Source organism: Schistocerca nitens, chromosome 6, assembly GCF_023898315.1.
Source record: "Schistocerca nitens isolate TAMUIC-IGC-003100 chromosome 6, iqSchNite1.1, whole genome shotgun sequence".
NCBI classification, from domain to species: Eukaryota; Metazoa; Arthropoda; class Insecta; order Orthoptera; family Acrididae; genus Schistocerca; species Schistocerca nitens.
This window is the reverse complement of record NC_064619.1, coordinates 393683109-393827287: the sequence shown is the minus strand read 5'-3', so window position 1 is coordinate 393827287 and position 144179 is coordinate 393683109. Positions and strand designations below refer to the sequence as shown.

The following is a 144179-nucleotide window of genomic DNA, read 5'->3' as shown; positions in this document are numbered from 1 at the left end:
GGAAACCCAGAATCTACTATGTAGGAATCAACATGGATTCCGGAAACAGCGATCGTGTGAGACCCAACTCGCGTTATTTGTTCATGAGACCCAGAAAATATTAGATACAGGCTCCCAGGTAGATGCTATTTTTCTTGACTTCCGGAAGGCGTTCGATACAGTTCCGCACTGTCGCCTGGTAAACAAAGTAAGAGCCTACGGAATATCAGACCAGCTGTGTGGCTGGATTGAAGATTTTTTAGCAAACAGAACACAGCATGTTGTTATCAATGGAGAGACGTCTACAGACGTTAAGGTAACCTCTGGCGTGCCACAGGGGAGTGTTATGGGACCATTGCTTTTCACAATATATATAAATGACCTAGTAGATAGTGTCGGAAGTTCCATGCGGCTTTTCGCGGATGATGCTGTAGTATACAGAGAAGTTGCAGCATTAGAAAATTGTAGTGAAATGCAGGAAGATCTGCAGCGGATAGGCACTTGGTGCAGGGAGTGGCAACTGTCCCTTAACATAGACAAATGTAATGTATTGCGAATACATAGAAAGAAGGATCCTTTATTGTATGATTATATGATAGCGGAACAAACACTGGTAGCAGTTACTTCTGTAAAATATCTGGGAGTATGCGTGCGGAACGATTTGAAGTGGAATGATCATATAAAATTAATTGTTGGTAAGGCGGGTACCAGGTTGAGATTCATTGGGAGAGTGCTTAGAAAATGTAGTCCAGCAACAAAGGAGGTGGCTTACAAAACACTCGTTCGACCTATACTTGAGTATTGCTCATCAGTGTGGGATCCGTACCAGATCGGGTTGACGGAGGAGATAGAGAAGATCCAAAGAAGAGCGGCGCGTTTCGTCACAGGGTTATTTGGTAACCGTGATAGCGTTACGGAGATGTTTAATAAACTCAAGTGGCAGACTCTGCAAGAGAGGCGCTCTGCATCGCGGTGTAGCTTGCTCGCCAGGTTTCGAGAGGGTGCGTTTCTGGATGAGGTATCGAGTATATTGCTTCCCCCTACTTATACCTCCCGAGGAGATCACGAATGTAAAATTAGAGAGATTAGAGCGCGCACGGAGGCTTTCAGACAGTCGTTCTTCCCGCGAACCATACGCGACTGGAACAGGAAAGGGAGGTAATGACAGTGGCACGTAAAGTGCCCTCCGCCACACACCGTTGGGTGGCTTGCGGAGTATGAATGTAGATGTAGATGTAGATGTCAGGGTTTTCATGGAAGGTGTTGGATTTGCCTGACACCTTACACTTTTATTGTTACTTCTTGGTCCTTGTACAAATTGTATACTAGCTGAGGTACTTGGCTTCGCTCATGGAGTTGATATGCGATTGCGTAGTCCTCTTTTACGTTTGAGCATTGTCTAAAATATAAATCAAAACAATTTTTAGTAACAAAAACACTAAGTACACTTTAGTCACTTTTCACACTTTATTTTCGATTTATATTCAGTCACTGTGTCACTTTGACTACTCACATTCCAATGTTTGTTTTTATTCACTCACAGCAAAACTTTTTAGTTTCCCCCCTTGGGCACTGATAAGAAACTGATGTACGAACCCACGACGGGTCTTGCTTTACGTACCCCAATCAATGGGTAGCCCCACCAGTGGCGAATTCCACAATGTAATAACAAGGCTTCGAATGGTCCACAATGTTCCAGAACAATCCACAACATTCGAGAGTGTTCTGGAATGTTCCGCAACGATCTGGAATGTTCCGCGATTTTCCCGAATATTCTAGAATATTACCGAATGTTCTAGACTATTCCTCAACGTTCCAGAACATTCCGGATCATTGTGGAACATTCTGAAAAATTTTGGAACGTTGCGCAGTGCTCTCGAATACTCTCAAATGTTCTGAAATGTTCTCGAATACTCTCGAATGCTCTGGAATGTTTCGGGAATTTCTAGAGGGCGAAACTTCCCAGCCCGTATGTCATCAAAAGCATTCCCTTCAGGTAAAAACGGGAACCTTCTTCATGGATGGGGGACAGAGGGCTACCACACCATATAACTCCCTTGATAATACCGGGACTCATTTCTGAGTTTTAGCGGCACGCACGGTGCACACTTACTTTTATAATATGCATTGATTAACCATCTTTCTCTATAGCTTCCTTCCATTTCTCTCAGAATTTAGAAAATCTTGCACCATTTTACATCGAATAATTTTTCCAGTTTGGCAAGTCCTCTGAACAGTCATAATTTTCCTTAAGTCTTGCGTCCATTAACAGTCGCAATGTTGTGATTGCTTCTCTGGTGCCCTTACCTTCCTGAAATCTAAATGGAAGGTAATCTGACTGACCAACATTTTTTCCCATTCTTCTGTACATCGTTCTTATCAGCAACTTGGATGTATGAGTCATTAAGCTGACTGTGCGATGGTTCTCGCACTTATCTGCCGTTGCTCTCTGGTATTGGAATAGCACCCCAGCGTTGGACATAATGAGGAAATCCTCCCTGTACCTCAGGCGTAGGTGATCTATACGTCTGATATAATTAAATTGCCCTTGAGTCATTTGAGTCTCGTCCTTATCTATGATAATGATGGAAGCCGAAGAAATGAATTAAAATTTGTGTTGTGGCCAGGACTTGAACCAAGGTCTCCTTGCTTACTGGGCAATTTTGCTAGCCTCGGCAATAGTGACGATCTAAGAAGGGGAAAATAAGCTGAAGATGTATTTGCAAGTTTGTTAGGGAGGGCATTTGACTAGGGTAGTTTGTGCAGCTATGTTACCTATAATTCTGTGGTGGTGGAATAGCTATCCTACCTCCCTAGTAACCAAGGAGCCTCAGTTTCAAGTCCTAGCCACAGCACAAATTTTAATTCATTTCTTCAGCTTCCATCGTTTCTTCACGTTTTTCTTGGCTTCCCTGCACTAAGTGTTTACTCCATTTCTAAGTGACATATTTCTACATTCTTGTATTTCCTTGAAAACGTTTGTACTTCCTTCTTTCACAGATCAATTGAAGCATTTCTTCTGTTACTCAAAGCTTCTTTGCAGTTACCTTCCTTTTAGCTACGTTTGTCTATCCAACTTTCGTCACTGCCCTTTCTAGAGATGTCCGTTCTTCTTCAAATGAAATGCCCACTGTGGTGTTCATTATCACAGTATCCATAGCCTCAAAGAACTTCAGGTGCATCTCCTCATTTTTCAATATTTAAGTACCCCCTTCTTTGTAAATTAATACTGCACGACTTCCTTCAACTTCAGCACGCTCTTCTTCATTTCCAAATTGTGAGTGGAGTCTATATCTGCTTCTGGGTACACCTTACAATCCAGTATCTGATATCAGAATCTTTGTCTGGCCATGTGCACGAGCTGGAATCTGCCGTATCCCTTGGTCTTTTCCGAGTATACCTCTTATGGTTTTTGAACAGTGTATTAGTTGTTACCAGCGGAAATTTATTGCAGTACTCAGTCTTTCTTCTCTATGATTCATACTACCAAGCGCATGTTCTCCCATCACACTTCCTTCACTCTGTCTCATACTACTATGTTCCAGTTGCCCATGGTTATTACATATATACTTTCTCTTCATCTTCTCTTCATCTTCAACTTGAGACATCAGCATGTACACCTGCAGTACTGTTGTTGGCGTTGGTTTTCTGTAGATTTTGATGAGAACATCCTTATAATTGAACTGGTCGAAGCAATTTAATCCCTGCCTTACTTTTCTATCCATAATGAATCCTACTACCGTTGCGCAATTTTCTGCTGCTCGTGATATTACTTTAAATTTATCTGACCAGAAATCCTTGTTTCTCTCCGTTTCACTTCACGGACGCACACTATATCTAGACTAAACCATTGCATTTCCCATTTCTGATTTCCTAGTTTTTATTCCATGTCCGAACTTCTGACATTGCACGCCCCGATTCGTAGCACTTTCGTTGGTTATTCAGTATTTTTCTCATGGTTCTCTCTTACTTGGCAGTCCCCTTCCCCGATATCCGAATGGGTACGAATTCAGAATCTTTTGCCAATGGAAAGGTTATAAAGACACTTTCTCAATTATGTCCCGTGGGTACGCGCTGTTTCTTTAATTTAGTGGTTTTTATTATGTTCTGCATACTCATCCCGTTGTTCACTGCTGGTTTTTCCGCCTTTTAGGGACAGTTTCCCTCTCCAAGGCAAGAGACTGCCCTGAAACTCTGTCTATTCCTCCGCCCTCTTTGGCAAGGTCACTGGTAGAACGAGGGTGTGTCATACCAGGAGTCTGCGCTGTTCCTGATTTATATTCAAAATGCAAGCAGTGACGGGTTTCGAACCCGAGACGAGGACACGCTGATTACTAATCAGGTACATTGGCTCCTAGATCACAGGTCTGCTCCACTCTAATTATAATACATTTAAGTCTAAGAAGGAAAACCCATAATCACTTTTGATCACCTGTTACTCAAAACTTTACCTGCTGCATCAAAAGCACCGGAACTTTGCTCACATTAAACTGACTGAATTTTTAGAAACAGTAAATTTATATTACACATATCAGTCGCCTATTCGTTAACGCTGTAGCACAAACGTTGCACTTGTATAGCTCTGAAATATCCCATAGACAACAAAGAAGCCTCAGTCACCATGCTTGACATAATGCTAAGAAAATATGACAGCTGGAAATTTGAGATGTTTCGTTGTTATGGTTTTAAATGTTCCTTTATTATTCTCGTTATAAGTCAGTGATATCCCGTGGGTTCATTCTCTGTAACTATCATTTCTATGTCAATGATCTCCAGCCTTAATTAATGCGTCACGCCAAATGAAAATTTATGCCGAATCTCCGGCTCTTCGCAAGCAGTCGACTTAACAATGAGGCTACCTGAGGAAGCTTTCAGGCTTGAATAACACTTTCCTTATCACTTATGTTTACATTAATGATGTTTTCCAGGGAACAGATTTAATGAAAGATTGTGGATTAAATTACCTTGATGTCTATACATCAAATGGATTAAATCCACTGAAAAATTAATTGGGTCAATGGGGTATTAGATCTTTGAAGATGCAACGACTTAATGTAACTGTAAACCATTCAGAAGCGCTGAAACTGGAATATAATGAATAGGTCTGGAATATAATGAATAGGTCCAGCTGTACAACTGTACAGCTGGAGGAATTTCATTTTTAATAAAAAAAAACATATATTCAACCTCATTTAGGTGCCAGACCTGAAGATGTTAGTATTTTCAGTTTCCAAGTGAGTGAAGACCTGTCTTCAGAGTAAACTAAATGCAAAAAATTTCCAAGTAATTTTAGTATCTCATCATAATACAATGTCTTCTGAATTCAGCGAGCATTCATCTCTCTCCCCGACCCCCCAAAAATTTACAAAAAAATAATAACTGTCTAATATATGCCAAGAAAATGGCTATATCTTTTCATAATATCAACGATGCTTAGTAAAGGAAAGATTATTGAAGGCACAGACTCCCAGAAAAAACAGTAAGCTATACATTTCATGAGATAGATACTTGTGATCAGTGACCTAGAAATATAAGCTATACATTTCACAGCTATGCAGATGGTGAGGTGGACATTTGTTATTACAACAGTGATGGAGAAACGATGTGGCCATTGCCAGTGTTTTTCTGTTTAGTGAAATGTCCACTCTGAACTCATAATCATTTCCAAATTCTTTTAGGGTAATATACCTAAAAGCCAATTTCTGGAGAATCGCGGTAAGAATATACAAATTCTTTACGTAATCGATAGGATCAACATTTCTTGCGTACACTGAAACTATGTCAAAAATATAGTGCCTGCACGCCAGCCTTAAAAAGAAAAATCGCCGGCCGCGGTGGTCTAGCGGTTCTAGGCGCGCAGTCCGGAACCGCGCGACTGCTACGGTCGCAGGTTCGAATCCTGCCTCGGGCATGGATGTGTGTGATGTCCTTAGGTTAGTTAGGTTTAAGTAGTTCTAAGTTCTAGGGGACTGATGACCACAGATGTTAAGTCCCATAGTGCTCAGAACCATTTGAACCATTTTTTTTAAAAGAAAAATCAAAACAGAAAAGAACTGAGACACCTACTAGAGTGGAAGCACCTACTAGAAGATTATGTCTTTTTTTAAAGTGTGAATGACATCAGGCGTTCCAGATTAATTGTAACACGTTAGAGGCAAATATGTTTACAGCAATGTGAAGCAATCATATCTTTTCACTTATTTTGTAAGGGACGTTCAAAATGTTTCCGTTCGAAGGTCTTACAGTCCTGAATCGGTATGCCAATCAAGTAAATCATCCCACCAACGCACCAGGTTGAAGATACCCGTTTGACAAAACACCGTGTCCTTCTGTGTTAAGAAGTCTGTAAATGTCTGCTGTACATACTCGTTCGACGGGAGTCAACGACCCTCCAAGGCCTTCTAAAAGACCGAAGGCGTGATAATCGCATGGGGAGAGATTGGGACTACAGGGCGGGTGCGTAACATCTGCGTTAAGAGACTTGTGGGTACGTGCGTTATCGTGAAGCAGCAGCACCCCTTGTCGCAGTGATGGTTTTTAACAGACTTGCAGCCCCATACACATTCTTCATTCTCCGATGGATGTCTTACCAGTGTCTGTCCTTCGGCAGCCAAGAAAAGAATAACAGCACGTTGGTCCTGTTTAGATGCATTTGGTAATAACGTCGCCGTAGTTCACGTTTTCGCATTTACCGCACGCACATCGGAAAGACGCAAATGCCACACTAATCCCTTGCCTGTGTGTCGGTGCTTACGTACTCGCATCGGAGTCGCGCTACCTTGCATATAAGCTGCAGCAACGCCCTCAAATGGAAACCTTTTGGTCGCCCCTTATATTAGTTAAATATCTGAAACTCAATTATGCGGATGTAAAAGATTCAAAGAATATTGAAATCAGTATTTTCCTACTCAGACAAAACAGTCACAGTTCGCGCACAATTTGATTCACTATTACATGTTTCCCTCGTCAGAAGCGCACAGACGTTAGGGTTAGAGGGTTAAAAGCGCCACGCGGTACCACAGTCAAACACGAAGTCCAGAGTGGCGCATTTAACCCCTTTTGCTGTTACCACCAGGGCAATGCTTACCCGATGATGATCGCATCTGACGAGCGAACCGCTAATAGCGAATAAAATTGTGGCTGTTTCATCTGAATACAAATTACAACGTTGCTTTGTCCCCGGCATGTGATGCCTGCCTTTGCCGTTATTTTCGGTATTAAAAAGGTTTAAAAGCGTATATTCTGACTAATTACTTCTACATCTACATCTACATATATACTCCGCTAGCCACCAAGCGGTGTATGGCGGAGGGCACAATTCGCGCCAAAGTCATATTCCCCCCCTCTGTTCCACTCGCGGATCGCGCGAGGGAAAAACGACTGTCTGAACGCCTCAGTACGAGCTCTTATTTCCCTAATCTTTGAATGATGATCATTACGCGATTTGAAAGTTGGTGGTAATAATATATGCTCTACATCCTCGCTGTAGATTGAATTTCGGAATTTAGTGAGCAGTCCTTTCTGTTTAGCGCGTCGTCAATCTGCAAGTGTGTCCCACTTCAAACTTTCTATGAGATTTGTAACGCTCTCGCGATGGCTAAATGTACCAGTCACGAATCTTGAAGCTCTTCTTTGGACCTTCTCAATCTCTTGAATCAGACCCAACGGGTAAGGGTCCCATACAGACGAACAATACTCTAAGACTGGACGGACTAACGTATTGTAAGCTGTTTCTTTTGTTGAAGGACTGCATCGCTTCAGGATTCTACCAATAAACCGCAATCTAGAGTTCGCCTTACCCGTTACTTATGTAATCTGATCAATCCATTTGAGATCATTTCGAATAGTCACACCCAAATACTTGACTGATGTTACCGCTTCCAAAGATTGATCATTTATTTTGTACTCAGACATTAATGGGGATTTTCGCCTTGTTATACGTAGTAGGTTACACTTACTAGTATTGAGAGATAACTGCCAGTCATTACACCACACATTTATTTTCTGCAAATCCTCATTGATTTGTTCACGACTTTCGTGTGATACTACTTTCCTGTAGACTACAGCATCATCGGCAAACAGTCTAAGGCCGCTGCCAATACCATTAACCAGATCGTTTATGTAAATCATAAAAAGCAAAGGACCTATTACGCTGCCCTGGGGCACACCTGAAGTTACTCTTGTTTCTGTTGAAGTTACCCCGTTCAGGACGACATACTGCTCCCTGTCTGTTAGAAAACTTTCTATCCAACCGCATATGTCATTAGATAGACGCTAAGCGCGCACTTTTTGTAGCAAGCGACATTGTATGTTATACCTATTTTCGTGCTTACTATCATCAAGCGTATCAAAAGAGATACAACTATTTAAATATTTCTTTCACATTAATCTATTACTGATTAGACATGAGTCCGACCCACGACGTCCACAAACAAAGCCTACGTGGAAGTCACTTTGAAGAATTCTGATTCCACCGACCTTCATGAACCATTCCTAAAACGAGCTGAGGAAAATTCTAACCAATTGGTAAAAAAAGGTAAATCGTACCAATTTGAAATTAAGATCTTGAGAAATACCGTAACTTGCTTTCTACCTCAGCACAGATATGATTCAGTACTGTTATATGTTCAGCGAGCTCTTTAATTACCAAGTTCCAAATTTGATTGTACTTTTTGCTGTCTCCCTTGTCACTGCAGCTTCATTAACTGTTCGGACAGATTGTTACATAAGTTTTGTTTGGTCGCTCCCTGTTCTAGTTGTGAAAGTCCATATTTCAGTTTTCTCGTCGAAAATCAGTTGGCTGAATATTTCTGTTTGTGGTGGTTATTTCAAGATGAAAAATGTTGCACTGTTTAAATCGTCACTGCTATAACTGTTATCGTATTCATCACAACAATGTGTAGAAAAAGCAGAAAAATAACAGATGATTTAGTATCTCAATTAATTGACGTAGTTCGATCAAGAAATTGATGGAGAGTTTACAGAAATTTTGAAAAGAGGAAGGAAGGTTAGGTTCTAACATCTTGTCAATTTCGATGTCGTCTGAGATGGAGCACAGTCTCAGCTCGATAATGACTTGGAGAGGAGTCAGTCATGTCCTTGTGGAAGCAGGAATTCAGCGTTTTTCAGAAGCGTGTTTAGGAAATCACAGACAATCCTTACAAATTTTGTCTATGAAGCTTTGAAATATCTGGTTGGTAGCTCCAGTACTTCTGCTACCTTAAATTCTGTTCCTGAGATGCATAGTCACATGCAGGACAAGGCATTCAAGAATGCAGCGAGGTACAAAGAAATAATTTAAGCACTGAAAAGAGTAATTTCCTGATCAAAATTATATAAGTCGCACAGAGGATGATTGAAATGAATAATGCCTGGCAAATGTTCTAAAACGCAAAGAGTTATCAACTGTAAACAGTTAAGATGCGCAGATTTTTGCAGACAGGAGAAAATATTACACAACTGATTTAAATATTCTGGAGAAATGCTGAACGCAGACATCCCAAAAAATTGACCTTGCCAGTGCATTCATCCTTGACATTCCCCAGCTTATCACGTAGCTGGAGGGTGTGAGGCCGAAGCATAGACTGGGTTACAACCTGACATATCAACTCTTCTATGGCCAGCATAAGTACCGTCTGATTAATTTTGAGTCTGTGGTGCATCGGATCTATAGGGCCAGTTTGGCAGCTTAGGGCAGATGATTCGGCTAACCAAATGCGTACAATGTACTACTTTGTAGAGCAGTTGGTTCCTTACCTATCAGCCACATCTCGGGGAGATTGTCCATCGTCTCCAAAAATTTTCATCAATCTGGAAATACAGGGTGATTCAAAAAGAATACCACAACTTTAGGAATTTAAAACTCTGCAACGACAAAAGGCAGAGCTAAGCACTATCTGTCGGCGAATTAAGGGAGCTATAAAGTTTCATTTAGTTGTACATTTGTTCGCTTGAGGTGCTGTTGACTAGGCGTCAGCGTCAGTTGATGCTAAGATGGCGACCGCTCAACAGAAAGCTTTTTGTGTTATTGAGTACGGCAGAAGTGAATCGACGACAGTTGTTCAGCGTGCATTTCGAACGAAGTATGGTGTTAAACCTCCTGATAGGTGGTGTATTAAACGTTGGTATAAACAGTTTACAGAGAATGGGTGTTTGTGCAAAGGGAAAAGTTCTGGACGGCCGAGAACGAGTGATGAAAATGTAGCACGCATCCAGCAAGCATTTGTTCGCAGCCCAGGAAAATCGACTCGCAGAGCTGCAAATTCCACAATCAACTGTATGGAGAGTCCTACGAAAAAGGTTAGTTATGAAACCTTATCGTCTGAAATTGGTTCAAGCACTGTCTGCAGCTGATAAGATTAAAAGAATCGATTTCTGTGATTTTATCCTTGCTCAAATGGAAACAGATGAATCTTTCGTTTCAAAGATTGTGTTTAGTGATGAAGCAACGTTCCACACTAACGGGAAAGTCAACCGTCACAATGTCTGTATATGGGGCACTGAGAATCCGCGGGAAACAACTCAGTATGAACGTGACTCGCCTAAGGTGAACGTTTTCTGTGCCATTTCAGCCAATAAAGTTTTTGGTCCCTTTTTCTTCGAAGGTGCTACTGTAACTGGACTACAGTATCTGGAGATGTTAGAGAATTGGCTGTTCCCTCAGCTCGAACAAGAAGCACAACAATTCATATTTCAGCAGGATGGAGCGCCACCACATTGGCACTTATCTGTCCGTAACTACCTGTACGTCAACTACTCGAGGCGATGGATCGGCCGCCAGGCAGTCCGTGACAGAGCACTTCATCACTGGCCTCCAAGAAGCCCTGATCTTACCCCTTGCGATTTTTTCTTATGGGGGTATGTTAAGGATATGGTGTTTCGGCCACCTCTCCCAGCCACCATTGATGATTTGAAACGAGAAATAACAGCAGCTATCCAAACTGTTACGCCTGATATGCTACAGAGAGTGTGGAACGAGTTGGAGTATCGGGTTGATATTGCTCGTGTGTCTGGAGGGGGCCATATTGAACATCTCTGAACTTGTTTTTGAGTGAAAAAAAACCTTTTTAAATACTCTTTGTAATGATGTATAACAGAAGGTTATATTATGTTTCTTTCATTAAATACACATTTTTAAAGTTGTGGTATTCTTTTTGAATCACCCTGTATAGTCTCTCTTGCCTACTGAACTCGAGATTAGGATACGTTGTCGGACACAACAGGGTATTAGCATTGACATCTTGAGCGTTTGATCGTCCGAGGGCTGCCAGCAGTGTCAAAGGTTATCAAGAACGTCATCCAGTTGCTCATCACATTGTGATCCGTCGTTTTCGACCGCGAAATGTATGGAAGTCTACGCTCCGAGGGATGGGGTGGTTCCAGTGGCGTCTTTTATGTCATCCACTAAGGCCATTTCGTGTCTGAAATGTTTTGCTCAGCGACGCGTAAGAAAACCGCGTGATTTCAACGCTAGGCGTCACGGTTCTGACAACCATTGCAGAGGCGTCAACAGAAGTGGTGAAATGTGACTAAGAGGAGGTGTGACGACCTTCCCATAGCGTGACACGTCTACGGTGGCGTTGGGAATATTTGCGGTTAAATTTGGTGCCAATGTGATACCATTAACCCACCTTACTTCTCACGTAACTTTCTGAGATCTGGCTTTGTTTGTAGCTTCGCCGAACCCGAATGTGACGTCGTACTTTTATATGATTACAGAGGGAAGGTTGTCAGTACCTTTGAGCCAAATTTCAAACTTATACGTCGCGATGGGATTCAGGTAGGGCGTTTCGAAAAACTGATCCTTTAATTGTGTTGTGCAGTGCAGTTCGCGGCTTGTGGTAACTGCCGTGTAGAATGCACCTTTTTGTAATATTGTGGGAGCACTCGCAACACTAAAATGTAATCTGTTATACTGATATGGCCTCAAAGGCATATTGATATGATTCCCAACAAATGTAATTAGAGATACGCGTCGGTTAAAGCTATCTTAGAATAGAACTGGCGCTCTGATAACTCCGCCAGTTGCTCTTCTGGACATAGTATCGGATAAACATTTACAGTAGACTGAGCGTTGATAGATACTTAAACATCGCCACAAATCAGAATTGTTCCATTATCCTTTATAGTTACTACCACGGACGTCGTTCATTGACTAGATGCGACTGACGTCAAAACACCTGCTCCCTCTAAACGGTAGTTCTGCTTCAACTACGTCCTTCACAACAGAAGACATTATCACTAAACCAAAAAAAAAAACCAGAAGCAGCATCAAGGCTTTAATGATACATGTGCTCCAAATTTTTGTACACAATCCAGTTTATATTGGCATAAATCATAGTATTCCTTTCGTAAAGTAAACTAGTCACAAAGTGGAATACTATTAGAGATGATGTTAATTTAATTTTATGTTAAAAATGTTATTTATTGTTGGTGGAAACGCTATAAAAATGTTACGGATTTGAGAGCTGGTTTTCAAGGAAGGCAAGATTCTGTTACGATTGTGGACGGGGCCGTAATCAGTTACTATTCGTTGGCTTTTCTTTTAATCAAACATAATTTATTTAAAATCAACAACAAATTAAAATAATGGCAATAATTTAAGAATTGTTTACGGCTGAAGGCCTTAAAAGCAATAAATTGAGAATTGATTAAACTTGCTGCAACTTACAATTACAATTATTAAAATATAAAAGACAAGTGACCAAGGTCTTAAAGCTCGCCGCAAAAATACAACTGCCAAATTAAAATTTTAAGACAAGTAACGACACTCACGGCTGAAGGCCTTAATGGCAATAAATTAAGAATTGTTTAACTTGCTGCAACTTACGAACTACAGTTATTAAAATATTGAAAACAAAACACCAAGGTCTTAAAGGTTAACTGCTAAAAATACAATTGCCGCATTAGAATTTTAAGACAAGTAGCGACAGCCACGGCTGAAGGCCTTTAACACCAAGAATGGCAATTATTAAAAAAAAATTAACAAACATACTGTCAAACAGCAAGGCAATAGCAAAATTTAATATAAAAGACAGGCAACTGATCACCAAACAGGTGAGACAAATGATAATAAACTTGGTAGCACAACGGTTTAAACTTGCTATATAACGCCAAAAATGGCAATTATATTTAAAAAATTTAGAAACATACAATAAAACAACAAATATCAAATATAATAACAATGGTTCAAATGGCTCTGAGCACTATGGGACTAAACATCTGTTGTCATCAGTCCCATAGAACTTAGAACTACTTAAACCTAACTAACCTAAGGACATCACACACATCCATGCCCGAGGCAGGATTCGAACCTACGACCGTAGCAGTCGCGCGGTTCCGGACTGAGCGCCTAGAACCGCTAGACCACCGCGGCCGGCTATATAATAACAAGGTTAATTCAAAAGGACAAGTAACTGATCACCAAACAGGTGAGACAAATGGTGGTAACTTGGTAATACAATAATAAAATAATATCACAATAATAAAACACAAGGGCTAGTCATAGACAGTGCTCCAGGAATCGACCTCTGAGTAGGTCAGGCTAAAAACACTTTCGCGAGTGATGAGAAAGGCAGCCAAGAGTTGCATTCACTTCACAAGGTGGTAATTCAGACTAGTGGCAGTCTAACGAATGACTAATGATAATCTGCTGAAGCTACCTAACGTCCGATAACCAATGAAACGATGGAACACCACGCCAAAGCCGGAACCGGCGGTTAGCACTACGTCCTCAGAATGCTGTGCTTAGAGAGTCCAGAAGGAGAAAGGAACCACTACTACCAGAGGAGAAGAAACACCAACCGACTTACAAATCAAAGAAACTGTCAAAACTGCATGCCTTACCGGACAGCAGCGGCAAGGCGAGGAAACGTACACTGCCGTTATATACACTAACTTCCAGGGCAGGTCACTGGGGCGTTAGCGGTCACTAGACAGGAAAAATACCGCTGGTTGAACTTAACAAATAGTAACACATATAATGCAGCAATTAGTAACAAGAAGTCGAGGAAAGCTAATTAGATCCGCCTTCCCCCAAGCACTCCACTCGCTGCTCTTCGTCTCGGCGACACTGCGAGCAGCAACACAAACCCAAGTCACTGGAGAATCGCGAGATCTCGCAATGGTGGAGGTTTCACTGCTAGGATTAAAATCCACTCAACTTAAAGCTCATTGGATCCGGTTGACGACTAGATCGTGTACCCTCGCGACCACAGCCCTTCCATCCGGCAGTGCATGCGTGCCGCCAGTAGTCCCGGCGTGTTCTCATACTGCCCTCTTGGCTCCTCCGAAGTCCCCAACCGAACTGCCGTCTCACACGACCCCGAAGAACAACGACGTCACCCCAAAGATGGGGCCACAGTAACTACATATCGATAACGCCGCTGCTGCCACTAGCGGACGGGATACGCTTGCGAAACCAAGTGGTGCCAGTCAACACAGGAAGAATAGAAACAAACGCAACCATGTCAACTAAACTATACAGTCTAGCCTCCAACAAGAACGAAAACCTACACCAGCATCAACGCGAGCCGCAGCACGGCTCAGGATTGTGTACATGTTTATAAACGTCACTGTTACTCGGTTTTTCAAAGCAATAGGCTGGTTACTGCATGGTATCAAATGACATTTAGTTGCCTCCAAAGACAGTGAGACAATACGCCAGCATGTTCCACCATTAATTAGGGTCGATTTGAAAATCCACATTCCTGATGTTGACGACCTGTGAGATGATCAGTTTAAGTGAAGTTCTTTTATCAGATTAAGACACTGGTTGCGCAGTACGTTGTCACAGTGTGTCACTGGTTGCGAGCGCCTTCAACAGACAGCAGCCATATGCCCACGTTCGTTGCACTCAAAACACGTAGCATGCGCGTATTGGGTATTGCGCCAGTTGTCACTGCAGGATCACTCCATGCAGGATTTCCTTATTTTCACTATACATTGCGAACTATCACTAGATAACAACCATTATACTACTAAAATTTGCAACTTCATGACGTCGTGTTTTTGCTTGCACAGACATTGAGTGGGAATTTCTAACCACGTACTTAAACCGATTATGTTAACCTTTGTGTGATGGTGCCACTGAATCTACTGATGATTACATTATCCCGTCATCAATTGACCTTAGGGAATGACATCGTCTAGGATGCACTTTTGCTACGCATAAGTCAATGGCGAATGCATATTGCTCAGCTGTAGAGTCAACGTCGACTGCATGTCTTGCCTCTGATCCAATTTGAAGTTCCTAAGCTATGTAAAAAAACCTCATTTCAACTAGGGTCGTACTTTCTAAGAGTGTAAGCCGAACTTTCTCGTCGGGAATTAAAGATTCCGCTTAAGATGTAATGTCGAATGAGACCCTGTCGAGAGACCGACCAGGATTTTTATACAACTACTTCACTTTCTTCTGACGTAGGTTGAAACTTCGTCTGACGAACACTACATGCGTTTGTGTCTCGAAACTAGTAGACAAAACTACAAAAGATGTCGGAGAACAAGCTGCTAGGTTCTACGAGGCATCGTGATTTGCAAAATCGTGCCCTAGATATGACTACTATAGGAAAATAAAAAAGCTGACTGAAAATGAGTGTCACAAGTGTTACTAGCCTTGCAAACCAGCAGAAACCGTTGAAAATAAGCATTCCATATTGCATCAGCGGTTTGAGTACTTCGTCACCACCTCTGTGTTGTAACCTGACACAAACTAGGTGGGTCGTTATTGCGAACCATCTGTCACGTGGTTACCAAGATTTGATCTTCACTCGAACTTTCAGTAATGACATACGATCTGCCGATACGTCCACAGTGTCGAGCATTTCTCTCCTGTAAAGGTCCAAAAACCGTCAGCAGAACCGTATTCTACACACACTCACTGCCTGCAAAAGAAGACATGGTTGAATGTCAATGTAACTTCGTGCACATAGACAACTTCAGTGGGTATGTAATAGTTAGAGCTGCAATTCTCCGTGACAGGTGGAAGGGCCACTAGAGTGCATTAGTGTTGTTTGTGTTTAGTGTTGTTACGAGGCTTGGTAGGGTAGATAAGAGGCTTTAACAGATGTTCGATAACTGTGAGGGAGACTTAGGTGCTGTCGAATTGTACCGTATCCAGATTTGTGGGGCATTGGGAATGTGACACTGCCCCGAAGTTGGACTGCGTGGAACGTGAGAGCAGGAATACTCGTAGTCATGATGCCAGTCCACCACGTCTGACCGAGGGAGGATCACCGTACTGTGCACGAAGCGTTTCATAGCCCATTCACATCCGCACCTGCCATCCAAGAACAAGTAATGGACTCCGCGCAACATTCTTCGTCATTCCACACCGGAGACTACCTGCAGCCGGACGAGGGAATTCTCGTCCCGTGTGTAGGCTGCCGTTAACACAACGCAAACGGAGAGTCTCCCTGACCGAGAAGCATGAACTGCTGAAGAATGACGACGCATTGTGTTCAGCGATGAGTCGCGGTTGTACACTAACCCCGAGGACCATCTTCAGCAAGTATGATGGCGACCTAGGGAGACGTCCCATTCTTTCAATGTTTTGGAGAGTCACAGCGGTGTTACTCCTGGCGTCATCGGGAGGGAGTCATGACTGGTACTGATTGAGAGATCTTTAACAGCACACCGATGTGTCACTGACACCCTGTGTCCTCAAGTTTTATCTCTTATGCGACAGTATCGAGGCATCATTTTTCAAAAGGGCAGCATGGCATGTATCTCTGTCAACTGTCTGCACGATGTTGAGGTACTCCTGTGGCCAGCAAGAGGCACAGATCCGTTCCCGAGAAACCGTATGTCAGACCAAGTCAGATGTCAGATCCATCCCAGTGCGAGCAGCCTTGACACCAGGGACCAGTTAAAACAGTTGTGAGTCAACTTGCCTAGAGATATGACGCCGTTTCCAAACGAATCGGAGAATGAATCTGGGCCAGAGGGTCTGCAACGCCATATTGATAAGGAGGCTGATATTGCCAACTTCTTTATAAATCTGACTCGGTTTTCTAATCACAGAAATAACATCGCATACCCTCTCAACCCACGACTTTTATTTTGTTTCTTCCACGCTTTCGGGTGCTACACTTCTTTTGTGAGGCAATGTATTATTACCGCCATTCACCGTGTCCGTCTCCATATTGCTGGAGTGTTGAGATATTGGAGTACTGGCCGTTTATCGACTTTTGATACACATATCAGAATGTCCAAAGGTCAGTACAATCTTTCTTTCTTTCTTTTGCTTGCGCCTTTGTCCCGCAATGACGCAGGGTCGGCAAGGTTAATCGGATTTGGCAAGGTTAATGGAAGGTGTGGCCGGATGCCCTTCCTGCCGCTACCCCGCACCCCCCGGAATATGGCTGCGAGCCGTGGAACTTGGGCGGGACGTGGGGACCAGCCTGGTATTCACCTAGTGGAATGAGAAAAACCGCCTAAAAACCACATCCAGGCTGGCCGACACACCGGCCTCCGTCGTTCGGGCAGATTCGATCTAGCGCCGGTGCGCCTACCCGAGTCCAGGAAGCAGCACATTAGCGCTCTCGCCTAACCTGATGGGTTCAAAGGTCTGCACAATATCCCAAGCAAATGCATGTAAATCAGTAGGGATGGTGCAAATATGCACAAAAGCAAAAGTGAAATACAAAGGAGCGACATCAATTGAATTTAACATTTGCTTTAACATATACATAGGCGTGCAACTTGGTGCTAATCAGTATTGGGCTTCAGAAAGTCATCCAAAAAAATGAACATAAATAGCGAAAGGGTCTAACTTGATAGGATGACTCAGTGTCAGCATACACAGATGGCATAAAGAGATGGAAACAGAGATGATGGGGACAGTGAGGGTAATATTTTACAACGCAAGCGTAAACTCTGGTACCCCCGTCGGAGGTTCTAGTCCTCCCTCGGGCATGGGTGTGTGTGGTGTCGTTAACGTAAGTTCATTTAAGTTAGATTAAGTGGTGTGTAAGCCGAGGGACCGATGATCTTAGCAGTTTGGTCCCATAGGAACTTACCACAAATTTCAAAATTTTCAAAGACTCTGAAATTCAATGGAGAGAAGACAGAAGTGATGTATTTAAGAAGAGCCGCATGCAGTGCCCCACAGCAAGAAGGTGATTAAAGTTTCCAGTGAAAACAACTTTAGATACTTGGGTCCTCAGTTCACAAACCAAAATAATTTACGTGAGACAGAAAAGAATGGATTATTAATGTGCCCAGAGCTTATTTCATATTACGACCTATCCAATAAATCTAAAGTGAAAGCAGTATAATGCAGTGAAAATTACAGTGGTGTTCTATGGAATTACAACCTAGAGCCACCCACTGCATAACGCCATCAACATCCCACAGCCACCTGGTTGGGAGAAGCGCTAATGCGCCCAAATAAATGTCTACCAGCAAATAATCCATACTAGGAAAGTTACAGGATTTTATTAATAAAATGACCATGTTATTGTTTCTAAGTTTTGGTTTGTGATGATAATACATCAGTTCTTTTCTTTAAACCTCTTCAAAGTACCACTTTAATAAATGTAAGCCGCGCGGAGTGGCCATACGGGGTTTGAGGCGCGATGTCACGGATTGCGCGGCCTATCCCGCCGGAGGTTCGAGTTCTCCCTTGGGCACGGGTATGTGTGTTGTTCTTAGCAGTAGTTAGTGTAAGTTAGTTTAAGTAGTGTGTAAGTCTAGGGACAGATGACCTCAGCAGTTTGGTCCCTTAGGAATTCACACATTTTTTTAAATAAATGTAAGGATAACTTGCATCATTGAGCATATTTTATTAAACTGCGGGAAACCGCAGCTAAATTTTCACACTTTGAATGAAAAGCTCTACACTGGATGTAAAATAATTGTGTTCAAAGTCACGATCGATTTCGCGTCAATTGAAGACGTACCCTCAGATGACCTGTACAAAAAATAATAAAAAAGGAAAGTTTTTACAAAGAATTCTTTCAAATGGTCTGAAGAGCAAAAGGATACTGAAGTATAGTATCGTATAACATCACTTGAGAAGTACTCACAGAGGTTCTGTTATAACAACTGATAGCGGAGAGGTAACTGCCTTAGAGCCACTCCTTGTCATTCACGTCAAGTATAAACGCAAAGCGTGCTTGTAGCGGTTCGCCCTAGGCGATAGTATAGAACCTACAGAAATAAAACCTGAATGAAGACCACGTGAGACAAACAAAGCTGTAGACTAGTAACCCACGCACACAATTTCGGTACATAAATCCTAAAAACGAACCACGTTCATGTTCGTGGCATGGTAAGGCTCTTTTAGTTATAAAATTTAGGCAATGAAATTGTCTGGTGCGTTACTAGTCTACACGACAATACTGTATAATGCTGCACTATATAATATTAAACTAAAATATCCTATTTCAGTATCCCTTTATTCTTCAGACTTTTCTTAAGAATTCTTCGTAAAAAATTTGTTCTTTGTTAATTTTCATACAGATCACCAGAGGATGCGTCTTCAAGTAACGTGAAACCTGTCATGACTTTGAATAAAATTGTTTTACAGCCACTGCGAATCATTTCGTTCAAAATGTAATTAGCGTCAGTTTAAATGGGGTACAAAAATAGATTATTATTGATCAAATAAAAGCAATTATAATGTGCTTCACTAAATTCCTGTAACCAGCACATCTCTTCATTGTATTGTTACTTTGTATAAATGCTGTATTTATGGGCCTTTCTTGGAATTAACGAAATCATTTAATAGATTAACACATAAAGAATCGCTTCAACATGGAGAAAATTTGGCAAATCCAAATGACCTGTCCAGTCTGGGCGTAAGTAAAAGGCGTCTTGACCAGAAACTACTAATTTTGTAACATAAAATGTTGTGGAGGATCTTTGGTCTAGTGCAAGATACTGTGGGGCGACAACAAACGGTGCGACAACCCAAAATGCGCAGTAACTGAAAGCTAGAAAATTTCGATGGCCCGGTTTGTGACTCCCACATATGGCCACATTCAAGTCACAACTGTGATGTTATGAGTTCGTTTAAGCAGCTACCTTCCCGTAGCAACAGCTGACGGTTCAGATACGCCAATGAAAGCTTACATCATCTTTTGAATGTCGCTTATTTCTTTTTAGTTATTCAACCCTGGCATTCGCAACCACGATATATTTTTTCTATGTCGGGTAACCACATGCTTTACTTATACATCAGACCGTAGCTTCTTACGATACAAGTTGTGTTTTCCACATTTTTTTAAATAACGAATCTTTCACATTAAGATTTACTACCACCTGTTAGGGGAAATCCTATCTCTTCCATTTCGACCGGTACAAATTTAAACGGTAGATCAAAGTTTAATGGTGCTCGTTAATCACTGCAAACCTTTACTTACAGCTACTTAATATGTAATTACTTCGTAAAATTATCTCTGTTTAGTGAGCTTACTTTCACAGTATTCTCCGAGTACTGTTCGACCTGCCAATTGCCTGGCTAAAGGACAAGGAAAAGCTTGACCGAGGAAGTAGCAAACATCTTATTTCATCTCAAATTACTATTCTGATCCATCTCAGAGCGTGAAGAAGTGGTATGAGGAACGAACTTATCCTGAGTTAAATTATTAAGGGATTCCGACAGTGAACCCAAAAGACTGTCAGAGGTTCAGTAAGATGAATGATGCCATTCTGCTAAAGAAAGTAATGATGAATCTCTGAATGCAAATTACGCTGACGAGGCAATTTCTGAAATTTCCTCTCTTTGATTTATTGACTGTTTTCTCCATCAGTGAGATCGCAGAATGCCTAAATTGTGCTGTCAGTGAACTCCCTCAGTTTCATGACGCGGAGCATTCTTTAATCTCTGGCGACATGGTTTAACGCAAAAATTGCCACAGATTTAGAACACGTGGATTCAAAGATTGATCGAAAGATAGGAACTCAAACATACTAACACCGAGATGTAGTGTTGTTGTCCACACTATGTGATGCATACAGAGCGTTTCCGTAAGAGCGTGCAAAAATTTAACAGGTCGTAGAGGATGCTCCACTGAATAATTTGAGGCGGGGTACCTGGTGTCGGAGAAACCAATTTTAGGAGATAATAGTAATAAAATCACGTTACTGTGTATTTTTTAATTACATTAGTTACATTAGTAGAGTGTGGAGACCATCACTGAGACCATTTGTACTGTATCTTAAAAACTGTGATGAAACTGACGGCCATCAACCTTAATACCATCATGACATTGACGAATAAGATTCTGACGCACCCTGACAAATATTCTTGGTGTGTTTCAAATCACATCACAGGCAGCTACAACTCTGGCAACTAATTCCATCTCCGTATCCACTGGAGTCTCATACACAGGTGACTTTAGTTATACCCATAGAAAATAATCAAGGCGATTCAGGTCAGGTGACCTCGCAGGCCATAGGGTAGGACCTCCCCTTCCAATCCAGCGACCAGGAAATACAGCATTGAGATTGCTGCGGACATCCACAATGAAGTAAGGCGGTGCACCGTTCTGTTGTATCCACATCCTCTCACGAACAGGCAAGGGTACTTGCTCCAACAACTCAGGTAGAACGCTTAACACGAACCTCCAATTGCAGGTGAACATTCGTACGGCCAGGTAGAAGACTGAAAAATTATATTGTCGCCTACAATGTCGACCCAGATACTCACAGGAAAACGTACTTGATGGTGTGACTTTACTACAGCGTGATGGTTTCCCTCATCCCACACATGGCTATTCCTGCAGGTCGAAATATCATTGCGATCAAATGAGGCCTCGTCAGTAAACAGCAAGATTTGGAGTAAATCTGATAGATCAATACATTGTTGGAGCAACCACTGACACAATGCGACCCTTGGTGCAAACTCAGTCATAAGCATTGAGTGTACTCGTTGTGGGAGATACGGATGTAACTGCTGTTCGTGGAGTACTCGCCACACGCTAGTATGTGCAGCTCCCATTCCACGAGCAATACAACGAGTACTTGTAGTGGGTTCCACTGAAACACCTTCCAGCACATCCTCTTCAAAGTCGGGTGTGCGGGTGATCCCCATGTGGCCAGGTCCCTCGTTTCTTCTTTCCAAAGAACCAGTCTCCTGCAATCGGCGATCGAGAGAAACAAAAACTCGTCGTGACGGATGATACCTGTTAGAAAATTGTCCCTGTACAGTCTTTCAGCAGCGAGAGCATTGCAAACGTACTTCTCCATACACAAGGTGCATGTCAGTGAGTTCTCCAAAATTGTACCGGTACTGCTCCATCGAACTGTACTGTGCGTCTCTGACTAGCACTGATAATAAATGGGTCTGTCGTTGATTCATAGGACGTTCTGTCGTGGGACAGTCCAAATACGATGCAACAGAGCCACCTTATGGACAAGTAAAGCAAACAAAACCTGCATCATGACTTCCTAGTAATCAGGCTTATCCTCTTTGTTTCAAAATGGTTCAAATGGCTCTGAGCACTATGGGACTTAACTTCTGAGGTCATTAGTCCCCTAGAACTTAGAACTACTTAAACCTAACTAACCTAAGGACATCACACACATCCATGCCCGAGGCAGGATTCGATCCTGCGACCGTAGCGGTCGCGCGGTTCCAGACTGTAGCGCCTAGAACCCCTCGACCACTCCGGCCGGCGTACTCCGTTCTGTTTCAGTGTTAAATTTTCTGCAGTCGTGTGTGTGCTAAAGACTGATGTATCCCTCAATATTGAAAGATAGTTGGCTGAATAAATAAATACGTTCCCTATGGAATCAGACCTGATCAATAAATGAACTTTATATGTAACCAAAAATGCGAGCCGTATAAATCTCGTGATTATGAGACCAAGCACTGTACAAACTGTGCATTATATGAGGAAATCAGCAGCCGAGCGTGATGTGGCAGCTGTTAAACTAAAACTTAGTTATTTGAAATGCATTCATCAATGAAGATAAAAAGATTCTAACATCTTGGAAGAGTGGAGTTTCTGCAGATTATATTTACATGCCAGCTCTTTGTTAGTTTGTCATAGCAGACAGCTTTTTCGTCTTCGAATGTTGTATAATTATTATAGAAGTGTGTTTGTGGGCCATGGTTTATCTCCGCGCGAAGTCTATTTTCAGATCCAACATTTGGTTTTAGTCTTCCTTGTATTTCACTCTCATCATAGCTCTAATGCCGTAACAAGCCTGTGACATAAATATGTGATCATATGACTTCAGTTGAAAGCTATGCAGCTACGTTAAATTTGTGGCTTCCACATCTACAACCAGCATTAACTGTCGTTCTATTGACGCACAAAGTGCATGGAACTCCATCCCACAAACTGACATCATGCACCTGCGCAATGCAATGCTTGCACTTTTGCTGCTTGAATTCAACATTCAGGCGATTACACCGGTTATCAAAGTATCAGCATTTCACATTTGCAACAGCTTGTCTCGCCCTTATATTAACCTGTGATCTTCCAATGTTAAATGGCTCAAATGGCTCTGAGCACTATGGGACTTAACTTCTGAGGTCATCAGTCCCCTAGAACTTAGAACTACTTAAACCTAACTAACCTAAGGACATCACACACATCCATGCCCGAGGCAGGATTCGAACCTGCGACCGTAGCGGTCGCGCAGTTCCAGACTGCAGCGCCTAGAACCGCTCGGCCACTCCGGCCGGCTCTTCCAATGTTAATCACTTACATATGTTACCTAGACAAATGTATTCCCGAAATTTCATGATTCTACTTTAACGGGTTTTTGGTGTTGCAATTTTTTTCCGTCATTGTTTGTAAACATGTAATATCATTGACCCAATGTCATCCAAGCTGTCAAAGGGCAAAATAACGCACAAAAACCGACTAATCTACAACGTTATACATCGAAAAATTAGACATGACAGTGCGTCAACAGTGAACATCCAAGTACTGTTTGAATACCAACTCCAATAGAGCATATGGCAGCATTGATGTCACAGCTAATGTAAAAATACCAAACAAATGTATAATACCTCTACGATCATATTTACAGTTTACAATATCAAGACTATCACCTATTAATGCATTTTCAGAACACCTTACGATGAGCCGGCCGAAGTGACCTAGCGGTTCTAGGTGCTTCAGCCTGGAACCGCGTGACCGCTAGGATCGCAGGTTCGAATCCTGCCTCGGGCATGGATGTGTGTGATGTCCTTAGGTTAGTGAGGTTTAAGTAGTTCTAAGTTCTAGGGGACTGATGACCTCCGATGTTAAGTCCCATAGTGCTCAGAGCCATTTGAACCTTACGATGGCAGTATGCTGAAGTGAGGTCATTGTTATTCCCGCAATAAAACTCACATACAGAGCGATGCAACAGGTATATCATTATCGTTAGAATTTATTTGATTCATTCGCCGGCCGAAGTGGCCGTGCGGTTAAAGGCGCTGCAGTCTGGAACCGCAAGACCGCTACGGTCGCAGGTTCGAATCCTGCCTCGGGCATGGATGTTTGTGATGTCCTTAGGTTAGTTAGGTTTAACTAGTTCTAAGTTCTAGGGGACTAATAACCTCAGCAGTTGAGTCCCATAGTGCTCAGAGCCATTTGAACCATTTATTTGATTCAGGATAACTTGGTTCAACATAGATACCAGTAACCGCTGCAGAAAAATATATTTCAACGAGTTTTTCATGCAATAGGCCCCTACTTCCGTTGCTCAATAGAATCCATGCGTTAATATCATACACAAACATATGTCATAACGTCGATACTCCTGGTGATTGTTCTGCTCAATCGGCTACATGATTTGAGTCAGTTGTTTAATCCATCGTTTTTCAAATTTACAAAATGTCAGGCCTCTCATGCCGCAGGCAGCCACTGGACAGAATTCCACAAACAGCATTTTTCGCCTGAGATTTCTCTCCCGTTGACAGGCCATTAGAGGTGGATCACGTGTTGCCTAACCACCGGGTAAAAGGACGCACTCATGCAGATAACCTTACGTCGCGAGTCTCCGACCAGAGCTGTAGACGAGAATTTAAATATGTAAATGTAAATTCACTGCCGCATGTTTCGGCAAAGTTTGTTTCTTCCATGTGAACTTCCAAGCTTGTCCCTTTAGAGCTTCTTTTTATTACCTACGCAGAAACAAGCAGTTCTTGAGAAGGGTGGCCTTTCCTTGTGACCTAAATAAGCAATCTCACGCACTAAATTCGTTTAATGAATGAAAGTGGAAAGCAAATGCAAACACACCGGCGTTTCTGAAAACTGCGGCACACAAAAAAATATTGCTTGAAGCGAACGAAAATTTGTTACATTACTCACTACTCAAAGTACGCTACATTTTACGTCGGAAGTGTCCTAAGGAAGAAAGATAAAGCCACTGTTGTCGTGCATATACACTTACGAGGCAAAACAATTGTGACCACCTGCTTGACTGTTGTAGCAAGTCATTATGACTCAGCGACAAAGACTTAACTGTACTGCACAAAGTTTACATTTTCTGCTTATTATACTATCTATGGGAATTGCTTTTTTCTAATGTTTTGAAAAATGCGGAGACGATGTACACCTCTCTCTTGTTGCTCTTGCTGATCGAGCTTTTACACGAAAAGGCCTGTATATTTTGCTAGCGTAATTTTATAACTAAATAATATTGAGATGCTTAAAATGCATTACGTTTTAGTTAGGAGATAGTAGAGGTCCTGCATGGCACATATTCGATAAGTCCTTGGTAATTTTAAGGAGATATGTGGCACTAGAAACCCCTTGAGGGCAGGGTGATGTTTACTGCATCTGACGGCCCATATATTGTCTACCACAATATTAGCTGATAAAGGCAACTGGGGGCGGGACTAGAGGTATTCAATGGTGAGCACAAGATGAGGCTACGGAGCCTAGTTGAACTGCTTAGTAGGCGAATAATTCACAACAGTGCTACAGTGCTAGTGGTGTTGATACAAAGCAGAGCAATGGCAACGATAAACAGAACAAACATGGCATTATATTTACAACAACAGTTGCCGAAGTTGACGTTTCGTCAGAAAGTAACCCAAGGAATTACGCAGTGAGAAAGAAGTGGCAGATGAAATATTAGGGTTTCTGCAAGATGAGTCAGTGGAATGTGTGGTGTCGTATACACTCGACTGTGCGGACAATGTACATGAGGAGCAAAAGGACGACGATACGAGGTTAACAAGTGAAAGTAATACTGAAGCAGGTGTCGAACCATGCAGTTCATCATTTTTGTCGGACAGGGATCCACAAATCCCGTTCTAGTGAAACGTAGTGAAACCCAACCGTTGTTCAAATGGTTCTGAGCACTATAGGACTTAACCTCTGAGGTCATCAGTCACCTAGAACTTAGAACTACTTAAACCTAACTAACCTAAGGACAACACACATTCACGCCCGAGGTAGGATTCGAACCTGCGACCGTAGCGGTCGCGCGGTTCCAGACTGTAGTGCCTAGAACCGCTCGGCCACTTTGGCCAGCCAACCGTTATCTAAGAAGAGAGTGCTAAACATAATTACGTACGTGGAAGAGCATCCGCAGTAGAGCAAAAAACAATTATGAACAGATTTGGAATAAGTCCTAAGCAATACGACCGTGTTTCGTATAAGAAAAACTACGGGCATTCAATGAAGGGTTAGGCGCACTTGTTACGTAAAGTGGTGTTCGCGCGTTTCAAGCACGCTCGATGCCATTTGCAGGATGTGAAAGATAGTGAGCTACTTAGTTATGCACATAAAATTGCGCGACATAGATTACAGTTGTTTCAAGGGAAGCTGTGGACGGTTGCATAACTTCAAACAGTACTACAGAATTGGACGACAGAAGATAACGAAATTTCAAATAAAGCGTGAACTTGACGATGCACAGTAAACTGCGGAATATGCCTGAAAATTATAGATGAGATAAACAAACTTGTCTTATCGTTCGGTAAGGAATTTGTTTTCAACTCCATTCAGTCGTGCATATGAAAGAAACCCTGGAAATCAGAGGTACCAAGAGAGTTGTATCAAGAACAATTACCATCAGTGCCATGACGCGTTCGTACACAGTTATGCTGACTGTTAATCTGGATGGTAAATTGGCTTCAACGTTATTTATTGTGTTGTGAACAGTTGGAGGTGCTTTGCCCCTTACGAGTCTTTCTCGTGTGCGTGATCTTACAAGAGCAGTCACAGCAAGCAAGGATGGGGGAAAAGGCGTAAGAGAACTACAACTGTGGTACGAACACTGCTTTTGGCCAATAGCTGGTCAAAATACCTTGCTTTTGCTTGAGTCCTTGTCTGCTTATAAAAATCATACTCCTTTAGAGTCAACTATTCCACTTGAAAAGTGTGTGACACTGCAGTTCATACCACCTGGAACCACTGGGCAAATTGAGCCTCAGGATATTTGTTTTCTCCATACCTATAAAACATATTATATCTGTAGCTACGCCTTAAAAGATAGCAAGTTTCACAATAAGCTCCACGACAGACAGTTTCACATACGGTTGTATCCCGTCATATTCCATCTGTTCTCACCATCCCGCTACACCAATATGATTCTAGACGCATTCTTTGAAAGTGGACAGCTAGGTGAACGTCTGTGCAGTTTGTAACTCCCAAGGAGTTCACCTTCCATCTTGATGGTGCGAACCTTTATGATCACTGCGGCACATGACTTTTTATCCCGTTTTCATGGTGCAAGTTAATGGTTTCTTTTCAACATTTCTTGAACCTCGACAATATCCATTTAGCATAGAAGGTTGATCTCTGGACCTCCCAGACATTTATTTTCTGTCGCCCTTCTGACGCACACGATGAGTCACTAGCAGCTAATATTTTTCCTGTCATAATTTTTAACACAACGCTTTGAAATGGCCTTACTAAAGACTGAACTTGCGCACTCTACGGGTTCCTTGTCAGCCTGCAAGAGCGTTTACGGCGAAGGGTAGGGTTTCAAAACAGCGTTTTGTCAGCCTGCAAGAGCGTTTACGGCGAAGGGTAGGGTTTCAAAACAGCGTTCACTCCACTACAGAGCGAAAGATTCATTCTGGATATAACTCCGCTGCCCACCCTAAAAGTCAGCATTCCACATTCTGGAGTGGAAAGCAGTTTAATCCCTCTACATTACAAAGCCAAAACGAATTTATTCAGTTTAAAATCACTGCCGCAGCAGTTAATGGAGTATTTGCAGTAGCTGGCAAATAATCCAGCACATATTTCATACACCACTCCAGGAGATTACTCTCGACTAAAATAACAGACACATTGCACACATCCCACAATTAGTCTCTGATTAGTCACTTTCATTAGGCTAAATAAGGATAGCAATATGTTAATAAAAATAATTCATTTTCTCCATAGTTAAACTGTGCCGTACAGTCTTTTGTGTCCTTGTACTTGAAATAGTGCTGTATTTGCAACATTCAGTTTTGAACCATCCGTGGTTTCAATAGCATAGTTGAAATGATATTGGAAAGCAGTCTCTTTGTTGTTGTAAGTGGCGAAAGGGATATTACAGTACTTTATGGTTGCTATTGACGCATTAGAAAAGTGATAATCATACAAATACAAGACGTTTATTGAAGGTGGGAAAAAAATATGAAGCTATCTCTGTGTAATTCTGTTTCAACAATCACATGCAGTTCACGAAGCCACAAACAGCCTATTTTATATTTGCATTAATTTGTTAATTTTTCGAAATATAATTATTAAAATAAGATAAATATCTTGTCTTACCTCAGATATTTTGCATCAGACTGATGAAATAAGAGTGAATACCAAATGGAATTTGCTTCTATATACGAGGCGCGTTCGATAAATAATGCAACATTTTTTTCTCAGCCAGTTTCGGTTGAAAAAATGCGGAATCTGTTGTGGAACGTAGTGTGATATTCCCGCTTCAGCCTCTACAGTTTCATCAAGTTACCATGGGTTGCGGCGATATAAGTAGCCTTCAAAATGGCGTCTGTAACGTACGTCTGGTCCAAGCAGAGAGCTGTCATTGAGTTTCTTTTGGCGGAAAACCAGAGAATGGCAGATATTCACAGGCGCTTGCGGAATGTCTACGGAGACCTGGCAGTGAACAAAAGCATATCGAGTCGTTGGGCGAGGCGTCTGTCATCATCGCAATAAGGCCGCGCAAACCTGTCCGATGTCCCGCGTGCCGGCTGCCCGCACACAGCTGTGCCTCCTGCTCCGTTGGAGCGTGCGGACACTCTCATTCGAGGTGATCGACAGGTCACAATCAAACACCTCGCTGCTCAACTGTATATCCCTGTTCGTAGTGCGGACACACTGATCCACCGGCTGGGATAGTCAACAGTATGTACCCACTAGGTTCCTCGCCGCCTAATAAAAGACCATAAAGAGCAACGAGGGACAATCTGCGCGGAAGTGCTTGCGCGTTACGAGCCTGATAGTGACAAGGCAATAATTGCCAATCGAACACAAACTCTGGTTTTAATTTCCAACAGATTTTATTTAACAGTTTCATGACAACAGCAAACTGCTGTTACCCCAGAATAATATACATAATTGCCCTAAAATATGAAACATTACTAAACAGACAAAATATCTACGGGCGTCAAAGCCCACCCCAAACAATAAATAATTTCAAAAACCTCTTTTAAGAACCTTACAAACAATTAATGGTTTACTGAGAAAAACTTCCACAGAAGCAGGACACCTTTTAAGATATACCAGCAGAAACAACTCACACTTTCTCTCTCTGAATAAGACATTAAAAACCCAGTATAACGCGAAAGGCATCTTTCAGGTATAACAAATTTTCAGTGACAAGCAATGACACATCAGAGCTGCGCGGGAACTACAACTCAGATCGAGCCTGAACTAAAGGTGAAAGGAACGGTGAATAAGGAAAGATGGACGCCTCGACGTCACCAGGAACAAACAGTAAAATACTCAACTAAAGTTCGCCGAAGAACTGGAGTCTACTGATAAGCAAAGCGACCGCGCTATCGGTTACAATTCAAACTGCCCGCCGCAATGGCGTCGTCCCCCAGTTAAACGACCAGCTACAACGGACGACACGCACCCAACGGCGGTGCAAGAGGGGGAGGGGGGCCTATGGGGGCTATAGTCCTGCCCCCCCCCCTCTCCATGGAGTGTCATATTACACTGGGTAAAATGACTTCAGAAATCAGCGAATCAACAGATTCAATCATTTTTTATAAATATGTAGCAATATAGGTTGCAATGTATTTCAAAGACATTTTAACAAAAGAATAAGAGCAGCAAATAAATATCATTTAACTTAAAATGGGCGTCTTATTATTTATTAATATACATTGGATGTATAATAATGTACGAGTACCACTTACAATGATCAAGAAAGCTAAATATGCCAGGTATGCGTACCAACACTTAAATAGCTGACTCCAGACACAAACTTCAAAATCGCCAGATATCTGGGTCAAATCGTATTATTTTCCCGGGCATACACATTCTGTAGACAAGTTTTTACGCTGAACTCCAAAACAGTTACCAAAAACTACTTTAAGGAACACCAAATTTTACCAATTTGTCGCTGGAGGACACCAACTCTCCTTTTGTTAAGCGATATTCCATTCCCCCATTCCCACAAACCCCCACCCCCTCCACCCCCCAGTCATTAGCCCCCTCCCCCCTTGACGGACTTCTAGAATCGTATCTGCGCCCACCGCTGATTATGCCACTGAAACAACATAAAACCACACAGCAATTGGGCAGTATCCAGAGTAACACAATCCCTAAAACATTAGAAAAATTTCAAATCAGGAATACGGCCACAAGGGACCCACAAGCTATTCACATTCAGAATTAACCACTTTAAATATCTGTATTACTTTCTCATTAATATGTGCAGACAGGCTTATTACTGCTAGAGCAGTAAGTGATAATATACTCAAATATATAAGAAGCTGGTCATAGAGCTGACTCATAACATAACCCCAGAGACGATTAATTATATTGTATATATTCCATAAACACACACTCAATAATTACAGTACGACAAGACTCTAGAACACAATACATACTTCATCATTAAGCCCCTACTTGTTTACCTCTGAACACATTACCAAAATTCCAGCAGACAGCCAAAAAATCGAACCAGTGGTTATTTCGGGGTGCACAGACATTCACTTAGATATACACTCCTTGCCCGTATCTCAAGTCCGTCCAAAACAGGCAAATTTCATTCATACGGGTAACCACTGATCAATAAGTTGTGCACCAGTGGTCAATACGAAACAGGTAACATGACTTCAAGAACCTGGATAATTCCCAACAATTGATTCTGTAGCGTATCCGGTTGCAAGCTGATACATTCCAAGCCCACTTTCACTTCTTCACATCATTTAGTAACACAGACGGTACCATCGCCCTCTCTCTAGACGCAGAACACATTCGCCGACCTTACGCACGTCCCACTGTGCACGTGACAGAAAGAGGCGGAGCATGCGCAAAGAGCGACCGCCAACAACCAGACTGCACACCGGAGCGCCAACCAACCGACCTAAAAACCAACCCTCTCCCCACAGCGTCGTTCTCTTAAATAGCCGAAAAGCGGCCAAAGAAGAAAACTGCGGCCACGCAATACAAAGTCGATCGCAGATACCTTAAATGAATTCAGAGAAGCGAGGTGGCGCCAACGGCGCCACGTATCACCATGGACTGGCATCACACCATCTCTCCTCCGACGAAGAAATTCAAAGCCACCCCCTCAGCCGGTAAGGTCGTGGCGACATTCTTCTGGGATTCTGAAGGAGTTTATGTCCTCCCTCATAGTACAACGATCATCTCTGAAGTGTAATGAGCTCCCTCAGGAAACAGAAGAAATGTCTTCTGAGTGTTGATCGCCACAGAAATGCAAACGAGCTTCTTCTTCTTCATAATAACACAAGGCTTCGCACAAATCTGAGCACCCGAGACGAGGTCACAAAACGTCATCGAACTGTTCTTCCTCATCCACCCTACAGCCCAGATCTCGCATCTTCCGACTTCCATCTGTTTGGCCCAACTTAAGATGCACTCTGTGGGGAGGAGGAGCTTATTGATGCAGCAAGACATTGGCTCCGACGTCGAGCGTTAGAGTAGTACCATGTGGGCATACAGGCGTTCCCAATAAGATGGTTTAAAGCCGTTGCATATAACGGAGATTATGCTGAAAAATAGAGTATAGTAACCAAAAGAGTAGAGAATAACATAGTTATTGGAATCCTAAATAAAACCAAAATGTTTTCAGAAAAAAACGTGTTGGTTGACTTATTATACGTTCCTCGTGCATGTCATTTCGGTAACGGCTGCCAAGAGTGGGCTCGGAAGTGGAGAATGACGGAAAATCACTGTGAAAGCTTACTACCAATAATAATACATTTGTGGCTACACATCATGTCTTATTGTACGTAAGAGTGAGTAAGCGAAAAACTTGAAAACAACATATAAGCAAATGTGTGAATAAAGGAGGATTTAGTCTGTGTTTCGAGTATTCCCAACGAAGACATAAATGGACACTTGCCTTACGTGAACATTGCATATGGAGACAAAAATACACAGAACTAAAAATCATCCACATACTGCCATGCGCAATATTATTCGAACGATGTTAAACTGCGAACTGCATGATTTAATGCAGCCCACAAAACATAAATTTCTTGTGGGTTCTCTAATCACTTAGCGCTACATTCGTGTGACCATACAAAATATTGTCCACAAGTGAACACCATTATGTACAGGATTCGATCCAGAAGTAAATCAATATCATAATATTGCATGTATCATAAAACGCATAATACAATATGAGACAATTCTTCTTACAATAAGTGACACTTAAAACATTTTGCCACACTGACTACATTCAGCTGAAGTACTTGCCTCTGCTAACACCAATAAATGTATTCGTGCACAAAGCCTAGTCAACACTAATTCTGTTCGTGCTTAGAGATTAGCATGTATATCTGGACAAATAAAGTTCTAAGACAATTTGAAATATTGTTGGTATTTAACAGATTTTCGAGCCACCTTTCATCATCCTTCGATAAGCGAACGGTTTTGCAAAAATCAGTAAATCGATTAAACTGTTGAAAAAACACAATTAACCACGTTAAGCACTCTATGGAAACCGCAACTTCGAGGCGGTGTTTCATCCCGCCCTTTCCTGCCCTAGCAGACGGTTCTTACTTTTCTATCGACACGGTGGGACAAGAGTGCTATTAATTTCACTGTGTTTGTGAAGTCACACGCATCTTTTTGTAATTCAGAAGTTGCGTACCGCTCTTGTTATATACACTGAAGAGCCAAAGAAACTGATACACCTGCTTAATATCGTGTAGGGACCCCTCGAGCACGCAGAAGTGCCGCAACACGATGTGGCATGGACTCGACTAATGTCTGAAGTAGTGCAGGTGTGAAGTGACACCATGAATCCTGCAGGGCTGTCGGTAAATCCGTAAGGTACGACGAGATGCAATTCTCTTCTTAACAACACGTTTCAAGGTATTTAAGATATGCTCAATAATGTTCATGTCTGGGGAGTTTGGTGGCCAGTGGAAGTGTTTAAATTCAGAAGAGTATTCCTGAAGCCACTATTTAGCAATTTTCACCGTGTGGGATGTCGCATTGTCCTGATGGAATTGCTGACTACCGTCGGAACGCACATTAAAAATGAATGGATGCAGGTGATCAGACAGGATGCTTACGTACGTGTCACATGTCAGAGTCGTATCTAGACGTATCAGGGGTCCCAACTGCACATGCCGCACACCATTACAGAGCCTTCACCATCTTGGGCAGTCCCTGCTTGCATGCACAGTCCATGGATTCATGAGGTTGTTTCCAACCCATACAAGTCCATCCGCTCAATACAATTTGAAACGAGACTCGTCCAACAAGGCAACATGATTCCAGTCAACAGTCGAATGTCGATGTTGATGGGCCCAGGCGAGGCGTAAAGCTTTGTGTCGTGAAGTCATCAAGGCTACACGAGTGGACCTTCGGCTCCGATAGCCCATATCGATGATGTTTCCTTGAATGGTACGCACGCATTCAAATGTGGAATATGTAAGGTGGAGGCGTCTGGATGTATTCGAGTACATTGCTATACTACACCTCCAGATCAGGAAAATAGCGCATTTACACAAGGTGTTGGCAGCTGTACTACATTTACAAGCAATTTTAGAACACGGAACGAGAGATTATGTCATGATCGCATGGGTAGAACTTACATAAAATCGACACAACTGCGAAAAATGGCGGGACAATACGTATAAATTGAGGAAATATACACCGAAATGCGAGGAAATTCAGGAAGTACTTGCTTGTCTTCTGGTTGGCACGGAACAATTTGTACATGGGAACAAGTAAGCGACAGGAAGAGGAATCCGAGAAAACGACGACATGGAAGCGTAGAGAACCAGGGAAACAGTCACTTTTTTCCCGTCGAGGTAGCATTCTACTGTATGTCTATTGAGGTAACAGTAATACATGCGCGTTAACTACTGTATTTGACGATTTTCAGGAAGACGGAACCATCAGCCTCTAAGCTTACATGCATCTGCGTTAAAGGATAACGAAGTGTGAACAGGATGATCGACTGAGATGGATCTGTAATGAGGTACGATTTAATGGCAGACTGATGATGTGTTCTAGAGAGGGGAATGTTGGTGCGTGTCATTTGATCATTTTTTCCGCTGTTCTTTCAGGATGCATCAGTCGCGTGCCATAGCCTGTGTTCACCTTGTGTACAACCACGTGTTAATATATGTGATTTAGAGCACTGTCTACTTGCGATCGTTAACAGCAAACCTCTCAGTCATCAGAGGACTTCCATCTCATGCGTGATGAAACTTGGCCATCCTGTTTCGACACATTCCTCTAAACGAAGATTTATGCGATGTACTCCATCCCCCTGTCGCTCCTTGGGTGTAAAATCGAGACTTCAATTTCATAACTAAGATGATTCTAAGTTAGCGATAGGTGTTTGTGAGACACTGCCATCCAGCTGTATACATCTGCTTGACAGATGACGTTTTTACAGAGTTAGTGGCGACATGACTTGTAATTTCACATGTCGGACACTGCTCCTATGCGTTTATCTGTTTCCTTGTGATAGGTATTCTCCGTTTCTAACGATCATTTTATATAGGAGTGTTGCGGGCATAGTATAATTTCTGAACCGTGATCGGATGTGAACAGTGGACGCTATACATCTCTGGAAAGCTATATCGTGCACGTATCACACAGAACCGATATTTTAAGGACGTAGTTTTTTCATTTTATGGTTTGTTACTGTAGTTTATCGTAGTACACCATCTACTGTTTGTGATCCTTCTCAATCAACCTTTGTCTATAATCCAGTGGATATATCGCAGAACCACTGACATGGCATCAAGACAGAATGCATTACAAATACTGGAGAAATATCTAGCAGTGGCATGAGGGAGTTGCAAATACCGGTTGCATACCACGTCCCTTAGCCGAATCACTTTCTAAATTCTGTAATTTTATTAAGAGGTTGCACCGTCGGCTACATTTAACCCTAGTATTGGTCTGATAATATGCACTCCGGCGATCACCGTCTGTAATTAGTGTCACGATATTTGTCTGGAAAAACCACTTCGTTCGGAGGTAATCCCATACCTCGAGTTTTATAAAGCTGGTATAGCTTTTAACGTGGATACTTGTGTGCATCTATAGAACCAAGAACGGTTGTGATCGTAACATGGTCGTGTTTTTTTAACATCTGGCGGTTTGTAAGACGATTACGTCTCTCTTTCTAAGACACATTGGTATCGCTCGCAAGAAAAACTTATGAGACATGTCCACCTGTCGCTGATTTTCAGTCATTATTTTTTCGTATCGCCAGCAATCAGTTATTGGCCAGGTACTGTACTTAGTGGTAGGGCATGTGTGATAGGTTCGTCTAGAGCATCAGGCTTATAAAGTATGTGTGTGTGTGTGTGTGTGTGTGTGTGTGTGTGTTCCGACATGTACAAAGGAAATGACTATGTCCAGCCATAAGGAAGGTATAGATTTGACGTGCAATACTGCGATAGCGAAGAGAAGAGTATGTCAAGAATAAAAATGGTACAGATGTTTCTATTTCCAGAGCCACAGCCGTCAGCAGGGTGTATTCCAATACCACGACAAGTTGAAGCAGACCATCCATATCTGACAGGGATACCGTCGCTCATCCGCCACTGTGGCATTAGGACGTGCCCAGACTAGTAGCTGTGACCTGGTATTTTGATCCTAACTGGTCCTGCAAAAGTTGGCCTACACCTCTGGCATGTGAACTACCTAACAACAAAACTTTCTTTCTCTTTGCTGACTTCCCTACATTCTTATTCAATTTTCTACTGAAAGTTTGTTGTGCCCTCTCTACACCTACCTCTGTCTGAGGCTCATCAGCTTCTAACTGGAGCAACAGGTCAAACTTATTCATCTCATTCACCACAAAGCTGTCTGACAAAGTTCTAGGTCTGTTACTCCTGTTACCTGTCGCCACTTCCCACCTCTCTTTACCCTTCTCCCTCCTTAACCTGTTCAGATCTTCCCTAGTCTGCTCTAACTGTGTCTGAAGGGCAGCAATTTTCCGCTCCTGTTCCACTATTTTCCTATCTCTAATGCATATCCTACAGAATCACTGATGAGTCTGATCCACTTCCCTATTTCCCACGCCGCTACAGCCGCCCCAATGGAAAAAGACTACGGAACCCATCACACCAGACCCCGGAGCTAACAATTCTACGGCACGTCAGACACTTTTCACTCATGGTAAAAATCTTATTTTAGCGAGAATAAGTCAAATTAAATTACAGAAAAACAAGAAAACACGTTTACAAAAGGTTAGGTCTAGTCTCAATCGTATGTAAACAAACTTACTTTAGTGACAATAAGTTAGATTACCGAAATGAAGAAGAAAAACACATTTACAAAAATTAGGCCTAGTCGCAACTGTATGTAAACAAAGCTACTACCGTATGTACAAAGTTTCCAGATACCGGAATTTAAAATTTACGCTGTGTTTCGCAAAATAAGAGTTAAACAATAAAGGGATACGTTTTTCTTAGCTTGCTGGAACGGAACAGAACAATTAAATGAGAATCTATAAGTTTCACTGCGCTAAAATGTATACAAGAATACGATCGTAACCCTACTTTATGTTCCTTTCGCGTTTTCTAGAATAATACGCAAAGACAAGTGAAACCTTTAATAGTAAGCTTGCAAAACACACCAATACATGTATTAAACTAGTTTCCTTAACTAAACAGAGTTTTATTACACTCTAAATCACTTATCTGTACGGCAGTACAAAACTCACGCGTCTCACCTGGTGCAGGGCTACCTACTCCTCATGCAAACAGAATTCGAAGCACTGTCCTACAGAAGAGAAAAATGGCTGGAATTTTCGGTGTCCTACAAGTGCTGGTCTGGGTCAGGTGACAGAGGATTTAGGTTCACTCTATAAAGATTTTGCCAAGGAAGACACCGTGGTTATTCTGGGTGGGTTGGGCAATAGTATTGACAGAGATCCTGGGTATAATATAGAGTGCGACCTGGCAAAAATTGCAACAGCAACGAGACATACCAGTGTTGAGTTTGTGTCTGTTCTGAGACGCCTGACCAACCTCATTTAAACTCTTCTGTTGGGAGAGTTAATTTGAAGTTGGAACGGCTGCTTGGGTCGGGTGCGGGGTCACATATTGGTTTGATTCCTATTGATTCTCTCAGTAGGGGGGATTATACTAGACATGGCCTACACCTCAACAGGAAAGGCTGGCTGGGCTAATAGCAGAAAATGTAAGGGGGGAGGCACTGCCATGAGTGGTAATATACCAGTGGCCATAGGTGTCAGAGCAGCACCTTTTTTTAGGATAGGTAGGACAGAACGAAGTCAAGTTCTGGGAGAAGTAAAGATTGAAACGAATCTTCAGTTTGATAAAGAAATCAAACAGCATAATCCTGGCACATTGGATCAGCGAACACAGCTGTTGGTTAAAAATTTACAGCAATCAGCAGAAATTTTATTTCCACCCAATTTCATCGCGGTTAATCTGAAATGCCAACTATCTTTAGTGCATCAAAATATTAGAGGGCTTAGAAGTAAAATTAATGAGCTACTTATGTGCATTGATGAATTAGAATCATGGAACACAATTGATATAATCTGCCTCTATGAACATCATGTGGCCACTGGTATAGATACGTTAAACCTTATAGAATTTAAGTTTGCCTCCTACTTCTGTAGACAAAAGATGGAGAAAGGAGGAGTTGCCACATTTGTTAAAAACAGTTTTAATTTTAAGAATATTGACATTAATAAATTTTGCTTAGAGCAGCACTTAGAAGCATGTGCAACAGAGATAGAATTTCATAATAGGTCCTTTATATTAGTAGCCATATACAGAGCACCTTCAAAAAATTTCAACCTGTTTATAAACGGTCTTGAAGATTTATTATCTCATCTAAAATTAAAAAACAAAGAACTAGTGGTTGCTGGTGATATAGATGTCCTGAAAAACACTGTCAGTGAACAGTTAGTGAAATCAGTTACATTGTCATTCAATTTAATTTCTACTGTAAATTTCCCAACTAGGGTATACAAATGTTCTAAGACTACCATTGATAATATATTTATAGACAATTCTAGGCAACTAAGCCTCATTACAAAACCAGTAGTAAATGGGCTATCTGACCATGACATGCAACACCTAACATTAAATTTTGAAAACTGTCTGAGTAAAACATCTATCAGTAAAATGGAATTGACACTTACTTCACCCAAAGAAATAGAATCCATCATAAAGTCCTTGAAATCAAAGCATTCTAGTAGTTATGATAACATATCAACAAAATTAATAAAAGAGTGTTCATGTGAGCTTAGTCATATCTTAAGTTATTTGTGTAATCAATCACTTGTCACAGGAACATTCCCAGACTGGCTTGAATATGCTGAAGTTTTACCTCTCCACAAGAAAGGCGACAAAGAAATGCCATAAAATTACCGACCGATCTCACTTTTGCCAGCTTTTTCAAAAATCTTTGAAAAGGTTATGTTCAAGCATCTACTTAAGCACTTTAGTGAAAAGAACACATTGTCCAAGTCACAGTTTGGGTTTCTTAAGGGTTCTGATATTGAGAAAGCTATTTACACTTACAGCGAAAAGGTCCTTAATTCATTGGACAACAAATTAGAGGCAACTGGCATATTCTGTGACCTGTCAAATGTGTTTGACTGTGTGAATCACAGCATTCTTTTAAGTAAATTAAAATATTATGGCGTCACTGGTAGTGCTGCAAAGTGGTTTCAGTCATATCTTACTAATAGAATACAAAGGGTGTCATTACATAACACTTCAACAGTAGGCAATCAGACATCATCTGACTGGGAAGAAATTACATGTTTTGTTCCCCAAGGTTCCATACTAGGTCCACTACTGTTTCTTGTGTATATTAATGAGCTGTCATCTGTTACATTACCAGATGCCAAGTTTGTCTTATTTGCAGATGATACAAACATTGCAATAAATAGTAAATGAAATATAAATTTAGAAAGGGCAGCTAATCAAATTTTTACTAACATTAATAAGTGGTTCATAGTCAATTCACTGCCATTAAGCTTTGAAAAGACCCACCATATGCAGTTCAGAACTTCCAAGAGATTTCCTTCTGGTGTGTGTATAAAATATGATGACATGGAAATAGGAGAAGTTGAGAATGTAAAATTCTTTGGATTACAACTTGATAATAAATTCAGTTGGGAGCAACATACTAACGAACTGCTAAAGCGCCTAAACAAGTCTGTGTTTGCAATGCAAATGATGTCAGACATAGGAGATATAAATATTAAAAAACTGGCATATTTTGTTTATTTTCACTCCATTATGTCATATGGTATCATATTTTGGGGTAAATTCACAAACAAAGAAAAAATTTTTAGAATACAGAAGCGTATAATAAGAGTAATGAGTAGTGTAAATCCAAGAACATCATGTCGAAACCTATTCAAAGAATTGAGCATATTAATCACAGATTCTCAGTATATTTATTCCTTAATGAAGTTTGTTGTAACTAATACATCTCTTTTTCAAACTAACTGCTTAGTACACAGTATCAATACTAGGAATAAGAACAATATACATAAAGATTTAAAATCACTTACTCTTGCCCAGAAAGGAGTCCATTATTCAGAAACACATATTTTCAATAAGTTACCAGCAACCATTAAGAGTTTAGTTTCAGACAAGGCACAATTTAAACATAATTTAAAAGAATTTTTGGTGGCCAACTCCTATTCCATCCATGAGTTTCTCAACAAGTGCAGTAGACCATTTTAATGAAAATTTATTATACTTTAATTTTTGACAATATTTGGTTGTAACAGCCTAGTAACGACCTACTGTGTGAATGATGGATGTATGGAAAGCAGATGTAAGTCTTAAGTCTGTAAATAGTGGAAGTTTAATTTTAAATCTTGTACATAATCTGACTGTTCTTAACTGAGGATCAGTGAAATTAATAATTTACTTTAATTTTTGACAATACTTGGTTGTAATAACCAAGAAACTAGCAAATGTCTGAATGATGGATTTAATGAAAGCAGATGTAAGTATTAAACCTGTAAATATTAGAAGTTTAAAATTAATTCATGTACATAATTTTGCTGTTTATTGACTGAGGATCATTAAAATTAATGAAACGCAAATTTTTCCAATTACATTTTTGTAATGTGTTTATCTCACGTGTTCCACACCCGCGAGGATTCCCTCTTTTATCGGTCTATGGAATGAATAATTAATCTAATCTAATCTAATCTAATCTAATCTAAGAATGGTTCGGATTTTCCCGTCTGAGCTTAGACAGTGCTCTCTTTCCATACAACATGAATGCTTTTATGATTAACAATGTTTTCGCGAGTGTGTACAGACATGATGAGAGCTTTAGTGGTGAGAACGCTTACCGTTTCTTAGACGTATGTTGAAAGCAGGACGTCACGATTTCCAGGAAGGAAGCACGTGGTGTCTCCTTAGGACCATTAGGAATAATGGATTCGGTGCTATTCTGAGCTATTTTCGTAAGTTCGTCCTGTTAGGACAATAATTTCCTTGCAGGCAAGCTGAGACATTACGAAAGCTCCTACAAAAGTGACAGTTAACTATTTCTGCAGCACTTTATGAATTCCGGGAAAAGACTCATAAGTAATGGACGGGCTGCCCCGTTACATCTCCTTCAGCGCTGGACCCAAGCCTCTGCATCATCGCGCCAACAACGGTGCCTAGGTGAACACGTATTTCGACAGGTATTTCTCATGTGTCATGTATCAAAGGGATGCGGCCGCCTCATCGTTGCGGGACGCGAACTGACACCTGCAAATGGTTCGGCAGCTGACGGCCGCGTCGTCACTTATGGGGGCCGCCGATGCATCCTGAGAGTGTGTGCAGTAGCGTCTTGTGCGGTCCAGTGGACAGGGAACGGCGGGAGGTGAGTCCTTTACGATCGAAAGATCTAACCTAACCTAACCTAACCTATTTCAACTGTGTGTAATTACGTGTGATGTGTGTTTCATGAAGGTATGTTTTGCGCTATCGGAATAAAAAAAGAAATGCGATCGATTTAACTACTTCTCACAAGACCTGCATCTTTCCAAATAGCAGAGAATGATGAGCAAGTGAAATCAAGGCCCCCGCAATCTGATTTTTTTTATAAAAAAACAATGTACCCTTATATTTCCTTTCGTGAGATGCTTCCTCTCCATTTCCAGGTAGAGGAGGGGAGGGGGAGAGGGGAGGGGCCACGGGGGTGGGGATGGGGTGGCAGGGGTGGTGATCGATTTCCTGAAAAATTCTTTAAATAAATAAAAAACTATATTCCATACTCTGCCTTGAAACCCTAAAACTGTTTAAATAAACAATATTCCACACATTGTCTAAATTGTTTAAACAATATTCCATACACAGCAATCGTTTAGCTAAATAAACTATATTCCATACACTACCATAAATAACTAAACAATATTCTATACATTGTCTAAAATGTTTAAACAATATTCCATACACTACAATCGAATTCCCTCCAAATGACCGATCAACTGCGTCCTTTTCCCGCCAATTTCCGAGAGGCAGGGTGGGAGGGGAGGGGATTTATCAGAGGGGGAGAGATTAATCAAACTGATCAATTTAATTAAGTAGTCAATCAAATTGATAAGAGTGAGAGGGGCTATTCCAATAACTCAGACCTGAAAGTGTACCTGTAGCAGCGAGAGGGGAGGTTTCCTGATGGGTAGGGGGAGGGGGCGGGGGAACAATAGGTTAAGGACCTGTCAATGAAAAGGAAGGATCGTTTTAGCAGAACAATATGTTAAGGACCTGGCAATCAAAGGAGAACAATAGATTAAGTACATGTCAATGAAAGGGGAACAATAGGTTTGGCCCTGAGTGCAAACCTGCCCGTGATGTAGGCAACCTGCACTAACAAAATGCACCAGAACATAGCTTGTCCCATTACTGTTGTTATCAGGACTTGTAGGAGCTGGCGAATCGTGCAATATTTAGTCCTGTTGGGAGTTTAGATGTGACAGTGGCCTGATGTTGGACTGCTCGGGAACGTGAGGGCAGGCAAACAAGTCGTCAAGGGATTGGTCGACCTGGCCGCCACAAGGGAGGATAGCCATGTTGTGCACCTTAGCACATTGCAATCCTATTACATCTGCACCTGCCTCTGAGAACAAGTAATTGACTCCCTCCTGCATTCTCTGTCATTTCGCAGCATTGCTCGGAGACTAACAGCAGCCCAAGTAGGGAATTAACGTCACGTGCGTAGCCTGCTGTTACCACAACACAAACTGCTGCATTTGTAGTTGTACCGCGCCTGGGAAGCTGGGCTGTTGGTGAGTTGTGTCGCATTGTGTCCAGCGATATATTGCGGCTCAGCAGTATTCCAGACGACCGTCGTCTACAAGTTTGGCGACGACCTGAGGGAAGATCTATTTCTTCTAATGTTTGTGAGAGGCCCAGTGGTGTTACTCCTGGTATCAGAGTGTGGGTGGCCATCGTGTGTGACTTCAGGTCGTGGTTGGTAGCAATTGAGGGGACTCTGACCACTCAAAGGTATGTCACGGACATCTTGAGTCCTCGTGTGTTTCATTGCACGTTATCAGTGTGCAATTTTGCGGCAGGAGAATGCTCATCTACACTTGGCAAGTTCCTTTATGACCTCCGTGATGTTGAGGTACTTCCATGGACAGTAACTGCAAGATTGCCAGGTCTGTCCCTGATGGAATATGTGGGGGGGATCAGCTCGACCGCCATCTCTGCTCTAGGATATCAAACGCCATTTGCAACAGTTGTGGCCCAGTTTGCCCTCGTAGAGGATACAACGGCTCTATGACACCCTTTCTACTGAATCGGTGCATGTGCATCCAGGCTAGAAGGGGTGCAACGTCATACTGATAAGTGGGCTCATACTGGCAAGTTCTTTGTAAATTTGACTCGACTGAAATATCTTCACAAACCCTCTCAAGCCGTGAAATTTCATTTCGGTTCCTCCTCCTCCTCTTCTGGGTGCTTCACTTTTTTTGGCTCTATAAATACCTAATGTACTCATCAGTAGCTAGTTGCGCACATGTTTGAATTTTAAATAATTTGCCGAAAAGTTCTTATTTCTTTACCTAGTTCATTCCCAATATCTGCTGTAGCTCATTAACGACGTTTCCACATGTTGAAATGACATGATGAACGTTTTTTCCCAACCAGGATACGAACACAGATATGCATCATTCGCATATCTAGACGAGTTCGGAACCTTGAGTACAGCCCCATTTCGAATTCCAATCCAGCACCAGAACTTTCAATATCTCAAGTTCAGATACAATGAGAAATAACTGCCCTGTTTGTGGAAGCGCCTCTTACTGGATACATAGTATCCAAGTGTCATGACTTCCACCTTTTTCATGGCCTGATTTGAACTGACTGTGCCCCAGTTCTTAATGGGTGGTCCTTATTTTTATCATGGGATATGGAGTGGAGTGTAACCTAGCGTTCTTCACAAGACATTACTACAGGGAATGATGTTTACGTGCCAATTAAAAATGATCATTACAGTTGGGAACTGAACTCAGACATTAATGTTCCTAGTAGGCACTAAAGACACTTAATGTGTACCATCACGACATGTGGGGTGTAACTGAGAGAGCGTCATAATGATCTCTAAAATGGCAAAAGATTCCAGACTAGTCCCTCAAATCGGATGTCTGGGAGGAGACTGCCAAGGAGGAGGTAGCCAACAGAAGAAGATTAAATAACCAAAGAAAGGAGCACATTCTACGAGTTCGAGTACGGAATGATTGAACGCGTTAGGGAAGACAGAGCATCTGAAAAGTGAAAGGCAAAGATTCAAACTAGATATACTGGGGGTCAGTGAACCGAAATGGAAAGAAAATGGTCTCTAGTCAGACAAATACAGGATAAAATCAACAGCAGCACAAATGTTTTAACAGCAATAGGAAGGAACATCAGGGAGTGAGTTACTGTGAACATTAAAGTGCTGTAGCTATTCTCATCACAATCGACAGTAACATACCGTCTTCATAAGCAGAGGATGAAGCTCTAAACAAAATGCATAAGAATATTAAACGAGTAATGCAGTATGTGAAGGAAGGGGATAACCTAATAATCATAGAGGACTGAAACGCGGTAGTTGGGGAAAGAACAGAAAACGGATTTAAGGGAGACTGTGAGCTTTGGTAGTAAAAATGAGTAGAATTGAGTCTACAATAAATTTCTGCTAATAATAGCGTACAGGCCAACACTGTTCAAAAATCTTAAGAGAAGTGGGTATACTTGGGAAAGGCTCAGAGACACAAAAAGAGTCCAGCTGGAATACATCATTGTCAGACAGAGATACCAAGATCAGACACTGCATTGTAATGTGTACCCAGGAACAGATATCAATTCGGATCACAATTTGGTAATGATGAAGAGTAGACTGGTATTCAAGAGAATCGTCCGGAAGAACCAATGTGGAAAGAAATATGCTACTGCAGTACCGAGCAATGGTGAGATGCATTTCCCAAGGCATTAGATATTGCGACAATGTAAACCACAGTAGTCAGATTAGTTAAAATTGAATGGAAAACTCTAAAAAGGGCAGTCACTGAAGTAGGACAGATAAACATAGGTATAGGAAACAGAAGAAATAACTTCAACTGATCTACGTGAAGTGGTCTGGAGCCAGAGGGGTGCACGAGGACGCTGTGCGGCGCTAGCCAAATCGCCAGAAATTCCAAAATATCTTTATTATGGCTCCCTGCTGTGGTTCAATAAAGGCAATGGCTGATGCGCCTAGCGGCTGTGTGTGTGTGTGTGTGTGTGTGTGTGTGTGTGTGTGTGTGTGTGTGTGTGTGTGTGTCAACCAGCAATGCTGACAGAGCACAGCATCACACACCGTCAGCGACGACTCTGTCGCGGCGGCCAGTTACGGCCGCGAGTGTGTTGGCTTGACTTGAGCCCCCAGTATTGTCCAGCAACCAGTGGGGCGTAACGGCCGTAATTCATTGCTCCACGTTGATGGCTGGTTAACTGCTGCTCAGGACCAGAGTTAGTCCGATGTGGCAGATGCTCCAACTCCTGTTGTCTCAAAGTTGACTGCCTGTTGCTGCGTCGAACTGTGATCCACCAACGGCATTCTGGATGACGCCCTGGGCGTCGCAGCCCCACAGTTGTAGAGCTGCGGTACTAACACAAGGGAATTTAGAACAAAATGGCTAGGTGTTTGGGCTGCGCTTGCTTGGGCTTCGCTGTGCCTTGCGGCACATATGCTATATACACTACTGGCCATTAAAATTGCTACACCAAGAAGAAATGCAGATGATAAATGAGTATTTATTGGACGAATATATTATACCAGAACAGACATGTGATTACATTTTCACGCAATTTGGGTGCATAGATCCTGAGAAATCAGTACCCATAACAACCACCTCTGGCCGTAATAACGGCCTTGATACGCCTGGGCATTGAGTCAAACAGAGCTTGGATGGCGTGTACAGGTACAGCTGCTCATGCAGCTTCAACGTGATACCACAGTTCATCAAGAGTAGTGACTGGCGTATTTTGACGAGCCAGTTGCTCGGACACCATTGACCAGATGTTTTCAATTGGTGAGAGATCTGGAGAATGTGCTGGCCAGGGCAGCAGTCGAACATTTTCTCTATACAGAAAGGCCCGTACAGGACCTGCAACATGTGGTCGTGCATTATCCTGCTAAAATGTAGGGTTTCGCAGGGATTGAATGCAGGGTAGAGCCACGGGTCGAAACACATCTGAAATGTAACGTCCACTGTTCAAAGTGCCGTCGATGCAAACAAGAGGTGACCGAGACGTTTAACCAATGGCACCCCATACCATCACGCCGGGTGATGGCGATGACGAATACACCCTTCCAATGTGCGTTCACCGCGATGTCGCCAAACACGGATGCGACCATCATGATGCTGTGAACAGAACCTGGATTCATCCGAAAAAATGACGTTTTGCCATTCGTGCACCCAGGTTCGTCGTTGAGTACAGCATCGCAGGCTCTCCTGTCTGTGATGCAGCGTCAAGGGTAACCGCAGCCATGGTCTCCGAGCTGATAGTCCATGCTGCTGCAAACGTCGTCGAACTGTTCGTACAGATGGTTGTTGTCTTGGAAACGTCCCCATCTGTTGATCAGGGATCGAGACGAGGCTGCACGATCCGTTAGAGCCATGCGGATAAGATGCCTGTCATCTCGACTGCTAGTGATACGAGGCCGTTGGGATCCAGCACGGCGTTCCGTATTACCCTCCTGAACCTAACGATTCCGTATTCTACTAACAGTCATTGGATCTCGACCAACGCGAGCAGCAATGTCGCGATACGATAAACCACAATCGCGATGGGCTACAATCCGACCTTTGTCAAAGTCGGAAACGTAATGGTACGCATTTCTCCTCCTTACACGAGGCATCACAACAACGTTTCACCATGCAACGCCGGTCAACTGCTGTTTGTGTATGAGAAATCGGTTGGAAACTTTCCTCATGTCAGTCAGCATGCTGTAGGTGTCCCCATCGGTGCCAACCTTGTGTGAATACTCTGAAAAGCTAATCATTTGCATATCACCTCATCTTCTTCCTGTCGGTTAAATTTCGCGCCTGTAGCACGTCATCTTCGTGGTGTAGCAATTTTAATGGCCAGTAGTGTACTTCCGCAACTGCCGGTGTGGAAAGATCTCCAACCTTTTCCGCTTCTGCACTGCTGTGGCAACGAAATGGTTCAAATGGCTCTGAGCACTATGGGACTTAACTACTGAACTCATCAGACCCCTAGAACTTAGAACTACTTAAACCTAACTAACCTAAGGACATCACACACATCCATGCACGAGGCAGGATTCGAACCTGCGACCGTAGCGGTCACGCGGTTCCAAACTGAAGCGCTTAGAACCGCACGGCCACACCGGCCGGCGCTGTGGCAACGACTTCCACACTTGACCAGATCAGCAGGCCTCGTAGTGTTGCAACCGCTGTGTTGTATTGTGTAAGGCGCAACACCCGCACTTGCCTGTGACTGGTGCTGCTGCAATCTGCTTCCTACTCTGTGTGTTTCTGACCAAATATGGTCAATGCGCTACATAGCACTCCCCTTTAACAAGACCTTGGATCACCTTAAACCAGATTATACTTGTGGAAAAAATTAGAGTGACAAATTGTCTGGTGGCTGGCCCACGTGGCTCTGGTCCACGTTTTCCCAAGGTAACTTTTATCATTATGTTCTCTTATGCACTACTTGTCCTAAGCTGTGTTAGTGCCATTTAGTTTAACTTATAGTTCCCTCTACAGCCTCCTAGGCTCTGGGAATCTAGTCCACTGGGGTTTGAACAGCACTTGGTCCGAACTTCGTCTTGTGTTTCGCTTCTTGTGCATGGAAGCAAGGGATAAGCTTAGCAGAGTAAGTGTCGCTGCAGTGCCTTGTATAACTATGGTAAAAGGCTGCGAAATGATCAGATGGATTATTTCCGAAATTTTGGCAGGTAGACGGAACGTTGGCCCCACTATTTCACACAATGTCCCGTTTATTAATAATCCCCTGTTCGAAACAACCGACTACTACTATCACTTAATCGAAGATAGAGTGTAACCAATGTGCCTCAACGTACTGGAAGTACAACTGAGGCCTAGTGACCTCTTTTTTGCAATCTTTCTCTGGTTTCTGACCGAGCAGTAACTTGCCTGCATAGGATTTCGGACCTTCTCTCACTACCATGATCGCTCATACGGTAGCCTCACCTCTATAACACTTCTGCAACTCCGTTCCTTCCATTTCTGCATGCCTCCTCTTGTCCTCTACAGTTGATAACAACCACTGCACTATCAACCTTACAAAATTCTTTAGCAACCCCTGCTTAACGGGATGTGTGTAGTCTACACAACATTGATACCGTGACTGCTTCTCAGCTATTGGAAAGGAAACTTTAAATGTGCACTTTTGCTCCATCAGTCTTTCTTCTACCATGGCTAGTTTAAAATAGAAAGGCAAGTTTTTATGGCTACGTGTCAAGGCCGACTTCAATTCTGGTGGTAGCTATTTCTGCGCTTTCCATAGCCCCGCTATGTACTGATCTGGCGACAACAGGTTTACTCCCAGGCTTTCTCGCACAGCTTGCTGTATTCCTTCTCGCAGTTCCAACAGCTCTCTGCGTGCGTCCCACACACTATTCCCCATGGACGGCGTCCACTTCGTTACCATTACTTCTCTATCCTACACTTCTGTTTTAGCTTGCAAACTCTTAATGTTCCGGTTCACTGATTCTTCCACAATTTTCGTGTAGTTCATTTCTTCCCCTGTCAACTGGCATAATAACCGAGTATTGTTTAAAATATCTTTGTACAAATTTGCTATCTGCGTGTTGTGTGACTCACTTGCTGCATTGTTTCCTTTTATCTATTGTTTTATTCCTTTCACCGTGATGTTCATCCTCCTGATGTCCTCCTCGTCAGCTGTCCCAAATACAATTTTCAGAAGTAGGTATCCCACATCGATCCTACCTCTCGTCCTTCTTTTATGCGAAATAGTCACCAAAGCTTGCATCATCTCGTCCTTCAACTTCTTATAATTTCTGTGTATCCTCATGCATACCCCTGTAACTCCTTTAAGCACTCCATGTTTCGCTGCACTCTGCCGGAAAGTGTCTTACACTTCTCTAGTCGTCTCCACATTTCCCATACGTTAAATACCACCTACACCATCCAGCGGTGACTGGTGATCGACACATCATTTTGCTTCACGAACAGCACTCCCCTTTCTAGGCGCTGGTTTTGAAATGTTCCTACTCCGATGGCGATCAGTAGCACGGCTATGGTCTGCACCATCTTGTCCCCTGATGTATCTAACCTGAGTATAGGGACATCCACTACTCTCTCCTCCCCCTAAATTCCCTGCTGCCCCGCGGAGTTCAATTCGCCTACATTACATCTTACGCTATATTTATGTCTAACAAATCGTAAATCTACTCTTATCTTCTAGACCTTACTGTGTATGGACTTCTTATCATTGGCTCGTTCAAAACCCCTCGCTTGCTCTCCTACGCCTCCTTTTCCACTTTTCCCTTCCAGTCCAAATCCATAAATCCTGGAAAAACTTCCAGACGATCTCGAAATGGTTTCCAATGCCCTACATGTATAACTGTTCTCCTTATTAGCAACTGAATCTTGGCGTTCACAATTTGGTATGGTCCTTGAAACTCTGCAAAAAAATTTTCGTCTTCCCCTTTGGAGTATAAGAAGTCGATAACATTATCCATTGGCCAGCCTTGTATTGTGGTATACTTGCTGTAGGGCCCATTGCTTCTTCTTGCGTTTCTAGCGGCCTGTTATTATCCTTGTGCGCCCTGTTCCATATTTTCCTTATTCCTCGCACGAACTCTTTAATAGACTTTCCTGTCTTATCCTCCTTGTTTTTTAACATGTTGAAAGGCGATGGCATCTGACGACCGTATATTACCTCATAAGGCGACAAGCCTGTATTTGTATGCTATTTTGAATTGCATGCTAAGCCCACATACTTCAAATAAACATGCCCATTGGAATAGTGTGCATCCACATAGTATCATAGCATATTTCCTATAGTTTTTACGCACTCTTTCTATTCTTCAATTAGCTTCAGCATGTAAGGACTCATCCTTAATTTCTTCACACATAAAACCTTACACGATTCCTTAAACAAATCCGACATGAAGTTGGTTCCTGAATACAATGAATTTCAATATCCAATTGTTTATTAGCGCTTGCACCATTATTGCTGCCTGTTGTCTGGGAACCGCGACCATACCAACGTATCTCGAAAAATGGTCTGTAATGATAAGTAAATATTTATTTCTTGCAGGTGTCTTGTTGAAAGGATCTAATCCTAAAACATCAGTCCCAGACAACTGAAATGGTGATAATTCTTGAGGTAAGCTCAGCAATGGTACTCTTGTCCAACACAAGTCCGCTCTCCGTGAACACTGTACGCAGTTCTGTACAATTGGTCCACGTCCGACTTCCTATTCTTCCACCAGTACCTCTCTGATACTCTCCTATTGGTAGACCTACATCCCCCATGACCTGCTAACACATGATAATGTGTCTCATGTAATACTCTATTTCTCACGTTAGACAGCAACATCACTCATGGTCCCAACTTGGTTTCTCTGCACAGCAACCCATCCTGTATACAAAACTGTGACTATTTACTAAACTTCTTACTTTCGCTAAAAGTATTATGTGCTCTCTGCCAATCCTTAAGATCATTACCTTCTATTTATAACATGGCTACTTTCCTACTTAATCTATCTACGTTCCCATTTTTTTTCAGGTTCACGTATAACCTCAGAATCAAACTCACTCAATCGTACTGACCATCGTGTCAGCCTACTAAATGGATCCTTCAACTCCAGCAACCATTTCAGTGCTGCTTGAAAAACACGTTGGCTATCCTCTGACAAAACAAATTTCTAACCCTTCTTTGGCAATTGCGTCAATGGTCTGGCAATAACTGCAAATCCTTTTACTAATTTCCCATAATAATTTATGACTTCAAGAAGTGATCTAGTTCCTTCACCAATACAGATACAGAAAATTCACAATGGCCTTAACCAAGCTTTGGTCTGTCCTGACCCCATCCTTATTAATTATATATAACGTGACAACTCCTCCAAAAAAAATTTAAAAAAATACCTTATCATACTCAACGTTAAATTCGCAGCTCTCAGTCTCAGGAATACTTCGCTTAGGCATTGTACGTGCTGCTCCATATCACTCGCAAAGTCGATAATATCATCAAAATACACCATGAATTTGCGTGGTTTCAATACTCTGAGAATTCCATTCAACAACCTCTCACACATTGCAAGTAAAATATTCCGTCTGAAAGGCATCCTCCTGAATTAATACTGCCCCATGGCGAAGAAAATGCTTTTGTTGGCTGGTCATCCAGACCGACTTCCGGCTGACAGTAGCCATTGCTTAAGACCATCAGTGAAAAATACTTGCGCTGGTCTTTTAGTCTATGGTGTCCGTAATATTCGGTAAAGGGTAAGGATCCATTGTAGTCTAAACATTCAGTTGTAGATACTTGCAACAAAACATATTTTTGAGATCCATCTGCTGATTTCTTGAGCACAACGACAATTCCAGCCCCCAACACTAAATTACTTTCCTCAATAATCCCATCCTTCAGCAGCTGATCGACCAATTCGCCCAGAATTAGGTGCAAGTACCTCGCGTCCCAGTTTGCAGTAAGCCAGTGATTCACTTTCTGTTGGTATTCGGTGCTGCATAACATTTTCACTGGCAATGGCCCTTTTGGAAAAACAAATACCTAAATCCCAGCAGTAACTCTTCCATTCATTCCTTATCACTCCTCTTTATGTATTTAACTTTCCCTTATAATGGCGTTTTAATAGCGTTTGGCAATTGTCCATGACTGACACCCCTTTTGTCCCTCTCTTCCTTCTCCAGGATCTCTATGTTAGCGATCTACAACCCATTAATTAACCTTAAATCATAGACACTGAATTTATCCACAAATATAGGTACCATTTTTCATCATTTATCTCCTGTATATGTACAACAATTCTTTTCACTAAGTATACTGCCTGATCCAATAATTCTTTTACTTCCGACAGTTCCACCAAACACAACATCCCAACTGGTAAGTTAGACTCAACATTAACCCAAGGCCATTTCCTGGTGTCCTTAGGTACACAGTCGTGTGCCGGCCGCGGTGGTCTCGCGGTTCTAGGCGCGCAGTCCGGAACCGTGCGACTGCTACGGTCGCAGGTTCGAATCCTGCCTCGGGCATGGATGTGTGTGATGTCCTTAGGTTAGTTAGGTTTAAGTAGTTCTAAGTTCTAGGGGACTAATGACCACAGCAGTTGAGTCCCATAGTGCTCAGAGCCATTTGAACCATTTGAACACAGTCGTGTGATGCAAGTCTTAGTGTGATCGTTCACGGTTTAAATGGTTTGTCATATTGAATAGACCCACCTTGCAATATTCCTACACTGGCAGCAGTTTCGCCCAACTGAAACATTTTTACATCAAGCTCCACTTTGTGTTTCTGAAGATCAATTTTACCACAATGCCGATGCAATAAATCCAACCCCACTATCATGTCATAGCTGGCACTCATATGGCACAATCTCTACACATTGTCTGAACTGAATCTATGTCAATTGATCCCAGTGGTGTGACATCTCTATCCCCCACTTCATGCAATCAGTACAGTGGTGTGTTCCATTACTTATGTTCCACCATATCTCCACTGGTAACCGATACATGCACCCCTGTGCCCAACAATATTCTGCAATTTTTTTTGCCCACTAGGCCTCTGATTGCGCAATCCACCTCTGCATATGACTTCATAACATCTAATTTCACTGGGAATGCCTGAAAGTGGACCTCCATTTTTCGCTGGGATTTAACATCTGCCTCTTTCCTGGTCTCCTGCCCCTGAAACTACTGTTACCATTGCGATGACCTCTGCCTCTAATTCCACTGTCCCATGGCTGGCAACATTGCTTCCACATAAACACCATCTGCCCCCATCTATGACCTTACATCGGTGGGAAACACTACCTGTCAGGCTTGCAGTCTAACTGATATGCACTTTCCTTGCATTCTACTTCCAGTATGACAGTTCACTGTAAATTAATCGGAATTCCTATCCATACTGACATTTCTCAAGGCAACCCTCTTAAAAATCCATTAAGTGCATTCTGCTCGGCCTCTCATAAAATTACTTCATTCACCATAGCGTTCTACCCAACTCATATGTTCAACTATTAACCTTTCTTCTTCTATCCACAAATTTTTCTACCGATTCTGGATGCATCTTCATTACCATGTCCAACTGTTCCATCAAGTATCTGGCATACTGTTTTGCCTTGTATTTTGTTTGAACTAACCCATTTCTAAATTCCTGAAATATTCCAGTTCCTTGAGAGCCTCTTTGCAATCATCATAAGCTTTTGTATCTCCAATTGAGCTTAATTTTACTGCCATCATAAGTTCTGTGTCACTCCACCCTTTCATCTCTGCAAGATTCCTAAGATCCTCCACAAACTCTTGCATGTCCTCAGCTGACTTATCAGCGAAAGGAGCAACTAAACTTGGAGCTGACAAATCTATATTTTGCTTTGGTGACTGCACCTCTGCCACACTATGTAACTTTGTATTAACAGCAACAGTTGCACTAACGTTTTTGATGATATATGACCTGCCTCTGGTTCTGATACTCCTTGCATCTCTGACTCTGCCAAAGGTTTGCCCTTCTCCACCTCATTTTGAAACGCCAATAATTTCAAGACACACAAAATAAAATACGTTAACTTATTTCTTACATCTAATCATTAGTCATTTTGATTCTCAGCACTATCTAGTCATAAGCCCATAACGATTACACTTGAAACGCGCTACTGGTGTTGTACTAAACCTGCACATGATGCTGAATAACATTCCAAGAACACTGTGTACCTCTGACAGGACTAGACAAGCATAACCCCCATTACCTCTTAAGTACGACAAATCTACTGGTTCATTACTTTTACCAAAATTCACCTTACCAAGAACATGGCAGTAAGGCTTCTTTTCCAGACCAAGTCACATTGACAACAACAATTAAAATCATTGATTTTCAGTAGCGTGGCCGTAGACTCAATGTGTGAAATCGAAAAAGAAATGGCCAACGAAAAGACTGATTCGGCATGTAAAAAAGTCAATACAACCTTCGATGAAATTAAAAGCAAAGTTGTCAACATTAAGAATACGGCAGGAATTCCAGTGTCAAATGCACAGGAGAGAATGGATGAGTAGAAGGAGCACACTGCTTCCTCCACAAGGGGGAGGACTTGTCTGATGATGCAATAGAAGAAAAAAGAGGAATTGCTGCGGAAGACGTAGAGATTCCAGTGTCAGAATGAAATAGAGCTTTTGAGGACTTGAGAGCAAATAGTGTAGAAGGAATTACAGTGACTTTAAAACACATATTTCTCTATTGTTATTTATTTCTTTGGGTATTAACTGACCCATTCATTGGTAAGTGACGCTGATAATAGACAAAAATTCCTACTGTCATTTCTTCTCTGTCTATAGCAACCAAAACGATTAAAATCTGACATGCTGTTATCAAGTGTTGGTACGTAAGAACCTTGCACTGCTGTTGTTGAGTGCTCTGTACCAGAGTTATCCCAAAATGACACACCTTACGCTTTCCTCAGTCTCAGGGAAATGACTTAATATTATGCTGATGCTTCTGTAGAACATCTTCGCTACTTGCCTCACTGCTAAGCTTGATTTAATACCAGCAACATAAAACACCCACACACATTTACATGTAAGATAAAAAATATACAGGTTGGTCCATTGATCGTGACCGGGCCAAATATCTCACGAAATAAGCGTCAAACTAAAAATCTACAAAGAACGAAACTTGTCTAGCTTGAAGGGGGAAACCAGATGGCGCAATGGTTGGCGCGCTAGATAGCGCTGCCATAGGTCAAACGGATATCAACTGCGTTTTTTTTTAAATAGGAACCCCCATTTTTAATTACATATTCGTGTAGTACGCAAAGAAATATGAATGTTTTAGTTGGACCACTTTTTTCGCTTTGTGATAGGTGGTGCTGTAACAGTCACCAACATATGCCTCACAATTTTAGACGAACAGTAGGTAACAGGTTGGTTTTTTAAATTAAAATACAGAACGTGGGTACGTTTGAACATTTTATTTCGGTTGTTCCAATGTGATACATGTACGTTTGTGAACTTATCATTTCTGAGAACGCATCCTGTTAGCATTCTCAACACCGACGTTTTTGAGATTCCCAATTCTCGCGCAATTTGTCTGCTACTGATGTGCGGATTAGCCGCGACAGCAGCTAAAACACCTACTTGGGTATCATCATTTGTTGCAGGTCGTGGTTGACGTTTCACATGTGGCTGAACACTTCCTGTTTCCTTAAATAACGTAACTATCCGGCGAACGGTCCGGACACTTGGATGATGGCGTCCAGAATACCGAGCAGCATACATAGCAAACTCCCGTTGGGCATTTTGATCACAATAGCCATACATCAACACGATATCGACCTTTTCCGCAATTGGTAAACGGTCCATTTTAACACGGGTAATGTATCACGAAGCTAATACCGTCCGCACTGGCGGTATGTTACGTGAAACCACGTACTAATACAGGGCTATTACAAATGATTGAAGCGATTTCATAAATTCACTGTAGCTCCATTCATTGACATATGGTCACAACACACTACAGATACGTAGAAAAACTCATAAAGTTTTGTTTGGCTGAAGCCGCACTTCAGGTTTCTGCCGCCAGAGCGCTCGAGAGCGCAGTGAGACAAAATGGCGACAGGAGTCGAGAAAGCGTATGTCGTGCTTGAAATGCACTCACACCAGTCAGTCATAACAGTGCAACGACACTTCAGGACGAAGTTCAACAAAGATCCACCAACTGCTAACTCCATTCGGCGATGGTATGCGCAGTTTAAAGCTTCTGGATGCCTCTGTAAGGTGAAATCAACGGGTCGGCCTGCAGTGAGCGAAGAAACGGTTGAACGTGTGCGGGCAAGTTTCACGCATAGCCCGCGGAAGTCGACGAATAAAGCAAGCAGGGAGCTAAACGTACCACAGCCGACGGTTTGGAAAATCTTACGGAAAAGGCTAAAGCAGAAGCCTTACCATTTACAATTGCCACAAGCCCTGACACCCGATGACAAATTCAAACGCTTTGAGTTTTCGGCGGGGTTGCAACAGCTCATGGAAGAGGATGCGTTCAGTGCGAAACTTGTTTTCAGTGATGAAGCAACATTTTTTCTTAATGGTGAAGTAAACAGACACAATGTGCGAATCTGGGCGGTAGAGAATCCTCACGCATTCGTGCAGCAAATTCGCAATTCACCAAAAGTTAACGTGTTTTGTGCAATCTCACGGTTTAAAGTTTATGGCCCCTTTTTCTTCTGCAAAAAAAACGTTACAGGACACGTGTATCTGGACATGCTGGAAAATTGGCTCATGCCACAACTGGAGACCGACATCGCTGACTTCATCTTTCAACAGGATGGTGCTCCACCGCACTTCCATCATGATGTTCGGCATTTCTTAAACAGGAGATTGGAAAACCGATGGATCGGTCGTGGTGGAGATCATGATCAGCAATTCATGTCATGGCCTCCACGCTCTCCCGACTTAACCCCATGCGATTTCTTTCTGTGGGGTTATGTGAAAGATTCAGTGTTTAAACCTCCTCTACCAAGAAACGTGCCAGAACTGCGAGCTCGCATCAACGATGCTTTCGAACTCATTGATGGGGACATGCTGTGCCGAGTGTGGGAGGAACTTGATTATCGGCTTGATGTCTGCCGAATCACTAAAGGGGCACATATCGAACATTTGTGAATGCCTAAAAAAACTTTTTGAGTTTTTGTATGTGTGTGCAAAGCATTGTGAAAATATCTCAAATAATAAAGTTATTGTAGAGCTGTGAAATCGCTTCAATCATTTGTAATAACCCTGTACGTTTGTGACTATTACAGCGCCATCTATCACAAAGCGAAAAAAGTGGTCCAACTAAAACATTCATATTTCTTTAGGTACTACACAAATAAAAAATGGGGGTTCCAGTTTAAAAAAGCGCAGTTGATATCCGTTTGACCTATGGCAGCACCATCTAGTGGGTCAACCATAGCGCCATCTGGTTTCCCCCTTCAAACTAGACGAGTTTCGTTCTTTGTAGTTTTTTTCGTTTGATGCTTATATCGTGAGATATTTGGCCCATTCACTATCAATGGACCATCCTGTATAAAATAAGAATGACTTTTGTATATATAACTACTTGAAAGATAGACCGTTTCTCTAGATTCTCTTGAAAAATGTTGTTGTGGTAAGTTTTAGTAAGTAAGTGTTATATGGTATGATACTAAGGAGGTACAAATAAAAGTCAGCCATTAAAACATTGATTTCCATGTGACCGCCGGTGGCCACAGCAGAGCCTCATTCCTTGATGCTATGTTCCTGGCTCGATGGTGAAACAGCCATCACAATGCATGCGGCAGTAAAGATGTTAATGAATACTGATTAATCTGTATGCTACATACTATTCTGAATAATAATAGTAGCAATAAGCGCTGTCTGTCAAAATATTGATTGTACAGTGTGGCGCAGATAAAAGTAGCCTGTGAAAGTATAAAGGAGATGCAGTGAAATTAGAGAAACATAGAGATGAAATGGACTTACCATTTTTACAATGAAACATACAGGGAAAATACATTTATAAAAGATGCTGAAAGTGGCCCCCTGCAACATTAATACACAGCTGTGCACGCCTAAGTATGTTCAGATACACTGGCATGAAGTTCGATATCAATGGTGGTAACTTCGTGGCTGATGTCTTTCAGTTCCTGTCTTGTGTACAGATTTATTTCAGAGACCTTGGTCTTCAAGCGACCCACAGAAAAACAACCACATGCTGTTAGATCCGGCGAACATGGTGGCTGTAAATGTTTGCTAACTGTTCCTCAGTGAAGACATCATGGACTCTTTCGAAGGATACCTTGGATGTGTGGCGCACTGCCCTATCATGCTGGAAGAAGTTGTATTGTCTTTCACATTCAGCGATTTGAGCACAAAATGTACTAAGAATTTCCATTAATTCAACTGTGTTGAGGTTAGTGTCAAAAAATATCGGTCCAATGACGCCCGTTCCTGTTGAACCGCACCAAACGTCCGACTTTCTAATCATGGAGTGGTTGCTCACACACAATGTTAGTGTTCTCCATTGCTCAGTACCTCGTCCTGTGAATTCACATGACCGGAAAGATGAAACCATGCTTCATAAGTAATGATGTAATGGAAAGGGTCTAACAAAACCATCGTTCATGTCATTCAAAAGCCATGTGCAGTAATCTGCACGTTTATGACTGTCATCCTACCGTAATTGCTGCACACCCATCACATGATACGGCTTCAAATCAGGACTTTTCAATATCTGTTAGCAACGCCTACTGTTGGACCAATTTACATGTAGCCTTCCTTGGGCTGTGAGTAATTCTTCGGTGAATGTCTGCAGTGTATGAACTGAAGGAATTTTTTGCAGTTTTACATTTTGCACAGTCCGTAGGTGTGTCAATTATTATGCAGACTCTGCATTGCTCTCTTTGTTGTTAGTCTTCTATCCGGATACTTGAAATCCGAAATTTCGCGAGTTTCCTTAATCGAACCTGTTTTCACATATGCTTCCACAATTTTAATTCTTTCTTCTGCCGATAAAGTCATTTTGCAGACTGCAAAGAAAAACGTCTAACTTCACTGATGAAATAAACGGAAATGCTGACAGAAGAATTCTAACAAACGATTACTGCATAAAACTGTCCATTGCTGTAGCTATTTAATTCAGATCAAAAACTACATTCGCATTGGAAGGGGAGACGGGCTACTTTTAACTGTGTTACCCTGTATGTGAATGTGCACAGTTTTACTAGAGCAAAGCCATTGATGTACGAATAAGCATGACTCGTTGTAATGTATAAAACGACTTTAAAATCTTAAAGCTCAAACGAGAAATAGTAAAAGATATACTATCTTTAGCTATATGCCCTGTTCTCATTGATAAAAGAGAACCAGATCTTTTGCAAATGAGTGTACTTAGAGAAACAAAAAAACTCTGTAATTACAGTGTTACCGGTACATGTCGCATTAGATGTTCACTGTGTTTTTTTGCGTTTAAGCTTCAATGTATTTACAGTCCACTTAAGTAGTGTGGTAAATATCACGGCCAGCTCTGTATGGCTCGGCCGTGTGAAAAGTAACTGACACTAAGGTCCACGCCAGCAAAATGCAGCGTCTGACCTTGTGCTTTGCTTAAGGTCGTGGCATAACGGAAGCACACTGGGAACTGTAGGCTTTTCAATCTATTTGTAAATTGTTAGGAATAAGTAGGATTATGGATACAAAAGCTCACTTACCTGCGCCACTTTCCATCAGTATTTCCGCTTCTTCGATATTCCGTTGGAGAGAAGCAACTTTAAGCCTGTGTGTGATTAGAAATACTTTACGCCTCGTTTTTGGAAGGTGTTTCCAAAGAGCGAGGTAAAGCCTGACGTTCTGCAGACACAGCAAGTCCTGTCTCACGATCTCCATCTTACTCTTAAGACCACACTTCTCAGTCTTTTAGCTGTTCTGGTTTATTTAAAAGAGACCCGATCCTTTTCTACTCATTTTATTTATAAGCAAAATGAAATAAAAATATAATAGGTAGGCACCCAAATTAGAAATTAACTTTATAAATTCGTTTTTCCTAGCAAAGAATGTAATTATAACATATAAAAGGAGGCAAAGCAGCGATATCAGTAAATCTGTTTATCCTAGCCAAGTAAGTTCGATGTTAGTTTGTACTTTTAAAGATAAGATTTCGGTGCCTAGTTCTGCCATTGACGTAAACTTCGGAAAATACACTCTAAGAATAAAAATAAAATAAAGAAAGAAGCGAAGCACCACAAAGGAATTATCCGAATGGGACGGAAATCGGTAGAGATGACTTACCTGTACAGATAAACAAATGATTACAATTTCATAAAAACTGGGTGATTTATCCAAGAGGGACAGTTTCACAAATTAAGCAAATCAGTAACTCGTTGGTTAACCTCTGGCCCCTGTGCAAGCAATTATTCGCGTCGCAATGGCTGACGAAGTTGTTGGATGTCCTCCTGAGATAGATAGTGCTAAATTTTGTTCATTTGGCGCATTGGATGTTAAAACTCCTGAGCTGGTTGGAGGGCCCTTCCCATAATACACCAAACATAAGTGCTCGGGAGACATCCGGCAACCTTGCTGCCCGAGACAAGAGTTTGGCACGCACGAAGACAAGCAGCAGTACTCTCGCAGTTGAACTGTAGAATTATTTTTAAAGGAGGGCGCGGGGGCTGGGCTGTGCCGGCTTCAAATAGTACGCTGTTTTACCGTGCAGCAGCAAACGATTATGCAAAGACATATGACAGGCTCATCTTCACTTTTTTGCTTTCAAAATTACGTACGCTTTGGCCCCTCACGAGAAATAGATTAATTTTAACAAAACTGTCACAGTTTGGTCTTCTAATGCAAGAAATAACTGATAACAGTCATCTTTCGTAACATAGTCCTTAGCACTGGCGTAATTTCTACATCTACATCTACGTGATTACTCTGCTATTCACACAGAAGTGCCTGGCAGAGGGTTCAATGAACCACCTTCAAGCTGTCTCTACCGTTCCACTCTCGATCAGCGCGCGCGTAAAACGAGCACTTAAATTTTTCTGTGCGAGCACTGATTTCTCCTATTCTATCGTGATGATAATTTCTCCCTATGTAGGTGGATGCCAACAATATATTTTCACAATCGGAGGAGAAAACTAGTGACTGAAATTTCATGAGAAGATCCCGTCGCAACGAAAAGAGCCTTTGTTTAAAACAATTGACACTCCAATTCACGTCTCATGTCTGTGGCACCATCTCCCCTATTTCGCGATAATACAAAACGAGCCACCCTTCTTTGAACTTTTTCTGTATCATCTGTCAGTCCCACCTGATGCGGATCCCACACCGCACAATACTTCAGAATAGGGCGGACAAGCGTGGTGTAAGCAATCTCTCTAATAGACCTGTTGCACCTGCTAAGTGTTCTGCCAGTTAATCGCAATCTTTGGTTTGCTCTGCCCACAACATTATCTATATGATCGTTCAAATTTAGGTTATTTGTAGTTGTAATCCCTAAGTATTTAGTTGAATTTATAGTCTTAAGATATGTGCTACTTTTCGCGTAATGGAAATTTAGCGGATTTCTTTCAGTAAACATGTAAATAACTTCACTTTTTTCCTTATTCAGGGTCAATTGCCACCTTTCGCACCATACAGATATGTCTAAGACGGCTGTTCAGATTGTCTCCTATGTCGTTAATATATATCAGGAACAATAGAGGGCCTGTTAACACTTCCTTGGGGAACGCCTGATGTTACTTCTGTTTTACTCGAAGACTTTCCGTCTATTACTATGAACTGTGACCTTTCTGACAGGAAAATACGAATCCAGTCGCACAACTGAAGCGATATTCCATAGGCATGCAATATGGTTAGAAGACGCTTGTAAGGAACAGTGCCGAAAGCCTTCTGGAAATGTAAAAATTTGGAGTCAATTTGACATCCCGCGTCGATAGCACTCATTACTTCATGAGTATAAAGGGCTAGTTGTGTTTCAGAAGAACGGTGTTTTCTGAATCCGTGCTGTGTGTCAATAAATCGTTTTCTTAGAGGTAATTCATAATCTCCGAATACCTTATATGTTCCAACACTCTACTGCAAATCGACATTAGGGATATGGGCCTGTAATTCAGCGGATTACTCCTATTGCCCTTTTTGGATACTGGTGTGACTTGAGCAATTTTCCAGTCTTTAGGTACGGAACTTTCTGTGAGCGAGCAGTTGTATATAATCGCTAAGTACAGTGCTATTGTATCAGCATGCTCTGAAAGGAAACTGACTGGTACACAATCTGGGCTGGAGGCCTTGCCTTTATTGAGTGATTTAAGCTGCTTTGCTACACTGAGGATATCTACTTCTATGTTTCTCATCTTGGTAGTTGTTCTTGATTAGAAATCAGGAATATTTACTTCATCATCTTTGGTGACGGAATTTCAGAAAACCGTGTTTAATAACTCTGCTTTAATGGCTCTGTCATCAATCCGTGACTTCACCATTGTTATCGCACAGTGAAGGTATTGATTGTGTCTTGCCACTGGTGTGCTTTATGTATGACAGAATGTCTTTGGGTTTTCTGCCAGATTCTGGTGCAGAGTTTTGCTGTGGAAATTATTAAAAGCATCTTGCATTGAAGTACGCGCTATATTTCGAACTTCTGGAAAACTTTTTTCGTTGCTGCTGGAATACTTATCTCACCCATTTTGTACCATGGGGGATTGGTAACATCACTTACTATGAGGTGTATATATCTCTCAATTGCCATCGATACTGTATCTTTGAAATCATTCCACATCTTTTCTACACTTACGTGATCAGATCAGAAGGAGTGGAGACTGTCTCTTAAAAAGGGGTTAACAGCATTTTTATCAGCTTTTTTGTTAAATAGATGTACTTTGCATTTATTTTTGATGGTTGTAGGTGCTACAGTATTCAGCCTAGCAGCATCTGCTTTGTGGTCGCTAACCCTGTATTCATCATGATATTCCCTATTTGTCCAGGATTATTTGTTGCTAAGAGGTCAAGTATGCTTTCGCAAACATTTAGGCTTCGAGTGGGCTCATGAACTAATTGTTCAAAATAATTTTCTGAGAAAGCATTCAGTACAATTTCGGATGACGTTTTATGCCTGTTGCCAGCTTAAACATACAATTTTTCCAACATATCGGGGGTATTTTTTGACAGACATCATGTTTACGCCACTGACTGTTAAACTTTTTATTTTCATTATTGCAATTTCGGCCTTAGGTCATTATCAAGTGCAGATGTTTTGGCTTTAAGCCATGTCTACTTTACACAAGCCGACACATTTATATGTCATCATCATTTGCTGTTATATACATTTGTAACGCTGCTAAGTAGTGTGAGCACACATGTCCATATATCGTAAAACAGCACAGTCTGTACATACATGTGTTTGTTCCACCATCACTAGTAAGTTTTGCACTTAACCATAGAGTGTGAAAACAAGACAATGTTCCCTATGGTTGGGAATAGCAGCGATATCAGTTCTGGATTTTACAGAAATTATGACAAATCTGTAGTAGTAGTAGTAGTAGTAGTAGTAGTCTAACAGAACAAGTCACGCAAAGGAAAAGAAGTTAGTACCACACTGGAAAGAAAAGTTACACCATCATCTTCACAATGCAGGTCACTCCTCCTCTGACATCACAGCTGCTACAGCCACACTCTACCTACCAGAAAATCAACAACCAACAGAACCCTCCACCCCCTCCCTTTTTTCCTATCACAAATTGTCTTTTGAACATGATGGTATTCCTTAATTTGTGTAGCATTAAAGATCATGCACAATTAGCATTAACCAATAAGTAACATGAAAGTTCTGTAGAAAGTCTTGTGTGTGTATTCTTTTTTTAAACATAATCTTATGACTGACAGTGATGTGACTAGATCAACAGCGTCTTGATTTCTTTTTTGGTATTGCAATTATATGGTGTGTTGCTTTTGCTGTGATTGTTCAAAATGAACCAGAATTGTCATACCAACATAACCACTTTCTCACAGTTGTCAACTCAGATACTTTATTTACTGAAGTCCGCCTTCTAAACCTTATATGTGCAACCTTCTGTTTCCTCATATAGTCCACTCTCTTTATAGTCAAACTTCTAGGACTTGTAGTGGGGAGTGAGCACACAATATTTTGAATAGAACCAACATCTGGAGGTGTACCGTTTCCATTCTATTACAGTTTCAATTCAAATGTTCAACTCATCCGCTTCTGCTTGAGGAACTGAATTAGGCATGACACAGTACAGTTACCAGGTAACATTTTCAAAAAGAACAAAACGTCTATTTATGACTTAAGCACATTTGTTTGTATTAAAACTTAAACAGTACATGTTTATGTTATTCAAGAATAAAAAGAACCCAGCACACTGTATGTACAGAACATAATGTCTAAGTGTTAAAACAAATAAATGTGCTTAATTGATAAATGTATATTTCATTGTGTTTCCTTTTGAATTGTTCCCTAATAATTGTACTGCATCATGCCTAATTCAATTTCTCAAGCAGAAGTGGACGAGTTAAACACCTGAATTGAAATCATCATAGAATGGAAACAATACATGTCTGGATATGAGTTCCTACTCAAAATATTACGTACTCACTCTCCTCTACAAGTCCTATAAGTCTGTAATGGAAATTTCGAAACACACGGTATAGTTTTACACGTCATGCCACCCACCAACAGCCACACTACTAGTGATATTAAGAGTATCTTATTCCTACAGTATTTTTTCCCTAGTTAATAGGCCAAGTATAGCTTAGTTTTGGTGAAATTTGTCCTTGTAGCCAAGAGTTACACTTACATGTCAACCTCTTCTGTCCCATTTCCACCCCCCCCCTCCCCCCCATCTCTGCCTCTAGTAGGAGGGCTAATGAGACAACTTCCTCCAATTGTCTCCAATATCAGCCGCAGATGATGCTCTACACTTGCCTAACACTGACATCCAGAAAGGCTCCTCTGTGCTAGTGTACCACCACTTTCCTCCACCACCACACTGGTAACTTTCACTTTAGGTATATCTTTGACCTCCATCACTGCCAGTATTTTGTTTCCATTTCGGCGAGGCAATATGTCCTGGCCACACTCCTGCAAACTCAGCTCACACTATGCAACATGTTTTGTGTCATTAGCCACCATGCCTCAACAGAATTTGCTTTAATGTTAAAGTTTCATATTCAGCACCAGCTACCACAGTTTCTTTCACCCCAGCAAGCAAAATGACTTCTACTGCATCTCCTGCATGCCATTTTAGACCTGCATTTTCCTAGAAGATTCTCACACTTCTACGAAGTCTGATGTCAGATGCCTGGTTCATCCCACTGGTATCAGTGCTTGATTACTAAACATGTGAAGTGATCATTAGTGCAGTGACATGATTAGTGAGTGCCAGAAGTACCAGGCAAACTATTTTACCAGTCTCATGCCTGGCCATTTTGGCACCTCTTTACTGCCAAGTGTGCCCAGAGACAAATTGTTTCCCGGCCATGCTAACTCCCTTCACCAGCAGACAAGTCTGTTCTTTAGTCTTAATTTAGACTCATATAGCGACTCAGATAACTCCCTTTTGTTTGCTTTGGTTAGGTGTGAGGTACGAACACGCCAGTAAGTTTCCCATCCACCCCTGAAGCAGCAGGTCCCATGCAGTGAGCTCAACTCAGTATTCTGTAGACTCTTCTTTGGCACTGTAAGATACTGAACATTGGTCCAGCAATATCTCCTGCAGTTGTTTTATTTAGTATCTGCTCATGTATGTTGTTTGTTGTAGCTGTCAGATCCCTGGAATAACTGTAAGATACTGACCATTGGTCCAGCAATATCTCCTGCAGTTGTTTTATTTAGTATCTGCTCATGTATGTTGTTTGTTGTAGCTATCAGATCCCTGGAATAAAGCCAGGATTACCTTTGTAAAAATCAATCCGAGTTTCATTTCTACACACACGGGAGAATGCCAATCAACCCATGCATCCCCCCCCCCCCCCTCTCAGTGTAAGCTGTTAACATGATACTTATTTTATTGTAAGAGTAAGGAAGAAAATGACGTTCCTTCAGTAATGTTATCATAAACCCATCCTTGTTTTTCCCCCACATAGTAAGACTTGTGTATCAAATTTGGTTGACATTGCTCCAGGCCTTCCAGAAATATGCTACACAGGTCATCCCTTTCAACCACCCCTATTTACCCTACAATATAGATGGCGTTGTAAGGACTGTCAACAATTAGCCCACCAAATGCAAGAGCAGTGGGTTCAACACAAATGCAGTTGTTCTTGTTAATTTTTACACATCACCCCATTCACACCCTCACTCCACTTTTAAGGGTGTGTTGAATGTCTTACCTCAAGAGTATATTTTTCCAGATAGTATGTCATGTATGTATCATATTTGATTGAAATTACTCCAGATTCCACTCAATTCTCTCGTTAAAAAGTCTGCATATTTCAGTTTGCAGTGAATGTGATTTAACATTATGTGCACTGCGATACTTTCTGGCATCAATGGATGGAGAATTTTTTAGACTTTTTGGAAAATCCTCATTTAATTTCCAAGTTTCAGTTAGTAGTAACACATTTTCTGTGCTTTTTCAGTCAATTAAGATAAGTTCTCAGCTTGTAGAACTGTTGTGACTCCTTTTTGACCACAAATACCTAGGTTTCCTGTCGTAGCAACTACCCTAAGGTTAACAGGATTGATTTTGCTGTTGATTTCGTTATCATACATACTTGGATAGTACACCAACCTTTCAATACGGGGTATGAAATTGTGAAAATTCTCTTGTTTCATTTTTTGTTTCTGTTTATCCTGTCTACTGTCCAATTTCCATGTTTACATTTGGAAGCCTGCTACTAGTTGTAACAATTTTGGCTTCTTTTTGTTCTGTTTTGCTGACGATGCTTTACGGGAATGGTACATTATTTCACAGACTTCATTAAGTTGACCATTTCTTACAATAATCCCGAAGAGTCATTTTATGCTGTTAGTAACGTCTTTAGCCAATTTGTGTTAAGCACAGATGGCTTCTAACTGAACAGTCTACTTAAATTGATTACGTTAGATGACCGAAGATTATGACTTTTGCCTCTGCATCATTTAACATGTTAATAATGTCAACTAAGGATTCCCTAAAACCCAGATTGATTTATGTATATGTATCATAATTGTATAATAACTTGTAACCTTGTGGACAAACCAAGTGTTTCACAGACAATCTGGGGCAAACACTCCACAGTGCTGATGAAACTCCATTGTATAGCTGAGAGCTACAACCTTTGAATGTTCAGGAACTACATACACTCACAACAACTCTATGTCGAGAGTGACTCATTGTTGATACTTGCAGAATCTAGAAGCTTCATCTCCCTATGCGGCATATGATGTTGGTGTGGCATTTCATAATTAAGTTTTAAGAACTTTCAAAAATTGCATGATGAGCTGGTTATAAGAATTTTGTGTGCAGTGTTTGCATATCTTATTTGTGTAATGCAGCTATCTTTAACAAAATTGTGTTTTCCAGTTTATGTTTCACATTTCAATTTCTAGACTTGCATCAGCATTGAGAATTTTATGAAATCTGTCAACTTGTATGGATACATTTCTAATACTTTTTAACTTTATGTTCTGTGAGGATTCTGTTAATGTGCTTTACGGTATATATTTCGTGCATCCAACAGAAATATGTGTGATAATAGTCTATTCCTGCTGTAGCCGTAAGTGGTATAGATAACAGAAATGAAGTCAATGAGAAACATATTCATCACAGCTGGCACCATACAAAACATACATGTGGAGGATTAGTAGACATGAAAATTACAATGTTGTTGTCATGTATTCCTTTGTACCACCTGGTCACATCTCTATCATTACCTAGAAAACAGGTCAGTTTTTACACAAGCAAAAAAATTTACTCTTTTTATTTTGTACAGGTAAATACAATTATGTACATTACAACACACTTTATCAGGATAACTGACTGATCACAAACAATCTCACACACGCACGTATCTGCTTTATGGTTTTAGATATACAAAAGCTTATATAGTGGAGCACAAAACTGAACCACATCATCACAACATTGACGCAGTGACTTAAATCAAGGTCCTGAAAAAAAATCACGCTCATTATATTTTCTTTAGAAACTATTAACATATGTAGGTCTGTTTATGAAACAGTACATAACTCTGCACAATTAACAAAAATATTTTTTTTAAGTTAGGAGGAAAAATAAATAACATCTCTGATGTCCATAAGGAAGTCCTTTTGTTGTTAGTGTGTCCTGACCCTAATAACTACCTCAAAGAACTAATACCAATATGTCTTTGCTGGAACCCTGTCTTCTTTGATACCCATTGAATCCATTATGTCCATTTCAAAAGTTTTTAGCTTTGGTTCAAATGTAATTTCTGCTACTTCATCTCTTCCTGTATCCTTCTCAGACTCTAAAACAAAAGACAAACAAACTTAGACACTTCTTAATAAATCAATTCTTGTATACAGTCAGGCACTGCTGAGAAAGGCTTACACTAGCATTTCCTAACCACAACACTACTGCAAGTGGCCTCCCATGGCCATTATCAGAAACACATCAGTGCATCGCATTTTAAATGATTTCATGACAGTTGTCCATATATTATCCAGTAGTTCAGCTTCTCTTCATGAGATATCAATTCACTGTAAGCCGACCGAAATGCCACCACTCCCAGGTGGAATAATATTGTGGTTGATTAAAATCAACAACACCAACTGTAACACGCTCTTCACAATTCCATACTTAAAGTAAAAGTCACAAATCTGTGAAAATACTGAAACTTGATAATCAAAAGTGTCAATAAGTCATCTAACAATTGTCTGACTACTTATCAATACCATACAAAGTACTGAGGGTCACAGTAGCACAAATTTAATTCAATAGTAGATGGAATAGATCGAGACTTTGTTTTCACAAAGGAATGATAGGGGGAAAGTGCAAGGAAGTGAAGAGTAGATAGAAACTCTCAGAAGAAGATTAAAAACGAGAGTTAATATTAGATAACTGAACAGAACACAACTAAATTTATTGCCACTGATAAAACTGAAGTTTGTACAAGGTTAATAAAAGCACAGCTGTTTGGCTGTCTGTACGACACTGTAGCATGAAAAATTACTATCATAACAGCCCATACACAAAAAATATACACTGAAGCACTAAAGAAACTGGTACAGGTATGAGTAATCACATACAGAGATATACAAACAGGCAGAACGTGGCACTGTGGTTGGCAACACCTATATAGGCAGTTGATAGATTGGTTAGTGCTGCTATAATGGCAGATTATCAAGATTTATGAGATTCTGAATGATGGCATTATAGTTGGTGCACGGGTGATGGACACAGCATCTCCGATATAATGATGAAGTGGGGATTTTCCCTACAACCATCTCATGAGTGTACTATGAATATTAGGAATCCGGTAATACATCAAATCTCTGACATTCCTGCAGCGGGACCAATGATGACTGAAGAGAATTATTCAATGGGACACGAGTGCAACCCTTCTGCCAATTTCTGTAAATTTCAATGCTGGGGCATCAACAAGAGTCAGTGTGCGAACCATTCAACAAAACATCACTGATATGGGCTTTTGGAGACGAAGGCCCACTCATGTACCCTTGATGACTGCACGACACAAAGCTTTATGCCTTGCCTGAGCCCGTCAACACCGACATTGGATTGTTGATGACTGGAAACATGTTGCTTGGTCAGACGAATTCAAATTGTATGGAGTGGGTGGACGTGTATGGGTATGGAGACAACCTCATGAATCCATGGACCCTGCATGTCAGTAGTGGTTCAAGCATGTGGAAGCTCTGTAAAGACGTGGAGCGTGTGCAGCTGAAGTGATATGGGACCCCTGATATGTGTAGATATGACTCTGATAGGTGACTTGTACATAAGCAATCTGTCTGGTCACCTGCATCCATTGCTGTCCATTGTGCATTCTGACAGACTTGGCCAACTCCACCAGGACAATGCGACACCCCACACCTACATAATTGCTGTAGAGTCATTCCAGGAACACTCTTCTGAGTTTAAACACATCTGCTGGCAACCATACTCTCCAGACATGAACGTGCTATTCAGAAGAGATCTCCACCCCCCTCACACTCTTACGGATTTATGAACAGCCTTCAGGATTCATGGTGCCAATTCCCTCCTGCACTACTTTAGACATTAGTTGAGTCCATATTAGGTTGTGTTGCGGCACTTCTGCATGCTCTTGGGGAGCCTACACGATATTAGGCAGGTGTATCAGTTTCTTTGGCTCTTCAGTGTATGTCAACTATTATTACATCTAACATGGCATTACAGTAAAGTCTTTTATTAAAAGTTCACTGCAGAGTCAATCTCTCTCTCTCTCTCTCTCTCTCTCTCTCTCTCTCTCTCTCACACACACACACACACACACACACACCTCTTGGGATAATCTTCTTGCTGCCTTACAAAGCAAGAGTGATTCCAAAAATCATTTTGAAGGTAATTAGTTCTTTGTCCCAATTATGCACATGTTGGTTAAAATTATCTGCAGAGACCTACACTGTAAAACAGTTGTTTCTACTTTTGCTTTTATGTTTCAAAGCTATTACATGTTCTGTGAGAACTCTTTGGTTATCAATCTGAAATTTTGATTAATTGAGAACTGCTTGTGTGGCAGAAAAAGGCCAATTTTACATTAAAACTAAAATAATTTTCGATAAGAAAAGGTCATATGTATTTATGTTTGTGAGGCACTATACAGCAGTACCATAAGACTTATTTGTAATTTTTTTAAAACTTTCCAAATCAATTTATCATTTTTTACATAAAGTCATTTGTATATCAAATGCTGTAATAGTTTTAAGTCAAGTGCCATCTTTTTTTAATCTCTCATACTTTTCTTGAACATTTCTTATCAGTAATTAAATAGCACATATTGCAGATGACAATTATGCTGAAATATGTTAGAGCATGAATATAAAAGCTGAAATAACTGTGTTTTGGAAAGTTGGACTTGTACCAAATGGTATGATGTATGCCTTTAAAAAACTGCACCTGGCACACTGGTGACCCCTCTCCACTAAGGAGCCAATGTTCTAGAGACCATACACAAGGATCGTACTGAAAGTAGTGGGCACAGTTTTTATATCTCTTAATATTTATTTTTTAGCAAAACCAAATATGTCATCATAGTCTACAGACCTTTCTCTCACTTTTCGGCATAGTCTCCATTTCTTTGCATACATTTTTCCCATTATTCTGTAAGTTTGAAAATGTCCTTATGGTAGAACTTCATTCCAGCTGCACAAAGACATTGAGGCACTGCTTTCTGAACATGCTCCTCCATCTCTTAGTGTTCATCGCCTATCACAACATTTGTCAAAAAACAATCGCCTTCATTCTGAAATCTCTGAACGAGATTCTGGCTGATGATTCTTCACTGAAGTTTGTGGTTTTCAGTCAATAACCATGGGACCCAGCAGACACAAACTTTTCGATAACATGAGCTTCGAATCATTTCTCGCACTGCACTTTCTTTAATGAGCTTACCAACTCTTTCCATGGAGGGATTTCGCAGGTGACTGCTAGAGGGCTCATCTTGGATACTCATTTTCCCATTTGAAATGCTTCACTCACCTCCCAACACTGCTTGCTCCCATTCAGACATATCCATAAGCAAGCAGAAGTCCGAGCTGAATTTCAGCAGCAGATTTTCCCTCTTTAACAAGGAATTCAATGACAGCATGTTTTCGAAACAAAATATCAATGTCCGCCATTTTGGAAATACTGCCTGTGGTCATAAGATAGACGCTAATGATATCACAATACGGCAGCATGTGGTGGACAATTTCTAGAATTATGATCCTCTTAGTCATTTTTGTTACACTGCTGGAATTTGAATTTTAAGAGGGGTTGCTCATGACTTTCAGTATGACACTCATAATAGGCCTATAAAGAAATACAACTTATCACCATCATGATGTCTAATATCTAATCTGTTATCAGTTGTAGTGCTCTTCGGATGACATGGAACTCTGAATGAAACATAGATAACTTTAAAAGAAAAATTATCGCTACCGAGGGTGTTGTTGTTGTTGTGGTCTTCAGTCCTGAGACTGGTTTGATGCAGCTCTCCATGCTACTCTATCCTGTGCAAGCTTTTTCATCTCCCAGTACCTACTGCAACCTACATCCTTCTGAATCTGCTTAGTGTATTCATCTCTTGGTCTCCCTCTACGATTTTTACCCTCCACGCTGCCCTCCAATACTAAATTGGTGATCCCTTGATGCCTCAGAACATGTCCTACCAACCGATCCCTTCTTCTGGTCAAGTTGTGCCACAAACTTCTCTTCTCCCCAATCCTATTCAATACTTCCTCATTAGTTATGTGATCTACCCATCTAATCTTCAGCATTCTTCTGTAGCACCACACTTCGAAAGCTTCTATTCTCTTCTTGTCCAAACTATTTATCGTCCATGTTTCACTTCCATACATGGCTACACTCCATACAAATACTTTCAGAAATGACTTCCTGACACTTAAATCTATACTCGATGTTAACAAATTTCTCTTCTTCAGAAACGCTTTCCTTGCCATTGCCAGTCTACATTTTACATCCTCTCTACTTTGACCATCATCAGTTATTTTGCTCCCCAAATAGCAAAACTCCTTTACTACTTTAAGTGTCTCATTTCCTAATCTAATTCCCTCAGCATCACCCAACTTAATTAGACTACATTCCATTATCCTTGTTTTGCTTTTGTTGATGTTCATCTTATATCCTCCTTTCCAGACACTGTCCATTCCATTCAACTGCTCTTCCAAGTCCTTTGCTGTCTCTGACAGAATTACAATGTCATCGGCGAACCTCAAAGTTTTTATTTCTTCTCCATGAATTTTAATACCTACTCCGAATTTTTCTTTTGTTTCCTTTACTGCTTGCTCAATATACAGATTGAACAACATCGGAGAGAGGCTACAACCCTGTCTTACTCCCTTCCCAACCACTGCTTCCCTTTCATGTCCCTCGACTCTTATTACTGCCATCTGGTTTCTGTACAAATTGTAAACAGCCTTTCGCTCCCTGTATTTTACCTCTGCCACCTTTAGAATTTGAGAGAGAGTATTCCAGTCAACATTGTCAAAAGCTTTCTCTAAGTCTACAAATGCTAGAAACGTAGGTTTGCCTTTCCTTAATCTTTCTTCTAAGATAAGTTGTAAGGTCAGTATTGCCTCACGTGTTCCAGTGTTTCTACGGAATCCAAACTGATCTTCCCCGAGGTTGGCTTCTACTAGTTCTTCCATTCGTCTGTAAAGAATTCGTGTTAGTATTTTGCAGCTGTGACTTATTAAACTGATAGCTCGGTAATTTTCACATCTGTCAACACCTGCTTTCTTTGGGATTGGAATTATTATATTCTTCTTGAAGTCTGAGGGTATTTCGCCTCTTTCATACATCTTGCTCACCAGATGGTAGAGTTTTGTCAGGACTGGCTCTCCCAAGGCCGTCAGTAGTTCCAATGGAATGTTGTCTACTCCAGGGGCCTTGTTTCGACTCAGGTCATTCAGTGCTCTGTCAAACTCTTCACGCAGTATCATATCTCCCATTTCATCTTCATCTACATCCTCTTCCATTTCCATAAAATTGTCCTCAAGTACATCGCCCTTGTATAGACCCTCTATATACTCCTTCCACCTTTCTGCTTTCCCTTCTTTGCTTAGAACTGGGTTTCCATCTGAGCTCTTGATATTCATACAAGTCGTTCTCTTATCTCCAAAGCTCTCTTTAATTTTCCTGTAGGCAGTATCTATCTTACCCTAGTGAGATAGGCCTCTACATCCTTACATTTGTCCTCTAGCCATCCCTGCTTAGCCATTTTGCACTTCCTGTCGATCTCATTTTTGAGACGTTTGTATTCCTTTTTGCCTGCTTCATTTACTGCATTTTTATATTTTCTCCTTTCATCAATTAAATTCAATATTTCTTCTGTTACCCAAGGATTCCTACTAGCCCTCATCTCTTTACCTACTTGATCCTCTGCTGCCTTCGCTACTTCATCCCTCAAAGCTACCCATTCTTCTTCTACTGTAGCTCTTTCCCCCATTCCTGTCAATTGTTCCCTTATGCTGTCCCTGAAACTCTCTACAACGTCTGGTTCTTTCAGTTTATCCAGGTCCCATCTCCTTAAATTCCCACCTTTTTGCAGTTTCTTCAGTTTTAATCTACAGGTCATAACCAATAGATTGTGGTCAGAGTCCACATCTGCCCCTGGAAATATCTTACAATTTAAAACCTGGTTCCTATATCTCTGTCTTACCATTATATAATCTACCTGATACCTTTTAGTATCTCCAGGGTTCTTCCATGTATACAACCTTCTTTCATGATTCTTAAACCAAGTGTTAGCTATGATTATGTTGTGCTCTGTGCAAAATTCTACCAGGCGGCTTCCTCTTTCATTTCTTAGCCCCAATCCATATTCACGTACTATGTTTCCTTCTCTCCCTTTTCCTACACTCTAATTCCAGTCACCCATGACTATTAAATTTTCGTCTCCCTTCACAATCTGAATAATTTCTTTTATTTCATCATACATTTCTTCAATTTCTTCGTCATCTGCAGAGCTAGTTGGCATATAAATTTGTAATACTGTAGTAGGTGTGGGCTTCGTATCTATCTTGGCCACAATAATGCGGTCACTATGCTGTTTGTAGTAGCTTACCCGCATTCCTATTTTCCTATTCATTATTAAACCTACTCCTGCATTACCCCTATTTGATTTTGTGTTTATAACCCTGTAGTCACCTGACCAGACATCTTGTTCCTCCTGCCACCGAACTTCACTAATTCCCACTATATCTAACTTCAACCTATCCATTTCCCTTTTTAAATTTTCTAACCTACCTGCCCAATTAAGGGATCTGACATTCCACGCTCCGATCCATAGAACGCCAGTTTTCTTTCTCCTGATAACGACATCCTCTTGAGTAGTCCCCGCCCGGAGATCCGAATGGGGGACTATTTTACCTCCGGAATATTTTACCCAAGAAGACGCCATCATCATTTAATCATACAGTAAAGCTGCATGCCCTCAGGAAAAATTACGGCTGTAGTTTCCCCTTGCTTTCAGCCGTTCGCAGTACCAGCACAGCAAGGCCGTTTTGGTTATTGTTACATGGCCACATCAGCCAATCATCCAGACTGTTGCCCTTGCAACTACTGAAAAGGCTGCTGCCCCTATTCAGGAACCACACGTTTGTCTGGCCTCTCAACAGATACCCCTCCGTTGTGGTTGCACCTACGGTACGGCTATCTGTATCCCTGAGGCACGCAAGCCTCCCCACCAACGGCAAGGTCCATGGTTCATGGGGAGTAATCTTCACTTTTCATATGGGAGCACACAACTATACAGTTGTGTCATTCATTTAAAATGCTGTTTCTTAAACAACTGAAACTTAAATGAAAAGTAAAATTTGATACACTTCAGCTCAAAACTGTAAGATCAGTGTGAACTGTGAGTAATAAAAAAAGCAACGGAACCTCTCAGTCATGTTGGCATCATGGAAATAAAAACATATGCTAAGATGTTCTTGAGTTTTATATTTTAACAGAAATAAAAAATAATTTTCTGGGTTATATAAATGTCTTGCAAGAACTTGATTCAACCTCAATGCCATGTTTTAATGAACATAATGTATACTACAAAGACCTCCCTTAACTGTCAGTTCCAGAAAATTCTGTTTTAACTTCTCACTTCTAATTTTAAAGTTCCACTGTCAGTGGTCTCATTTAACATAAAATCCCAGTTTCACTGTACTAACCATAAAGGAGGACTTTATTGTAGAACAAACATGGATGACTGGATCAGAGACTGAAACTGATTCCTTCTGCATACAAATCCAACTGTTCACCATTACTCTAGGGGAAATTGCCACCAGAAATGTAATGGTTCACTATTCTCCTCAGAGGAGGAAGGAAGGATGGGTGGATGGATGGAATCTAACTTGAGCTTTGAGGTCAGATATAGAGCAAAAAATTAATACTGGACAAATACTGCAAAAGGCATGAGAAATGGTCTTATTGAAGAAACCATGCTGACATTTACCTCAACTGATTCAAGAAAATTCATATTAGGATGGCTAGATTACTGTCATGTCTGTGTGCAAACAGCCCTTCACTAGACAACAATCAATTACCTTCCAGCACACTTTCATACACAAAGCTAAATCACTGATGTCATTCAAATGGGGGAAAAAGCCTGAAAACATTCAACAGCTGCAGTATAGAATCAAAGAAAGTCCTGAACACTGGCTTGAAGTAATACAAAGGTCACTGCATAGTTGTGTGTATCTTCTGTCCTGAACATCTTCCTGAATGTAAAAAAAAGAAACACTAAGGGAACAATGTGGTAGCAGAAGGGGAGATGCTTACAAGACCAGTGTGATGCACAGTAAGAAACCATTCAGAACCTGGAAGCTGAACAAATATTTTTCTAAGGCACATGCTTACCTTTGTAAGTGTTCTTTGTTTTATAATCATGAGTTTCTGCTGCCAATTTTGGAATGGGAATTATCCTTCCTGTCCTGACGGAAACTCTCACTTTATCTCCATCTTCCGTATAACGCCACTCCACAGCTGCTGGTTGTCTGAACACAGGTAATGCACATTAAATTGGTCAGGTAAGTTCCACAGTTTTGTTTCATATTTGAAATGAATTAAATACTACAGGTTGTAGTTTTCAAACATCACTTTTGCTTTTTTACTAAGAAAAACTTCCCTATCTAATTAATTTTTTAAAGTGACGTATTTCTAAACTTCAACAGATCCATGATTCATTTATTTTGTATGGGTTTTGCCGTGTACAAGATTACTGAATAAGATTTTAACCAAATACATATTAAAAATAACATAGGAGTCATTGGGAACAACAGCAAATGCATGTTACATATCAACTAAATGTGCTGTTTTCTTAGCAATACCTCTCAAATTTCCATACCTAGTGGCTATAGCACATGGTTATGACTTGCAACTATTTCAAAGAAAGAGCATGTATGAAAATGGCACACTTGTTGCAAAAATGATCAACAGAAAATCTGCAAAACTAATGCCTATCCTCAGAATTACTGAACATGATATCATACGTTGCTTCTAGCTCAGGACAGTTTGCACATCACACTATTACTAACAGAAGAAAACCATCAGACGATGCATTCAGTCCATGACTGACGCACAGAACAGTAAACCTACACCCTGCTCTCGCAGCCCAATAAATTGGCTGTGCTGTGCACTGCATTGACACTAGCCGCTCAGTGCTAGAATTTCAACATCGTCATACAGCACAGACTTCCTCATTCTGAGACTCAGTGGTGAAGGACATAGTGGAAATTCTTTAGTAAAGGCTTTAATTAATAGAGATAGCAGTTCCACTCTGGAAAAAGTATGAAATACAGCACTTTCTTTGACCAGCTCATAATGACATCCCTGCTGTGAAGATCCTAGTGATGCAACTATATCCCAGCACATATCGAACGTCTAATGAAAGACTCAATTGTATGGAGTTCTTTGCTGTCAAAACAACATCTCAGATTCTTGTGCATCTGTGGCCACATTTGCAAAGGCACAGTCCTTAGATTTAAAAAGACAGAGGCAAATACTGTAGATTCATGCTCTCAGCTCACTTGGAAATGGCTGAAAGGTATACGGCTGAAGTACTAGTCAAAGAAACAGAGTTTCTGTGACTGCACACTTGAAATAAAATTGTACGAATAACATTATGTAAGACCTTTGGCTGCTGTTTAATTTATTCTCTACTGTGTGATGGTTTCAGAGAGAGACCATTTTCCAGCCTCTATTGCACACGTCACAGATATGAGAAAATGACATTTGAAAATTGTAGTAAAATACACAAGAAATACCATGTCACAAATATAACGTAATGCAGAGGTAGATGCATGGCATATCTGTTACAGACAACTACCCAAAGATTATATAAAATATAACAGAAAAGAATTGCTTGAACGTCTAATATTACTGCAGTCTAATACATACAATCACAGCACTCATTGGTGAGAAAGTTGTTATCATTTGGCAGCTGGAGCAACACTAGCACTCCAAGCTCCAAGTGGTGAGAAAGCAGTCAGTCACATGCACTGTAAGGATTATATTTGTTTTTTTTTTATTATTTTCTACTTAAGTAATGAAATAGTTGTCATATTTGTACATTCCACAGATTAGTAAGCTACCAAGAGAGACAAATTATTGTGAAATACATGTAAAAACAGCCGAATCACACTGATTACATAATGGAAAATCAAGATTTACTGTAACAATATTATGCAGTCTCAGGCAACTGAAACCACTCTCACACTGTGGTTTCAGTTGCCTGGACTGCAGTCAAGTGTGTGTGTGTGTGTGTGTGTGTGTGTGTGTGTGTGTGTGTGTGTGTGTGTGGGCGCGTGCACGCACGCACACACACACACACACACACACACACACACACACACACACACACACACACACGCACGTACAAAATATAAAATAGTGCATGTGCATGTGTGCGGCGTGTGCCTATGTGTGTCTATTGTTGACGAAGGCCTTAATGGACGAAAGCTTTAATTCTGACAGCCTTTTTGTTGTGCCTACCTGTGACTCAGCATCTCCTCAATACGGTGAGTAGCAACTTTCCTTCTCATAATATTGTTACGAATCACACTGATTCAGTGACATAAGCTACAACTTTTGAATATGTCTATATTTGCAGCTTATTCTGCTGAAAGCAAGAGAATATCAACACATTTCATGCTCGAGTAGCATACACTTCTGTTGTTATCATCATTGGTACTTTCCATGGCACTTACAAATTTTTTATGAAGTCCAATGATTTGACCTTTCTTACACTTCACTTGACTTTCTAATACACAAATATTTTTGTAAATATAATTACTTTTGCTTCAAAAGTGAATGTGTTGAAGATTTGTGGCTCTGATTCAGCAACAATTGTGGAATTGGTTTCTTCTGTGTTGGGTAACAGTTTTATTGCTTTTGACAATTTATTATGAAGTTGCTACAATTATAGTGGCTCATTTGATACATTAAATAATGTAGGTATTACATTCCATAGAGGTTTCCCACATTCCCCATTCACTGATCTGGCTGAAAGTCTGTGCATTACAAGACATTGTAATAGTCCTGTAACCCACCATTTCATATTTCCCAGAGTTCGTAGGGAACTAAGTAATCACAAATGTGGTGCATCTTTTTTTTTTAGTTACTATTGATTTTTATGGCACCACATACACTCCTTATGGTAAAAACTATGTTACAAATCAATATATACATTAGTATTCACACTCATGTGGTATTGTATTCAGAAGCGTCACTTACTAGTCGTTTGGGGTGCTGCTATTACTGTGGGTAACAAAACAAGATGGAGTGTCACGACTGTGGTATTAACTTTAGTTATCACAAAAATTTTCAATTTTTCTTTTCATTCAAAATGAAATTTATATCTTTAGCATCTACTTCCACATGACTAAACATTATTTAAAAATATTATATTTTTGGCACTTTGGTTTTTGATGTGCGTACAACATTTGCTGGAAAAATGGTCTCTTATTGAAACCACTCACACAATAAAGAATAAACTGAATAGAAGTTTAGGGTATTACGTAATTTCATTTTCTTGATTCATAAAAGCTATGGAACACAATCAACTCAAAACTATTTTGAACTTTAATTGTTCAGTCAATATGCCCTCAAAACATGAAGATGACTGAATGTATCTCATCTGTTCCATTGAACTCAAGATTGTATGTATCACTGATTTGTATTGTGATTTTGTTTGGCAATAAAATAATAAGGACACCACCAGAGTACAATACTGAGCAACCAAGGTAGTTCCTACATAGTCATACCTACAGAGGGGTCCAGAAAAATGTAGTCACTCTCTGATAGTCAATATTGACGGAACAAACGACGTATCATTACAATTATCGCATGAGGGAAGGTTATTTTGTGTGTTCAAAGTGACCCCCACTGACAGCCAAACAACGTCAATGCTGCTCAGCTGTTGACCAAACTATGACTGTCAGTGCTGCCGATGTGATAGAAGCACAGGATGCCTCAATGGTTTCTAATAGATCATTCAGTGTAGCTTGCTTCTGTTGATAAACTTCAGTTTCCAAGGTCCCCGATATGTAGAAGTCAAGAGGTGAAAGGTCTGGAGACTGTGGTGGGTACTCAGCAGTTCCTCTTTGATCTATCCATCGTCCAGGTAGATTTTCATCCAAGTAGGCTCTGACATCTTTGTGGTACTGAGGAGGAGCACCATCTTGTTTTAAGTAAAATCTTTCATTTCCGAACACCTATTGGATGACAGGTAAAAATCAATGTTTGCAGAACATGAAGACACAAATCACCAGTTACAGTATCATCAAAGAAGAATGGGCCAATCAAACCACAGGATGAAAGATCACACCACACATTAGCACCCAGTAGATTAACATGTTTGACCATATGAACATGAGGTTTTTCAGGAGCCCAGTACATGCATTTGTGGTGGTTTACAGTACCATTCAGTTTGAATTGTTCCTCGTCAGACCAGATAACCTTCCCTGCAAACCACTCATCCTCGTGAAGCATGACTTCAAACCACTCACAGTAATCCATCCTTCAATGTGGGTCATCGTTGTTCACAGCATGCAGCAATCTTGTAATGTACACTTTCCACTTTCACCTTTCAGCCCTGAGAATTCATTGTATACTTGATCAGCTTACCCTGATTTCATGTGCACCTTGCTTCACAGATTGTTTAAGGTGATCTGGTAAAATGTTCCAATACAGCAGCACCAGAAGCTGGATTTGATGTATTTCCTTATGCACATCCTGAACAGTACTGCCGACTTAAAATTTATCCCAAATACGATAAAATGTTTTAATTGTTGATGGCTGAGTTCTGTACACATTATGCCGTTGTCATTGTACCTCCCATGTTTTTGTACCATTTCGATACAACCTTGCATTGCTGAAATGACAATCTTACTTCATTCTTTGCTGCAATGTCATCTGCTGAAAAATGTGCATCGAGATCTGTTGAGAGAGAAAAGAAAAGTCTGCACTACCACGCAAAATTGCAATTAAATGTCATTTTGTTCCAAATATATTACCTTTCAAAGAGTGTCTGCATTTTTCTGAACCCCATGTGCATAAACTGGAATATAAATGCAGCACTGACACAAGTTGGTATAAAATATCAGTTTTAAAATGTAGTTTTGAGTATTATTCCTCTTATAATAAGAAAACTGAAGATATCCTGTGCTTCTAGACCAACAACAGTGGTATCAGTCAGGAGACCTGAAATTCAGTCCCCATCTAAAGCCACAATATTTTGCTTTGAGTGGATCCTGAATGACTTGGTAAAACATGGACAATTTTTTGCTACTTCCTAGACAGTATTGTCAACCAGATGTAATGCAGGTGCTGTAAGTCTTGTTTGTCCAGTAGAACCCATGAGATGGGTAATGGCAACCCACCAGTTAAGCACAGGGGACTGGCCATGTAGGCACCTAGGGTCAGCCATATCCCTTCATGGTACACAGTGTGTAAAATATTTCGAGCACAATACCTGCTGATCCACAAACCTGTGATCAACAAGCCTACAGATATCACATGAATGCTGCATATAATTGCACCAAATGTACTGTATCCGCTCCCGAACACTTACACATAGTATGTTTCCTGAGGCTTTTACTCTTAAGATTCCTCAGATGATGTTGACATTTAATGTTTTTGTCCGACATATTATCACCAAATCATTTTCCTTGAGGACAGTATCTATTATAATCAGTGTTGATTGACTGTAAATACAAATTAAATGGTAAAAATGGATGCATACTGTTTTCTCCAGAGAAAACACAAACGTGTGCTCACCATTCACACCTCCAGCCTGTTGTTGATCAACTCTCCCTGCCGCACAGCAGTTGCGGACTTAGAAGAGCAAACTGTCACAAATTCATCCATGGCTAGACAAGCATGAACTAGCCAATACAATTGTGGTCACGCTTAAAACATTCCCCTATGAAATGAAATGCAGCTATTCTGCTAAAACATGTTTGAGAGGCCTTCCACAAATAAGTAAGCAAGCACAGTAGTAACCTGACAGGAAGAACTATACAAAGAAGATACATTTACAGAGCTGTTTGAAGGTATTATGCCCCCTTGTGACAGTGTAGCTTTCCTCACGACAGAAACAAGATACCTACCAGGTGATATCAAACTTATTACATGGTCACTTCTATAGGGGTGTCCCTCGACTTCTCTGAGTTGAATTACAGTTTGGAACCTTTTAATGTGATTTCCAACTTTTTGATATTTAACTGAACTGGTGAGCAACTAAAAGGCATAACTGATTAATATCTTACTGTTGATTATTTGAGCTCATTTTTTACCCTGATTTAACTAAAGAATTTAAGATTGACCAAGATGTGTAAATAGCTAGTAATTCCTCTCTGTAGTATACTACTCACACCATATGGAATTTGCTATTTTCATTGTTTTTTCACTGCTGCTCTCTCCATATGCTTTCAGTAGGAGGGCGTGGGAACCAGTTTTTGGGGTCTGTGTAGGTGAAGCTGGTGGAGTCCATTCTGTAGGATTGACAAAGATCTTTGGCTCACCAGTGAAGATCCTGCCAGGGAGAGATCCTAGGCTGGGGATGGGAAGGGTATCTGTTTCAGTGGTATGTCTCCTCTCTTGGGTACTAACATTACTTAACCTGGTGAAAAGCTCTAAGGTTTATAGCTGGGTAGCAGTGTTAAAATGCCACGATGTTTTGACCAGTGTCACACTCATCATCTTCTAGCAAAGTGTTGAAATATGTGGCTGCTGTGATATTTAAAATAGTGGCGTGCCCCCTTCCACTTGGCTACAGGCCGTCACATACCGTCCAGCTGGCAGGGTGGGGACGGAGTGAGGCTGTAGTGGTGTGGGTGGGTGGTAGGTGTTCCATTTGCATCTCTGTGTGGCCATTCTGGCAGCAGCTTGCAAGTTGGATGGTGCTGGTCACACACTCATCATATTGCTGCTGTCCCAGTCGCTGATTCTTTTGTCTGTCCCAGTCACACATGTCTGATGTGCTTCTTGCAGCATTTCAAAATACAGTGCTGTGTTTGCCAAATGTAATACTTGGCACATTCACAGGAAATGCAATATATTCATGGTACAGTCATTTTAGTGGGTATTTCGCAGAGCCAAGACACTCTTTCACATTTGACAATGGTCAGAAGATGGCTTTTGTGTTGGACTTTTCAAGTAGCCTCCCAATTTTGGCTGAGAGTGATCTCAGGTACAGAAGGAAAGTGAGTCTCTTGTCTTCTTCTTAATCTTCCAGTTTCCAGCATCTTGTCTCTTCTCAAATGATGTACTAATCTGTGCATAACTATACCCATTTTTGCAGAGGTACCAGGGTAGTCAGCACTGTCTGCCGTTGTGCTGGGTGGTGGCAGCTTGTTGCATGCAGGTGCAGGTTGAGTGTGTCTTCTTCCTATATACTTAATGGACTAGTGCACTATCTGCCTTCTTCATTATTAGCATGTCCAGGAAAGGGAGACAACCATTCTCCTCTTTTTCCACAGTGAAAGTAATGTTATGATGAATGCTTTTATGGTAGTCCACAAACTCATCCAGTGCCTGTCTGCCATGCTTCCATACCACAAAAGTATCATTAACATTGTAACATGGTGGAGGAAGTGCTTGGGTTTGTGATGAATGGTTTGAAGAGCCGCTTCCTCAAAGTGTTCCATGTAGACGATTGTGGCCCCTGAAGCCACTGGGGATCCCACAGCCACCCATCCATCTGTTTGTAAGACTCTCAGTTGCACATGAAGTAGTTAGTTGTTAATGCATGTCCAGAGAGTTTAAGTATTTGCAGCTTGAAATGTTGGGACAGCTGCACTAAGAATTCTTGCAGAGGTACTTTTGTAAACAGCAATGGAAAATTGAAACTCACAAGCAGGTCATCTCTTTGTAATTGCATATCCTTAAGTATTTTCATGAAATTGGTTGAATTCTTATCATGATGTCTAGTGTTCCTCAAGGGGTTTTAGAAGTGTTGCCAGATATTTGACCGGTCTGTAAGTGTGTGAACTGATGGTGACGAGTATCTGCCACAGAGGCACCCCTTTCTTGTGAATTTTCAGCAGTCCATACAGGTATGATGTCACTGGCACACTGGGATACAACCACTTCTTCAGTGCCTCTGGTACAACTAAGTTTTTCGGCAGAGCCACAGTTTTCATGGTCATCAGTGAGCTTGAATCCTCCTTGAGCTTCCTGTAGGCCAGGTCCTGTAGCAGCAAGCCCACTTTATGATGGTAACTGTCATTGCATATTAGCACCATTCCCTTTGTCTGCTGGAAGGACTACAGTGTCAGCTTCATATCTCACAGATCAGATAGCCTCCTCTTCTGCTGCTGCCATGTTCACTTTCAGAAGCCAGGACTTGTTGATGACTCTACAGGTTTCCCGCCAACCTCCTCTGCTTCCTCCTCTGGCAGGCTTCAGATTTCTTCTTCCATACCACTAATAATGTCTCATTTTGGTATGATCCTTGGGACAGATGCAAAGTCCAGTCCTTTCGCAAGAACCACAACTGACGCTGAATACAGTACTTCAACTGTTAAATTTACAATACCTCTTGTCTTATTCGCCTCCTTGTTGGAGGGAGGGGTGTCTCTGCAGCCAATATTCAACATCATGAATTCTCACAATTACCAATTGGCCAAATATATGGCAACACTTGGTAAAACTCCTTGTGGAACACTGTAACCACCATGTTAAGAACTCTTGCTGATTTCATGAAAATACTTAAGGACATACGATTATGAAGAGATGACCTGTTCGTGAGTTTTGATATTACACAGCTAGTCATGAAAGTATCTCTGCACGACTTCTTTGTGCTGCTGTCTCAACTTTCCTAGCCGCAAAAAATTAAATTCTTTGAATGTGTACTGATGACCACTTACTTGACGTGCAATGGACAGTTTTCTGAACAGATGGATGGAGTGGCCATGGGATCCCGACTGGCTCCCGGGATCGCAAATCTTTTCGTGGAACAGTTTGAAGAGGTGGTTCTTCCAACTGCTCATCAGAAACTCATGCATTCTCAAGCAATTCTTCTGCTATGTCGCCAACACTTTTGGGGTACGAGAGCATGGCAGACAGGCACAGGATGCGTTTCTGGACCACCACAACAGCATTAATTATAATGTTACTTTCACTATGTAAATGGGGGAAATGGTTTTCTTCCTTTCCTGGACATACTAATAGAAAAGCAGGCAGATGGTACGCTAGGCCATTCTGTACACAGGAGACACACAGACCTGTATGGGCGTGCAATGAGCTACCATCATCCAGCGCAAATAGTGCTGCCCACCATGTACATAGAGTGTACATTGTCTGCAATAAAGAAAGTGCCCCGGATGAACTACAACAACTGGAGGAAGTATTCCACAAAAATGGGTACCACAATGCCCACAGATTAGTAGGGCATTTCAGAAGAGACATGCTGGAAACTGGGAAGAGGAAGAGGAAGAGGAAGAAGAAGAAGAAGAAGGTGACAACAAGAGACTCACTTTCCTACCATACCTGGAACTGGTCTCAGCCAAAATTGCTAGGCTACCCAAAAAATCAAATGTAAAAAAAGTCTTATGACCACTGCCAAAGACAGAAGAGTGGTTTGGCATTGTGAAAATCCCACTAAAAATGAACGTACCACGAATATACACCACTGCCTGCGAATTTGACAAACAGTACATTGGATAAATGCAGTGCTGTGTTTTGAAATGCTGTGAGGAGCAGATCAGACATGTGACTGGGACAGATATAAAGATCAGCAATAGCAAAGCATAACCTCAATAAAGACTACACCTTTGACTTCTAGAACACCAAGATGCTTTGCCAAGCAACCTGCTATTGGGACAGCATCCTAAGGGAATCCATTGAAATACGGTTTCACAATAATCTTGGCAACAGAGATGATGGACACCAACTAACTGTGATGTAGAATCCAGCATAATTGGCAATACGACAAGAGTGCGACCAGCATCATCAAACTTGCAAGCCACAGCCAGAATGCACCCACAGAGACACAAATGGAGCACTCGCTATCCCCATCACTACATCCTCATCCCCCAACCTCCTGCCGGCTGTGCAGTACACAGCTGCCCATAGCCAGGTGGAGTGCCCTCCAATAATATTAATATTACAGCAACTGCATTGCAACATCATCTAGTGAGATGATTAGAATCACACTCATCGAAACGTCATGGTATTTTAACACTGCTATCCGCTGCAAACCCAGGAGCTTTTCACTAACAATATACACCAGGAGAGCCTACATTCACATATTCCTAATCTTATTTTTCCTTTCTTACATCCATTGGTCCTTCCTCTTTCCACGCTCCATAGTCCCTTTGCTCAAACCCATCTCTCATCCATACACTTCAATGGGGTTGCTCGATATGTAGCAGCACCCATGTGCCTAGTGGAGGAAGTTAGATAACAATAATGTCATTAAACAAACTGACGTTTTCATGAATCCAGTTTGGAATAACTCCGTATGAAAGATTAAAGTCGTGAAATCAATGTAGCAACTCAAAAGTGACAAGTTTAAAAATTTAGATGTTGCTGCATAGTTATTTACTTACATTTTATGTATTTGTTGCAACATCATTTGTCTGAGCGGAGGAACATGTGGTGCAACATATCAATCACGTAAAGTGATGTGTAACCTTACCTGTAACTAGCTGAAGAATGATGATCATCATAAATGGAACAATTTATTAGTTAAACAGTTAAGAGTACAAAACTGTTTGGACATTTCTGTAATTCATTTTTACATGGTGATGTGAAACAGATGGATGCCACCCGACTTGAAGGTGGGGCGGGGTTTGCCCTACTGTTGCAGGCTGTGATACCTGCGAGGCTTTGTGTTTGTTCCATGACTGGAACAACGAGGTGCACCACCAAGTAAGCAATGCACTGTGACAATGCTGACTGTGTCACAGAAAGCAGAAGACAAAGCAAGAAATGTCGAAATGTCACTTGTAAAGCCAGAGTGGAGTGTACAAACTAAAACTGTACATATATGCAATGTTTCTCTACATCAGTTAACTGTATTTGGAGATGTAATCTAACTCTTCTTAAAAAGAAGAAGTACTTTCCATTCATTTGTAAAAAGTTGGAAATGGGTCAAGACAAAGGTTTCTGTACAAGAACTACTGTAGAGGTGACGTAGTCCAAAGTTTTACCACTTGAACATTTCATTAACATGCTGAAGTTCAAAGTTGTAGGTAGAAACAATTAACATTAAAATATACAGGGGGACAACTAACAAGAAAGTAGAAATCATCACAATAACTTTCCTGTGTCTACTTCTGTGGTATCATCAATGGCTACACCACGGTACCTGCCACCATGAGATCGCACAACACATGTCACACTCACCAATTGGCAATTTTTGTCCTTAAATACATTTTCAAAACAGAAAGACAGAAAAGACAGAGAAATAATGTCATGTTTAGTACTTACAAATCTGATGGATCAACAAGAGCAACTTGATCTGTGACCAAAAGTGGGGCCTCTGACCGGATAACAACACCAGGAAAATCCTTTGATTTTCCAATGGTTCGTAAGTGGCAATTCATTCCCTCAACAATAACCCAATTACGTTCTTGTATTACTTGTGAAACAATTCCTTGCTTTCCCTTGTCTGGTCCCACAAGAATTTCAACCTGAAACAATTTCAGATACATATTATCAAATCAAAAATATTTTAGTTAAACAGACAAGTGAGAATAACATGATAAGAAAACTGTAAATTGTATATTGTAAGGGTCTTAAATGGAAAACAACTGTGTCCTCTACCTCTCCCTACCTCCACATTGTATTACTGGAGGCTCATCTACAACAAACTACCAATGATGATCACAACACTCAACATTCTTCATTTGCATCCGTCAGTAATAAATCTTTGCAAACAGTCAGTGTTACATTAAGAACATCATTTGCGACTGACTTTATGACAGAAAGACATCCATAGCATCAGGCAGAGCAGGCTCTCTTACTGTCACAGTGGTATAAAGGAACTAAAATTTCCATATACCAGGAATATATGGTTGAAACTGCAGGGATACTGAAATAGAATGAAATGATATCAACCAACGACAAAAACTGAAGTGCTACTTCATTCTGTACACAATGATCTACAAAAATAAAGATTCTCTGTGAGAGTATTAAACAACAACTGTCTCGCGAGATTGTCTACAGTTAATATGATACTAAGTCAATAAGAATGGCATTGATTATTGACCTCACCAGCCACTAAATGGAATCATTCTTTTCACCTGTGCTAGGTTTCAGCATCATCGCGTCAGTAAATTTGCACTGCAAAGTAAACATGGCCGCATCACCCTTTTTTTTGTACCAATGAAAAATTGTTCTATATTCCATTGTGTGTGGTCTGAAAGAGCCAATATTTACTACAGTAAAGTGTTTATCACAGGATTGATCACTTTAAATGACTGAACAATCGTGAAGAACACGGAAAGAGTAAGAAGTCCAGTCAAATTCACCACTAATGCCAACACTGAGCAACTGCGTGATTTTGAATAATGGACAAGTTGATATGTAGGAACCCAAATTCACATTTATCAGGGTTCTGCTTATGACACAAACAATAACAGGCTTAAAGTGCAAAAAGTCAGGACAGTCCCAAAACAACTCAATGAACAAATTTAATCAAATGAGAATCTGTCAGCAGTTACTAGACCATCATGCTAATGAAGGTGAAATTTTTTTTTTTTTTTTAATGAATCATCACTGGAGATGAAACACGGGTTCATTATTTTTAACCAGAGATCAAACACTGCACAATGGCAAATTCTGGAATATTAACTGGGGAAGGGGGTAAACAGTAGATGACCAATGCTTTGCAACAAGCTAAAGCCAGCATTTCGAAACAAACACCTAACATGACTTCAAAAATTATAAACTGCAAACTTTATTGTCAAACAATATTCTAGTTTTTACATGACAGTGCATGTTTTCACATAACTTGTCACCCCATACAAACTCTTGAGATTATGCATTCCAAGTTGTTGGAATATCTGGGACACAGTCCTGATTTCACCTTGCTGGATTTCCATTTTCTTGGTCCACTTGAAGAAATGAAGGAAGTGGTGCGTACAAGGCCTTCTGTTCAGCGAAAAAAAAAAAAAAAATTCCCTAAGGGTATTGCGCAGTGATAGACCAAGTGCATTGAAAAGTAGAGTGAAAGTGTTACAAAATTATGTAACTGTAAATTCTGTGGTGGTTTCAATAAATTGAATGTGCAGATACTTTTCGAGTTCTCCATGTATATCAGATAAAGCAATTTTAGAAGAACTCCATTTTGTACTTCTTAAGTTCCCTGTAACTTTCAAAATGGCTACAATTTGTGGCAGTATGAGAAACGAGTCTTCAGAACAAATATCTTGAAATGTGCAGAATTTTTTTTTAAGGTTTACAAATACTCATGAACATAAAAGCATTAACAAATCTTTGTTATTTATGCTATTTATTTATGATATGGAACATAGCTGTTACCCAAATAAAATAAAAAGCTGACAGTTTCAGCATATTAGGCTTATAATGAATTCTTTATTTCTTCATTATATTATTCACTGTTTGTCAAAAAATGTTATATAGAAATTAGAAAAAAAGTCCCCAACTTAACTCCCATAAATGAATAATATATTACTCACACGATCTCCTCTGAAGAAGCTCCATTCAAGCACAGGCTCTAAAAACACTTTCTTCCTTTGCCGAGACATGTTCTGTTGTTCAAACTGACCAGTCCATGGTCGATTAGTAGTAAATCGATATTTCTTCTTTGCAACAGTCCTTGGCAGGTACTGAGGAAATCCCCGTGGTGTACGCCAGTATACCTTAAGGAATGAATAGTTGTTTTATTAGAATATTTCATTTCCTTAAACCTCAGTTAACTGTAAACTTTTCACACCTCTCAGAATTGTAATATAGCAAGGAGGGTATCAAAAAATTTACACATTTCCATGGGTAATATCTAAATAAGGCATCTGGACAATGGACTGGAGTTTGTTGTTGGTACACCTAATGGTGCACACCAATATTTATATGTTCTAAAAAATAAATAAACGAAAAATCATAGTAATAATAAGGTAGAACAATAATTTAAGACACAATTGAAGCAAACCCTGTTAGCACCCACCAGCATAAATTACTTCTATAGTATGTTACAAACTGTGAATTCACAAATGTGATTATGTTCTCTCTCCTTCCTTCATTTTGGCAGAGCAAAAATAATTCTGAGCCTTTTGAGAATCCATAATGGAAGGAGGTTCTACCCATGAGCAAAGACTGAAACTCATTTCACACACAGAGTCGCAAGATTTTTCCTTCTCCTAGACACCTATACAACTTCATAGAACATGGGCAATTTATGTTTAAATGGTGAGGTTATCAACTTGATAGAATACTGGCAACTGCAGGCCAAATCCCCTTATATCTGTGACATCACAAAGCGCTGCTGTCAGCAGGTTGGGAGCAGACCACAGCTTCACCAAGTGGGGTGGTTACGGACTGGATGTACATGCATCTAAGACCCTCACAGTGCACTGTGTCAATGATTTTCAGTTGACCCCAAATCTGGTCAGGATGGGATAGATTCTCTATCAAATTGTAGTAGACGCACTCGGTCTCCTCTTTTAAGACATTCTGACTTAGGTACTTTAAGATAAGTACCTGAGGCTTTTGCCTCCAGAACTCCAAAATATGGTAAAAAAAGCTTCTTGTCAAATATAAGGCACAGAAATCTGATTACATCATTCACCTTCACATCAGTGTCTTTCATGAACAGTATTGGTGGGTAGTAAATGCTCCTTGTACAGTTTTCTCCAGGAAAAAAATTGTGCATTATTAATTTTCCATCCTCTTGACAGTCAACAATGACTGCCCTTTTTCCTATTGCAGAGTCCATCAATAAGAAAGTCTGACTTGGTCTGTGATACACAGATACTATTGTCTTACAGCAAGCTTCCAATTATCCAGGTAAATGCAGTTTAGAAACTCCGATGGCAACTGAGGGACAACCTGTTTTATGAGATTCAACTGGTAATGTGTCACACCTGAGTCCTGGATGAGCACATAACACCAGAAGAGAAGTATCTCACAAAAATCATTTGGTTATCCAAAACAAGCACATCTTCAGCAAGATGTCAAGATGTGTTGTATGGTAAAAGAACAGCTCTTTCAGGTAAGCCTTTCCCCTCCACTTAAATATGTACATGGCAAGAACAAACACAGAACAGGCCCCATCTCTGACTATAGTATTGTCCACCCAGGCATCTTTCTGTTACATGTAATAAAGTGGTAATGTCATCATTCCTCTGAATTCACATTGTAAAGGGACACCCTCCTCTAGCATTACTTTTCCTCAACAGAAGTAGTTGATACCAGAAGTAATGTTCAAATTTTGAACAGGTCAGTATTGTCTCAGCTGTTTTTTTTTTTTTTTTTTTAATTATATATGATTTTGTACACAATGTGTTATATTGCAAGCTAAAATCTATAAAAAGAAACTACTTTATTTTCTTTGTTACAATCGTTAAAATTATTGTTTTTAGAAACATTTGAAATTACAAAATATTTGGCACACTTAAAATTTCTCTTATTAATTACACAATTTGGTGCTATTTATTATGTTTATTTCTGGGTTCATTTACAAAATAATATTATAAATTAATAGAAATTCATCTGTCAAGAAAATTTGTAGATCCTTTGGAATATTGTTAGATTGTGCTACTGCAGAGTGAAGTAGTAGTGGGCATGCCTCTGATGTGATTGAACGTGATTTCGTATTTTGGAAGAACAATGTAATTTTGGCTTTATTAATGTGAAAATTCAAAAGAGAGTGCGATACAGTAAAATGTGAGACAACAAATTATCGTGAAACCAAAAATACAGTGCAGGCATTCTTCAAAGTTAATTATGTCAACTGGAACCATGATAACCTAAAATGTCAAAAATTTCAGCTTCCAGAATCAGCTCCTAGACATGAAGAACTGGAGCCAACTACAAGAAAAGAAGATAACTAAAAAGTTTATTATAACTTTTACTCCTCTCCTATTTTTGAAAAAAAGAGACTTTACCATCAACAATAGTAGTGACGTCAACAGAGGAGTGAGGGTAGATTACAAGTGGTGGCGCCGTCTGGGATAAGTTGACTAATAATGAAGTTTTGTCTGTTGCAGGAGAAGGGAGAGTGATCTGTGTGATTTGCAGTTTATGTATGAATGGATTTCCAATAACACGAAGAAAGAAGACCGAGGACTGCCCAATCAAGTAAATCATATCAATAGTGACAATGTACAACCAACAGTGATGGACCGGATCGAATGAAAGAGGACTTTACAACTTCAACCAGGGACATCAAAAAGGAAAGGTAAGTAAAAACTATTTGTGAAGTTAATTTGTTTGTGGACTCGTGTGCTTGTTAACAAAATGAATAGAGGCGAGAGTAGGAGCGAGGTAGAAGTGACCAGCTTTTATGTTGACAGGCTGCATAGGGCAGTAGAAAGAAGTATGTACCATAATAATCAGACTTACAGAAATTACAATGGGAGTAATTATAGAAACAGAGATAATGATAAAAGTTATCAGGATCAGAGTGTCAATAGAGAGATAAATTTTGAACACCAACAGGATAAGAATAATGGGGATAACCAAGGGCATTTTAATACAAGTAACAACCATACAAGTAACTACTTGGGAAATGGCAGATTGCCTCAGGTCCACAGTTTTGGCGCAAGGAAACACAAGAAGCACAGACCCCCAAGTTACACCTGCAATTAAACAATAATAACAGTGTCAATGACATGTATCTGAAATTGAACAGGAGGAATATCAGATTCCTCATTTATGTTTTGAGCAAAAGTTTTGGGATACTATGTTTAATTCTAGTGATGTAGGTGCTAATCACAAACCAGAATGTGAGAGTAGTGAGAATTTTGATGTAATATGTACTAATGATTTCTTCTCTTGGTCAATAAACAGTGTTATTGGTGTATGCAAATCAGGTGATGTCTGTATTGGATCTGAACTAGGTGATATTTTTTATGTGGACGTGAATAAGAGCTGTGAAATAACTGAGGCTGGTAAGTCTGAAACTGGGGGCTTATTGCAGTTAAATGTAGGTGAGGTAAGTGACTTTGATGGAGGTGACACTTTTGTCAGTGATGTTGTTGATGAGGTAATTTTGGATTATTATTATTATTATTATTATTATTTCTATTTTTCTCAGACCTTAGGTCTGGTTAAAAATGGATAGTGACGCGGACCTTCATCAAGCGTGACTTCCTTTTAACTGTATGGTATATGTTACATTGTATTTAGGAACTTTCGGGTTATTGAACACGTATCAACAATTACGGATTTCTGTAGTTGTATATATACGTTTGGATGTAGCTGTATTGCATTGATATACTGGTGGATATTGTGTGGTATGACTCCTGTAGTTGATAGTATAATCGGTATAAAGTCAACTTTATCCTGATGCCACATGTCCTTGACTTCCTCAGCCAGTTGAATGTAATTTTCAATTTTTTCTCCTGTTTTCTTCTGTATATTTGTTGTATTGGATATGGATATTTCGATTAGTTGTGTTAATTTCTTCTTTTTATTGGTGAGTATGATGTCAGGTTTGTTATGTGGTGGTGTTTTATCTGTTATAATGGTTCTGTTCCAGTATAAGTATTCATCATTCTCCAGTACATTTTGTGGTGCATACTTGTATGTGGGAACGTGTTGTTTTATTAGTTTATGTTGTATGGCAAGTTGTTGATGTATTATTTTTGCTACATTGTCATGTCTTCTGGGGTATTCTGTATTTGCTAGTATTGTACATCCGCTTGTGATGTGATCTACTGTTTCTATTTGTTGTTTGCAAAGTCTGCATTTATCTGTTGTGGTATTGGGATCTTTAATAATATGCTTGCTGTAATATCTGGTGTTTATTGTTTGATCCTGTATTGCAATCATGAATCCTTCCGTCTCACTGGATATATTGCCTTTTCTTATCCATGTGTCGGATGCGTCTTGATCGATGTGTGGCTGTGTTAGATGATATGGGTGCTTGCCATGTAGTGTTTTCTTTTTCCAATTTACTTTCTTCGTATCTGTTGATGTTATGTGATCTAAAGGGTTGTAGAAGTGGTTATGAAATTGCAGTGGTGTAGCCGATGTATTTATATGAGTGATTACTTTGTGTATTTTGCTAGTTTCTGCTCGTTCTAGAAAGAATTTTCTTAAATTGTCTACCTGTCCATAATGTAGGTTTTTTATGTCGATGAATCCCCTTCCTCCTTCCTTTTTGCTTAATGTGAATCTTTCTGTTGCTGAATGTATGTGATGTATTCTATATTTGTGGCATTGTGAGCGTGTAAGTGTATTGAGTGCTTCTAGGTCTGTGTTACTCCATTTCACTACTCCAAATGAGTAGGTCAATATTGGTATAGCATAAGTATTTATAGCTTTTGTCTTGTTTCTTGCTGTCAATTCTGTTTTCAGTATTTTTGTTAGTCTTTGTCTATATTTTTCTTTTAGTTCTTCTTTAATATTTGTATTATCTATTCCTATTTTTTGTCTGTATCCTAGATATTTATAGGCATCTGTTTTTTCCATCGCTTCTATGGAGTCACTGTGGTTATTCAATATGTAATCTTCTTGTTTAGTGTGTTTTCCCTTGACTATGCTATTTTTCTTACATTTGTCTGTTCCAAAAGCCATATTTATATCATTGCTGAATACTTCTGTTATCTTTAGTAATTGGTTGAGTTGTTGATTTGTTGCTGCCAGTAGTTTTAGATCATCCATGTATAGCAAATGTGTGATTTTGTGTTGGTATGTTCCAGTAATATTATATCCATAATTTGTATTATTTAGCATGTTGGATAGTGGGTTCAGAGCAAGACTGAACCAGAAAGGACTTAATGAGTGTCCTTGGTATATTCCACGCTTAATCTGTATTGGCTGTGATGTGATATTATCTGAATTTGTTTGGATATTAAGTGTGGTTTTCCAGTTTTTCATTACTATGTTTAGGAACTGTATCAATTTAGGATCTACTTTGTATATTTCCAATATCTGTAGTAACCATGAGTGGGATACACTATCAAAAGCTTTTTGGTAATCAATGTATGTGTAGTGTAGCGACCTTTGTTTAGTTTTAGCTTGATATGTCACCTCTGCATCTATTATCAGTTGCTCTTTACATCCTCGTGCTCCTTTGCAGCAGCCTTTTTGTTCTTCATTTATAATTTTGTTCTGTGTTGTATGTGTCATTAATTTCTGTGTAATGACTGAAGTTAATATTTTGTATATTGTTGGTACGCATGTTATGGGGCGATATTTAGCTGGGTTCGCTGTGTCTGCTTGATCTTTAGGTTTCAGATAAGTTATTCCATGTGTAAGTGTATCAGGGAATGTGTATGGGTCTGCAATGTAACTGTTAAATAATTTAGTTAGATGTGAATGTGTTGAGGTGAACTTCTTTAACCAGAAATTTGCTATTTTATCATTTCCAGGGGCTTTCCAATTGTGAGTAGAATTAATTGCTTGGGTGACTTCATGTTGCAAAATTATCACTTCAGGCATTTGTGGTATCATCTTGTATGTGTCTGTTTCTGCTTGTATCCACCGTGCATGCCTGTTATGTTGTACCGGGTTTGACCGTATGTTGCTCCAGAAGTGTTCCATGTCTGTTATGTTTGGTGGATTGTTTATTTTAATGTGTGTGTTATCTATTGTCTGGTAAAATTTCTTTTGGTTTTGTTTCCTTCTATTTTCACTTTTTTTTGTATCTTCTGAGTCGTTTGGCTAATGCTTGTAATTTCTGCTTCTTTTCGTCTAATTGCTCTGTCGCTTCTTGTTGTGAGATTTTACCTAACCTTTTTCGTTTTTTTTCCGAGATTTCATTTCTTATAAATTGTGTTAGCTGTCCGATGTCTTTTTCTCAGTTTTTCTATTTTGATCTGTAGCCTGTGTTGCCATGCTGGTTTTGTGGGTTTCTTCTGTGTGTTGGTTGGTTCCGATCTCTGCCTAGTGTGTATATTTAGTATAGTGAGTGCTCCTATATAAACCAGTAGTTGTAACTCTTCCATAGTTGTGTTTTCATTTATTTTGTTGTGTATGATTGTGTTGATAGTTTTTATTGTTGTTTCGACTTGTGGGTTATTTGGTGGTCTATGCAAGAATGGTCTAATGTCTGTATTTGTGTCTTTGTATTCTATATATGTTAGCTGAAATTTTTCTTCTATATCTAACATCTGTGTCACTTCGTGTTCTATTTGTGCTTGTTCTAAAAAAAAATGGTTCAAATGGTTCTGAGCACTATGGGACTTAACATCTGTGGTCATCAGTCCCCTAGAACTTAGAACTACTTAAACCTAACTAACCTAAGGACATCACACACATCCATGCCCGAGGCAGGATTCGAACCTGCGACCGTAGCAGTCGCGCCGTTCCGGACTGCGCGCCTAGAACCGCTAGACCACCGCGGCCGGCTGTGCTTGTTCTGGTGGCTGTCTTAAGATTTCGTTTTCCTCTGATTGTTTAATTGATGCGTGTTGTTCTTTGTTTGTTTGCTCTGGGATGTTTGAGTCCATTACTGTATTTTCTTCTTCTTCTTCTTCTGATTGCACATTATTTTGTTCCAGTATTTGTTGTTTGATGTTTTCTAATTCTGACTGGGGTATCCTGTTATTTTTTATTATTACACGGATCTGATCAGCTAGTCGTTCTGTTAAAAATTTTAATTCTGGGTATCTGGTAATAAATGTTGTGTATACTTGTGATCTGTATCCAGTTGTGTTGGTTCCTAGGTTTGTTGCTTGGTAATAACAGAACATGAGGTGTCGATTAACTTCATCTGACCATCTCATCCTCTGTCTTTGTTTTCCTTCTAGGGTGGTTGCAGGAAGCATATCCTGCAAAACACCTCTATTTGGATTTAAATCATTTTCCAGTTGGCTAGCAGTGTCGTTACCATTGTGGGCGGGCATAGGGTTCAAGTGTCGTCCCCGACCATGACGGCGCTTGTCCGAGGCTTCTTTAGTTCTGTCCTGAACCAACTAATCACACTAAAAGAGGGGTTAGCCCTATTAGTGGTTTGTTCTTTTCGTCGCCTTTTATGACTGGCAGAACATACCGGAGGCCTATTCTTTTCCCGGGCCTCCACGGGGTTTATTATTATTATTATTATTATTATTATTATTATTATTATTATTATTTACTTTCTCAGACGTTAAGTCTGGTTAAAAATGAAAAGTGACGCGGACCTTGATCAGGCGTCACTTCCTTTTAACTGTATGGTATGTGTTATATTGCATTTAGGAACTTTCGGGTAATTGAACATGTATCAATAATTACTGATTTCTGTAGCTGTATATATACGTTTGGATGTAGCTCTATTGCATTGATGTACTGGTGGATATTGTGTGGTATGACTCCTGTAGTTGATAGTATAATTGGTATGATGTCAACTTTATCCTGATGCCACATGCCTTTGACTTCCTCAGCCAGTTGGATGTATTTTTCAATTTTTTCTCCTGTTTTCTTTTGTATATTTGTTGTATTGGGTATGGATATTTCGATTAGTTGTGTTAATTTCTTCTTTTTATTGGTGAGTATGATGTCAGGTTTGTTATGTGGCGTTGTTTTATCTGTTATAATGGTTCTGTTCCAGTATAATTTGTATTCATCATTCTCCAGTACATTTTGTGGTGCATACTTGTATGTAGGAACTTGTTGTTTTAAAAGTTTATGTTGTAAGGCAAGCTGTTGATGTATTATTTTTGCGACATTGTCATGTCTTCTGGGGTATTCTGTATTTGCTAGTATTGTACATCCGCTTGTGATGTGATCTACTGTTTCTATTTGTTGTTTACAAAGTCTGCATTTATCTGTTTATTATTATTATTATTATTATTATTATTATATCAGATATTTGTATAGTTTAAGAATATTGAAGTTTCAGAGTTATTTGTGAATGACGTTGACAACACAGGTAATGTAAGTGATGTATCTGATGATGTAAAGTGAGAGTCATGGAATACCAGTCCAGTCAAAACAGTTTTTCATTAATGTCATGCAGAGTAATGTTCCAAACAGTAAAGATGAGTTATCTGTGAGCCTAGAGAATAAAGGTGAAAACATTTTGAAGTTTGGGACCAGATTTTTGAGAACATAGCTAAATGTAAAATCTGGAATAAGTTAGATATGTTTAGCCAGAATCTGTATCCCAATTGGCAGAATGAAGTGGAAGAAGATCTAAGCAGAAAGTGTAATTTTGACAGAAATTTATTTTCTATTCCTTCTGTAACAAGTGATGTTAGTTGTGCCATGGATTCCATTGATTGTGTTCAAACATGAGTAACCAGAGTAATGCTATGATACCAGTGAAGTTGATAAAACCGTGTAAAGACAGTGTGGATGTAGCATTTGATGAAATTCAGTGATATTTTGCATAAAGTGTCTGACAACAGAGAAGATGATTCAGATTTTGGATGTCCTTATACTAAAATTAAGATTCATTAGTGGGAAGGTAACTGACTGATACAGGGATAGCCTGATTTGTGATCTGAACAATTTAGAGACAAGATCAAGTGTAGTAAGAAATTTGTGGAAATGCCCATTGTACACGTAAAGATAAGTTGAGCTACTGGTAAGCAAAGCAAATTGGTAAAATCTCAGGTACTGTTAACTTTTAGTATAGAAGACAAGTCATTTGAACATGGATGCATAATGATCCCTAATCTAGAAGATTATATGACTATGACTATATAATTGTGTTTTGTTTGTCAGGAATGTAGTAAGAAAGATCATGTGATTTCTTAAGTTGTCTCTTTATCTATTGACTGAGTTTAAATCAATAACACACTAAATTTGCAGATTCATATGACTACATAACTGTGTTTTGTTTGAAGGAATGTAGTATGTAAAGTCATGTGATTTCTAAATTTCTCTCTTATCTATTGACTCAGTTAAAATCTATGATACTATATTTGCATACAACTATATAATTATGTTTTGTAATAGATTTGTGATTTAGAATTTGATACATATATGCTATGAGACTAAATGAGTAGATCCTTTTACAATTTTGAAATGGGACAATGCCATTAAATATCTAGTAATAAATTTTCATACTTTGTCCTGTAAAAATTAGGAATAGTATCTTAGTATATCTGTGTGTATCACCTTACTACTTCATTTTTCCATTGCATTTTGTTTATTAAAGTTTAATATATGAATGCTTTTTAATCCAGTCTGATGTAAACCCTATACACAAGCATATGCCATGTGATGCGAGGAAGGTACTGAACAGCATACTTAGAACACAAAACAATGTTTCAGGATTTTATGTGAATGTCAAACAGGAAGTTAGCTATTCCTTGGACCATGTGATGAGAAATCTAGGGAGGAAACTGAAAGATGTGGGTGGATCCACTCCCACACTGCTGTATGGCTGTACCCTGCTGGTCCAGTCGACTTACAAGAGATCTTAGATGCTGGGTAATTGTACTCATGCATCTGTCAACCACATCAGTGATGTGACTGAGATTTGTAAATTGTTGGTCAAGAAATTATCCTATATGAAGAATTCATGGAACTATTTGTTTAGAAAAAATCATCACTGGCATGGACAGTGTTATTCCACATAGATGTATGCTTTTTCAAGTAGAGGTATGAACTTCCCAATACAGCATGTAACTTTAAATTAGTACACGTCTTTTATTATCAACTGCAAATGAATCTTTTAGGCCTCGATGTATGTAGGTTAGTTTGTATGAACAATTAGCAAACAGTGTGGAAGACATTTACGAGCACAGACAGTATAACAAGATATATACAGTTCTGCTTTCACACACTGATTTTGGTCCTCAAGCTAGTCAATTATGTCATCATTCAAAGATATTTATGACTCTGATTACCTGTATTTATCCTGAATACTGCAATATTGTATCACATTGGAACTTGAGTTGTGGGCAAACTCATACTCAACTCTCGTTTTGGGTACCCCTGGTCATTGCGACTGTGTGTGAACTCGAGGAAAGCGTGCAACTATTGATTGAGGCTAGATGCTTCCTATGATTATTCTTTACATATGGTTGAACTTATCGATGTATGATTGAACTTTATTCCATTTTGTTGTGTCGAAACATTTTTGTTGGTCTGTACCCAGTGTTGTTTGGATTCATGGGTTGGTCCCCACATCGTAAATTTAGGTCCTAATATTTTCTCATTATGAGTTTTTCGAGTCGGCTTACTCGCCGTACTTCTCTTTTGAAGATTTTGAAGGCGTGACTTTATAGACGTAAACTTGCAATCTGTAATTCTAGTAATTTACATTGTCTCTGCACTTATTTCAATAGTTTAAGTGTTGTAATGTTGTAGTTTTGACTTTGAATTGTTTGTCTTGTGACAGAATGTTCCACAGATATGAAAATCTGAATGCCATGTTCTGTTATACGTATAAATTATGACTTGTATAGTTGATAGTTTTCTAATTTTTTTCTGCTATATGTTATGTATCAGATACTTCTACACATCTGTACTCTATCTTTTGGTGTCATTTTGTACACCATTTGGCAAACTTTATAGTAGGTCACAAAATATTGTAAATGCATTGCTTCCACATTTTGTGAGGGAGATATAGTAAAGGGACAGGTCAATATTGCCACAACTGTTTTCCTAAAAAATTACATATGATTTTGTACACGATGTGTTATATTGCAAGCTAAAATCAATAAAAAGAAATTACTTTATTTTCTTTGTTACAAATCCTGTGGAATATTGTTAGACTGTGTTACAGCTGAGTGAAGTAGTAGTGGGCATGCCTCTGATGTGATCAAATGTGATTACAGTAAAGTGTCAGACAATACATTATGAAAACGAAAATACTGCACAGGTATTCTTCAAAGTTATTATGTCAGTTGTAACCATGAGAACCTAAAATGTCAAAAATTTCGGCTTCAAGAATCAGCCCCTAGACTTGAAGAACTGGGCCAACTACAAGGAAAGAAGATAAGTAAAAAGTTCATTGTAAATCTTACTCATCTGTATTTCTGAAAAAAGAGGCTTTACCACTGACAACAGTAGTGACATCAACAAATGGTGGGAGGGGAAGATAACAACATAATTTTTGGTCCTTTTTTCCAGTAACAAGTGGCTTCAATTTGCATCCTTCAGTTGAGTTTGTGCAGGAAAGTGCAGTTGGTCTTTGTGTACTAGGATTATGTCCAGCAGCAAGCACTTCAGTCAATGAGGCAGAAGTTTGTGTGGGCATGCACTTCCAGTATAGCCCAGCTTCATCTACATCTACATGCACACACTCCACAAGCCACCATACAGTGCATGTTAGAGCGTACCTTGTAACACAGCCAGTCATTCCCTTTCCTGTTCCCCTTGCAAATGGAGCAAGGGAAAACAAGTGTCTACATGCACCTGCACAAGCCCAGATTTCTATCATTTTGTCTTTGCAGTCCTTAAGAAAATGTGCACTGGTTGCAGTAGGTTCATTTCGCAGTCCATCGCAAATACCTATTCTCTAAACTTTCTTAGTAGTGTTTGGCAAAAAGAACATTGTCTTCCCTATAGGGATTTCCATTTGAGTACATGGAGCATTTCCATAATGCTCACATGTTGAGTAAACCTACGGGTCACAAATGTAGCAGCACACCTCTGAATTGCTTCAATGTCTTACTTTTATCTAACCTGGTAGGGATCTCAAGTACTCAACCAGGCATAAGAACTGGTCACATAAGTGTTCCGTATGAACACAGATGAGCTACTCTTTCCTAGATGTCTCACAATAACTAGTCAATCATTCGCCATCCATACAATGAACCTTACATGATCATCCCTTTCATGTTTCTTTACAGTGTTAAGCCAAAATATTTAATCAGTATGGCTGTATCATTTAATCATCATGACCGTATCAAGCAATCCACCATTAATACTGTATTCCAACATTAGAGGATTGTTGTTTCTACTCGTCTGCATCAGTGGTGGATACATAGGGCGGGGGGGAGGGGGGGGGGGGGCATCCCCGCCAATCAGTCCGCATACTATTTGTTCATTTCTTTCGTCAGTCGACTCGACTGAGTCGAGTTACTGAGTAGTTGTACTTTCTTATGTAGCATGCGTGTCCACGTTATCGTATTTGATGATGTAATTAACCAGTTTTCCAGGAAGAATAGGCGCATAGAATTCATCATTTAAGGAAGAGAACCACAACTGTAACTTTTTTATATCATAAGATGGTATTGTCTTGTATGTGTGTTTAATAAATTTAAACGAAAAATTTTAAACTTTGCTTGTGACTTGATTAATTTTTATTACAGTAAAAGTAAAGGTAGCTCAAGATATCTTTAGTGCCCTCTCCCTGAGGTTTTTCTGAATCCGCCACTGGTCTGCATCATTAATGTACATTTTTCCACATTTAGTTCAAGCAGCTGCTCATCATACCAAATAGAAATTCTGTCCAAGTCATCCTTTATTCTCCTACATTCACTCAAGGATGATTTGTTTTACACACTACAGAATAATCAGCAAAAAGTTGCAAACTGCTGTTCACCATTCAGGGAGAAAATTATTCTGTTCAATGTAACTGAAGAATTCATCATCAAAAGTAGCATTAGCTACATCTTTGCCCGCATTAATTTTCTGGACGTGAATGATAATTTCTTGACTCCTGTAGCAATATTAGAACAAGTCAGCCACCAAGATGAAGTACTGAATTTTCCTTCAATCTTCAGAATTTCACACAACTCTCCTGCCAGTAACATCAAACCTGATACAGGAACTCCCCTCTTCTGCTGGAACCACAGGTGCATTACTTCACTTACTTTCAATTTGAAGGTATTTGCACTTTGAAAGTCAGGGAAAGTCAGGCTTGGTTGTCATCTTTGAACACAAAATTTAACAGTTTTCCTTAATGTTTCTTTAGGTTCCTCTCTGTTTCTGTACCTATCCTATAATCCTGAGGAAGTTTTACCACAGATTCTCTCTTTGCTAACTTATCAATAATGCCAATTACTTCCTGATCAGTAGAACCACAATAGAGCATTTACTTGTGATCTTCCCTGCACATGAACATTGATCTACAACTACATCTATACTGTGGAAACCACTGTGAGGTGCATGGCAGTACCAGTTATTAGGGTTTCTTCCTTTTCTATTCATGTATATAGTGGGGGAAGAATGAATGATTGAATGCCTCTGTGTGTGCAATAATTACTCTAATCTTCACAATCCCTATGTGAGCGATAAGTACGGGGTTGTAGTATATTCCTACAGTAATCATCTAAAGCCAGTTCTTGAAACTTTGTTAAAAGACATTCTCAGGATAATTTACGTTTATCTACAAGAGCCTTCCAGTTCAATTCCTTCAGTATCTATGTGACATCCTGCCACAGATTAAACAAACTTGTGACCATTCGTGCTGCCCTTCTCTGTATACGTTCAATATCCTCTGTTAGTCCTATCTGGTACAGATCCCACACACTTGAGCAATATTCTAGAACTGATCACACAACCAATTTGTAAGCAAGCTCCTTTATAGATTGACTGCATTTCCCCAGTATTCTACCAACAAACCAAAGTCTGTCACCTGCTTTACCCATGAGTGAACCTATGTGATCATTCCATTTCATACCCTATGAAGTGTTACACCCTGATATGTATATGAGTTGACCGATACTAATAGTGACTCTCTGATATCACAGTCAAAGGATACTACAATTTTTCATTTTGTGAAATGCAAAGTTTACATCTCTGAACATTTGAAGCAAAGTTGCCAATTCTGCACCACTTCGTAATCTTATCAAGATCTGACATCAAGATCTGACTGAATATTTATGCAGCTTCTTTCAGATAGTACTTCATTACAGATACCTGCATCATCTGCAAAAAGTCTGATTTTACTATTAATATTGTCTGCAAGGCCATTAATATACAACATGAGCAGCAAGGTTTCCAACACTTTTCCCTGGGGCACACCAAAAGTTACTTCTACATCTGATAATGACTCTCCATCCAAGATAACATGTTGCATCCTCCCTACCAAGAAGTCCTCAATCCAGTTTGATCATACTTTTGACAATAAGCATAGGTGTAGTACCAAGTCAAATGCTTTTTGGAGATCAAGAAATACAGCATCTACCTAACTGCCTTGATCCAAAACTTTCTGTATGTCATGTGAGAAAAGTGCGTATTGAGTTTCGAGTGACCAATGTTTTCGAAATCCAGGCTGGTTGGCATTGAGAAGGTCGTTTTGCTTCAGATACCTCATTATGTTTGAGCTCAGGATATGTTCTAAGATTCTACAACAAATTGACATCAACAATATTGGATGATAGTTTTGTGGACCACTTCTACTACACTTGTAGACAGGTGTGATCTGTGCCTTTTTTCAAGAACTAGGTGTGGTTTTTTGTTTGAGGTATCTATGACAGATTATAGTTAGAAGAGGGGCTAACACAACTGCGAATTCATTAGAGAATCTGACAGGGATTCCATTCAACCCTGGAGCTTTATTCAATTTTAATTACTTCAGCTGTTTTTCAATACCTCTGACTCTAATACTTATTTTATTCATCTTTTCAGTGGTATGAGGATTAAATTGGAGCAATTCTCCTGGGTTTTCCTTTATAAAAGAACATTTGAGAATGGAGTTAAGCATTTCAGCTTTTGCTTTCCTACCCTCATTCACTGTGGACTGGACACTAACTTTTGTGCCACTAACATCCTTTACATACAACCAGAATTTCCTTGGGTTCTGTGAAAGATCACTCGACAATATTCTGCTTCAGTAGTCACTGAAGACATCACACATTGCTCTCTTGACAGCCAAATGCAATTCAGTCAGGATTTCTCTATCTACAGGGCTACATTTTGTTTTACACCTATTATGCAGTAATCACTGTTTCTTCAGAAGCTTCTTTACAGTAACTGTATACCATGGAGATTCCCTCCCATTATGAACTGTTGCATCCAGTGCATCGTCAATTGTTCTTTTAAACTCATGCCAGAGTTCCTCTACATGCTTCTCCCTGTGCTGAAAGTTTCAAGCTCCTCATTGAGATACGATATTGTCGATTTTTTATCTAGTTTACTGAACATATTTATCTTTCTGCTTGTTTTAGTTGTCCACTGAACTTTGGTAATCATTGTCGCCACAACCACATCATGGTCACCGATACCAGTTTCGATGTGGATATTATCAAAGAGGCAGGTCTATCTGTTGCCATTAGATCCAATACATATGTTTAACAACACCAAGGAATGTGATATAGTTAATGTACTCATTGTCAATATCCACTTTTAGAATCTGTTATTGAGACGTGTCAGTACAATCAACAACGCATCCTCCTGGTGATTTTCAACAATATACTTTCATTTCTCATTTTGTCAACACAAGAGTAAGAAATCCAAAAGGAACCATCCCAGAAGGAAATCATTTTATTCTGCAGTCAGCTTTAAGTGAGTTGAAAATTATTCACCTATGCCCCCTGTGGAAAGGGCTAAGTAAACATACAGACAGGAAATTAGCTACGGACATGCTACAAGGATAGAATCTCTGCTGTTCATTACCTACATAAACAATTTAGGAGACAATCTGTGCAGCCATCTTAGGTTGTTTACAGATGATGCTGTCACTTATTGCCTAGTGAAGTCATCATAAAACCAAAACCAATTGCAAAACAGTTTAGGTAAGATATCTGTATGGTGCAAAACCTCAATTGACCCTAAATAATGAAAAGTATGAGGTCATCCACATGAGTGCTAAAAGGAATCCATTAAATTTTGGTTACAAGATAAAGCAGCCAAATCTTAAGGTCATAAATTCAACTAAATATCTCGGAATTACAATTGTGAACAACTTAAATTGGAAAGAAAACACAGAAAATGTGTGGAGAAGACAAACCATGGACTACATTTTATTGGCAGAACACTTAGAGGAGGCAACAGATCTAAACAGACTGTCTACACTACACTTGTATGTCCTCTTTTGGAATTCTGCTTTATGATATGGGATCCTTACCAGATAGAATTAACAGAGTACATACAAAAAGTTCACAGAAGGGCAGCATGTCTTGTATTCTCGAGAAATAGGAGAGAGAGTATCATGCATATCACAGGATTTGGGGTGGAAATCATTAAAATAAAGGCATTTTCTGTTGTTGCGGGATCTTCTTAAGAGATTTCAATCATCATCTTTCTCCTCTGAATGATGCTGACCTACATAGGGAGAAACAGTCATCATAATAAAACAAGGGAAAGCAGAGCTCGCACAGAGACACATAGATGTTCATTTTTTCTGTGTGCTGTTTGATGTCACTGCAGATGAAGATGAAATAGGAAAGAATGAAAAAATATTTCATGGACATCCAATAGTTGCTCCCCCCCCCCCCTCTCTCTCTCTCTCTCTCTCTCTCTCTCTCTCTCTCTCTCTCTCTCTCTCTTCCAAAAAGTGAGAAACTATAAATGTTTATGTATATGGTACTACCACGAGAAACACTTTCCTTTTCAAATCTGGAGAGTCTCCAATTCAGGGAAAATGTATGACAGTTTCTTCCTGAATGTTCCATTGATGGAGCTGTCCAAGGTTTATATAGCCTCAATTGGTATCACAGGCCCTCATAATGTCGAAATACACCAATGCTGAGTTGCTTGCACATGAAAGGCTGCTGTATTGCCACCTCCAGCCAGGTGTGCTCCAATCCACTGAGCACTCACTGATCAGAATACATTTAACTAACTGAACAGTGTCTCAAAGAAAGCTTTCAAAATGGAATCTCGTCATGGCTAAGTGGATGCTGTACAGCAAACTGACTGTATTTGAACACTGCACCAACATCCAGGAGGGGATGGATAACATTACCAATGCAATCCATCTCATCACTTATCACTTCCACTACCATCAGCCACATACATAAACATCCTTTTCCCTGCTGGAGTTTGAGAGCCACTCAGCCACCAGGGACAGGCTCACTACTCTGCCACGATTCAAATGCCTCCCATATGCAGAAAACCTTCCTGTGTTTTGGGTCACGTGGACAAAGGTGCAATGAACCAATGACCAGAGTAACAAAAGGTTGTGACAAGTATTCCCAAACTGCATCAATTATTCCACTAGCTCAACACAAATGTAGAAAGCTGTTTGAAAGATTTCAGGTAAAAAGAGTTGCACACTTATAGCAACTGTACTGAAAGACAGATATCTCAAACCACTATCCAGAAACAATGAGATTTTGGTACAGCATACAGCCAACACTACCACCGCCGTATGACTGGACTCAACATCATACCACCATTATGTGACTGTGGAGAGGGATGGACCAGACTCAAGATCCAACAGTTTTAAGCCCTATTACTGTTTGTTTCCCAATAAGGAAATTGATTTAACACTTATGTGATTTGTGTTCCATGCCCAGTCAGGACTACATACAGTACTCCTATAACATGCTCATTCAGCTTGCCAATGAAACAAAATACATTGCTGTACAATTCTGTAGTATAATATGGCAAACAGGACAATTTCCTAACTCTTTAGAGGAGACAATTATAGTCCTCCTCCTCAAACCTGGAAGGATCAAATGTGCCCCAGTAGTTACAGAAGTATTGCCTTAATGAGCTATGTCGGAAAAACCTCAGAATGAACAGTCAACCACTCCCTAGTCTGGATACAGGACACCAGGTAGCTATTTAACTCCTCACAATATGAAAATGCAGGAGATATTGCTCTACGAACAACAACCTGATCCTTCTGGTCATATACACAACAGGCTTTCCTACAGAAGCTTGAAGGCACAATACATTCTCACAGCATAAGCAATGGGGCTTGGTTGGCTGCCTATACTCATATGTTCCTTCCAATCCCAATGGCTTGCATATACCGTGTCAACAAACTTTTGTCTGAAAGATTGGAAAAGCAGTATGGTGTACTTCTAGAACTGCAACACTCTTCATCACTGCTATAAATAGCACAACATCCATGATAAGACATTTAGTACAATGTTCCTTATTTATGCACAGTTTTGCAGCTTCTCTGACCCTCTTCTGACTCTGTGGGGGGAAAAAAAACACAGCAGTTGCAACTATTTTCAGATTGAAAAAATGGGCTGCAGAGAGTTTTACACAAGAGGGGGAAAGAGAGAGAGAGAGAGAGAGAGAGAGAGAGAGAGAGAGAGAGAGAGGGGGGGGGGCAAGAGAGGGAGATAGTTCAAATGAGAGACACCACTCTAAATTTTAAGGATTTAGTGAGGTTTCACAGCCTGCATGTGATTACAAACCATCATCATTACAGCACCTAATAAACCTGAAGGTGGGGTTCTTGAAGGCGTACAACATCTTAATATGCTTACCAACAGGTCCTGTGTGTTATGCAAGGCACATTTCCTTCAGTTTTATAAACCTCTCTTGAAATCCCGACCAGACTACGGGGGTACAATGGACAGATTAGTGTCTCAGGGATCTGTACTGGGCCCACACTCAACATAAAAGAATTCCAATGACCTTAAAGGACAGTTCAAGAATTGTAATGTACGCCAAGGACAGGCATATACTAATCAAAGGCCCAAACTCAGCCCTAGCCGTCAAAGTTAAGATGATAGCTGAATAGGTGTACAAGATGTTCATAGCCAACAGTTTAAATCTTAACCTTACCAAGACTGATATTGTGCAATTACAAACCAACTAACAGTGATCTTATGGCATCAGAAGCAGACATTATCAATCGGAAACTGAATGAAGCACAGAGTGTAAAATTGCTTAGTGTCTGATGGATAACAACTTAAAATGAAGTCAACACAGGGATAAACTAGTCAAGAATTTCAGTTCAGCATGTTACATCCTTAGAAGAATCTTCCATTGTGTTAACCTAAAGGTAAGTGCGACTTCTTATTTTGCATATTTTCACTTTGTGTTTTCTTATGGAATTATCTTATGAGGCAGTGCATGTAAAGCAGAAGTGAGCAGTAAGACTGCCGTGTAAAGTAGATAATCATACATCTATCAGAAACCTTTTTAAGGTTCCTGAAATTCTCACTGGTTTCCCAACACATTTACTTGTGAATAGTTTTTGTTGCTAACAATAAAAATCAGTTTTTACTCAAACAGTGATACATATATATAGTTAAAAAAATAAAAATATAAGAGATTCATGTAGACTTTACCTCCATGTACAGAGTTCAGAATGGAGTTAGGTTCTCTGGCAGTAAGATATTCAAGCTTCTGTCTAATGTAAAGCAAGAAATTGAAAATCCTTGTCATTCCAAAAGAAAATTAAAAGCATACCTCATTAGCTACTCATTCTACAAATTATTTGAATACCTAGATTCAGGGATTTAAAATTTCTGTTAGGTACTTGAGAAGCTGCTGTGTTTGTTACGTTGTGTGACAGATAATAATGTGCTGCAAATAGGATTCAGTATTTATAGACATTAAAGTATTTTCCTTGAAAAATACCACTGTAATCTTCTAAATACACTGGTGTCCAAAATTAAAGCAATAAATGAAGATTTTGCAACATTGCGTTGATTTTGACACGAAACTGTAATAAACAGGAGATAGTAAAGTAAAAACAATGTACAGAACATAAACAACTGCAACATGCATAACGGTACACAAAAATGTTTTTTTCCAGCTTAACGGATTTGCGCACACATTCTGACAATAGGTTAATGTGCTCGGTATGGGATGTAACCACTTCTGACAGTGATACATGCCTGATAATGAAACAGCAAGCTGTCCATGATGCCACCAACCACTTTCTTCAGCCACTATCCACCATCCCCAACCCTTTACCTCCTGGATCTCTACTTGTCACTATTGACTACCCTTCCCTATACATCAACATTCCTCAAACCTATGACCTTTCCGCTATCGGACACTACCTCTCCCAAGATCCTTCAGGCTCCAGACCCACTAAAATGAACAATTACTTCTCCTCTGAAAGGGAGGCATACAAAAAAAGTCTGTGGCACAGCCATGGGCACCCACATTGCACCTTCCTAAGCCAACTTGTTTAAGTGCTATCTAGAGGAAATCTTTGTTGTTTTCCAAAACCCCTAACCCCAGGTCTTGTTCAGGTTCTCTGATAATATCTTCATGATCTGCACTCAGGGCCAGGACACCCTATTCTCATTCCTTCACAACCTCAACACTGCCTTTCCTATCCTCCTCAACCTAGTGTGCCACCTTCCTGGACATTGGCCACCTCCAATCAGATGGCTGTATTCACACCTCTGTTCACATTAAACCCACCAACCACCAAAAGTACCTGCATTTTGACAGCTGCCACACAAGATATCCCTCTCATACAGCCTGGCCACCTGTGACCTGCGTATCTGCAGTGATGAGGCTCACTTAACCAGTATGTTGAAGGTCTCACAAAGGCCTTCACAGACAAGCACTATCCCCCAGACCTCACCTGCAAGTAGATTTCACATGTCATTTCCCCACATACCACCAATCCTCACACTACCTCCTCCCACCCCCCCCCTCCAAGAATCAGCTCAAAACGAGTGCCTCTTTGTCATTCACTACCAACCTGGACTTGGATAACTGAACCACATCCTTCATCATCAGGGCTTTGATCATCTATCATCATGCCCTAAAATTAGGGACAACCTACTCAAGATCCTTCCCAACCCTTCTAATGTGGTGTTCCATTGACCAACCCAATCTCTACAACGTGTTAGTCCACCCCTATGCCACTCTCAATCCCAACCTCTTGCCATAGGGATCATATGCTTACGGAAAACCCAGGTACAAGATCTGCCCAATCCATCTACCCAGCACTTCCTATTCCAGTCCTGTCACAGTCTCACAGTCTTAACCTACCCCAGGCCAAGCCACCTGTGAAAGCAGCCACATTATTTAGCAGCTCTGTTGCAATCATTGCTCAGTTTTTTATATTGGTATGACTACCAACCAGCTGTCACAAGAATGAATGGCCATCACCAAACTGTGGCCATGAGCAAAGTGGACCACCCTGTAGCACAACATGCAGCTAAATGTAAAATGCTTGACTACAATGGCTACTTCAAATCCCACGCCATCTGGATCCTCCCCTCCACTAACAGCTTTTCTGAACTGCGTAGATGGGAGTTATCATTACAACACATTCTCCACTCCTGAAATCAGCCTGGTCTCAGCTTACGGTAACCTACAGCCCCCAAACTCTCCACCCAATTGTTTTAACTGTTTCCACCTGCTCTACTATCACCTCCTCCCAATTCATGTCCTCTCATCATTACTGTGTACTGCTCTCTGCCATTGCACTGACTGGTATCTTTCCCCTTCCCTGCTCCTCACCTTTCCACTCCCTTTCTCCCCACAAACCCCCCCCCCCCCCCACAGCCTCCTGATGCTGCAGCTGTCAACCTTGCCCTGCCACCTCCAGTCCCTGCATGCTCTGCCAGGCAGTGCTGATTCCTCTCCTACTATCTGTACCCTGCTATCCCTCACCCTTCCCTGACCCACTCCAGATTGTTGTGCCCATTCAACACATTTCAGTTGCATTTTGGTCAGAGCAGCTGCAGACAGTGGTCATGCATGCACACACACACTTTTTTGTCTTCTTCTGAAGAAGGCTTTGTTCGCAAGTTCAATGCTTTTGTCCTACCTGTTTGCAACTGAATGCGTCTTCTTTACAGTGAGTAGCAATCTATCCTTTTCATTATACTGCTGATACGGATTTTACACTGTTTCATGCAATAACTGGCTTATATATGAAGTAAATGTGACATTCTAATACATAAAAGTCAACTTCATACTAATACCGCTTAACAGCAAATGACAGTTTGCAATACTACATTACACTGACATTATTAACAAAGAATAGTTGTTAACTTTTCAGTATTTTTAATAGTCTGTGCAGATCATTGTGACAAGGGGGCTTCCACCTTCTTGCAGTTGTTGGCTAGCACAAAACACTGTAATCAGCTGCCAGGCTTATTTCACCGCATACGCAAATACATTTTCACATCATCTATGCAGTCCACATAAAACACAACAATTAAATTTTCATTAGAACGAAAAACCAGACCAACCTGCGAATTTCTTACTTTTTATTCATTCAATGACTAGACTTGGGCCAACACCCATTTTCTCAGCCTGAAACTAGTCATCAAATGAATAAAAAATAAAAAGAAGCAACCTTGACTGCTTTTTTGTTCTACTGATCAGCAGAAGTTGTTGATCCAAACTACTCCAGCTTGCCAGAAGTTCATAATTCAATTTTCATTATTAATACAACATATAATCTCTTAAGTAAAGACAGTACATATTGTGTTGATTAAATTATTCTTTACCCTTAATTTGTCGTTCACGTGGAAAAGGTCATGGCTTCAAGACCAATTACACTCGTGTTCAGAAAAAATAGAACACCTTAAACAACCAAAGATAGGATGTTCATATTCACAGGATGTGTACATTAGTATGTTCTGCAGAAATGATTAGCATTTCAGTCACCTGGGCTCAGCTTGTGCCCTGTTGCCTAGTAGGCACAGGGTCTGCCATAGGTCCTGATAGCTTGTTCCATGCATGATGGCATCGATGTGAATAAGGTGCGAATGATGTCCTGTAGTATAGCCATCCATGGTACATTCACCTGGTTATAAAGTTCATCTGTGGAGATTAGCATTGGGTCACAGTGCTGCACCCATCGTTTCGCCACATCCCACACATTTTCAATTGGCAACACATCTGGTGACCTGGTGGACCAGGGCAAAAGGCTGACATCCTGTGACACCAAGAAGGCATGTGTTCATGCAGCAACATGTGGTCGTGCACTGTCTTGCTGGAAAATGGCATCTGGGGTGTTATGCAGAATGGGAATGGCTACGGGTTGCAGGATGTCATTCATTTACATCACACTGGTCAGAGTGCCCTGGACACGCACCAACTGCGATTTGTGGGCATACCCAATAGCACCCCACACCATAAGGCCTTGAGTTGGCACTGTAGGTCCTGTGCAAATTAGAGATGGGGGATCCGCTCTTGAACTAATTCATAGAGTTGAATCTTTCAAAGGAGTGAACAATCAGTGATTCAGAAAAAAAGAACGGTAGCTCCAAACGTTTCCCACGGCAGAGAGAGAGAGAGAGAGAGAGAGAGAGAGAGAGAGAGAGAGAGACGGAGCATATCAGCAGCGCCTCTGCTGGTCAGAGCACAGTGCACGCCAAACAACACAGCCAGCGCCGGCCTCTGCCCTGCTTCTACCTTGGCTGCCTGCATTGTGCAGTGCCCCATTGGATTTTGTATTTCACATATGCCGTGCCGTCTCTGTGCGTCGTCTGCCGTGTGCTGTGTCTGGCGCAGCTTAACTTCGCATCGCACTCTGTCGGCGATCGTTTCAGTCGCATGTCCTGCCCTCTGGGCAGTTGATGCGAGCAACAGGACAGAGAGCCACCTAGCGGATAACATAGGAACAACTTGCAAAAACCTGCTCGCAAGGGAACGGACGATTTGTCTCGGAGCGGGTGAGTTCACCGCTCCCCCCACCCTCGGAACTCGCCCGCTCAACGCTCACCCCACCGTCTCGACTCTAGCCAGAGCGTTGAGCAAAGCGACTCAGGTGTCACTCTGGTCTCTGCGGTCTCAGCTCATGCAGTAATACAGCTCGCGGCTCGACCTGCTCGACTCAGCGCCTCTGCATCGGAGTTCCTCTCTACTGGATATTGTTCTTCGTAGTAATACCGCTATGTATATTACATTATTATGTTATGTATACATCATTTGTTTTTATTTTATTTTTATTTGTTTAAACTGATTAGATTAGGTTCCTGATGACTCCTCTTACCATAGGATTTTTATTATGGACACTCGAATTTACGCTTTAATTACGAGCGAACCGATAAACGTATCGCAAAATGTGATACACCAATATTTTCCTTGTTTTATTCTGCGTCAGGCTATATGCAGCACTTTCGTTTTACAGTCAAATTTATATTTTTTTTTTCTTATTCTGGTACGGATTTTGCGATTTTAGGCGTCTTCGGAAGGAATACATTATAGCCAAATATATTGTTAATGTAAATCTCAAGTTACAACATTTTCCGATCACCCAAAAAACCACGATAGTGCAAAATAAATCAATAATCAAAAACTTTGTCATATCGTGGAAATTTCAATAAACAATACAAAATTCTTACTCATTATCTGTGTTACTTCAAAATAGGATCAAATAAGATCAAAATACAGGTATAGTACTGGAATAAACCAAGTTTAAAGGGCAATGTGCCTTCCATTTATTTTCTATTGTAAATGAGTGGTGAGTCATGAAAAAGAGCTAATTCATTTCAGGGAGTGAACAGTTCTGATCCAATCTCTGAAAAGAACAGTTTTGCCCATCTCTAGTGCAAATGCAGTCACTGTGGTGCTGCTCCTGTCTGTGTGAACCAAAACACAGACATCATTTTCAAACAAACTGAATCTGGATTTGTCCGTAAGCACCATCTCATGCAATTCCTGTCCCCAGTGACGTTGTTCCATACACCATTGCCACCTAGCACGTTTCTGCACATTTGTCAAAGATAGGCAGATAAGTTGATGACACGCATCAAACCCGTGCCATGACAAATGGCGACAGACTGTCACCCCTGATAGCGTAAAATGTGTAACACTGTTCCACTGTTGCACCAGAGCCAAGGAGGACGCAGATGAGGTGTTGATCTTCTCAGTGAGAGGTCTGGGTGGTGTGACCAGACCCGTTTTGACGTGTTCTACAGCCTTCCATGAAGCATTTGGCACACACCCATTGCACTGCAGAAACACTTTGTCCCACAAGAGCAGCAGTTTCCCAGATGGGTGCATCACATTCTCTCATGCCAATAATGCACCCTCTTTCAAACTCACTGATCTGATGGTATGGTTCATGTACACATCTGTGATTCATCCTGCACATCTACTCAAGTCACAATGACCAATTACCTTCAGTTTGTAGTGACAACTAGAGCCACAGGCACATTTTACCAGAAGGTGGTGGTGTGTCATGATATAGATGTTAACGTTGAACCCGTGGGCTGACGTGGTTCAAATGCTAATCATTTTCTGCCGAATATACTAATTACATGTCCTGTGAATATGAACATGCAATCTCTAGTCATTCCAGGTGTTTTTTTTTTTTTTTCTGAACACGATTATATTTGTCAGACCATAACATTGCTCAGTTAATATCCCACATGGAGAAAGTGCTGCTGTAAAGATCTTCATTGTTATAGCGGATGTCCAAATAATCATCTTAGTAACAGCCTGTAGTTGTGGAAGCAGGTATCCTGGTTGATGATGACAACTGGGTGAAATCTTCCCTTACTATCCAAAGAAAGTCTCTCTAGTCAGTAATGGAAAATAAATTGTGTCTTACATCAGTAACTGGGCAGCTCCCGCCCCATTGAGGAGTTCACCTAATGGTGGCATATACCTTATGAAACTACTGATAGTGTACCAGAAATCATGTCATGCTGTCTTGTTGGTTTCATTAATTCATCATTGTTTGGCTCTTACTAGTCACAAAGCTGAGAAATTCTCTGCAGTTAGTAAACATTTCATAATCTACCGAATTGCCTCATAACCCCGATTGTAGAGCCAAACTTCTCACTCCACCAGGGAATTAGGTCAGTAATCTGGAGGACCACAATCATAATATTCTCCACTCATTCATAGACATACTCAAAACACTGAAAAACAACCAACTGGTTTAAAGTGTCCAGTTAGCCTTTGTTAACATCCATACTGATTGTTTCGTTTCAGGTTCTGTTAAATTGACAGGTGTATCCATCAGACAGTATTCACTAGAGTGCAAACTGTAGGCCATATCCTGTTGAGCAGTGTCAGGGAGGGTGGGAGACTATCCTGAGAGATTGGTGCCCAAGAATGACCCTGTAGCAGAGTTGAAGTATGTGCTCTGCCTCGCATTCAGACAGCATAATTCTGCTTCTATAAGGTTCTCAATACCTTGATATTTTGAGCAGGTGGGAGGGAGGGATCCATAGCATGTCACACAATTAAAATTTCCAAAAATGAGTAATTGGGGAAATAGTATAAACGACTAAAGTTATCTAATGAGAACTTCAAATTTCATATGTTGAGTTGGAAGGCCGCAATTTGATGCCTCGCACAGAACCACCAAGGCATGCTCTGTCTAAGGTTTTACAGTTAGATGAATTGGATCCAGCATCATTTACCTGTGTTTGTGTAGATACATTAATCTTGTGTGTCAACTTTTCCACTGTCACTGCAAAGAAGTTGTAAGACATGTGGCTATAAAGCCCAGTATTTCCTCTGTGCTTCAGTATTTCGCACATATTTCAATCCTTTCATTTCTTTGTATCCTGTTGTTCTCAATAAATTTAGAACACTCAGCTCCAAGCAGGATGTTTATCATTGCAACTCACACAAGTGTCTGGGAATTAGTATGATATTACCATCTCATGGGGAGGCTAACAAATTTACACATTACCAAATGTTCTTGGGTCTTAGATGTCAGCACAATACAACAAAAATGCTGACAGTTGAGACATATATAGTTAATACTTTAAACGAGATGAAACCTGAAGTAATTAACACTGGGAAGCCTGGTGTGCTTCTTCTGTAGTTCCTTATTACCTTTCTTAAAATATTCACAATGTCAGTAGGGCTAACTGCCTTCCAATCTCGTTTTGATTTTATTATTTCCATGACTACAGTATCTTGAAGATCACAATGCTTCTACTCTAATTCAGAGCACTACGTTAGGTGGTCACCATCAGATAGTGACAGATGTATTTTACTCTTAAATGCAGTAGACATAGCAGTTTCTATGAGGAATGGTTGGCTCTGAGCACTATGGGACTCAACTGCTGAGGTCATTAGTCCCCTAGAACTTAGAACTAGTTAAACCTAACTAACCTAAGGACATCACAAACATCCATGCCCGAGGCAGGATTCGAACCTGCGACCGTAGCGGTCTTGCGGTTCCAGACTGCAGCGCCTTTAACCGCACGGCCACTTCGGCCGGCTTCTATGAGGAATGTTTCAGTTGACAGCCTTTCATGGGTTTAACTGTTCCTTTAATTACATGTACAACATACTGTCTATAAAATAGCCATCATTCTCAATTGTGCTTTCTTCATGCTTTTAAGTAAAAACATACCCTCACTAATTATGTGTGCTATGTTACAACTATTCTGCGGCACCTCAAGGAAGACTGACCATCTGAAGTCTTTTGGATTGGGTGTTTGGGTTAATGTTAAACCTAAGTCTGGACCAAAGTAAAGTTTGCAACACTAACTGGCAGCTGCAATAGTGCCTCTTGTGGATTGTATAGAATCTAATGTCATAAAATAATGATCCGCATTGTAGCCCAAAGTCTAAGTTAATTTCAAATGTTAGTTTGGTTGTGAGCCAGTGATGGTAATGAAAGTGAATAGAAGAAAATTGGCTTTGGTGACAGGTGAATCTGTGGAGTTGCCCGAGATCTAGGAAGGGAAGCCACCGTTATCGTGGGCCAGTCAAATTAAATATGGTAACAGGTCTGGCAGCTAGTTCACCTCGGGTTTTCCTTCGCTAGTTGTCATTACCCAACTTTGTCCCTACAAAGTGAACTACAAGCACCGCTGCTGTTTCCCAGACTGTATCTGGCTTGCTTAGAATGATGGACATGTTACCTGCACTCCATAAGACTCAATTGGAGCTGTGCTTAATATTATAATATTCCAATACACATGCTAAACAAAGCAGCTGTGCTAGGACTTACAGTAATTTTTAAATCAGGAACTTTCATTATTTGAATAGACAATTTAATCTTTTGTTACAGGATGCTAATTTTCTGATCAATAAATATTTGTTGGCCATAAAGAGAGGGTTATAACATCGGTGATGAGATGGTCCAAGTTTTGATTAGCCAAGCACTAATATGAATAAGAATTTTTTCATTCATGCATAGGCAGCAACGGCTACACCAAAATCAGGAGTTGGTCAATTACATTAATTAGTTTTATGCTGCAGCAGTCACACGTGCTGCTACCCACCCCAGCATTTTAGCCACTTAACAAGAAGCAAGAAGACTAGGCCGTATATAAAAAACTCCTTGCAATGCACTTTCAGGCAAGTGAGTATTAAATGGGATATTATATGTCCAAATTGTCAACAGGACTTTTTGCTTTCTACAAATCCACAGTTATATTACTTGGTTCAAGAGCTGGCTGTCTGACATTCTCTTTATTATATGACCATTTTTCCAACAAAATGCAAGTGGTGGTGGCATAGCTAGAATTTTTACAACCCCAAGTCAGATGCTGAAAGCTATGCATTTTGTATCATAGATTTGTGTGGGCTGAATAGGAAATGTAAATTTGTGTGTGTGTGTGTGTGTGTGTGTGTGTGTGAGAGAGAGAGAGAGAGAGAGAGAGAGAGAGAGAGAGAGAGAGAGAGAGAGAGAGAGAGAGAGAGAGATCATATGTGGAAAATTCAATATGTGATGTAGCGATTATTTAGTGGTGGATAAGGATGTCCACAAGCAAGCCTTAAGACATTCTGAACCCTCCCTGGCTGAAGTGTTACAAACTGTATGTGTATTTGAAATATCACAAGCTACAGAATAAACTTTTTCAGTACTTTTGACTTTTCACATGTGACCCAGCCATAGTCATCGTCATACAGCACAGCAGGTTTCTGTAACGAAGTCTAAAATGGTCTCAGTCATGAATAAGTCCATGTATTTCAATATGGGTGCTCCTTCGTTCAGCCAAGTGCAATTGAAGTTGTGGGCAAATGATTACCATGAGGGGCCACTTTTAGGTTGTGTGCAACAGACAGTCACACGTAAACAGGTCTCTCGAACATTGTTCTTTTGCGTTGTGGCGGACCTGATGGTGAAGAACATTTTTGGCCATGATGCATTTTCAATCTTTGGATTTTTACAGCATAATGAAGTACCCTCAATCAGCTCATCAGTATCCTGTGAAGCCACTGATACGTTCTGTACACAATTTGCACAGTTGCTTGAAACAGGTTTGGTGTAAGCAATAGGCTTTCAGGTCCACATGTCTTAATGACAACATGGAGTCCATGATTTTGCGAAGTTCATCCAATTTCAGTGGCCATTAAATATGAGACTGATTTACATGGATTTGAAATAGAACAGGTATTGTCCACCATTTCCTATAGTCAGTGGGCTTTGTCATGGTAGTGCTTAGGAAGCCTAGCAGCTCTTGTTGTTGCGTGGAGACATACGGCAAACCATTAGTTGTGCAAGCACATACTGGTTCTCATCCCTTGTCCAAATGAACTTTTTTACAACCTTTCAGGAAGAAAACTATTTTCTAAAATCTATCTTGCGAAGGCATATTTTCAATTACTTCTTTAGAAAATCTTGCCTTCTGGTACCTCAGTGCCCCTGCCATATTTGAGAGGTTTCTTACAATGGCTATTGCAGGGACTTGATATTGTGGTCAGTTTTTCCATCATGCACCCAGTGACCAGAATGTCACTGGGTGCATGATGGAAAAACATTTGCACAATCTACATCTCGTTTTTGCAGCCTCTGCACAGAAAGATATCAAGTGTAATTTTTCCAAATACACCTTCTTTCAAGCAGTGGTGAAGAAGGCTTTAGCATACCAAAGAATATGTAGAGACCATTTAGAATATGCCTGTGGCTAAATCCATAAAGACATTCAAGAATTTCCAGAAAAAGCACATTACTATGTATGCTATGTTTATTTTGCAGGTAGCCTCCATAGTCCACCACCTAAATTGTCTCCACTGAAATTGTGTCCCCTTTCAATGGTCAGAAGAATGCTATTTGGCTTTTTAGAAATTAAAATCAGCCCTCTGGTTGACATCTTATCTTATAATTTATCAGTCCCACTTGCCACTGATGTTAGTATCAGGTAATACAACACGACATTGGGGCTGTTGACTCTGATAAGTTAACGGATGGTACAGAGAAGACAATCACATTTACTTCAGCCCAAGAACATAATTCACAAGTCAAACAGGAAATGCTGGCCATCATGTTTGGTTTTCATAAATTTTGCATTTTTTCATATGGTCACAAATTTCCTCTTATTAATGACCACAAACCACACTGATCAATTTTTGAACACAAAACTGCCAGAGCATATAGCAAATTACATTCATCTATGGGCTTTCTCTTTGACAAATGTCCAATATTCTATTCACTACCACACTTCTGCTTGACATTCTAATGTGGATACAGTCTCTCATCTTCCAGTAGATCAGCTCCATGAGCTGGTATACCATTTAAAATAATATATTTTTTGACAACCATGTTGTTTCCACCACCATAGGACACATTTGGAACTATGATTAACATTATAACTGCAAGTGTTCATAATGAAGTAGCCGTGTTTGGACTTAAATGAATTTCAATCGGGTACTTTTATTGTTTGTTTTTGTGGACTAGCGGACAATTTAATTTGTTGTTACACACTGCTAATTTGTTGGCCCTAAAGTGAGGGTTACAACACTAACCGCAGAAGTTTACTAAACAACATGTCAATAGGTTCGTTTGAGCAGTTGCCAGTGGGCTCGTAAGCATGCGCAGAGCTGAATTCGCGTATGAGCAGTGCCTTCTCCCACTTCTGGCTACTTGAAATGTGGCTGTTTGCTGTGAGAGCAGTAGCAGCAAGTAGTCACAGGTTACCCTGAAAAATTTTTCTGGCACGCCAAAGCTGCCAGATCACGCATGCACAGAGCAAGCTGAGTTATAGTGGGGAGGGGGGGGGGGTGTATTCTCCACGTGGCCTGTGTGTATGTTTCATGATATTGCTGTTGTCTCCGTTTAAAGCTCCTATGTCAAATGAAAACAAAACAGATTTCTGTGGCTGCGACCCATGAAGTGAATTAATATACATTCTCATAATCATGAAAGACTAAAACAATTTCGTTTCAATTTTCTAATTTTATATTATTTCCACATTATTAGCAATCAACCATTAATGTCTTAATGAAGCTATTGCTGTCAGTTTTGTGGAGAAATTTGCTTATATTAAATTTTTCCACTGAGGCAGTTAGTTTATTTGAAACGAAGTGTGTCGTTCCGCACTATTGACGATAACAGGTTTGAAGCTGACTAAGCAGGCAAATTTGGTCAGTAGTTTTGAACAAAATATTTTGTTTCAAATATGTTAACAGCTGTAGCAGAATTTTACAAGTCTGTCTTCCATGAAACTGTGTTTTTTTATCACAAGACACTTGTCTAGTACTTCCTTTAGGCCTGAAGTTATTTCTTAATCTGTGTTGTTTACATGATAAATTTATGCAATGCCGTTCTATGCTAAATTGTAGACTGGCAGCATACCGTGTTTTACTGTTTTAACTCCCCACATGGCTTTATATTTATTCCTACAGTAGAATATAAACTGTTGGTTGTACAGTTTCTTAGCCTTGCAGACAACCTTGTTAATTTTTACACATTTTGAAATAGTCATGAAATCTATTGTCCTTTATTCTGTTGTAAGCTACACAAGGAAGCTTTTTTTCCAAGAAATCTGTATTACTTCTTACTATCTTTTTACAGTGCCATGTAGATGTAAACCTGATTGGAAATGATACATAACAATATTGCAGAGTATGAATAAAAAAAAAATCTCTCAAAGTCACCACATAGCAAAATGTTATGGTACTTTGAGCTGTAGAGTCTAGTTTTGAAATGAATAACACGCCAAGAACTGCTTCCTTATTTGCATTCCTTATCTGGGTAGAGCTGATAAAACAATTGCTCCAGGTACAACTCCCTAGGTCCTCTCAACAACATGCCACAGGGCTGCACATGGTCACATGATGCCCCATCAAGCACAAAATTCTACACAAAAATGCGACGAAAAGCATATGAGCAGAGCAAGCATGGGCTGTCTACGTCATCGTAGCTGCGCATGCGCGCTACAGCCTATTGTCTGGTGCTCTCTGGCAACTGCTCAAATGAACCTAATGAGATGTATTTAACAGAACCAGCATACATCAAAAAGAAGTATTTCAATTGAACACACTAAAACTGGCACTCATCAAATGGAGACAACCCAGATCACTGAATGTGATAAACTTATTACTTGTGAAACGTGGTGAAGGATGAACACTTATGGAACTAATGATGCAACGCTTAAATTGAACAGAAAAGTAAAGCAGCATAATTCTGTGTTATTGAGCAGATTCCAAGTGTTTTATGAGATATGAACTCTGTCTATCAGTTATTAATACCTCGCATAGACATTCATCTATAAATTTAAATGGAGCATTCTTGTCTAAATGTACAACATTTAGCTAAACGTACCTAAATAAACTACACACATTTGTCTTAGCAATGATTTTAACACGCTGCAATGGGAATGAGAAACTTGACATCTAACGCAATGATAAACTGTCATGTTACCCCAAGACGTACAATTTATCCCCTTAATGAACATCACAATACTGGATGTAGTTTAAAGAGGACTGACTGAAACACTCAATGTTCTGTGGAGTTCGCCTCAGCAAAGGTGGGAGGTTTGATAATTTTTTTTTGTACCACAGAGCTGCAGCTACATCAACAATGCTTCAAATACATGAAATTTCAGCTGGTGCAATTTCTGTGCTCTCACTAACCAACACTGCTCAGACAGCAGTTTGCAGTTATCACAGGTATGGTGACACCATATTAACTGTGGAAGTTGATGGTCACTAGTATTCTTCTTTTCACATTTTTATGTCTTCACAGTATCATGTTTTCAAAAACTATATTTTTCATTTATCAAACATTTACACATTTTATGAGACATAGGCCTACTAAACTGGTGATCCAAAAGAAAATGATACACTGGTAATTCCTGTAGGTTGGACAAAGTCACTTTGAACAGTTATTTTATTATTAAATGTGTTCTTTTGTGAAACAGCAATTACTTCATCACTATTTCAATACTTCATATAATGGTTGAATTTTGCCACAATACAATACTCTTACAGATGAAGAACTTCTAAGAAATCACTCGACTGACTGAAAAGCAAACTTAGTCCAGTGAGACAATTACTGAGAAGCAGCCCTCGTCACTCTCAAGAAGTCACCATTTAGTTAATTTATACCTCTGTTTCTAGAATATTTCACAAGAGTTTGAACTGTCATCTCTGCAAAATAGTTGTGGTTAAAGGATGATGATCAAGACAAAAGTCAATTGTGTAGCATTCCAACAGACAATTGAGCAATGAAAAAGGTCTCACAATGAAGCCCACTTCCACACTGGTTCACATAATCAGTGATGCAGTACACTTTCATGCATCAGGACTCATGAACAAATAAAATATTCACTACTGACTGCATTCAAATATTCACTTCTGTGCATGTACCCTTTCCACAGCCAACATATCACAGTGGTATGCCTGACTGCGATACCAGGCCCATTTTTGAGGATAGGAGAGCTGTCAGCTTCATTTGATTCATCATAAACGTTTGTGTACAAAGCCAGCAAGTGTTCAACAACGATTAAAACAATGAACAATTACTGTACTTGCCACTTCTCTTCATATGCAACACAATGCATTTAGAAATTTTTTTCTCTAACCTGGACAGACTGTAGAAATAGCCTAAACAAGATAGATGTGCAGTACTTGTGTACAAACAGTTAAACTTATCAAACAGCATCAAAAACATACATTTTAATAAGGAATCCATCAGATACTACTAACAGTATATTCTCAAGTCCAAATAAAAGCCCAACTGCTTCACAGTTTTGCATATACATTTGTGTTAATTGTAATTATTGGCATGTGGTTTACACCACTTTGAGCTGTAAGTCTACTAGATAAACTATGTTGACAATAGTAGCAGCAGAGTAAACTTTTGGCCAACTGAACGGCAACATACAGGGGTAAACAAAAAATGTCTTTATTGCACCTTCATATTTCGCTGGATGCCACAGACATCTACATAGTTCTGCATTAAATGAATTAATCCAAATAAAGTTCCCATTCTCATAACTCCATATTGGCCTACAAAAATTTCGTATACTGTATGAAATTCAAACTTTACAGATAAAGTGCCTCAAAAAAACCAGTAAAACAATGTAATGATTCTGTTATTAACGCAAATAATGTCATCATTTTATAGGTAACCCATGAGCAAACTGTAGGTCAACTAAACCCACCGATACCCCATGGCGACTTCGTCCCACAACGTAATGTGGTGGCGTGTGACGACATACATGCGTAAATATGAAGAGAACACAACTCCGCCAAATAGCTGGTTTCTGTTATTATGACTGTCCTTATACCTGAAGGCGTTATTTTTAAATACGTAATGCGCCAAGGCATGAAGCACATTCATGCGATACTGAAAGTGGTACCGCAACTGTCCAGTCAAACATAATTAATAGCAAGCATATTAGTGGAGGTAGATGCTCTTTCGAGTATAATAAACATTTGTGTGTTTAACGCTGTCAGGCATCCTGACGCATAATAACACGTAAAGATCGAAACGACTAATTGTCAACATATACTCACTTTCTCCATAGCCCTTTTGATGTACGTCTCCGGCAAATTCGAATACTGTTTAGTTAAATCTCCAACTTTACTCAACAGCAACGATGTGAACCTCATTTTCTATGCAGCTTCTGTTCTATCAATAAAATCTAACCAAATTTAAATCACACTCAAGATGTACTCTGCCTCAAATGTAAACAACTAAAATGAGTACGGTACAGCTGGCGTTGGGCTGCAATCGATATATTAAATATGGCGCTAACGTAAACATTAAATAACGCTACAGGTCAATATGTTACGACAGCCTTTATTTGGCATTCATATTCGTTATCTTCGCCAATTCACAATTATTCTATCATATTTCAACTCAATCTACACCTAGGCTCGGTCACAAATCAGGGTATCACAACAACCTGTCAACCTATTTAAGCCGAGAGTCAGTTGTACGGTGTACCGTAGTCATTTTGGCGACTGATGTAATCACATTATCACAATATTTACAATGCAAAAATGACGGATTTTTGCGAGAGGTCACTTCTACAGAATGCGAAATAGAATAGCCATTCAAGTGGCGCCACTGAAGTTGCATGCGTTGCAACATGGAAGGACCAGTATTTCGATATTACTAAACAACTACACCAGCTTACAGAACAATTTGTTGTGCTACAGAGACAAGTATCATGTAACTGCAAAACAAGAACAACTTATCTGGACAAGAAACAAGTAACATCACAGCTGCCGGAAACAGCCAACAGGGGAAATTTGTTGGTTTCACCAGCGGTTTGGCAACAGAATGACGAAGTGCACAAAACCATGTGTGCACCTAATTGATTACAGCAGCCGCCAGTATTCGTGGCAGGCTGTGGAAACCAAAAGGAGTGCCTTCAGATGAGAGGTGAGCACGCCGAGGAAACCGGCATGGTGAATAACTTGTCAAGTTTACTTACTCCATCACAAGCGTTATATGTTAAAGATGTGAGGCCAGGACGCTAATGTCTCATTGATTCATGATCAGTTGTTAGTGTACTTCCAATCAGAGATAGTAGAATTGCAGCCCGGACTTCGCAAATGCTATTAACTGCAGTGAATAAGTCACCAAAAGTGACATACAGAAAGTGTCAAATGGAAGTAGATTTAGGGTTCTGACAGATGTACATTTGTACTAACAGGGATGACAGGGGCCATACTGCAAGCCAACTTCCTGTGCCACATGGTAACAGAAGTACATATCAGCACTAGACAAACTAGGAAAGATGGAAAGGTCGTCATGGGTATCCTAGGAAAAAACACAAATACCATGAGCTACAAATACAGTCTGGTGGTAATGGACGAAAGCGGCAGCAACATGGTGCATATGCTGAAGGTGTCACACACCACAGTGTACCACATTAGGACAGCTTCAAGTCATCCAGCCTTGCAGCAGCCATGAGGGTAGCCCCTTATTGTTTCATAGCAGAAAAAAAACAGAATTTGGTGGTTTGTTAAAGACAAGCATGCTATGTAGATCTGATAGACCATGGGCCTCGCCACTGCACATGGTATAAGAAAGATGGTAATTCGAAGCCTTGTGGCGACTACTGGGTGGTAAACGCCTGTACAGTGCCAGACCAGGACCCATTCCCCAAAATCACGGATTTTACCAATGTTTTGGCAGGAGCGACAATATTTAGCGTTAGTTGACTGCAAGAAGACATATCGTCAGGTACTAGTCATGCAAAATGTTATAACGAAGACAGTAACAACGTCCTTCAGTTTGAGTACACGAGAATGTGGTCCTGCCTATAGAGTGTGGCGCAGACTTGACAGTGGTTTATTGACAAGATGCTAGAGGGATTGCAGTGTTGTTTCATGTACTTGAACGATATATTATTGTTCTCAAAGTCGGAACAGTTGCATGAAGAGCACCTCCAGGCCGTTTTAGAGCGTATCGCCAAATAAAGCAAATATGGAATAGTAATTGATGTGGCGAAGTGCGTGTTCCAACAACAACAGGTGGCATTCCTGGGACACATAGTGTCGGCTGCTGGGATATACTTCCTGAAGGATAAAATAGCCATCATCAAAGAGATACCTCGACCAACTGATTAGCACCAGTTCAGTAGATTTTTAGGAGACACAGATTTCTGTCAACATCTGCAAGGGCAGATGAGCTGTGGGCACCGTTGACAGAAGCACATGCAGGCAGGAAGGTGAGTGCCAGATGGTCACTGCAGTGGACTCCAGAAATACAGAAGGCATTCGACCAAATACAGGTAAACCTGAAAAAGATGATTCTATTGGCGCACCCAGTACCAACAGCTACAGGGATCGACGCCAGTCAGAAAGCAATGCAACGTGAGAAGCCCTCCATCAAAATCTTGAAAATCAATGGCAACCTTTCGGTTTCTTTTCATGTAAGTTCACAGTGACACAGATAAGATGGAGCACTTATGACAGGGAACTGCTAGCGATATACGAAACAGTGAAATATTTCCATCTGTAAGTAGAAGCCAGTGCCTTCACCATTTATATTGACCACAAACCCATCATGTTCGTGTTCAGCAAGCATAAAGACAACTACTCTCCACAGTATTTCCAACAATTAGAGTTCAACACCCAGTTCATGAAGGATTTATATCGTATTAAGAGAGCTGTAAACGTCGTTGCTGATTTCTGGTCAAGCGTGGAAGCCATCTCTCACATGATCGATTATGAACAAGTGGCAGTGGCACAAGGCATGGACCCTCAGCTACAGGCGTATCTGCAGGACATCGCTACAAGACAGCAGCTTAAAAAAGCGTGGTTGGCAGGGGCTAGGGTTAGCATGTGGTGTGACATGTCACAAGATAATCCTAGACCTTTCATTCACGAGGGACAATGGAAGCCGATTTTCACCAGCACCCATGGGATAGCCCACCCAACTGCTAACACAAGTGTGAAACTTCTAATACACCCCTTTACGTGGCCAAGCCTTAAAAATCATTGCTGTAGCTTGTATTATAATAGCCGGCCAGTGAGGCCATGCGGTTCTAGGCGCTTCAGTCTGGAACCGTGTGACTGCTACGATCGCAGGTTCGAATCCTGCCTCGGGCATGGATGTGTGTGATGTCCTTAGGTTAGTTAGGTTTAAGTAGTTCTAAGTTCTAGGGGACTGATGACCACAGATGTTAATTCCCATAGTGCTCAGAGCCATTTGAACCATTTTTGTATTAAAATACACTCCTGGAAATGGAAAAAAGAACACATTGACACCGGTGTGTCAGACCCACCATACTTGCTCCGGACACTGCGAGAGGGCTGTACAAGCAATGATCACACGCACGGCACAGCGGACACACCAGGAACCGCGGTGTTGGCCGTCGAATGGCGCTAGCTGCGCAGCATTTGTGCACCGCCGCCGTCAGTGTCAGCCAGTTTGCCGTGGCATACGGAGCTCCATCGCAGTCTTTAACACTGGTAGCATGCCGCGACAGCGTGGACGTGAACCGTATGTGCAGTTGACGGACTTTGAGCGAGGGCATATAGTGGGCATGCGGGAGGCCGGGTGGACATACCGCCGAATTGCTCAACACGTGGGGCGTGAGGTCTCCACAGTACATCGATGTTGTCGCCAGTGGTCGGCGGAAGGTGCACGTGCCCGTCGACCTGGGACCGGACCGCAGCGACGCACGGATGCACGCCAAGACCGTAGGATCCTACGCAGTGCCGTAGGGGACCGCACCGCCACTTCCCAGCAAATTAGCGACACTGTTGCTCCTGGGGTATCGGCGAGGACCATTCGCAACCGTCTCCATGAAGCTGGGCTACGGTCCCGCACACCGTTAGGCCGTCTTCCGCTCACGCCCCAACATCGTGCAGCCCGCCTCCAGTGGTGTCGCGACAGGTGTGAATGGAGGGACGAATGGAGACGTGTCGTCTTCAGCGATGAGAGTCGCTTCTGCCTTGGTGCCAATGATGGTCGTATGCGTGTTTGGCGCCGTGCAGGTGAGCGCCACAATGAGGACTGCATACGACCGAGGCACACAGGGCCAACACCCGGCATCATGGTGTGGGGAGCGATCTCCTACACTGGCCGTACACCACTGGTGATCGTCGAGGGGACACTGAATAGTGCACGGTACATCCAAACCGTCATCGAACCCATCGTTCTACCATTCCTAGACCGGCAAGGGAACTTGCTGTTCCAACAGGACAATGCACGTCTGCATGTATCCCGTGCCACCCAACGTGCTCTAGAAGGTGTAAGTCAACTACCCTGGCCAGCAAGATCTCCGGATCTGTCCCCCATTGAGCATGTTTGGGACTGGATGAAGCGTCGTCTCACGCGGTCTGCACGTCCAGCACGAACGCTGGTCCAACTGAGGCGCCAGGTGGAAATGGCATGGCAAGCCGTTCCACAGGACTACATCCAGCATCTCTACGATCGTCTCCATGGAAGAATAGCAGCCTGCATTGCTGCGAAAGGTGGATATACACTGTACTAGTGCCGACATTGTGCATGCTCTGTTGCCTGTGTCTATGTGCCTGTGGTTCTGTCAGTGTGATCATGTGATGTATCTGACCCCAGGAATGTGTCAATAAAGTTTCCCCTTCCTGGGACAATGAATTCACGGTGTTCTTATTTCAATTTCCAGGAGTGCAATAAAAAATGATACATAATTAAAATGGAAAAAATTAAAGGTTAGTACAACTGCATTATTAGTAAATGTTCTGCGTGTACGAAATTGTGCTGTTCTTCATTCACTTTACCATTCACCACTTCTTCCTTTTTTGTGTGTGTATCCATCACAATATATATATTGTTTATATGTGTCATCTTCTGAATGCTCTTATACTTCTGTTAATCTTACGAAATAGGACCAAGGACTTTCTCTCCTACATTACAATTGCAGATGCAGGCAGCCGACTCCAAGGACACCAGTGCCTCTCAAGATGAAGGAAATCCTCCCAACTTGACTCCACTTCACTTCAATAAAAATATTTAATACTGTCATTAAGTCTTCTCTTATCCGGAATCACATAGAATACAAAACACTCATGGCATGTCATACTTCCAGCAATGCATCTTAACCATCCTTCTACACACGAGACAGTGAAACAAAATCATGTACAAAGAAAAGTGAATGATATTTCTTGTTCATTTATCTGCGCCTTACCGCGCATTCATAATTAATGTCTTTGGCTACACTTTCGGTCGGTCCTTTCTTCTGTCATTATCGCTGTTTCATTCATTTTTTACATAAATTTTAGCTTTACCATATCTGGAGGGTCTTTCGTCATGTACCTACACAACTGCCCCCACACTGTACATTGACATAGTATGGAAACGTACAGTCTTTTTGCATGTACATATTTATATTTACACTTGCCAATAGGGATCGATGCCCTTTATTTATCGACTTCTCTTTTATTTAATAGAATGGATATGTATGTTTAAGTTCTACAAGAAATTGAAAGATTATATACATAATATGATAGATCATTACAAATCTGAATTTAATGCACTGACAATAATGTTCAGTTTGCTTTGGCCTCAGTGCCGGGTTTTGTGCTTGCGCACTAGCAGGTTTGGTCGCTAAGCACGAGCTGCAAATGGTCAACATGCTAGCTGCTACTGTCAAATGTGCGTGCACTCGTTTTCTTAGAAACGAGATGCAGTATCGAAACCTACGGGCTCTCAGGCAGATGCATAGTGCCCTCTTTGATCATGTTATCGAACTCGGCTCTCGCTATCTAACGGGCTCACCGTTAACCTTAGAGTTAATTTCACACTGAGTGTCACACTTTCACCTGAGTATTACATGTTATAGAACTGCTGTGGCGTTTGTATTCATTCTAGATGCAGTGTGTGTGCTTATTGTTCAAAATCCGACGCTGTGGCAGAAGATCTCCATTCTTATGGCCAGGGCGCCATTATTACCCGTCGTAAGTGCATTTTCAATGGACAGAACCATGGCCAACAGTATCCATCGATGAGGTAAGTACTGGCTTGAACAACTGTAGTTGACTGATGACCTTAGATGTTAAGTCCCCTAGTGCTCAGAGCATTTGAACCACTTGAACAACTATAGTTCACTTATTAAATTATCAGGCGTTGTGAGAAACAATACTCAGAGATTACTTCATTGCACACATATGTTAATGTCACCACACTTTACCGTCCACTTTGTTGAAAGACATAGATATCCATCCAAAACATTGTATAAATTGCTTGTCTTTAAAGCTCACTCCTTTACACGGAGTTTGATTTTCAAAGAAAATTCATACAAGCATTGAGTTTCAACAATATATATAACAAGATAGCTTATACCTATGACTGACATTCCATCAATTGCTTATGCTATGAACATAAATATCTTAAGTTTTAAAACGCCATAAATTTTTCATTAACTGGGTTCTGTTACTACAGTTTGTTTGTTAGTTTTAACTTCACTCACATCACGTATACAAATTAATTACACAACACATTATTATGGTTAAAATAAGCATATGATACATCTATACTTCATTTTATAGATAGGCCTTTATCACTTGTGGGAGCTCATTTATTCCTTAGGTAGAGGAGAGAGAAAACATTCAAAATAGGACTAATACATTACGCATTGCTGGCCTAACTATGCTTGGTGCCACCTCCTTTGTTTGGGAAGGAAGGAAGGAAATACTCATCTACTGGTTTAACGAGTTATGAGGTATGTTACTCGTAGAATCATGGACTAGTTGCCAAGGAACTCTTATTTAATGGAAATGAGGTGTACTAATCATTCATGTACTATCACTTTGTTCCTTCATGCTCTAGTGGTGCTTACTTCAATTTGCATGTAGTTTAGTGTTAATTATGAAGGAGTTTCAACCATCGTAGACTTATCTTTCTCGATTACCTGGAAATCTCATTATTCATGCTTTCATATGACACGATAAAAATTAATTGGTTTTTATAAAATCACATGCTTAAATGTTTATGTGTACTCTGCAGCGAATAGGTACTGGTAAATGTGACTGACCTATACGATGCATATTTTTATTTTTCGTTACCTTATGACCATTGTATAAATATCCTTATAACTAACCTGCGTACCCAAGGTGTGGTCCATTTCTTCATTTGGTACTTGCTACTCTTGATGTAATTCTCTTCTTCTGTGCCGTGACAATGCACTGGTCGCTGAAAGAAAAAGCTTAAAGGTAACTGCATTACATAGCTCGGTGGCCACTGATACATTTGGTCATTTTATCTGTCGGCAGATATTTCCATACTTTGATTAAATTCATAGACATTCGTTTATTCTGTTACCCTTTATGATAATTTACCCTGCAAAAAGAATTATTTGACATTCCCTACGGTATTTTATCGTTTCTTCTTAGCTTATAAGTGCCGTATATTTCTTCATAATGCTTTCTTTTGTTTATAAATATGTTGTATATAGCTTAGTATTTAATTAAGTCTCCGTGTACATATATCAATAGGTTCCTTAGTTCTTAGACAGTAGATGTAATTGCTTCGTATTTCCGTTAACTTTGTATTTATGTTAGGTACTTGTACATACCACATTCCTATTTGGTTGTGCCTTCTGCCAGTCTGTCGCACATGCGCACAGTTCAATGCCTCCTCTCCTACTACTGACGTCAGCATATATTGTTGAGCGCACGCAGCTGAGCACACATGGGAACACATATGTCAGATATCAAGTGAAGAAACATTGTTTGAACAGTAATAGAATTGCAAGCTGTAACTAGCAAATAATAACAACTTACCAACAAAAGGAATAGGATCTCCGTATGTAAAAATTCTCACAGGCAACAACGTACTATTAAAGGAGAAGTTATTTCGCATGTACCTCAACTAAGCACAAATCTACAATCTGTCAGTAAAATATAGTAGAAAAAGGCCATTCGATTTTATGTGACAGCCAATGCTGTCGTATTTACGAGACGTCTAAAGATATGGTTGCTAATCCATTACCAGAGAATGGAATGTACCAACAAGACCAACGAAGTAATCGGAAAGCTTTTTATATGACTGATCAGTACATACACCATGCACAATTTGCTTAGAGGACAAAAAAATACAAATTCATTATTCACGATCATTCTCTAGAACTATGTAAATTCTCGAGATAGTATTTCTCATTTTTGTGTGGGCTGATGCAAACTTGGTCAGCTGAAGAAGCTCAATTCTTCCTTATTTTTATCGGCGACTATTCCAGGTAAGTACTTATGTACAGGGTGGAGTGAATCACATATAACTTGCACTGCAAATATTGCGGAAGTTGAAACTGCTTTTAATGTGTAGTTTTCACAAAATGGATTTGTAGTCAGGCGCTCGTATTCTTAGGCAATCAACAGATTGTAATAACACTTATAAAGTACATTTTTCGGCAAACATACACTTTTCTAAACGGAACAATGCCTATTGACATTAACAAACTAAACGTGGGGTAAATCAGAATGGCGGTGGTGTTTGTTGCAGGATTCTAACGAGAGTCGTTTACGAGACATCGTATTTGCAAAAGTATCCACACCGTACTTTTTTGTGGCATTCAACCTGCGTAGTTGCTAGGTACGACATTGTTATGTTTGCGTACAGTATGCTTGTGTGTTCCTTAAATGCACTGCGACTTGCTGGTGATTTAGTGTGTGACAGTCCATGCAGTAGGTCGTGAGTGGACGATGGGTTTACCAGTGCGGAGAAAGCCGACATACCCTTGTTTGTAGCGACCGCAGGCGTCATCTGGCGTGTTTTGTGTTAGTGCACGAGTGTCACCCCGAGTGCAAGTGTCAATTTTCGCTCGTGCGCCAAGCAGTTCCGCTAGGAGCTGGCTCAAATGGCTCTGAGCACTAGGGGACTTAGCATCTGAGGTCATTTGTCCCCTATAACTTAGAACTACTTAAAAATAACTAAAAAAAGGACTTCACACACATCCATGCCCGACGCAGGATTCGAACCTGCGACCGTAGTGGTGGCGCAGTTCCGGACTGAAGCGACTAGAACAGCTCGGCCACAATGGCTGGCTCTGCTAGGAGCAGTGTGTTTTGTCTTCGTGAAGCGCACAGCTTTTATTCCTTTCTTGAGAGTATTTATTGTTATCCCTTGTTTTGTTACTTTTGGTGCGTTGGTTATTCTATGTTTTTTCATCTTTATTCTAATATGGTTTCCTGTGTAGAATGTATCTAGTAAGGAAGGCAAACAACGAGCTCACTAACCGCAGTTGATCCGTTCCCGTTTCCCTAGTCTCGCGAGCCCGATATTTAGCGTTCATACTCGTGAGCTCAGTATTTAGCATTTTACAACGAAATAAATTTCGGTTGTTGTGTTGAAGATATCATGTTGTACGTATTATTGCTGTAGCAGGCATAGTAGATCTCAAGGCCTGATTCTCATACAAGTGGCCAGACTGGTGACCCCGACATGATAGATCACCTGCGCATTGTCCGCAGCTCGTGGTCTTGCGGTAGCGTTCTCGCTTCCTGCGCACGGGATCCCGGGTTCGATTCCCGGGGGTCAGGGATTTTCCCTACCTCGTGATGACTGGGTGTTGTGTGTTCTTCATCATCATTGACTCTGAAGTCACCGAAGTGGCGTCAACTAAAAAGGACTTACAATACGACGGCCGAACTTCCCCGCATGGGGCCTTCCGGCCAACAACGCCATACGATCATTTCATTTCATACCTGTGCATAAGTAACACAAGTAAACAACCCAGTGGATGGAAGTGCGGAGACTGTGAACCCGACTGTGTCCAGACTACCCATGAGGCTACCACCTTTCTGGCTGCCCAACCCGGCCTTGTGGTTCGCCCAGGTACAGACAAATGTTTGCCTTTCTGTTGTGACTGCAAACGCTTCTAAATTCACATTGGTCGTGAACCAACTGGAACAGCAGCATGCGGCAGAAGTTCAAGACGTCACTGTCGCACCAGCTGAAGGGAATGCATACGACCACCTGAGGTCGGGAGTGATCCGCCGTATTTCCGCATCTCCAGAGGAGCACATTAGACAGGTGGAAGAGGATATCGGCGACCGAAGACCGTCACAGTACCTGCGGCATCTTAGAAGCAAAATCTTCGCAGACACGGTACCCAATCAGCTATTGTCTACAATATGGAACAGTCGGTTGCCTCTCTCTATCAAGGCGATTATTGCGACGCAGTCGTTGATGTCGCTAGACGCCGTGGCAGAATTGGCCGATGAGGTACTGGATGCAGTATCGCCTGCGACCATTATGGTATCGGTTACGCAGTGCGCGAGTATAACCAATACAGTAGCGCGCTCTGAGTAAGAGGCGTTATCTGCGAAAGTTGATTAGCTGAAGCATCAGATCAGCCAGCCGGTAACGTGTTGCAGCGTCGGTGGAGATCGCAGCCGACAAAGGGATAGAAGTCGCTCTCGCAGCAGGCCCGCATCTCTCTCACCAGTGCCGACGCCTGATGCGCTGAAGGACGTCTCCTGGTACCATCGGCGTTTCGGGGAACGTGCGCAACGCTGCACCAAGCCGTGCGCATATCCAAACGCCAGCGGCAATCGACCGTAGGCGCTTCGTCATACTGCCAGCCAACGTCACATTGCCTATTCATCAGCGTTCAACGCACCGGCCTTAAGTAACTGATAGAACCAGCTACGAGTTATGCATCGATCCATGCACGCTGCTACATCATTGCTGACAGGGAACGACATTCTGCCTGACGGTCGCGAATAAATCGCCTATCTCCACGTACAACCTGCACAGAATAGAGCTGGATTTCGGCCTCCGCCACGCCCTCCCATCGAATTTCACTGTGCAGACGTGACTGAACCAATTATAGGTCCACACGTCCACTGCCTACCTTGTAGACCAGACCACCGGGCTGACAGCCGCAGGCTTCCGACGCCAGGCACCCAACAGGCCTGCCTGGATGATAACCATTGTGAACGACGAATATGCGGCGCTACTGGAAGACTTTCTGACGTTCACGAAGCCACCAGGCATACGACGTCCGACACAACACTGTCCATCACATCGACTGAGGGGCCTCTGATCTCTTGCCGACCTTGAAGATTAACGGTGAACCGGTTGAAGATAGCGAAAGCCGAGTTCGATAACATGATCAAAGAGGGCACTATGCGTCTGCCTGAGAACCCGTAGGTTTCGATACTGCACCCCGTTTCTAAGAAGTGCGGTGCGTGGCAGTCTTGCGGAGACTACAGAGCTTTGAACGCCTGCACGATTCCTGACAGACAGTCACTACCTCTGCTCCACGACTACAGTTAGGTGTTGAGTGACACTTGTGTATACACTGAAGCAGATTGCGCCAAGGCCTACACACAGATTTTGATGACAGACGAGGACATCCCAAAAACAGCCATTATTAAGTCAGCTGGCTTATCTGAGAGCAAGTTCATCACTTTCAGCCTCCGGAACGTGGTGCAGATGTGGCAGAGGTTTCGTCAGTTCAGTGTTGCATAGTCTGTCGTTTTGTCTCACATACCTGGAAAGCATCTTAGTGTTCTCTGCATCACCAGAAGAACACTGCAAACATCTCGTCCAGGTTTTCCAGCGACTGAGTGAACACAGAATCGTGCTGAACTTGGCGAAGTGGGTAGCAGCAGATAGACTTTCTAGACCACTGCATTTTCCTGAGGCTCGCTATCATTGCCAGAGTAGGTTGAGGCTATCGCTGGCTACCCAGGCTGGCCACATTCAACGAATTAAGGCGCAATTGAGGAGTACTGAACTTTTGTCGACGTTATCTGCCACATGCAGCTGAAATTCAAGAGCCACTGACAGCCGCGCTGGTGGGCCCAAAGGCTAGAGGCAACTTAGCCGTTACCTGGACAGATGAGATGATCATTGCATTTGAGAAGACTAAACAAGCGATAGCGGATGCAGCACTGTTGGCACATTCTGAACCGAATGCACTGTTGGCTGTGATAGCAGATGCGAGTCAGACGGCAATAGGCAGTGTACTTCAACAACATGACACGAGACCTGGCGCCGCTAGCTTTCTTTTCTAAAACACTGACCACCTCACAGTGGAAATGGAGCGTGAGCGTGTATGACAGGGAATTACTGGCGATGTACAAAGTCACCAAGTACATTTGTCCTCATCTCTAAGCTCGCACCTTCAGAATATTTACTGACCAAAAACTGCTGACATTTGCCTTCTGGCAAAATAACCTGAGCTGCTCGCCGAGACAATACAATCAGCTGCTGTACGTAGTCCAAATGACCATAGACGTTCAGCATACCTCAGGTATGGGCAACACTGTGGCAAACTGCCCTCTTGCATTGGAAGCATCTCTAAAATATACTATACGGCACTCGCAGAAGCACAGAGGTCAGATCCAGAGCTTCAAGGCCTGTCACAACACAAATGGTAAAAATGTAAATGTGTGTGAATTCCTAAGGGACCAAAATGCTGAGGTCATCGGTCCCTAGTCTTACACACTACATAAACTAACTTATGCTAAGAACAACACACACATCGATGTCCGAGGGAGGACTCGAACCTCCAGCAGGAGGGGCCGCGCAATCAGTGACATTGCGCCTCTAACCGCGCGGCCACTCCGCGCAGCTAAGACATGTGGTCATTACTACAACTACAGCTTGTGGAAATTTCTGGTACTGGCGAACAACTGTATTGCGAAGTGACCACGGCCAAGCCACGTCCATACCTGTCTCTGAAATTCTGTCAGCAAGTGTTCGAATCCCTGCACAACCTGAGCCACCCACTTATGTGATCTACGCTCGCTCAGTCTAGCTCTAGCTCACTTCTTGTGATCAGGGTAGAAGAGGGATTGCAGAGAGTGGACGAAGTGCTACCCATTCCCCAATGTCACAGTGCACTTGACATATGTCCATGTCGACGTCGCGAACCGCTACCGTTCCCGAATGGACAGCATCACCTGCTCACTATTTTCGGCAGATTCACTTGTTGACGTGAAGCAATTCTGATAGACAATACCTCGGCAGAAACCTTGGCGCAGGCCTTTGTGACACACTGGATATCACAATTTGGGTGTCCTCTCCTTGTCACAACCGATAGGCGCAGACAGGTTGAGTCCAAGTTGTTCGCAAAACTGGCAGCACTTTTCAGCATGAGCCATCATTGGACAACCAGCCACCAGCCTGCCAGCAACAGAATGGTGGAACGATGGCACCGCCCTGATGTGCCATGCAGCCAGGTGGACTGAGGCTCTGCCAGTCGTCATCCTCAGGTATCACAACACCTACAGACTAGACCTGGGTAGTTCCTTGGCAGAGCTAGTATATGGGGAAACACTGAGACTACCCTGCGATTTCGTAGAAGCCATTCCGCGACAAGAGATCAATCCATCTACACTCGTTGGGCGTCTCAGAGGGCATGTAGAGAAGATACGTCCCCCACAACCGTCCATATATGTTAGCAGTCCACGGGTTGCACACAAAGACCTCAGCTTGTGCTCACGTATGTTGCTACATAGTGACGGCATCAGATTGGCTCTACAGCCGGTCTCTACTGGTGCACAACAGGTAGTCATCAGGGGAGACTGTGCCATGGACATTCTCTTCAACAAGTCACCATACACTGAGTGAAGCCAGCCTACATGTTCCATGAACAGCCACCACTTGTGGTCCGATAACCACTATCTCCACTGCTGCCTGGTCCAGCGCCCAGCTGTACCCCAGAAGCGACCCGGACAACTGCGCCGCCTTCACCAGCAGCTTCTGTACCAAATCGCACCAAGAGACCGGGCCGTCACGTGCAGTTCATGGCGTGCTCTCTAGATGGCGCTCCACTCTCACCGAGTGGGCTGTTGTAGAGACCATAGGCATCATCAGGCGCGTGGTGTATCAGTGCACGAGTGTCAACCAGAGTGCATGTGTCAATTTTTGCGTGCGCGCAAGTAGTTCTACACATCCCACTGGGGGCACTGTGATTTGTTCGCACGATGTGCAGAGCTTTTACTCCTTGCTTTGTTATTTTTTGTTCGCTGTTTATTCTATATTTTTTGGCTTTAGTGTTGTATGGTTTCTTATGTACAGTACTCCTAGTAACCCAAATAAACAATGAGCTCACTAAGAGCAGTTTGATCTTTTCTCGCGTTCCTAGACTCGCGAGCCTGATATTTAGCGTTCATCCTCGTGAGCTCTGTATTTAGCATTCTACGAAAAAATAAATTTCCATTGTTGTGTTGATGTTATTCTGGTGTACGTGTTATTACTGTAGCAGGCATAGTAGAGTCTCAGCGCTTGAAACTTACACACAACGACCAAATGGCGTCTGGAGAGTGTGCGAATAATGCAGTTCGTTCTTGAATGGTGTATGCGGCAAGATATCCCAATAGGTGTCAACCACTTCGACAATTATTTATCAACCCCTTCAACCAGTTACGTGATAGTGGTAATGTAACTCATAGACAATGTGACCGAAGGAACCAGGGGACGACAGAAGAGGGGGAAATTAAGATTCTTGCCGCTGTTGCAGTTGATCCACATGTTAACTCCCGCACAATCGCATGAGGAAGTGGCGTGAGTCAGGAAAGCGTCCTAAGCATTCTCCATCGACGTACGTTCAATCCCTATCACAACTTTCTCCATCAACAGCGCCATGGAAACGATCATGAGAATAGTGTTAACTTCTGGGCATTAAAGACAGGATACTCCAGATGCATCATGTACCTTTATTTAGTAATGAAGTCATATTTATCAATATTGGCTACGTAAACAGCCGAAACATGCATATTTGGTCTGCTGATAATCCCCGTTTGCTTCGTCAGGTCGAACGTCAGGGTCCATGCAGTGTAAACGTGTGTGTGGGACAGTGAACCGTAAGCTCATAGACCAGCTTTTCGTAGACGGAACACTGAATGGGCAAAAGTATCGCAGCCTCGTAGCAAACAATCTTTCATGAATGTTAGACGATGTTCCTCTGCAGACCAGGAGGAACTTGTGGTACCAAGAAGTTGGCCGTCCAGCCCATAGTGCACGAAGTGCTACAGCAAGTGTTCACGAATTGTTCCCAAATTGTTAGAATGGATGCAGAGGACTTGTACCTTGGCCAGCGTCTTCCTCGGATTTGACACCTGTAGACTTTCTTCTGTGGAGAAAGCTGATAGATGCTGTCTACAAGGACATACCAACTGCACCCGATAATATGTAACGACGTATTACTGCAGCCTGCTCAGACATATCTGCTGAAATACTAGCACATGTTGAAACACGTATGTTATGTAGCAGCGATGGTGAGGCATGATAAAATCTTTGACCAGAGAGTTCCTAGTCTGCGCTTGACCGCGCGAGAGAGTTCAGTCGGTAGTAGCAGTTGGAGAGCTGTAGCGCGAGAGTGCAGTTGCGGTCGAGTCGCAGTAGAGTTCAGTAGCATGTAGGGAATCGGCTGTTGTGTGAGGAGTCGGCGGGCGTCGACATGGCACTCTGGTCAAGATTCAGGACAAGGTATATATTTTAAATAAGGTAATGAAGCAGCATTGCGCACATTTCATAATGTAATGTAAATTAACTGCAACTAATTTGTTCAAGAATCGCCCCAATAATAATTTGTTTTCAAACCAAGCATTTTAACAAAAGAAACATTTTATTGAAAGAAATATTTCCGTTGGTATTCCTTAAAGAAAAGTTTCCCTTAAATTCAATATTTTTGCAATGCATTTCCTTCGAGCTATAGCGAAAAATAAGAGCAGATGCAGTTTTACTGAGGTAAGAGTTTGAGTTTAATTATTGAACAGGGCCTAAAGATCGACATTTCGGTCTATTTGCATTTTTATTGTGACTGAGATTTCATTATCATTGAATTGACTTTCATTTTGTGGGGAGCTTACACTAGGGTCAGATTGCTATTATATTTTCATTTAATTGTCATTGTCTTTAAATTTAATTGCTGGGAGGTTACACTTAGCTCTAGGTCCATTTCCATTTGAGTAAGATTAGACATACATTATTTGTGGGGAGGTTACAATGTGCAGCAGTCATTCCATACCAGACTGGAAGAGTGTATGGCCGCTGCCGATGATCATTTTGAACACAACATTAGATCGTCAGTTGTCTCGTTATTGATCAGAAGCCAGGGAACTACTGTATCAAACTACTGTATCACTTGTGCTGTTCTTTACCGTGTGCTACCTCAAGTATTATACAAATGTCGGATGTGGGAACTTTTCAAAATATGATATCTCGTAAACGACTCAGACTACAATCCTGCAACAAATACCACTGACACTCTAATTAACCCTACTTTCAGCTTGTTAATGTCAATAGGTATTGTTCCATTTAAAAAGTGTATGGGCAAAAAAACACTTTCTAAGTATTATTACAATCAACAATCTGTTGACTGGTTAACAATACGAACTCCAGACTACCTATCCATTTCATGAAAACAGTACATCAATAGTACCTTCCATTTCCGCAAGATTTGCGATGTAAGTTTTAGGTGATTCACCATGTATACTCTGAGTAACAAAAGTCATATCACACAGTGAATTCGTGATTTGAAAAGCCTAGTAGAAAGGCGAACTGGGATAAGAGTCTACATTCTATGCACAGATAATGGCAGAGAATATGTGACTGATAATCTGACGAACTTTTTCAGACAAGAATGAATCCGATATCGAACTACAACACCATATACGCCAGAACAAAATGGAGTAGCTGAGCGCTATATTCGTGCAATAGTAGGAAAAGCTAGACGATCGAGCGAGGTGGCGCAGTGGTTAGCCCACTAGACTCGCATCTGGGAGGACGACGGTTCAAACCCGCGTCGGCCATCCTGATTAAGGTTTCCCGTCATTTCCCTAAATCTCTCTAGGCAAATGCCGGAATGATTTCTGTCAAACGGTGCAGCCGACTTCCTTCCCCATCCTTCTCTAATCCGATGGAACCGATGACCTCGCAGTTTGGTCCACTCCCCCAATCAACCAAAAGCTAGACGTCTGCTATCTACATCTACATGATTACTCTGCAATTCACATTCAAGTGCTTGGCAGAGAGTTCATCGAACCACAATCATACTATCTCCCTACCATTCCACTACCGAACTCCCGGGTTCGATTCCCGGCGGGGTCAGGGATTTTCTCTGCCTCGTGATGACTGGGTGTTGTGTGATGTCCTTAGGTTAGTTAGTTTTAAGTAGTTCTAAGTTCTAGGGGACTGATGACCATAGATGTTAAGTCCCATAGTGCTCAGAGCCATTTGAACCATTTTGAGCCACTCCCGAACAGCGCGCGGGAAAAACGAGCACCTAAACCTTTCTGTTCGAGCTCTGATTTCTCTTATTTTATTTTGATGATCATTCCTACCTATGTAGGTTGGGCTCAACAAAATATTTTCGCATTCGGAAGAGAAAGTTGGTGACTGAAATTTCGTAAATAGATCTCGCCGTGACGAAAAAGTCTTTGCTTTAATGACTTCCATCCCAACTCGCGTATCATATCTGCCACACTCTCTCCCCTATTACGTGATAATACAAAACGAGTTGCTTCTTTTTGCACCCTTTCGATGTCCTCCGTCAATTCCACCTGGTAAGGATCCCACACCGCGCAGCAATATTGTAACAGAGGACGAACGAGTGTAGTGTAAGCTGTCTCTTTAGTGGACTTGTTGCATCTTCTAAGTGTCCTGCCAATGAAACGCAACCTTTGGCTCGCCTTCCCCACAATATTGTCTATGTGGTCTTTCCAGCTGAAGTTGTTCGTAATTTTTACACCCAGGTACTTAGTTAAATTGACAGCCTTGAGAATTGTACTATTTATCGAGTAATCGAATTCCAACGGTTTTCTTTTGGAACTCATGTGGATCACCTCACACTTTTCGTTATTTAGCGTCAACTGCCACTGCCACACCATACAGCAATCTTTTCTAAATCGCTTTGCAACTGATACTGGTCTTCGGATGACCTTACTAGACGGTAAATTACAGCATCATCTGCGAACAACCTAAGAGAACTTCTCAGATTGTCACCCAGGTCATTTATATAGATCAGGAACAGCACAGGTCCCAGGACGCTTCCCTGGGGAACACCTGATATCACTTCAGTTTTACTCGATGATTTGCCGTCTACTACTACGAACTGCGACCTTCCTGACAGGAAATCACGAATCCAGTCGCACATCTGAGACGATACCCCATAGGCCCGCAGCTTGATTAGAAGTCGCTTGTGAGGGACGGTGTCAAAAGATTTCCGGAAATCTAGAAATACGGAATCAACTTGAGATCCCCTGTCGGTAGCGGCCATTACTTCGTGCGAATAAAGAGCTAGCTGCGTTGCACAAGAACGATGTTTTCTGAAACCATGCTGATTACGTATCAATAGATCGTTCCCTTCGAGGTGATTCATAATGTTTGAATACAGTATATGCTCGAAAACCCTACTGCAAACCGACGTCAATAATATAGGTCTGTAGATCGATGGATTACTCCTACTACCCTTCTTAAACACTGGTGCGACCTGCGCAATTTTCCAATCTGCAGGTACAGATCTATCGGTGAGCGAGCGGTTGTATATGAGTGCTAAGTAGGGAGCTATTGTATCAGCGTAATCTGAAAGGAACCTAATCGGTATACAATCTGGACCTGGAGACTTCCCCGTATCAAGCGATTTGAGTTGCTTCGCAACCCCTAAGGTATCTGCTTCTAAAAACTCATGCTAGCAGCTGTTCGTGTTTCAAATTCTGGAATATTCCATTCGTCTTCCCTGGTGAAGGAATTTCGGAAAACTGCGTTCAATAACTCCGCTTTAGCGGCACAGTCGTCGGTCACAGTACCATCGGCACTGCGCAGCGAAGGTATTGACTGCGTCTTGCCGCTTGTGTACTTTACATACGACCAGAATTTCTTCGGATTTTCTACCAAATTTCGAGACAGTGTTTCGTTGTGGAACTTATTAACCAATTTATGAGGTATGAATCTCTCAATTGCTGTTGCTACTATATCTTTGAATTTGAGCCACATCTCGTCTACATTTGCATAGTCAGTTCGGAAGGAATGGAGATTGTCTCTTAGAAAGGCTTCTAGTGACACTTTATCCGCTTTTTTAAATAAAATTATTTTGCGTTTGTTTCTGGTGGATTTGGAAGAAACGGTATTGAGCCTAGCTACAACGACCTTGTGATCACTAATCCCTATATCAGTCATGATGCTCTCTATTAGCTCTGGATTGTTTGTGGCTAAGAGGTCAAGTGTGTTTCCGCAACCATTTACAATTCGCGTGGGTTCGTGGACTAACTGCTCAAAATAATTTTCGGAGAAAGCATTTAGGACAATCTCGGAAGATGTTTTCTGCCTACCACCGGTTTTGAACAAGTATTTTGCCAACATATCGAAGGAAGGTTGAAGTCCCCACCAACTATAACCGTATGAGTGGGGTATTTATTTGTTACGAGACTCAAATTTTCTCTGAACTGTTCAGCAACTATATCATCGGAGTCTGGGGGTCGGTAGAAGGAGCCAATTATTAACTTAGTTCGGCTGTTAAGTGTAACATCCACCCATACCAATTCGCACGGAGTATCTACTTCGACTTCACTACAAGATAAGCCACTACTGACAGACACAAACACTCCACCACCAATTCTGCCTAATCTATCTTTCCTGAACACCGTCTGAGACTTCGTAAAAATTTCTGCAGAACTTATTTCAGCTTTCCGAAGGAAATTTTCCAAATAAATGCTGGGCAGAAGCAGTCTCCGCTGCAGTGTGCTTAATTAACAGACCCCCATCCAAGAAACTAAAAACAAAACTCCAGCAGAAGCTTGGACAAACAAGAGGACCAATCTTCGACATCACAAAATATTTGGAAGGAAGGTCTATTTTCGCATTCCGAAGGCCAACCGACAAAAATGGGACAAAAATGGGACAAAAATGTCTTGAGCCTATCTTGATAGGATGATGTGAATATTCAG

General features: G+C 40.9%; 1 protein-coding gene across 1 annotated transcript; it reads right to left on the bottom strand.

Moving 5' to 3' along the window:
* Positions 1-67632: 67632 nt before the first annotated feature.
* Positions 67633-124591, bottom strand: LOC126263033 (probable 39S ribosomal protein L24, mitochondrial). Its single transcript, XM_049960001.1, has 5 exons — positions 124359-124591; positions 89549-89731; positions 87336-87538; positions 76260-76396; positions 67633-68172 (listed from the first exon to the last, which is right to left on the bottom strand). The coding sequence occupies exons 1-5, from the start codon at positions 124452-124454 to the stop codon at positions 68036-68038; spliced, it is 756 nt and encodes a 251-aa protein (XP_049815958.1). The 5' UTR covers positions 124455-124591; the 3' UTR covers positions 67633-68035.
* Between the last annotated feature and the right edge of the window lie 19588 nt (positions 124592-144179).

Coding starts and splice junctions, on each gene's coding strand:
- LOC126263033 (XM_049960001.1), bottom strand. CDS start 124,454: ATGAGGTTCACATCGTTGCTGTTGAGTAAAGTTGGAGATTTAACTAAA. Junction 76,397..87,335: donor CTTGTTGATCCATCAGATTT/GTAAGTACTAAA, acceptor ACCTGTGTTCAG/ACAACCAGCAGCTGTGGAGT. Junction 68,173..76,259: donor AACAAAGAACACTTACAAAG/GTAAGCATGTGC, acceptor CTTTTGTTTTAG/AGTCTGAGAAGGATACAGGA.